The sequence below is a fragment of the Chionomys nivalis genome, chromosome 4 (assembly GCF_950005125.1).
Source record: "Chionomys nivalis chromosome 4, mChiNiv1.1, whole genome shotgun sequence".
NCBI classification, from domain to species: Eukaryota; Metazoa; Chordata; class Mammalia; order Rodentia; family Cricetidae; genus Chionomys; species Chionomys nivalis.
The window spans coordinates 57,529,487-57,651,382 of record NC_080089.1 but is presented as its reverse complement, the minus strand read 5'-3'; the positions used below and the strand labels follow the sequence as shown (position 1 = coordinate 57,651,382).

Here is a 121,896-nt window from a genome sequence, read left to right as displayed (position 1 = left end):
CATTCCTGAGGATTACCTGCATTCCATCAAAACCCACTTCCAGTGGCACAGCCCCTTCAACAGATCCACACCTCCAAATCCTTCCCAAACAATTACACCAACTGGGGACCAAACATTCAAACATATGAGCAATGGGGCCATTCTCATTCAAATCATTGCAGTGCTAGCCCAGGAAACAGAGGTGAGGAGTGGGAGGACGCTTGTGCAGACAGAATGTATGGAGAAAACTCTCTATCCTGGATGCCTCTGCTTCAGGTTGGACACTATAGGAAACATCTCAACTTCAACCTCCCGGAAATACCAAAGCCACATCTTCTGAACTGAGAGACTCTTGGGTGCTAGAATGGTCACCCTAGGTGTCTCTGTCTGTGGCCAACAGAACGGTCGTTGAGACCATCTACACCTTGCTCAAGCTGTTTGCCTTTCCCGGGTGTCAGAGCCCCTTAGTCCATAGTCAATTGGCCATTGAGAACCAGTGTTCATTATTTTCTTCCTTCTTGTACTGTGTTCTGGAGCAAGGCTGAGAAAAGCCTCCCCAGTATAAATTGTTCCTTCATCATCTCTCATGGCTGAATTGGAAAGCTCATGGTCCAGCTAGCCTGGTGCACACAGCAGAAAAACAAAGATATCTTGTCTTAAGCAAGGTGGAAATCAAGGACTGATACCCAAGATTATCCTCTGACTTCCACATGAGAGCTGTGGCATACAGGTTGGAACATGCACATGCATTTTTTTTGAAATACCAAATTTATAGTCAGAAGCATAGAGAAGCTATACCTGACCTTAGCACATAAATTCTGAGACGTAAAATAATTCTCTTCCCTTAATAGGTGGGTGTTCTCAGATAAGTTACTATAAAAGCTCGTTGTGTCTAAGTCTTCTTATCTGTAAAAATGAGGATAACAGCATCCCCTTCACTGAATTTTGAAGATTAAATGAAATAAATCGTGAAGAACTTAAAATAGTAGCAGACACAAGGAGACTCACATGGATTCGTGCATATTCCCTAAGCCCTCTCTGAGAGCTGCTGTTACTTGGTGCTAAGACTGGCAGCGGCACAAGGTTAGTGTCTCTTCATCCCTCAAGTCTCAGTTTTTCCATCTGTAAAATGGAAATATCTACCTGGCGGGGCCCTTGGGAAGATCTATAGAACCCAGCACGGAAAGCTCTCTGCCTAGACTTGAGTCCTTAGAAGGCCCTCTACACTGCTGCTACTTCCTGTCTGTGATCCAAGCACAGGTGTAGTGATGTTGGCAAATTCCGGGCAGGATTATACACACTTCTGCCTTCCTCTTGTAGCAGGCTGGAGCTAGATCTTTTAAGGACTTGGTCCAAGGGGGTGGGAATGGATAGGTGGCAAAGATGGAGCGTGGGGGCTAGCCAGGCTTACTCTTCCCTTTGGAACCTGGTCTGGCCAACAGCTGGCATTGGGCTGGGAGCATGGTTGGGGGTTTGGGGGCAGGGTTGGTCCGGTGTCTGTGGGTGTAAGAAAAAGAGGAAAACCTTCTCAGTGAAAATTGCCCTGCGGTTGGCTCAGGCGCCCACAGCACTGTATTTATAGAGAGCTCCCGGCAATTCTGGAATTCTTCACTGTCGAGTTAACCCTTTTCGAGCCGCGGTGCCAGCCTGGTGCGGAGGGGGAGAAATACAGGACTGAAATGGGACAGCTGGATTGCAACAGGGCTTGGAGCCAGCAGCTTGGAGGATGGGAGTGGTCAATGGTCAGTCACCTGTCCTCTCTCACCGAAAAAGAAACTTTGGCTCTTGGAAGTGTGAAGATCCGCGTGGGGGGTGGGCAGTGAGTAGTCCAACAACCCCTTCTTGGAGCACCAGGTCTTCCCCGGTCGGGGTCGAGCTGGGGTCCGGGTTGGAGGCGGGCCCAGGCCCGGGGCCCTGCCCAGCAGGCGGGCTCAGGCCTCAACGTCGTAGGATCTCCTCCTCGGGGCCAATTCTGCCTCTGGGGCGCACCCGGGTGGCCTTTCCGGGCCCGTAGCTTCCTCCTGCAGTCCAGCCCCTCGCGCTCCCGCCCCCCTCCCTCGGCCCTAGTCTGGCCGGGCCTCACGGCGGCGGCGACACCGATGGTAGCGGCGATTGGGCTGCGCCCCGCCGTGTCCCCGAGTCCCGGGAGTCTGCGCTGCGCGGTGAGTGCTTGCGTGGCGCGGGGCGGCGCGGGCTGGGGTTGCCTTTGTGTGCGGCCGCGCCTGCATCGCGCGCGCTGGGGGCGCCGGGTGCTTGGAGCTGGGAGCCCGCGGCCCTTTCCCATAAGGCACCAGTACCCTGATCCGAGGACACCGCTCTAGGGCCCCGAGGAGCTAAGAGCACCCCTGCCTGGCCGCTCCCTCCTTGGTGCTGAGACCCGCTGGGACTTGTGGGATCTGAAGACTCCCGGAGTCTGGGACTTGTGGGGCCCAGGACTGGGTGGGTGACTGTTCAGGCCCTGGGTGTGGAGTAGGCATGAAGGCAGGTAGGTTACTGGGTTGATGGTTCTGGAAGCTTAAGGAAGCTGCTAGCCAAGACTTAGGAGGGAAGCATTCCCCCGACTTTGAGGAGGAAAACACCATGAATGCCAGCTCTGAGAAGGGAAACTGAGCGGGAGGGGAGCACGAGGTTGGGTGGCCCCCTGTGCTTGGTTCTGAAGGGTTGAAGGTGTCGATGAATGGCGGGCTTCTACATGCTGCAGAAAAGCATCGGAAACAGGTTCAGGGAAGACTCCCCCGGAACTAAAGATTCAAGTGCAAATAGGGATGGGGCAGTTTGGGTTGTCTTAGGTAAACGGAGATGGATGGAAGGGAGATCCGGAGGAAGGTGGAAAGAAGCTGAAGGTCCAGGATGGGACAAAGAGGACAGAGGATCGAATCCAGTTCTCCGAGGCCCTTCCTCACTAGGGCTGAGCCAACCAATTCCAGATTTGGGAACTTAAGGCAGTGAACTGGCAGAAAAGGTTCTTTTTTTTTTTTTTTCCCTCAAGCCAAACCTGCCTTAATGAGAAATGCATGATGGATGAGTCAGACCTGAGAGCTTATCATCGAAGGGAACTATTAAGTAAATACTAAATCAGAAGTTTGTATATGTGCATCTGGGGTTTTGTGTATGTGTTGGGGCGACATTGACTTAATTGTGAAAACGATTTCTTTTCAGACTGCGGATGGTCTTTAAATGAATATTGATTAAGTTAAAATCCAAGTCCTTTTTTTTTTTTTTAAGATTTATTTATTTATTATGTATACAACATTCCTTCCATGTATGCTTGCATGCCAGAAGAGGGCACCAGATCTCATCATAGATGGCTGTGAGCCACCATGTGGTTGCTGGGAATTGAACTCAGGACCTCTGGAAGAGCAGTCAGTGCTCTTAACCTCTGAGCCATCTCTCCAGCCCCAATCCAAGTCCTTTTTAATTTTTTTTTTTTTAGATAGGGTCTCACTGTGTAGACCTGGCTGACCTTGACTCACAGAAGCCCACCTGCCTCCGACTCCCAAGTGCTGGGATAAAGGCGTGCATTACCATGCCAGGCTCAAGTCCTTTTCCTTTAAGTGTGTGTGCAGTAGCTCTTCAGTTTGAGAAACTAGTGGAGCTGTTTGACTTGTATGAGAGTTATTTATTTAGCTGAGCCTCCTTTCTCATCCCCTCTGACTGCCCAGAAGTCCCCAGGGCTGCTGCTGAGCAGCAGCATTCCTTGTAGTTTGGGGACCTGTAGATAGGGAATTTGAATTTGTGTACTTGAATTGAAACCTGGGCTGATTGAATGACAGGCAAGTGTGGAGGGCTGGTGAGCTAAGCGGTATGGGGTGGTGGGCTATATTTCCAGCTTGCTTGGGAATGAGACTATTTTGGATGTGTGCATTTTCCTGGTAGCTGGAGTTCCAAAGCACTAGCTCTTGGCTAGTTGTGGCCCATGGATGTCTTCTCTCCTGGTATTACAAATACATCACACTTAGCTGACACAGTGTGTCCTGATGTCACTGACATTTTCATCATGTGACTGGGGAAGTAGCTCAGTGTATAGAATGCTTGCCTAGCTTGCATGAAGCCTGTGTTAGATCCCCAGCAACCAGCAACGCATAAACTGGTTGTTGTGGCTCATGCCTGAAATCTCAGTGCTTGGGGAAGAAGCAGGAGGTTCAGAAGTTATCCTAGGGTACATTGTTCAAAGCTCTTCTGGGATACGTGAGACTTGTGTCCGAAAGAAAGATTTTCATTACATCATCGCTTTAGGTTAGTCCTGAGAACATCAGTTTTGCCACCAAGTGTCATGAGGCAAAGGGACAGAAAAGAGAGGGCATTTGCCCATGTATGGAGTAGCCCTGGTGATGATTTCATTGGTCCCATGACTGGCCCTGGCATCCATGGTGGCTTCCTCCTGCGTGCAGAGTATTGCGTATGCACTCCAGACTTGTGCTGCCAGAGGGTGGACCCTGTGTCTTGTGAAGGAAGCAGCCTGGTTTTGTGACAGCCTCAGTGTCAGTGGAGAGCTGGAATTCTTGTCCCAGTTTTCTTTTCCGTCCCTGTCCCCCTAAGCTCTGTCCAGGCACCTGATAGGAACAGGACACCTGAATGTCCAAGACGCTCAGCAGCCTGGCAGCAGGGTGCCTGGCAGTTAGGCTGGATGCTTTAATGTTTACCTTCAGAACATTGTAGAAGTGGTGGCCTTTCAGAACAGCCCTCTGGGGGGCCGGCATCCTTACTCTGGAGAGGCCACACCTTACGCTTTCTGCAGGAGTCACCCTCCTCCAAAGCTGACCTCTAGGTGGAAGCCTTGATTCTTTTTGGCGGGATTTGGGTTGGACACCAAGATGAGAAATCCAGTTTGGGGTGCAGTGTTGCAGTTGGCCATTCCACATCCTCAGAGAGACTCCTAGAAAGTGGTTCCCCCCCTCCCTGAGACGGGGTTTTTCTCTGTAGCTTTGGAGCCTGTCCTGGAACTAGCTCTTGTAGACCAGGCTGGCCTCGAACTCACAGAGATCCACCCGTCTGTGCCTCCCAAGTGCTGGGATTAAAGGCGTGCACCTCCACCACCCAGATCCTAGAAAGTATTAAGTGACTGACCCGTAGCCCGATGCTTCTGGGTTGAAACAACCCAAATGGGCAGAAAACAACCCAAATCCTCTGAGATTATGACCACATGGGGACTATTGAGCTGTGAATCTGAGTCATAGGGTTGGAAAAGGAGGAAGAGGGTAGGGAGGATGATGTCACTGCCCAGGAGCTTATCCTCTGAGTGGGTGGGGACTTTTGATTGCTGTCCTCTTCTCCACACCCTGGGGCAGGAGTGCCAGGGAAATCTACCAGCACAAGGAGGAGGGCCATGGTTGGGGAGAGGGACTCGGCATGGCCACACAATGGGAGACATCCTCATACACAGCCCTTGCCACCACCTGTATGTCCACACAACGGGAGACATCCTCATACACAGCCCTTGCCACCACCTGTATGTCCATTCTTGCAGTGGTCAGGGTAGGAACATTGGATTTTCAGCATTTAGGGGTGGGACTATGCAGAATGAATATCATGTGATTATCTTAACATCACTGAAGAGAAGAAGAAACGCAAGCCTAGCAAGTCACGTACCCACAGACGTACAATGGGCAAATGGTGAGGGCAATCTGTTGTCTACCTTCAGAACTGGAGTGGCAGCTTCAAGGTTTTTTTTTTTTTTTTAAGATTAATTTATTAAGCATACAATGTACTGTTGACAAGGAAAGCACCAGGTCTCATTACAGATGGTTGTGAGCCACCATGTGGTTGCTGGGAATTGAACTCAGGACCTTTGGATGGGCAGGCAATGCTCTTAACCACTGAGCCATCTCTCCAGCCCGGCAGCTTCAAGTTTGACTCATTTTAGACCCTGGCAAATGTGCCAGGGGTCCTCTTGGGTGGAGAGAACTCATCTGGTGAGCCAGGGAGAGAACAGGGCTGACCACAGAGACTTGTGGACCCTGATAGAATATTCTTGTGCTTTCAGAGACCTAATCTTTGTCACACTGGTGCTCTCAACTCCTGGAGAAGAGACCTGCCTATGCCCTCCAGTTCTGACTAGTTCTTCCAGCTGGCAGCCCTCATTCTCCCTCTCAGTTTCTCTGTGGTCTTGGGAAAGATGCCCCCACACCCCTTGTAACTTTGGCATTAGCCCTCCCTGGGGAATACTGGAATATTTGCTTATGAAGAGGCTCTGACCTTGGGGTGACAGCAGTTTTTTGTTGTTGTTTTGTTTTTTTGTTTGTATTTATTTATTTATTTATTTGAGACAGGGTTTCTCTGTGTAAAAGCCCTGGCTGTCCTGGAACTCACTTTGGAGACCAGGTTGGCCTTGAACTCACAGAGATCTGCCTGCCTCTGCCTCCCGAGTCTGCACCACCATTACCCAGTTTGGGGCTGGAACTCTTGATGCACGGAGCTACAACTCAGTTTCTGGGAGGAGCACAGGGAAAGGAAAATAGAATGAGCCAGACCGAGAGGTGAAGTTGAACTGTACGTTGGCTCCTCTGGAATCTGGTGCTGGTGGGGTCTCGGTGCAAAGGAGAGCACTCAGAAGGACTAACAGTCTCCAGTGCCTAGATGGATAGCCCTATAGAGAAGATCTTGGCTGGGAAGAGGTGGAGAAGCTCATGCCTGTGGCTGTAATAGCAGTAATGACAATAATTACCTCTGTGAAGCTGGGCAAAAGATGTGTACCTATGATCCCAGCACTTGGGAAGTAGAGGCAGGAATATCAGGAGTTCAAGGCCAGCCTCAGTTATATAACGAATTTGAAGTCAGACCTGGATATAGGAGACCCTGACTGAAAAAGCAATAAGACAGACTGAAGAGACTGCTCTGTGGGAAGTGCTTGCCCCAGAAACCTGAGGACCTACCTGAGTCTGCATTCCCACAAGCCACTAAAGCTGGCTTTGTTTGCAATTCTAGAGTTGCGGTGGTGAGATGGGGGGTGGAGACTGAATAAGCCCCAGAAGCTAGTCTTGTCTCCAACAAGGTCAAAGGCGAGGACGGACACCCAAGGTTGTCCTCTGATCTCCACATGTGTGCCGTGACACCAGTGTGTCTGCATCACGTATGCAAACACAGCACTCTCATACACACAATAAAATGTACCACTGATTTGGTATTAAACACTTTAACTGGTCTTTCCCTGTTGTCTTTATCCCCATAGCAGCTTTGTGGGTTAGGAATTGTCAGTCCTATTTTATAGATGAGTCTCAATAGGTAGTCACTGTCATTGACATTTCGTTGTGATTCTGGCAGGGCTTCTGTGTCAGGATTTAAACCCAGGGCTACTCCTGAGCCTATGCTGTGCCCTGGGCAGTTACAGCGGCCTGGGAATTCCCGCTAATAGGTGAGGAATGGAGACCCGAGGGCATTCATGAGCTAGTTCTAACACTCATCAGTCACCCTGCTGGAGATGGCTGACTGTGGGCCCTCAGGCAGCAGCCTCCCTTCTGGGCTCACATTCTCATGTGAACCTGGCCATGGGCCCCAGGCCATGTCTATTTCCAAAGGTCTTCCACCTCAGGACTGGCAGAGCCTGTTACACTGCTGAGATCTGTCCCTGGTAGAGGCAATGGGGCATGCTCAGAGAGAGGGTGTTTTCTGCTAGCCAGAGCCTCTTTCAGGGCAGAAACAGAAAGGATCTGGAGGCAGAAAAGCATTGAATAGACTACAAGTGGGTGGACCCTTACTGGAGTCTGGCATGACTTCTGGCTGGGCTGGCATTGCCAGACATGTTTAGATGGACACCTGGCAGGGCTTGACAGATGTTGCATGAATTCAGGTGTATGTTTCATGGCCTGCCAGCATCTGGCCTAGGATCTGCCCTCTGATTTGGGCTCCTATGCTCCTATCTCTTCTTTCCTCCCCATTCTGGCTGGTCCCTGAACCCAGCATGACTTTCAATTTTTTTTCCGAGCTCTGAGCCTCTGATGGTGTATATGTGCACATATGTGCCCCCTTGTGAATGCCCAGGTCAGGTTCCCACCTCTACAGATGGCATCATACTGCTTTAAGTGACTGCTGGGTCCTAGAAGATGCTCATCACTCGAGGGCCTCTCCCTGAGCAGAAGAGTGAGAACTGCGGGCCAGCGCTGTGGCTCATGCCTTGCCATGAATACACTGTCTACCAAGGCCTGTGGTTTGCCTTCTCTGGGTTTGGAGCCTTGATGTCTGTGTGGTAGTGATCATGTGGTTGGGGAGGCCAGTCACCCCATCCTGGGTTCTGTCTCCTCTTTCTGTGTGCTTCCTGCGGGTTCAGGGGGAAATGGGTTGAGGATGCTGGAAAGACCTTGGGCCGCTCTGTAGGCGGTTCTGATGGCTGGCCGCAGTTTTGACTCACACGCTCATTTTGAGAGGAAGTCGGGTTGTTCTGTTGGGTGGAATCACAGTGCTGGGCCATTGTATCCAGTGGGTAGCCATGGACACAGAAGGCCTGAACTGACTCATTGTCAGCAAAACAAAGCCATCTTGGAGGCACCTCCCCAGGGAATTCTAGAGACCCTTCTTCCCTTGCCCAGGTCCCTCGCCCACTTACAGAGCCTCTGGTGTTTCTTAGGTCAGCTTACATTGTCTTACTCAGCCACGCCTTGTGAGGACAGAGACTGTTACTCCCATTTTATGAATGAGCAAACTGAGGACCAGCCTCTATCCCTAAAGTCACATGACTTTGGGAATGGCAGAGTATGCATTTGAACCTCCAACTCCAAAGCCACACTAAAGCTCCCTTCCACCAGACCTTCAGTGATGTCTCCAGTCTAGCATGCAATTTTAATCTCAGCAGGGATCAGTGACTCGGACCCTTCTTAGAGAATAAGAATGAGAGCCTAGCAAGTAAGCAGTAGAGCCAGGACTTAAAGCCTTGTACATCTTTGATATTGCTGTTTTCTCTTTTCCATTTGCTTATAACAAAAGAATTACACAGTCATTGTAAAAACAAACAAACAGAATGTGATCAAGTAGAAAACTAAAGTGGATTTGACCCTCATTCCCACATTCAGGGGTGTAGGGGTGGGTTCACCATCAGATCCTTCTAGAAAGGCTTCTAGATCCCTTCTTCATTTGTAAGCATCTGTCTGTCCATCCGTCTGTCCATCTAAGCACACGTGTGTTCGTCCATTCATCCACCATTGAGCAGAGAGCACTGAGCTCCCTATGGGCCAAGCCTTTGCTGGGATTACGGATGTAAAAGTTAAAGGAAGCACACGTGGTTGGCACTCAGGGAGGTTCTGGGGTGCTGATCAGGCACGGTCGAGCAGCAGACTTTGTTCTGGCTTTGCTGTCAAGGGCACCTTCAGGGTAAAGAGGTATTAGCCGTGTCATCTCAGAAGAAGGGACTGCAGCGATAAAAACAATCTCTTATGCGATAGGAAAGAGGGTCGTGTACTGTAGACGCTGGAAGCAGCCCAGGAAGTGAACGTGGGGAGGTGGGCAGAGCTGGGTCAGTTAAGGCTCCCTTGGAGCTGAACCATTATTTCCAATGGATGAGCAAGCCTGGGTTCCCCGTGGAAGGGGGTGATTGGTGCATGTTTTATGAGTCTGTGTCTATGTATATGAGTGTGTTCATGTAAGTGCAAGTGCGTCTATAGGCACACGCGTGTGTGTAAGTGGAAGCCAGGAGTCAACCTTGGGGTCTTCCTCGGTTGTTACCTACCTTGCTTTCTGAGACAGGGCCTCTTACTTCACCTGGAGCTCACCAATTTGGTAAGCCTGACTGGCCAGGGGGCACTTTCCCAGCTCTGGGATTGTAGGTTCCCCACCACATCCTGCTTTCATGGAGGTGCCAAGCTGAGATCCGTATGCTTGTGTGACGATCACTTTATCCACTGAGCCATCTCCACAGCCCCTGAATCAGTTCCTTCAGATTGGTGGTAGATAATAACTTGATTGCTAGCAGCCTAGACCAAATCCTTCCTAGCAACTTCAGTAAGAAAATCTTTACTGAGGGTTCCTGCAGAAAAGCTGAAGAAAGACTCTGATTGGTTATGGCTTGGCTCACTTCCCTTCCCTGAAATAGGGGTGGGGCAAGGGTTTTTCCCTGAGTCAGATCAGGTCACAAGCCCAGGCTTGAGGTTAGGGCCACATCCTTCCAGTATCATACAGGCTGGATTCCCTACAAGGGGGTTGATCCCTGGTATCAGAAGAAGCCATTGAGAATAAAAGAGGAACTCATTAAGGGCTGTGGAGAAAATAAGCATCCACCTTTCAGAGGTGTGTGTGTGTGTGTGTGTGTGTGTGTGTGTGTGTTACTCCATTGCCAAAGAGGAAAAGCACAGATGCCCGGGAGGAACTGAGCAAGTCAGGTGAAAAAGGGGTGGTCTGTTGTTTGAATTGTATCTGGCCCCTGGGATTGGCTGTCCCCATGCTGAACGAACTTAGAATCACTATCTCCAAGAAGCTGTCAGGGATATTTCAAGACAGTCTGGGGTAGAACATGGGGAAAGGGGGCGGAGGTGTGGGCCACAGCATCCCAGCTCCCCACTGCACAGAAGCAACCTGGAATCCTTAAGTGACCCCTGCCTCATCTTCCCACAGCCTCTTCCAGAGCGCCGTCTTCCCAGAATATGCCATGACGTTCACTCCTTCACTCCTCCATCACCTTCCCTGCCACCTCCTCTCCCAGACAGGAATGTCCCCTTCTCTTGAGCAGTCCTTCCTAAGCCTCCCTGAAAGCTGTCAAGGAATTGCTAATCCAGCATGCCAATATCACCTGTATACACCTGTACCAAAGAACTGGTCATATTATCCATATTTTCCTCAAACCTTTGCCCTATATTTTTATGAAAATGTGGTATTTTAGGGGCAGAGGAGATGACTTAATTAAATGCTTGCCTTACAAACATGATGACCTGAGTTTCGATCCCCAGAACCCAAGTAAAAGCCAGGTGCAGGGGTACCCCTATAGCCCCAGCACCGGGGGAGGTGAAGACAGGTTTGCTGGATTCCAGAGGCTTGCTGACCAGCCAGCCTAGTCAGTTGTGGAAGTTGGGAAGAGGGGTGGACTTTGGTGGACCCAGTGAACTAACGGAGCAACACAGAGAACCTGAAAAGTTCCAGTCCTCTCCAGCTTCATCAGAAGCGGGTGGCTGGACATGGGAAGGTGGCCCTGAGTTCAAGGACTTATGGTTTTGAGCCGCACATTTGATAATCTATTGTTTTGGCAAATTTTGTGGCACAGCTGCCCAGTGGTGACCTTGTCAAGGAAGAACAAATACTTGCAGGGCCATGAGAAAGGGCATGTACTTGTTCTGTGTGGTTGTAGGGACTTCTTGAGAACCGACATAGGCTGTCCTGGGAGACAGATTTTTGGCTCAGAGTAAGGAAGCATTTTCCACCAATAAGAGCTGCCTCAAAGCAAGCAGATTGCCTCGGGTTTGGGGTAGCTGGTTCCCGTCTCCAGAGAGAGCATACAAGCTGGCAAGGGTGGCCAGGGAAAGGTCCCCTGTTCTGACACCGTCCACTTCTGCAGTTGCCCAGAGTCTCTTTTCATTCTATTGGTCTCCCTCAGGGATTCCAGCTTTGGTTTCCGTGTTCACCAGTGTGTGAATGACTTCCCCTGCTTCTCACTGTGCTGTGGATGAACCTAGTTTAATTTCAATCTGATTTTATTCTTCCCCTGAAACATACTTCTTTCTCTCCTCTACATCCTAGTCTGTGGGCCCGCATTCACCCACTTGTCCCAAGCGTTCCTCTTCTCTCCTTCTGTACAATCCCTGGGTCACTTCCATCCTTGAAATATCTCTTAACTGGGTTCTGACATCCGTCGGCGATTGTTGAGACTGTAGCTCAAATTTTGAGACAGCGACTTTGGACGGTTTCTTTTGTGGCTCTGAGCACTAGCAATTTTCCTCGGGTGGAGAGAGAAAGAAGAGACAGAGGGCTCCTTAAATTAGTTCATTCAGATGCCGTAAGAAAGACCAAAATAACAGTGACTTATGCTAGAACAGATGCTTATTTCTCACCCATGTGACCATCTGGCTATATCCAGGGCTGAAGCCATAGCCCCAGGGACCCTCTGTCCTGCTGCTTTGAGTGACAGTGTGCGCCTACAAGGCTTGCTACTTCTCTATTCCATGCATTGAAAGGGGGAGGAGAAAAAGAGGGTGCCCTCCATCTTTAAGGACACGACCCAGAAAGTGTACATATTAGCTCCTCTGAGATCTGATTAGCCAGAAAACGGTCATGTGGCCACACCCAGCTGAAAAGGAGTCTGGGATCTGTAGTCTTTAGCTGAGTGGTCCTGTGCCTGACTAAATGCTACAGAAGGGGAGAACAGATTTAAGGAAATAATTGGTGGCTTCTATGGTAACATGACTGCGTGAATTTCAATGTGGGTTGCATGATAGTTAGTACACCATAAGGATTAAAATAGTGAAGAAGGTCCATCAGGTTTGGCAATGTTTCTTTTATAAACATTGAACTCAGAGAGAGGAAGCTGGGCCGACATGATGGCTCAGCATGGTGAGGCGCTTATTTCCAAGCCTGAGGATCTGAGTTCAGTCCCCAGCATCCCCACGGTGAAGGAAGAGAACTGACCCCCACAAGTTGTCCCTCACCTCCATACACATGCTCTGGCATGCACTTCTGCACGCCATAAATGGGTGTAAACAATTACAGAATTTTAAAAAGGATTTAGCCATTTTATGTGTATGAATGTTTTGTCTACATGTATGTGTGTGCACCATATGTGTGCCTTGTACCAGAGGAGGTCACATCTGGAACTAGATGGTTGTGGCCTGCCATGTGGGTGCTGGGAATCAGGGTCCTCTGCAAGAGCAGGCAGTGCTTTCGCCACTGAGCCTTCTCCAGCCCTGTACTTTTTGTTCTTGTTGTTGTTGTTAAAGAAAGGCGAGTGTAGTCATTGTTTTTCTATTGTGATAAAAACGCCATGACCAAAGCAGCCTAAAAAAGGAAGGGCGTAAGAGCCGGGTGTGGTGGTGTGCACTGTGGTCCCAGAACTTGGGAAGTGGAGGCAGAGGCAGACTGAAGGTGTGGTAGCAGGAACAGCTGAGAGCTTACATCTTGAGCTACAAGCAGGCGGCAGAGAGCACATTGGGGATGGTGCCAATCTTTTGAAACCTCAAGCCTGCCCCTAGTGAAACACCTCCCCCAACAGGGCCACACCTCTTTGTGTGTGTGTCTGTCTGTGTGTCTCTCTGTGTGTGTGCATGCATTGGTGTTTTACAAGCATGTATGTCTGTGTGAGGGTGTCGGAGTTCCAGAACAGTTGTGAGCTGCTATTTGGGTGCTGGGAATTGAACCCTGATCCTCTGGAAGAGCAGTCAGTGCTCTTAACTACTGAGTCATCTGAGTCATCTCTCCAGCTCCCATGGGCTACACCTCTTTTTTTTTTTTTTTTTTTTTTTTTTGGTTTTCCGAGACAGGGTTTCTCTGTGGCTTTGGAGCCTGTCCTGGAACATATCTGTAGACCAGGCTGGTCTCGAACTCACAGAGATCCGCCTGCCTCTGCCTCCTGAGTGCTGGGATTAAAGGCGTGCGCCACCATCGCCCGGCTTGGGCTACACCTCTTAATCCTTCCCAAACAACTACCAACTGTTCAAATATGTGATCTGTGGGGGACATCTTCATGTAAACCACTACGTGGGAGACCTTATTAAGACTGCAGGGAAGTGTTAGAGCTACGAACCCCAAACCCTGGGCTCACTTTCTGCCATTGTGTATGTGTGTGTGCAGGCTTGTGTGCCTCTGTGGAAGCCAAAGGACAGCCTTGGCTGTTGTTCCTCAGTTGTCATCCACCTTGGTTTGTGTTTGTTTTTGCTTTGAGACAAGCTCTCACTGGACCACAACTCACCACATAGGCTGGGTTGGTTCACCAGTGAGCCCAGGGGTCTTTCTGTCTTCATCTCCTCAGCCCTGGGATTACAAGCAGCTACCACCATGCCTGCTACTCCCTCTGGGTTCTGAAGATCAAACTCAGTTCCTCCCACTTTCGAGGCCTTGGTCTTTATTTGCTGTCATATCAAGGAGGTCTGCTTGAAAGGCTGCAGACGGGGCTGAGTCTCACCTTTCCCAACCTTACCTGAAGAGCTGCTCCAGGCCCTCAGGACGCACGTGGACACTGTGATGGCTCTCAGGTGCCACTGAGCAGCCCTCATGGTATCTTAAAGTGGGCTCTGCTGAAAGGCATACCCACCTGCTGTACCGGGTCTGCTACTTGAGAGCATACACACAGATGAGTCACCTTTGTCCTTCAGTTGCATAGGATAGAAACTTAGCTGGAACTGGATGAATATTGGTTCATCTAGGTCTGCAGCTTGTTTCAGGCATATCTGGATCTAGGAACTTAGCTGATATTTTTAGAGTTCTGCGACTCTTCCTTCTGTCCTCTCTATGGGAGGTTAGTGGGGTGTGGAATGGACTATAGGGTGGGACTAAAGAGATGGTTCTGTAGTTGAGAGCATGTATTGCTCTTGCAGGTAACCTTGACTTCAGTTCCCAGAACTCACGTGGTGGCGCACAGCTCTCTGTAAGCCCCATTTCAGGGGAGCTGATACCCTCTTCTAGACTTTGTGGGTACCTGCACCCACACATGTGTAAACAAACATGCAGCTACACATACAAACAAATCAGGCTGGAGAGATGGTTCTGTGGTTAAGGGTTGCTGCTCTTGCAGAGGACCTGAGTTCAGTTTCAGGGGATCCAGCACTCTTTTAGTAATAATAATAATAAAAATCTTTTTCAAAGAGACTGGAGTGATGCCAGTGGATATGGTGGGAGAAGAATCCCTATCGAGTACCCGTGGGTCCAAGGCATCTTGGCCCAGAGCTCATTAGCAGTCAGGTTTGCTGTTCTGAATGTACAGGGTAATGGGTCTTGGATGATGTCTTGAGAGTATCCTTGGGCTGGGCGGTGGTGGCGCACGCCTTTAATCCCAGCATTCGGGAGGCAGAGGCAGAGGCAGGCGGATCAGCCTGGTCTACAAGAGCTAGTTCCAGGACAGGCTCCAAAACCACAGAGAAACCCTGTCTCGAAAAACCAAAAAAAAAAAAAAAAAAAAAGAGAGAGTATCGTTGGGTCCTGATTCTGCTGGGTTTGGATAGCTTGCAGCAGCTTCAAGGTGAGGGTGGCTGGCCCTCACAGTGTCTCCAGGAAGCCAGGGCACTCTGTAGTCTTTCTTGCAGGGGCTCCATGGAGTTTCTAGGCTGAAATTACAGTGGTGAACTTCCTGGGTCCAGAATGAAGAAAAGGAACAAAAGGGAGCAAGCTTGGTGTCCACTCTGGAAGCCTCTCATGGACCCTCTGGAGTGAGGGACAGCTGTGCTCTGGGGACACATGATTAGTCTGATCAGGAGGGAACTCCTGGCTCCCCACATATTCAGCAGACATTCACAAGTGATCCTTAGGGTAAACCCCAGTAACAGGAAGTAGCTTGTAGCATGGGAAGACATCCCAAGAAGAGTCTTGAGTATCAGGTAGAGGAATGTAGGACTTTTCTTGTGCGTACTGGGGGGCTTTGGGGGATTTGTCAGCGGGGGAGGGCATGAGCCTGATTCCTGTTTTAGGACTGAGGAGGCACCTGAGAGAATGAGTTAGGTGGGGATGATATGTGGGGCTTACGGGGTCAGTGAAGAGGGCCGAGGTGGCCCTAGACGACGGGCACAAGCAGCAGTGAGAAGGACTGACCGACTCAGGGTTTGTTTTTGTTTTAAGACAGGGTCTCTTATTGTCCAGGCTGGCCTTGCACTCACTATGTAGCTAAGGATAGCCCTGAACTCCTGATCTTCCTGCCCCCACCTCGGAGTGCCAAGATTACAGCCTGTACCATCACACCTGGCTTGTGAGAGGCTGGAGGTTGAAGCCAGAGCTTCAGAAGCCCTCAGCCGACTGAGCCACGTCCCAGCTCCCAGGCTTTGCTTTCATCTAGGGGGTAAAAGAGGACAGAAGATGAAGAAGCTGACAACTCTGTGGGCTTTAGCTTCCTATGGCACATAGCCAGTAGTCCAGGCAGCTGCCTGCTAGGTTTTCCTGCAGGCTGACTGTGGCCCATTTGTCAGGCAGGAAGTGGTGTCCCCAAGGATGCCACTATGAATCGGAGCTGCTGACTCAGCACCCAGGCAGGGAGGCTTTGAGGCCACCAGACTTTGGACCGGAAGCACCTGGAAAGGAAGTAGCTGCCCAGGGCTTCTCCGCAATGGGCTGTCGACAGCCAGGGAAGGAGGTGGCTAGCCAGGATGCTGGGTTTGGCTGAGGGAATCCCTCTGTGCAGCTTCCTGGTATCGGGAGTAGGGGAAGAGGTGCACAATAGGCTAGAACAGGATGGACTGGCTGTCCCCACGTACCCGAGGCTAGACAAGATGCTTGGCTGTAGATAGGATTTACTCCATGAAGGGTCAGAAGGGACTGCTGCAGGATTGGGCTACTTTCAGCTCTGCTCAGTGACAGATGATTTGACATTAAGAAACTCATGTGTTTGGGTTTATGTATGTATTTTTTTGTTTCTCCTGCAAAAATGTGACCAAGGATGCAATCTGCCACTACGGGTGGCCGGGGGTGTGTGCATGAAATGTTCATATTCTTGCTAATCATCGTTAGGTGGGACAGATGGACATGGGTCACATGGCTTGAGCAGGCAACAGTGAGGGACATAAGAAGTGGTGCATGCAGCCTGCTTGAGTCAGGCACCTGAGGGAAGCCGGAGTACATGCTGAACCCAGGGAAGTCTGGGACCCCTCTGACCCAAGCCAGATCTGTTGCAACAGATCCAATTCTGGCTCAGGTCCGACTGACACCAGCTCTGCCCACCCACTTTCATTTCTGCTGGGTCTTGGTTGCTTGGTACATGTATTAAATTGGCAGATTTCCCTCCCAAACTCTACATCCATACATCCAGCTGCTCCTAGAACTCTGTCCTGGGCTTTCTGCACACATGTTCCTATCCTAACACACCCTAGACCAAATGTTCCACACTTCCTGTCCCAGGGATCAGGGCTCAGAACCAACTGTGCTGACTGCTCTCTTCTTCATTTCTCACATTTTTAAATGCTGTCATTTCTATCCACGCCTGCTTTGCCCCTCGGTTGGTTTCTCTTATTTATTCTGCAGATGCTATCAAATTAGCTCTCGCAATGCTGTTTATCTATCCCAGAACCTTCAGTGGCTCCTGGCTACCTTTTGGGTAGAGTGTACTTTTCAGATTAAACCCCAAGTTTCTCTAAAACCTTCTCTTTTACTCTCCCATCAGCCAAAGTGACCTGGGCACAGCCTGGACCCCAAGCTTCATCAACCTTGTCTTGCTGGCTACCTGACATCTTCCCTCTTGGATTTGGATGGTCCTGAGGAATTAGGAAGGTGTTGGGGAGGAACTTTGGAGACAAAGGCCTCTCTTCCTCTTCCACAGGCAGGACCAGCCATCCACCACGGACAGCCCAGCTGTCAGCTGCCTGACAGGAAGATGCTGCGTGGATGGGGCTGTCCCAGCGTGGGTGTGTGTATGCGCACGGCCCTGGGAGTGCTGTACTTCTGCCTCACAGGTGAGGGGAAAGATCATTGTCATGGCAGTGTGTGACGATGCCTACTCCTTCCTGTCGTGGAGACAGGCTGGCTCTGTCGTGAAGAATCACACTGATTTCATCTCTGGGATCCGCAGGCAGGCCTTCTTCACCTTAGTCTGTACTTTTCCATCTGGGAAGTGGGACTTGAGCACTGCGTACTATGATAATTCAGGTTCCTGAACGCTCTGTGTAAATTCTCTTCAGGACCCTTGTGCTTAGGGCTTCCTCTGCCCAGAACTTTCTACCCTCAGACAGAGGCATGATTCTGCTCTGTATTCTGTCGTAAGCCTTTGCTCAGAGGGCAGATCCTCAGCATGCTTCCTTGACTGCTTTGCATAAAAGCATAGCCCTCTCTCCCTCCCTGTCCCTGTGCTTCATCACCTTCTTCCTAGCTTTTATCTCCACTTGACGTATGGTTCCTTTGTTTATTTCCTGTTGTCCTCCTGCTCAGAAGATAGGGTCTGTCCTCAGGGAGGGGATAAATGCTTGCTATATAGTCAGTGCTCAGTCACCATGATGAACAAATCAAGGTACTTCCCCTATAGTACTTTGCTGTGTAAATGCCCTACTTGTATAGTCTGTCAACCCATAGAGAAAACAAAGCCGAGTGTCTGGTGCCATCTAGTGGTCACAGGAGGCAATACCCATCTCTGTCACTAAGGGTTGACTTCTTTTTTGATTTTTGTTTGTTTGAAACAGAGTCTCACTGTGTATCCCTGGCTGCCTATCCCGAAACTCACTATGTAGACAGGCTGATCTCGAACTCACGGAAATACACTTGCCTCTGCCTCCTGAGTGCTGGGATTAAAGGCGTGCACCACCATCACACCCAGCCTGATTCTCACTTCTTGATAGAAAGAAAGGGTTTTGGGCGATTTAATTTCCATGTCCCAGATGTCCTCTGCAAGGGACACCTTGGTGTCTAGTTGGTAAGGATGGGAACTGGCCTAAGACTTCATGGGATTCCTGAAAGATAGCCAGGCCCAGCTTCAACCCCTAGAATCATGTACTAAGAAAGTGTGGAATGCCTAATAAAACACTAACCACAGAACGAATACAATTTTCTAAGCCCTTTGTGGGTGCTACATTCAGTTAGCTTTCTTTGAAGGCTGTGCTTCACATATTTTGAGTGTGCCTGCTTCCTGTGGGCAGAGTTCTCACCTAATCCCTCCGCCCAAGCACGGCACATTCCCCAGATCCTTCCTGATTTCTCAGAGCTGCGGAAGCAGAGATGACGGGCAAACAGAGGTTCCTGGCAGGGAAGCCACCGGGAAGCCCACGGGACAGAGGGCACAGGTGACCACAGAGGCGCCTGCCCCAGGGCCCTTTTCTCTGGGAACTCAGGGTTTCCTGCAGGATGATTTACATTCTGTTACATAGTTACTTTTCTATAGCTGTGACAAAAGCGGCCATGGCCAAGGCAGCTTTAAAAGGAAGCATTTCATCTGGGGGCTTGCTTACAGTGTTGGGGGTGGGGAGTCCATGGTCATCATGGTGGGGAATGTGGCAGCAGGAAGGCAGGCAGGCACTGGGCAGCCGCTGCGAGCTTACATCTAATCCACAAGCACACAGCAGAGTGAGGGATGGCGTGGGCTTTAGTGACACCTCCTCTGACAAGGCCACACCTCCTAGCCCTTCCCAGACTGTTCCACCAGCTGGGAACGGAGCATTTAAACACAGGAGCCTGTGGGAGCCATTCTCATCCAAATCACCACACGTTCCTTCCTTCTCCCGTCATCAATCAGCAAATATTGATAGTTCTGACTGCATCTCAGATCTGGCTGGTTCTATGGCCACTCTTCAGTTTTTTGTTTTTTTTTTTTTAGACAGGGTTTCACTATGGAGCTCTGACTGGCCTAGAACTTGCTATATAGTCCAGGCAGGCTTGAATTTACAGAGATCTCTTGGCTCTGCCTCATGGTGCTGGGAGTAAAGGAGTCATCCTAGTCATCCTTGTAGCTGCCCCACCTCACGTGCCCTTTCTTCTACTGGATCACTACCACAGTTTTATTTTATTTTTTTGTTTTTCGAGATAGAGGTTCTCTGAGTAACAGTTCTGGCTCTCTTGGAACTCACTTTGTAGACCAGGCTGGCCTCAAACGCACAGAGATCCACCTGTCTCTGCCTTCCAAGTGCTGGGATTAAAGGCATGTGCCATCATTGGCCGGTTTTACTATCACTTCTTCTTTTTTTTTTAACATTTTTATTTATTTATTATGTATACAGTGTTCTGTCTGCACATGTGCCTGCAGGACTGAAGAGAGCACCAGATCTCATTACAGATGGTTGTGAGCCACCATGTGGTTGCTGGGAATTGAACTCAGGACCTCTGAAAGAGCAGCTCTTAACCTCTGAGCCATCTCTCCAGCCCTCACTATCACTTCTTTTTTATTTTATTTTTTTGGTTTTTCGAGACAGGGTTTCTCTGTGGTTTTGGAGCCTGTCCTGGAACTAGCTTTGTAGACCAGGCTGGTCTCGAACTCACAGAGATCCGCCTGCCTCTGCCTCCCGAGTGCTGGGATTAAAGGCGTGCGCCACCATCGCCCGGCCTCACTATCACTTCTTATGAGGATCTCTGAGGTGGCCCCTGACCACTCTCCCTCTTACCCTTCTACGATATAGTCTCCCTTTGTAGAGGAGCCAGGGCAAGCTTCGGGCTTTGCTACCCACATAACATTTAATAACTACTGTCCTCCTTAATGCTATTCCCTCGAAGGCAGAAATCCCAGGTTTCTTTCAGTCTCTCAAAAACCTGTCTTGCCTCCTCAGAGGGCTTTCCCGATGGGTTACCTTCCCTTAGGCTCTCTCTGACCCCTACCTCAGGGCCTTTCTGTCTACTGACCCCCCTTCCTGGCTCTGTGTTTCACAGAGTGCGTGCTTTGCACTTTATTTAAAGACAGGGGTGTTCTTTCTTGTATGTCTGTTTAGGAAGTGAAGCAAAGGAAAAGCACCCATGAAGTTCTCTCACTCCCAAAAAATCATTGAGGACATTGGGTGTTCACTTTTTGTAGGCACCCCTGCCTAGTTATCCAAATAGTATGTAATTGTGGGAAATGCAAGTGGAGAGGACCTGGCAAGTGGAGAGGACCTGGCACCAAGCCCCTGGCTTCTTTTGTTCTCTCTTTCTCTTTTATAGTACTTCCTCTTTTTGTTTTTCTTCTCTCTCCCCCCTCTCCCTCCTCTCTTCTCTCCTCTCTCTTCCTCTCTTCTCTCTCTCCTTTTTTGGGACAGAGTGGATCCCAAACTGGGCAAGAGTTCTAACACTGAGGCGCAGCTACAGCCCCACTTCTCCAACCCTCCCCCCACATAGTCTAATCAGAAACTGATAAATAATTATCTGTGTTCATCACAAACTGCCTCTCTCTTCTTTTAGGATGTAAATAGGCTCTAGGCTGTGACCTGGTCTTGGTCCTTGTTACATTCCTAATTCCTGTTGATGGATTAGCTGCACGGCGAAGAGCATAGATGTGGAACTTTTTTTTTAAAATATTTATTTATTAAATATACAATATTCTGTCTGCGTGTATGCCTGCAGGCCAGAAAAGGTCACCAGACTTCATTACAGATGGTTGTGAGCCACCATGTGGTTGCTGGGAATTGAACTCAGGACCTTTGGAAAAGCAGGCAATGTTCTTAACCGCTGAGCCATCTCTCCAGCCCGATGTGGAACTTTCTTTGAGCCACAGAGCTAAAAGGAAGGTTGTGCAAAGCCTAGAGATAGCTGGGGAAGGAGAGAGACCCTGAAAACCCCACCCTAACTGCCCTCTGACTCACCCCCAGGAGCTGTGGAGGTCCAGGTCTCTGAAGACCCTGTGGTGGCCCTGGTGGACACTGATGCCACCCTCCGCTGCTCCTTTTCCCTGGAGCCTGGCTTCAGTCTGGCACAGCTCAACCTCATCTGGCAGCTGACAGACACCAAACAGCTGGTACACAGCTTCACTGAGGGCCAGGACCGAGGCAGTGCCTATGCCAACCGCACAGCACTCTTCCCTGACTTGTTGGTACAGGGCAACGCATCCTTGCGGCTGCAGCGAGTCCGAGTCACTGATGAAGGCAGCTACACGTGCTTCGTGAGCATTCGGGACTTTGACAGCGCTGCTGTTAGCCTGCAGGTGGCAGGTGAGTGTGGCGAGGGGGTCGTCTTCCACGTCCACGCTCCGTTCTTCTGCACGCGGCCTCTCATACACTGTTCCCCACAGATCTCATTCGTGTCCTAACAGCCTCTCTCCCACTGTATCCCCTGCACTGATGACGTTGCTAACGCCTGCCCTCTGCTACCCTCCTGCCTTCTTCTCAAAGTCCAGCATGACTCTGGAGCCCCACAATGACCTGAGGACGAAGTGACAATCCTGTGTGCCTTGAGGCCACAGTGTTCTGACAGGGAGCACCTTGATTGGTCACGTGACCTCCTTTTGGCTGGCCAAGGACCGTGGCTTGTTTGACTTGCACAACATTCTTAGGCTGGTGCAGGGTGCTAATGGCACCTACAGATGCCTGGTACGTAACCTGGTGGTGCAGTAACATGTGCACAGTTCAGTCACCATGACAACCCCTAGAAGCCCCATGGATTTTTATTTTTTTTGTTTTAAGTGGCACGTTAAAGGGAGGTTATAGTTCTGTTGATTGCATTTAAAGTTAAAGGAAGTTAGTTCCGTATCCTCAGTCTCCCAGACAACGGAGATAGTTGATAGGAGAATGATGGGCGGAAACTCCAAGTAGTGTGGAGTCACTGAGCAAAGGCCTTCTTGACCCCTCCCCACCCCCCAGCTCCAAGGCTATAGAAATTTCTGGAAAGGATGGAGATGCATCTGGGTCAGCAGAAAGCCACGGGACAGGAGAGCCACAGAACTTCTACTGGGGAAGGGGTTTGCTCTTGCTGGAGCTCTTGACAATCCCATTGCCCCAAGTCTGGACCCCAGGGATGGCTCTTGTCAGATGAGGCCAGCCTACTGTGAAGGTCAGATATGAAACGATCTGCCTAGAGAATGGGAAGGAACAAGGCCTGGATTTTGATGGTCAAAGAGGCTGCGGAACAGCTGGAGAGGCCCTGTCCTTTCTTACTGCTTTGTCTGTATGATTCTGGAGGTCCAGGTTCTGAAGATCCGTGGTGGCCCTGCTGGACAGTGACACCACCCTAGGCCGTTCCTCCCCCAGCCTGGCTCCAGCCTGGCACAGTTTAACCTCATCGGGTAACTGATGGGCACTAACTAGCTGGTGTGCCGCTTCCCCATGGGCTGGGACCAGGGCTGGGACTATCCCAGGGTGCAGCACTCTCCCCTGAGGATACCGCAGCACACACGTATGTAGCCGATGAGGGCAGCTTTGTGAACATCCGGGACTTTGTCAGTGCTGCTGCTAGCCTGCAGGTGGCAGTTCAGTACCAGGAGGGAGCATTGTCCGTCCCTTACCCAGTCTGCATGCAGCCCACCCACTTGTCCCCTGCTGACCCCACCATCAGATCCCAGGCTGTCCTAGCTAACAGCCCGTGTATCCTTGCTCCACTGTATCTCTTGACCTAACCATTATTTATCTCACTTCTGCCACCCTCCAGCCCCCTACTCGAAGCCCAGCATGACCCTAGAGCCCAACAAGGACCTGCGTCCGGGGAACATGGTGACCATCACGTGCTCCAGCTACCAGGGCTATCCCGAGGCTGAGGTGTTCTGGAAGGATGGACAGGGACTGCCCTTAACTGACAATGTGACCACATCCCAGATGGCCAATGAGCGGGGCTTGTTTGATGTCCACAGCGTGCTGAGGGTGGTGCTGGGTGCTAATGGCACCTATAGCTGTCTGGTACGCAACCCCGTGTTGCAGCAAGATGCTCACGGCTCAGTCACCATCACAGGTAAGGGGAGAAGGTTAGCTAGGGAAGGACTAAGGGAGCAGCTACCTCCTCTCTAGGCCCTAACCTGAATATCAGTATAAAAACTCTCATTAGGGTGTCAATTTCTAACATTCCCAGAGCTTCCCCGGTGAGACGTCTTTAAGGTCCTTGTTTCCTTGAGCTGATGGAAATCATTTCTAACGTTTGCTCTCCTGAACATGCTTCCCACAGCTCTTATGTCTCTTACTACATGGACCGCAAAGTATCTGCCTGGAATCTAGAGGGTGGGTAGAATTTTGGAGCAGCCGCAAGGCTTGCTTAGAGACAAGAGGGTGTGTTTGTCTTGCTTCCAGCGTACTTCTTTGGTTTGTGAAAGAACTGCAACTGTGAAGCCCTGGGAGATTGTGGGGCCTCCCAGGTGGAGCCTACTCACCTGGGTCAAGGGCAACCCTCCTTGTAGACTGAGCCCTTAGATAGCCAGAGTTGTCTCTACTGCCCCCATGTGGTCAATGCCAGATTGAACCTCTAATATTGGAGAAGTCACCCCATCTCTGGTTTCCAGGTCAGCTCTAGCCCAGGTCGGCACCTCCAGTGCTTTAGGCTGTAAAGAGGACTTAGGCTCATCTTCTTGCCAAGGTAGGCAGTTACCGTCTGTATTTGTCCCTGACGTGTCCCAGTTCAGTGCTTTGGTAGGTCTGTGTGCTAGGTCTAGCTCCCTAGGTCCTACCTCAGGGGCGTGCGAGCTTTCCCAGGGACCGCCTACATCTCTGAGATCAGGAGAGCAGGTTATCCATCACTGGTCCTTGTCTTTTCTCATTCCACAATTTCTGCCCGACACCTCCAGCCCACCCAGCTCTTTACTTCCAATGGTTGCCGGTGTCTGGGTAAACCTTAGGCTTCCCTGTAGGGAGCCAGTCTATGCATCATCTAAGGGAGTCACTTCCTGTGTTCCCTCATGTCCTAAGTACCATATTGACCTTGTAGAGAACACCATAGGAAAAAAATTTCACTGGGGCTGGAGAGATGTCTAGGTGATTAAGAACACTGACTGCTCTATTGTGAAGACAAGAATTCACATCCTAGCACCCAGATCAGGTGGCTCTCAAATACCTAGAGCTCTGAGTGGTCACATGCCATTTTCTGGCCTCTGTGGGTACCCTCACATACACGTGTGAACACACACACACACACACACACACACACACACACACTAAATCACTTTGTTCACAAGAGAGACCAAGAACTGTGGCGTGAGACAGGGAGGACAGAGGACTCATGGCATCTTGCACCAGGTAGGCTGGACTCTGTGCACTGACCCTGTGAAGCAAGGACTTGCATGTGGAAAGAGCATTCGCCCCACCTCAGAGAACATTCTTTACACCTCTGTAGTTAGCACGGAAAGAATTTCATCTGGGCTTGTGTTGCCAAGCACAATTCAGACAAGACCCAGTGAAAAGGGACTCCCCCCAAGACCAGAGACTAGCACAGTGGCTCCATACATTTTGGGGGGCCAGACACCACTTTGAAAATTGGACAAGTGATAGAGGCCATGATTTGCCCATAGCTTGGAGGGTCCCCAGCCTCTCCAAACTCTATTCGAGGACCGCTTTGCTTCCTGCTTCCCACATTCTGCAGCAAGAGACGAGCCGGGATCTGCATCCAGCATTGGCCTCTTAGCCCAGTTTCCCTCCTCCCCGCGGCTGGCCTCCTGTTTTCATTAGAACAGATCTGGCTTGCCTTGGAGCCCTTGGCCTGCATTTTGCTTCGGGCAGCTCTGCCTTGTGCAGCATTCTGGGATTTCGATGCTCAGTCCTCTAGCTGCTCTCCCTCTACCTGATGGGGCTGAGAGACATTGAGTGCTGTGCCAGGCCTCTCTGGAGAGGGCTTTCTGGAGCGAGAACTGGAGATATAGGTCTGAGCCCCAGCTGACTGTGCCCTTTGCTAGAGGCACGAAGGAAGTCTGACAGTATTTCAGGCAGTTTAGGGGCGAACACAGGGCGATTTTCCCTTTGAGTAATTAGCTTATACTAATTAGATATTGAATAGATTCCTTGTGATATTTCATGCGTATGTATAATGCATTTTGATGATATTCACCTTTAATGCCATTCACGTCCCGCTTTCTTTCCTGCTGATTCCCTTCTTCCCAGCTAGTCCCCTCCTACTTTCGTTATTTAAAAACCTTATTTACTGTGTGTGTGTACAAAGGTCAGAGGACAACTTTCGGGAATTGGTTCTCCCCTTCCCCAAAGGTTCTGGGCTAGCATGTAGGTCGTCAGGCAGTCCCAAAAGACTCTTTACCAGCTAACCCATCTTGGTGTCCCTCTCCCATTTTACTGTCTCTTCTTTGTGACACAGTGACTTTGGTTAGGATTGCTTACAGGAGCACAAGTGCGGGATCGATTAGAGGAGCTTGGATACTTTATCATGGGGCTCTATCGCTGAAGAAAATGTCTCTCTCTCCCCAAGTAACCACTAGCTGCCTTTGGTTCTTCAGGGAGGCATGGAGTCCCTTGAGCATTTCTGCTGCCCTGCCCTATCCATTGCTGCAGGAACCCTATCTTGAAATTTCTAGAGGTCTCTCACAAGTGCTCTAGGCTGGCCTTCTAGCTGCTGGCCTTAGCTGTGGCCTTCCGCTCCTGTTCCTGCTCTCCTGGGTGATGGCTTCTTCAGATTCCAGAGTCCAGAGCAGCAGCATGCCCTGCCCCCAGCGTATTTGCTGCAAGGACTTACCCCAGTTCCTCTGGGCCTGGGCCTCTGCAGGTTCAGGTGCCTGTGTACTCCAGAGGCTGCTGATGCCCTGGCTGCATGCTGCCCCCAGAGGGCAACAGGAACCAGCTGTCTTTGTTAGAGGTTTTCCCCCTCCAAGGCCAAGGCTTTGCCCAGCAGCCAGTGTGGCTCTAGGTGAGGGTGGAATCTATGCTGGAGTCCTGTGGGCTGTGCTTAGGGCAGCTGCTGGCCTCAGCCCCACCTTGAGCTCCTCGGCCTCACTCATTCTCTTGACCTGAGGTATCTAATGGGGGCAGCCTCAGAGCTGCACGTGAATGTTCCCTTGGTAAGGCTCCCCCAGATCTGTACGAGTCCTTGAGTGGCTTAGCCACTCACTCCAGGCCCTCATCTGTCTTTAGAACTAGTCACACTTTCTGTAAAGAAACAGAGAATGAATAGCTTATGGGCCATATGCCCACTTTGTGGGCCACGTGCCGCTTTTCTGAAAGCTGCTGATTTTGTTTGTTTGTCTGTTTATTTATTATTGTCAGCATCTCATTGTCTTAGTGGACTTTGCATTCAGTATGTAATGAGGATGACCTTAGGTTTCTTATTCTCCCATCTCTACCTCCTTAGTTCTGGGAGCACAGGTGGCATGGGAAACCATGGCTAGTTTATGTCATGCTGGGAACTGAACCCCAGGCTTCATGTATTCTAGCAGGCAGTCTGCCAGCTGAGTCGCCTCTCCAGAGCCCTGGAACTTTTCTTTCTGTTCTTCTGTGTTTCTCCTTTCTTTCCTTTCCTTTCTTTCTCCTTTCTTTTTGTAACTTTTTACAAAGTAAAAGCTAATAGTAGCTCATGGATTGTCAAAAACAGGCCATACCCTGGCTCCAGGGCTGTAGCTGGCTGATGTCGGCCCCTTAGGATGATGTTAGCCAGGTGGGACTGCAACCCTCAGGGAGGCTTCTGGAGAGATGATTCCTAAGATGGGAATTTGGGAGCCCCTGCTAGGAAGGGAAAATGACAGGGGACGGGCAGAGGCCAGAAGGTGTCAGGGTCTCTGCAGAGAATGGCTGAAGTGGGACTTCCTGTGGTGACATCACACAGAAAAGCTGGGAGACTGGACGCTTGGTCAGCTTAGAGATCCTTAAGCCGCTCTTAGAAGACAGAAAGCTTATCCTTGGTCAGTGGAGCCCTATCCGTGGTCACTAGTCACCTTCAGGCTTGTTGGCTCCACCCCCCTCCCTTCTGAGGCATGTTTCCATCACCCATAGCCACAGTGGCAGGGTTTGGTAGGGTGAATGGAGCTATGGCCGCGGGAGCCTGAGTGAGCTTCATTCATCTCAGTGGGGCACAGTGACTAGGAGCCCCTGTTCACACCTCAGAACAAGATGGTCTCATCCTTCTGTCTTCTTCCAGGGCAGCCTATGACATTCCCCCCTGAGGCTCTGTGGGTGACTGTGGGGCTCTCTGTCTGCCTTGTGGTACTGCTGGTGGCCCTGGCCTTTGTGTGCTGGAGAAAGATCAAGCAGAGCTGCGAAGAGGAGAATGAAGGTAAGTGTGTGTGTGTGTGTGTGTGTGTGTATGTGTGTATACATGCAGGTATGTGCATGTGCATACATGTCCACATGTCTTGAGGCATGTCACTGTTTTAGTTTCTTGGGTGCAACTGTAAGAGAATACTTGAGACAGGATCGAATAAAAAAACAGAAATTTACTGGCTTGAGTTTCTCAAGCTGGGAGTATCATATCCAGGTAGCAGGGAGAGCAGAGAAATCACTTGCCATAGAAGAATGAAGGCTGGAGTTTGGAACCCTAACACCCACCTAAATATCTAGTGGTCATGGCAGCTTGTCTGTAATTCCAACATTTAGAAGGAGAAGTAAAGGCCTTCCCCAGATCAAACTGATCAGCTAGACTAGCCATATCAGTAATCTCTGGATTCGATTGAGAGACCCTGCTTTAATGAATAACAAGGAGCATGATTAAGAAAGCCTTCTGTCAGCCTTGGGCCTCCACATGCATGCATTCCCACATGTGCACCCACACACATGTGAACAGGCCTGCACGAATACAACACACTCAGACACAGGCACAAAGTAAGTAAGTCAATACCATATCCAGGCACCAGCATCTGCTGAGGCCTTGCTGATCGTTATATGGTGGAAAATGAGAGCGCAAAAGTCACTGTGGCGGTGCCATCTGCAAGGGTGGAGCTGTCAGAGCCTAATCGCCCCTTAGAAGTGTCACCTCTATAAAATAAAATTAATCTAAAATTTAAATTTAAAGTTTTTGCGTATGTATGTTTTGCCTGCATGTATGCACAGAACTGTGGTTACAGATGATTTTACACTCGCCATGTGGGTGCTGAGAACAGAATCTTGTTCTCTGCAAAAGCAGACAATGCTCTTAACTATTTATTAACTAAATATTAACTATTGAGCCAACTCTCCAGCCCAGAAGTCACGCCCCTTGATACTGTTGGATGACAGCTGATTTCAGTGTGCATTTGGGAGGGAACAGACGTTTAAACACAGCAGTTGCTGTGTCCGTGACAGAATGAACAAGAAGGGGGTACACAGAGGACCTTAGCCTGAGTCCTCGTGGCTAATTGTCCTCTGTGGATCAGTATAACCTCCCTGTCCGTGCGTGAACATGGCAGGTGGGTGTAGACAAGAGTGTGATGTGTCATGAAGATGCAGTGTGACAAGGAATGAGTGTGTCTGTGAGTGAGAAAAGGTTCAGAGCCTTGTGAGCATTTAGCTTGTGTGTCACGAGAGTGTGTCTTCCTCAGATACTACTATCTGCTGCGGGAGGGAATGACGAATTGGTATTAGTGGGTGGACATTGGTGGGTGGCACATGAGTAGACGGGGTGTGAGAGCCGACAGAAGTAGAGGCTGGAAGGAGAGTAGGCTTGCGGAGGAAGTGCGGGGAGTTTGGTCAGGTGTGGGTAAGTGATGCTTGTGACTTGGATGGTTAATTGGGCTGTGCGAAGCTGGTAGAGGATGCGCAGACAGAAGTGGGGTACGGAGAGACTGGGGAGATGACTGTCAGTAAAGGACCTGCTGTGCAAGCATGAGGACTTGAGTTTGGGTCTCCAGCACCCTTAAGTCTGGTGTGGCAGCTTGCTTCTGTAACGCTGGGGTTAGGGGGACAGGAGGCCCGCTGACATTCTCTGGGCAGCCAGTCTAGCTCAGTCAGCACGCTCCATGTTCAGTGAGGAACCCCGTCTCAGATAAGGTGGAGAGTGATTGAGGAAGACACCTGATGCCAACCTCTGGCTTTCGTGCGCATGTACACACATGTGCACATACGCACTCCATACACACACACATACAAAATGTAACAGAAGTGGGGTGCAGATGGGGTGATTCGACTGGGTGGCAAGTGAGCGAGTATGCGAAGCGCTAGGCTTGGTGGGTAGAAAGCTGGATAAATGGTCCCTGGCCAGACGAGTGCTGGGCTTTCTGCTGGGCCCTTCCACTCTGTCCTAGGTTCAGCTCTGCTCTGCTCTGGTCTCAAGCATCCTGACCAGAAGTCACATTTGCTCAGCCAGGTGTGGAAGTGTGGGAATGCAAACACTGAGAAAGTGTTATTCATCCTTCTAGGCGCTGAGGACCAGGACGGAGATGGAGAAGACTGCAAGACAGGTGAGTCTGGCCTTCTTCATTGGGAGCCATCAGGGACAGGAGAGCAGGACTTAATGCTCCAAGGTTTGAATGAAATACCCTCTGATGGAGCCCCCAAACCAGAAAGGGTCCGGAGGTAGAGTACCGGACTACCACAGGAGTCTCCTGCCTACCCTAACCTGTCCATCAGGACTATACGAACTGAGAGCTTCCCAGGGGTGGGAGGAGGGCTTCAGGAGAGAGGCAGTCTCTTATAATAAACAAAGGAGCCTTCGGCAAATAACTGTCTCTTTGGCCTATTTTTCCCATATGTAATAAATAAGTGGGCATGAGAACAGGTCTCTAGGCTTTTCTGGGTTGGGTTAAATGAGATAATCTCTATAGAAAACAGTACCACGGCTGGTGTCTTGTTCAGAGCTTACAGTGATGCCCTGTTGTGATCCAGCAAACAGCTGTCCTGTTCTTAGGCTGTGCAACTTGGGTGAAGTGCTTTGCTCTGGGCTTCCAGGTCTCACCTGTAAAATACCATCTTGGCCCTGTTCTAATGGCACCTGAGAGCTGTTTTGAAGCTCTCTTCAGAGCCCAGAGAGGCAGGTGCTTTGCAGGGGGTCCTGGGCTGAGATCTGGTCTTAGGGTGGGTACTGAGGTCCTGGTGCCCCAGAGCTGCAAGACCAGGAGTGACCAGACTGAGAAAAGCAGGTTTCCCATGAGCCATCTTGGACTGCCCCAGTTGACACTAGCACCCTCCCTACCCAGTAGAAGGAAGGGTGGAGCGATGCCTGGGGGCTGCTGTAAATAACCACCCACCTCTTGGCGCCTGTGTGTGTGTGTGTGTGTGTGTGTGTGTGTGTCAGGCATGGCAGTGAGCCTGGGATCGGGCCCCATGTCTCATGCTTAGAGACAGATGTTGGCAGGGGGAGGGAGGAAGGGAGAGAGAGGAGAGTTAGCCTCTAGGCCACGTGACCCTGGGCCTCTGGAGGCACCTGCAACCATGCCAGCCTCCTTGGTCCTCATTTCACCTCATTCATGATCTGGGCTCTGTGTGCTGCCCCATCTCCAGCTTATCTGAGCACGGGTGCTTGTCTGTAGTAACAGGAAACGGAGGCTCAGAGAGAAAAGACACACAGGACTTATTCAGAGACGGTGGAGGTGGGACTGAGGCTTGGGATGGCTGTCTGGGGCTCTTCCCCTGACACTGTGATGGTGCCCCCAGCCTGCCCATCCCATTCCTTCTGCGTCTTCACCCTTACTTCTTCCTCTGCCTGCCTCCCTGGGGTTCCTCTCTCATCACATGCTCCTTCCCTTTTTTTTCAGCTCTGCGGCCTCTGAAACACTCTGAAAACAAAGAAGGTAAAGATATATTATTACCTGAAATGGAATGTGTGTTGTTTGTGTGTCTGTGTAGGAAGCTGGGGAGTGGGGCACCATCATCACCCTTCTGCTGCTGACCTGTGTCCCCCCCCCAGAACAACAGCACTCACTCACCTCCTGGTGAAACAGTGGAGGGTAGAGGAACCCCGGTCCCAGCTGCTCCAGTAGGACCCAGATGTCTGTCCGACACAGGCTTACCTATACCAGGCAGTTCTGCCTCTCCTGTCTGACAGTCTGAAAGCTGCAGGTAGCCTAGGGCCTGGATTCTGTCCCCTGCAACATGAAGGCTCCATCCCTGGGTCCGAGGGGTTGCTGCCGTGGCTGCCATGCCCCCTCCAGAGGCCAGGGATGAGAAGGAGGGCAGGGAACATCTTTCTAGGGCTTGGCCAAAAATAGCTCCTGTCACTTTAGATACATCCCATTGGGCAGAACCTAGTCACGTGACCTGTTTCTCAGGTGAGCCTAGAAATGTGGCTTTCCTCTGGGCGGCCACGTTTCTGGTGCATAGGAGGTGGCCAGTCGGTATAGCAGTCATCATTACGTCCGCAGGTTTATTAGGAAGCGTAGGAAATGAGAGATCCCCCTGTCGTTGGGAAACAGTGAGCGTGGAAGAGTGAAGCCCTGCCGATGAGAATATCAGCCAAAGAGAGTTGCTGCCCAGAGTAACCCCATAAGTGAAGCAATGGGCTTTCCTGCTCCCCACAGGAACCTTGACTTTGTCTGTGTCCAAGATGGATGACTGCGGAGACAGGATATGACAGTTCCTATCTTGAGGACATAGACAGAACCCAAAGGAAGGGAGAAGAGCAAGGCCACACATACCCAAAGCCTTCTAAACTGCTGGTGCAAGCTGGGATGTAGAGCGGGCCCAGGGGTGTCAGATTTGGATGCTCTTCAATAGGGAGGCAAGGTCAGAGGGAGAAGGTTTCCTGCAACATTACTCTCCAGGTCATTAGGATGGGAAGAGGCGCCCTGCCAGGGGAGGGAATTGGGCCAGGCCTTGAAGGGTGAGTCAGATGGACCACGCAGGCCAGTAGGAGGGAGTGTGTAGAGTGACTGACTCTCTTACCTGGCTCCTGTGTGCCTACTGGCCTCCAGCGTAGCGGTGTAAGAAGACACACGCCTTACTCTATCTGTCCTGTGCACAGGTTAGGGGCACACACCCCCGACCTGGGTAAGTGACTTTGGATGTAGTTCCAGCAATAGAACTTCCAGCTTCTAATGCATTTCCCCTTTTGCTTTCATCCTACTATGAAATGCAGATGATGGACAAGAAATAGCCTGACTGGGAGCTGCTGCCTTTCCCAGGTGGGGAACCTACTCTCTGGCTGTGTTGAGCCTCAGCGTGAGCCCCACCCCTAACGCATGGGTTCTGCTCCACGCCATTCCTCAAAGGATGTGGTACCTAGGCCACCCACAGCCTTATTTCTCTGATGGACTCGATTCCCATCAGCCTGCAGCCTTATTTTTCCAGTGACACGATACGCAACCATCCTGCGGCCTTATTTCTTATGGACGCGACACACAGACCGCTCCACCTCAGTGTTCCTCTAGATTCATCCAGTGGCCTTGTTTCTCCAGTGACACCACATGTGAGCCTTCCTTCGGCCTTATTTCTTATGGACACACACAAACCACCCCACCTCCTTGCTCCTCCAGAGTCACACAGACTGTGTAACTGCTGTTGGTCTCCAAGGCACATAACTAACGATTCAGTTGAAGCCCTGCCATCTTTATCTGAAGCCAGCTGCACAGTCATCTCTTGGTTTTTCCCATGGCCCTGATACATCTCACTTACCGCTCCTCAACCTTTTTTCTGACTAGCGTGGATCCCATCTCTTCAGCATCTCCCAAGTCTTCATCCCGACTCACCTGCCCTGGGCTTGGCTTTGGTTGTCTCCCTCCCTGGCTAAGTGTGATGGGACACACTTCCCACCTACACACACAGGTACAGTGATATTTGCAGCTGGACGTGCTGGACCATGTACAGACTTGTCCTTGGCTGCCCTGGGCTGTGCCCATTCTCCCCACAGGAAGCAGGTACTGGTTGCCCTGGTTCTCAGAGCCCCTCAGAGGGTCAGCCTTCATCCCTGTGCTTTCCCAAGTTTGGAATCTTTGTTACTTTTACTTTCTTAGTTAAATCAACATCTGTAGAGCCACCACAGAGGTCAGGGGGTCAGCGCTGAACTGGGTGCCAAGGTCCTGCAGCAAAATCAGAGTCCCTTCCCTCGAGATCTCAGCTTCCAGCTGGGAAATGGCTCCCTATTGTACCCATCTGTGCTCACAGTTTCTGGATACCTCACTCTCAGTCCACACTATCACTGACCCAGGGCCTGGAGAGAGCACAGCCCTTTGCCATACTTGGAGAACTGGGTGTTTCTAGAATTTTTCTAGATGTGGACTGAAAGGCAGGTGGCCACAGTCATGCAGACCTGGATGGGGGCAGCAGCCTATGTCATACTGGGACCGTCTCAACAGCTGGAACCCCCAAGGACAAGAAAGGACTGCTCCTTACCATGGTGCTATTCTGGAGCTGGGGCTTGTACCTGGCTTGTCTCCGACAGCCCTGGCTTCTTGCAGAGCAGAACTTCTGGTGTCCCTTTGAAGGCATCTCTCCCACCCCAGTACTAGAGAATGTGAGGATAATCTACATGGACTCTGGCCAGGTGTCATGGTGCACTTGGAAGGCAAAGGCAGGAGGATCTCTGAGTTTGAGGCTAGACTGGTCCACAGAGCGTGTTCCAGAATAACTGGGGCAACACAGAGAAACCATCTCAAAAGACAAAACAAAAATAAAATAAGTAAATCTGGGACTCTGTTAACGGGGTGCACTGTGGGAGAAATAAATGCCTTTGTCTTTCAATAGCTTCTTGCCTGTGATGTGTGTGAACAGTGGGGCGGCTTGGTGCTAGAGGGGAGGAATCCGTCCTGGGCATTCAGGCTGGGATAGGGCTACCTCACCATGAAGGCTTTTTCTCTACTGTGGTTCCTCTTCTCAAGCTTCTGTCAAGTTGAGGAGAAAAACAAAAACAAACAAAAAACAACCAAACCAAAGAACCCTAAGAGGCAGAGAGGCAGGAGGAAGCAGATGCTAGAGGAATGAGGGTGCACACCGTTCCTGGCTGACCCCAGTGAAATGTGGAATAGCCCAGGACCTGACTCTGCTTTGTGACACGGAGCAGGACATTGACCTTTGGGCTCACTTCTGGAGACCTTCCACTTAGGAGGTCTGAGAGGATAGTGAACTTGGAGGACAAACTAATTTCCAGGGAACCAGGTTCAGGGACAGGGGAGCCTGTAAAATGTCCTGAATCCTTTTCCCTTGGGAAATAGCTTCAGCACGAGGCCTTGTCAGAGCATCCCGAGCCGTGAACAGGAGGCTGCACTGCTGTGGGGCTCGGGCTACTGAGATTTTTTTACTCCTGCTCCACAACTAACATGACCATATCCCTCAAACCTCAACACTGAGGATTTCTTTACTGAATAGGGTCAAGAGTCCTGCACAAAAAGTGGGTGACACTCTACAAACTCGGTGATTTGGGGTCGGGGATGTGTAGCTCTGTTGGCAGGTGCTTACCTAACATGTATAAAGCTGTGGTCCTGATGCCCAGCACTGTGTAAATGGGACATGGTAGTGCACATGTGCATTCTCAGCACTCAGGAGCTGGACACAGGGAGATCAGAGTTCAAGGTCTTCTGACCTGCATATTGAGTTTGAGACCAGCCTGAGCTACCTGTGATCCTGTCTTAAAACAGTAACAACCCAAACTGGAGGATTTGTTATAAAATTGATGGCTTCGGTAACAAAAAGATCTGCTTTGTTTGATGTCTTACACTGGGTGCTCTTGGGTGGGTTTTGGAATCTCAGAGCTCTGCCTCCCCTGACTCTTGGTGCCTTTGTGAACTTGCTCCCCTCCCTGGACCTCAGTCTCACCTGGGGTTGGACAACAGCTTCGGAGGTTCGTAGGTTTGTTGTGAGGTTCAGGCAAGAGCGATAGAGAAAGTAGCTGGACATCTGTGCGGACTGACTGAGACTTTCCTGACATGCTACTGCTGACTTGGTGGGATGTGCAGCGACCCTGGGCCAGCGATTCGCCCCTGTTTTCCCATCTGCGTGAGGGAGAAAGCTGGTGTCTTTTCTTCCTGTCAGGCTGAGGTGAGGGTCAGATGTGATGATATCCTGTGCTTGAGGAGAGACTTAGCGGGTGTGGGATGGGCCTGGAAGCTGAGGGTGAGGGAAGTGGCCACTGAGGCCCCTGATGACAGGTGCCTTGGAGAGCAGTATTTTTAGCTGCCCTTCCTGGGCACAGCTCCAATTCCTGCATTTTAATGGAGAAATAATTCTCACAGTGCGACAAGCTGTAGCCTGCAGGTGTCACATTCATATTAAAGAGAGGACAGAGCAAGGGTTCGTTTGCCTGGCTGGAGGTGTGACCGGAATTCGCCCCTCGCACCATTTGTAACCTGGATCTGGCCACTCAGTCACTCGTGGGGAGGGAACAGGAAGAGTCGGAATGGTGTGGACAGGGCCCTGAGTCCCCGTCTCTCCTGATAGCTTGTTACAGATGGTTCTGCTTGCATGTAGAGTTGAATGATGGCTCGGGGTGGGCTGTTCCGAGTGGCACTTGGCCTTGTTCAGTTCCAGGATGTGGATACTGAACGGGAACCTGGGAGTCCATGAGAAGAGACTCTGGACGATTCCGAGCGGAGCCATTTCTAGAGCTCCAGATGCAAAGCTCACCCCCCCCCCTTTTACATGTGTGTCTATGCGTGTTCATTCCTGTGCGTGCTCACATGTGGAGGCCCGAGGCTGGCATCTGCTGTTCTCCTCCATCACGCTCCACCTTATATTCTGAGGCACGGTAACAGCTCACCATTTCAGCCATGCTTTCTAGGACGTTTGCCCCAGGAGATTATAGGAGACCCTTTTTCGAGGGTTCTGGGGATCTGAACTCTGGCCTTTACTCTTGTATGACACTCTACCCACTGAGCCACCTCCCCAGCCAGTGAAGCCAAGTCTTAAGCTGCACCACGAAGCCAGTGTTGTCCTGAGAAACTAGAACTCCTCAAAGGGCTCTGCAGAGAAGCAGGGGCCAGGCTAGGGGCCAGGCTAGGTGCCTCGTAGGAGCACTGGGTGCTGATAGGCACAGAGGCAAACTCAGAGGTGGAGAACTGGGCTGTTTTCCCAGTGTCCTCCACTCAGGCAAATGGTTGACTTTTTACTTTTTTTTCTCTTTTTTTTTTGAGACATGGTTTCTCTGTGTAACTTTGGAGCCTGTCTTGGAACTAGCTCTGTAGACCAGGGTGGTCTACGTAGATCTGCCTGTCTCTGCCTCCTGAGCAGTGGGATTAAAGTCATGCGCCACCATTGCCCAGCTACAATTTGCTTTTCTTCCAGACTTTTCTCCAGGTGACATAGTTATTCTGAGACATTTCCTGACTTTCTTTACCATTTCCCAAGTCTCTTCCTTCTTCCTCTTTTCTCTTTCCGCTGATATTTGACGCATCCAGCATCTACATTTTGCTACTCCTCAGTTTGTGGGTTCATGATTTTTTTACACAAGTGTCACTGTTACTTTGATCAAGATCGAGAACAATGTTGGAACCCCACAAAGTTCCCTTATGTCCTTCCGCAGGCAACAGCCCCACCCAGGGGTTCCATCTGGCTGCTTTCTGGGTGAATTAGCCCTACTTCTTGAACTTAGTAGCTGAATAGACAGTGATGCTATTTTGTATCTAGCTTCTAGCAAATATTTTCTTCATTCCTTGTAAGCGGAGAGGTAGTAGCTCCTAGTGCCTAATCTAGAAGTGTCTTGTCAGTTCCTGTACTTTGGACACAACTAATACAGGTTTCCATTATATGAGGTTCTGCATGTGGGATTGCTAGGCACCTTTTATTTTATTTTATTATTTTATTTTGTATCCTCGACTGGTCTCAAGTTCACTATATAGCCAAAAATGACCTCAAACTTCTGATCTTGCTTCTACCCTCCAGGCACTGGCATTACAGTGTACGCCACTGTAACCACCGTATACAGTGCAGGAATAGCAGCCAGGGCTCCACACATGCTGAACAAGCACTGTCGAGGAGCTACATCCCTGGTTCTCTGAGTTCATCTGAAACGCTGGTGGAGCTGCCTGCTGTCGGAGCTGCCTTTCCAGCTGGGCCTGTGCAAGAGGAGAATACAGGGTCACTAGCAAAGTAGATTCTAAATCAGTGGCCAGGACTTGTGGCCACCTCTTTCTGTTATCCCTCTGGACTCTTCAGCATTTTCCTGGGAGCTGTGTCCATTTCTGGGCTCTTGATCTTGGGCAAATATGTCTACCCACCCACTAGATATGTGGATGCAGACCTGTGGTCTGAATATATTAGGCCGGGCTCTGAGTACAGAACTCTTGGCCATAATTGATGGGAAGGCTTATCAGCATCTTGTAATCAGGTGCCTGGGGGAAGTGCAATCGTCTGCCCGCACTGAATCCCAAGGCATTCATAACCTGCCATTTGGCTCCACCAGCTCCAGGGTCTTCTGATGACATTAGTTCATCACTAATGAGGCAGGACGTTTTGGAGCAGGGAGGTCTCATGGGGTAGACGGACCCTAACCCTTAGATGGAAAGGTTGTGACCTTTGCCTCCTACCTTTCCCAAGCATCTGTGCTGCAAAACATCCCCACCCCCAAACTTCCCTTTGCCCTCCTCGAAACACGTTTTATTATTGTCCTTTCCAGACTGAAGCCCTGGCTGAGCTCATATGTATCCACTCCTAAGAGAGCAACCTTCTTGATCCTGCACACGATGCGCCAGCGACAAAGCTCCAGGCCCCATTTAGTCCAGCAGACTCTGGCTGCTCACTAAAATCACTTAGGGAGGTTTTAATAACACTGGTGCTTGGGCTCCGTCCCCAGAAGTTCTGATGCAATTGGTTGAGGTCACTGCTGAACAGCTGATGCATGTTCTTTCAGGGCTCTAACCAGACTTTGCAAGTTAATGCAAAATGGAATTCTGAGAGAGACCCCTGAACTTTGAGAGGAGGCACCAAGGCAAGCCAGCTGTTCCGTCACCACAGTAGCTGACCAAGGGATCCTTGTTTTCCAGTGGCCAGAAGCTCAGAAAACTGGAGTAAGGAAGACCAGAGGCAGTGGTCAAATGCATTGTGGGACCTAGGAGGTTAGCAGAAACCCCACGTTCCTGTCACCAGTCAGATCATGCATGCAGGCCCTGGAGAGAAGAGGGATGTAGTGCCATGCGTAATGGCTAAGTCTCTTCAGCTTTCTGATAGCAGATGGGGGTCTCCTTCCCACTTCTACTTCCTCCCCCTGGGTCTCTCTCTTGTCACCCTCCTGGACCTCCAGATGTGCACAGTCATGTGGCTGATTCTGGCTCCCTCTTCTCTCCAGCACTGTAAGCTCAGTGTGGGGAGGAAGCATCTGTCTCCCTCCTGCAACTGTCAGTCTGTGAGCCTGTGCCCACACTATTAGGGAAATAGCCTAAGACATGGAGCTTGCTCTTTGGGGCTAGACTGCAAGTTCCTGGGACCTACTTGTCTCTGCCTCTCCCAGCGCTGGGGTTATAGGCATGCTTTCCCATGTCCAGCTTCTTATGTGGGTTCTGGGTATCTGAACTTAGGTCCTCCTCTTGCACAGCAGGGACTTTACCCATCGAACCATCTCTCCAGCCCAGTGGATGCACTATTTCTTGTTCCTCTGGCACATATGTCTGTGTACCACTGTTGTGCCTGATGCATACATAGTCCAGAAGAGGGATGGTGCTGGGAATTGAACTCTGAAAGAGCAGCAAAGCCATCTCTCCAGTCCCATGTCACTATGGTTTTTGCAACTGCATCCAGGTCCTTGTCACTGCTAATGATGTTGGCCAGCTTGTAGAGGTGGCTTGGCCTCCCTAGGAGATTAGGTTCAGGGCCTTAGTGACCTGGGAGGCATGGCCAGAGTGCAGATTTCCTTGGTGTCTGTCTTCTGTTCTTCTGCGGGTCCTGTGGGCTGTGTCCAGGAAGATCTGGGTCAGCCTGGCAAGAGAGTGTGTTAGTGGCCTGGGTTGAGCACTCAGACCTTGGAGCAGTATATAGAGAGACCATATTCCATTCCATCTGGGGGGCAATACCGAGGGAATGGAGGGTGGTCATGAAGGACAAGAGGGCAGAGTGGCTGAAGCAGCCTGGCTCGGATTCATGTCTCTTATTCACAGAACTGTGTCTCTCAGCATTCACCCAGGCTCATCCAGCACCTGCCCTCCCTTCTCTGCTTGTTCTGGTTCTATACTCTCCTCCCATCCTTCCCTACCCAGCACTGCACTCAGTGTTTCCCAGCCACACAAAGGGCTGCCTATTGTTTTCCCAGAGACACCCCGCCCCCGCCCCAGCAGCTGGTCTAGACTGTGCACCACCCCCCAGCTCCACCCTTCTCCAGATGTACCCAGACCACATTAATTCAGTTCTCTGAACCTACTGACTGTGGCTGGAGTTTACGTCTGCAATCTCCATGAAGAAAAGGATTTCCCAGCAAATGAATAATGCAAATGAGACTACCGAAGGGCCCTTAACCTACTTAAAGGAATAAGCTACTTGAGAAATCTTTTAGAAGCCCTTTATTTACCCAGAAACAACTGACATGGTAATTGCAAATAATTCTTTTTATTATTATTATTATTGTTTACCAGAGAAGGCGCCAGAAGGCTGATGGCCCACTCTCACTTCCTGTGATGGGATCACCTGCGCTGTTCCCGCCGGAGCTAAGTACTGATTGTTCTGTGTCCTTGTAGGCTGCCGCTGGAAAATGGGGTCAGTAAGCACCCCTCTTCCCCAAGGACTGAAATGGGCAGAGTCTTCCTGGGGCCACATGACCTGCACATTCCAGTGTGAATGGGCAGATCTGCCCTGATAGAGTCAGGCAAAGCCAGGACAGACAGTAGGCATGCAGGAACTTGGTAGAGGTAACACGCACGGTCAGATAGTGGGAGCTGAGGAGAAGCCGATGGAGCAGAAAGCCCACTGCTCAGCCGAAGGTGACAGTCCGAGATCTGAGCACCTGAGAGAAGCAGCCATGGCCCCGGGAGAATCAGCACACGAATCAATGTCATTTCTTGACCTGCAGATCGATTCTACACTCTTGGAGTTTAATTGCCTTGTTGGCTCTGCCTCGGGGAAGAAAGCTTTCTTGAGGAGTGGAGCATCATCAAAAATGGTCTTTGGACTTCCATTCCTGTCTTTCCTCTAAGGAGGAACTGCTGACCTCTCCAGGCCCCAGGAGGATCCTCCCTGCGTGTGTGTGGAATGAGGCAGGCCCTGGGCTGAGGGCCTTCTAGGGATGGTGCTCTGTTAGGTCCTGTAAGGCTTCCCTGCTGCTCCTGGTTCATGCGGTGGTCTTGGATAGGTGCATGCACTGGGTAGGAGTGTGAGAGAGAAGAACCAAGGAGAGCATAAAACATTCTGGGAACATCAGCTAGTCTGAAAGGATGTCCCCATCTCTGCTGTGTGTGGTTCAGCTCAGAGGAAGGATGGGATTATCCTGTCACTGGAGACAAAGCTGAGAAGGATCCCGGGGTACCTGCCCCAGCTCAATACTATGTGTGTCCTTGGAACTCTGCTCTACCCAAAGAACAAAAGCAGGGACGTCTGAGCTGCCAATGCCCTCTCTAAGTAGGGTTTTCCCCCTTGGCAGCCACCAGGGCCAGCTCTTGGTGTCACTTGGTGGCAACAACAGTTGAAATCCCATCAGCTGTCTCTCCTCCCAGCCTCACCAACCTCCTCTCCGCTCCTGTGGTTTTCTTAATAAACACCTCTGAAATATTTATGAAGGCAACTTCAATGAAGTCGCACAACATCGCTTTAAAATGATTTTCCTCTAATAGGTAGTTTGAGCACAGACTCCCTTCCATTACTCAGCTCGAGAAGGTTGCCCCACTTGGTGAAGCCCTGTGTGGTAGGCACTCAGGTCTCTCCATAACCCAACCTGCAGTGGGGATAGGTGTCTAGGCCTGGAGTGTGGACAGTGTGACTCAAGACAGTGTGATTCGGGAGCTAGTGGTTGAGGGGGTGGGGAGACAAGCCAGGCTTCCAGAAGAACTGAAGATTGGACTTTAGAGCCATGGACAGCAAGTCCTGGCTATGATCCTTAGGGGTTGAGATAGGTTGGAACCCACAGCTTTGGGGGTTAGGACTGGAGGAAGACTGTATTCTAGAAGGAAGTCATGGGTGGGGAGGGGTTTGGGTGGTCTTAATCCTGAAGAGTTGGTGGCTGGGCTCAGCTATCTCCAGTAGCCCTGGCTGGAAGGGTCAAAGTAGCAACTCCTGAGTATGGGTCGTGGTGTTGGCTGGGGATCTGCACATGGCCACAGACGCGTCTCGCTGCCCTTTGGAAGCTCTATGCAGTTCCTAGGTGCCCGCTTTCTTGCCTAGCTCTTGGAACTTCCCCTTTCAGATCTGTCTAGAATGGCATCTCATCTGCCCTCCAGGGATAGGTGGAGACATCAAGGTCCACCGCCTCCCCGCAGCCAGAAAGGAAACCTCATCCCTGTGTTGACAGAAGGGAGGCCCTGGTGAAGAATCTGGGAGGAGGGTTCCACCTTCACCTTCCTGATCCTCAGGAAAGTCCCTTTCTAATGAGAGCTGTTTTCGCCTCTGTCGCCTGAAGCCCAGAGTTGCTCTAATTATGTGTCGGCTGGAATCTGACAGGAAGCATTTTAATTTTTAATTTGAAGTGTACTGAGCATTGGGAAGGAGGAGGGTCGGTTCTCCATGCCCAGGCCTGGCTGCTGGGACCTCGTTACTGACACCTCTCACCTCCCATCTCCCCTCCCCAGCGGGAACCCCTTTCCTGCCCCAGCCCCAGCCCCAGATTCTATCACCCCACTCCCTTGACCTTCCTCATCTCTCACTGTGCACCATTCTTTCCTCATTTTACCATGCACACGAGGACGTCGGATGGATGAGGAAGGCTGAGGCTGAAGGAGGGCAGAGGTCCACTTGATGTCATGGTGTACATGAGCAGAAACTTCAGGCTTTCTGATTTGGGATCTTCTTTCAGTGCTTGCCCGTCAGAGGAGGTGGCCTTTGAGAGAAGTGTGGCTCACCTATCGAGTGCCATCTAGTCATCCATGTTATCTAAAGTGACAACGTTTCTTCAGTTTGCTGAATACATCTGACACCTCTGTGAGTGTGCATTTATATGTGTGGCTGTGGATGTCCAGGTGTGTATGTCCCTGTGCGTGCGTGTGTATGTTTGTGTGTGCGTGTGACAGGGAGGCTGCCATTCCTCAAGTGCTGCTCACCTTTTCTGACAGTGTCTCTCAATGGCCTAGGGCTCACCTAGAGGACTAGACTGGATGGCCAGTGAGGCCCAGGAATCCTCCTGCCTCAGCTTCCTCAGCACTGAGAGTCCACGGGTTCAGGGGAATCATAACTTTTTATGCTTGCAAGACAAGCATTTCACCTAGGGAGCCATCTCCCCAGCTCCATCTGGTACACAGGGAGCAGTTTCTTTGTTCTATTTACCTCTAGGCTTGGGCATGTCCTTCTGGTTTCTGGGGGTCACACACTTGTTTCAGTTGACATACATTCAGGCATACAGTGATATAAGGGACTAAGGACATCTTATCAGTTTCTTCTCCTGCCCTCAGTCAAAAGATGTTCATCCTGTGGCTGGGGAGACAGCTCATTTGGTAATGTGCTTGCCTTCCAAGTCTGAGGACCTGAGTTCAATCCCCACCTAATAACATGAGGCTTGTAGTTGTAATCCCAGTGCTGGAGAACCAGGGACAGGTAGATCCCCAGGGCTCTCTGAGTAGCTAGCCTAATCAATCTAAAGTGACCCTGTTTTATTGAAGATAGACAGCATTTCTGAAGATGATATCTGAGGTTTCCTCTGGGCTTTAGAACACATGCTCACATACATGCATGTACATACACACACACGCTCACAGGCAAACACACACACACACACACACAAGCTTTGAAGAAGAAGGCTGACCTTCTGCTGATTGGTTGTTTACTAGACTCGACCTCTGATAATCTTCTGTGTATTGGGTCTGTTGCATGCTGTTTGTACATTTTGGGTGCAAGCTTAGGAACTGAAGAACACATGATTTGGCATGTGTCCAGCCTTGGGGGTACTTAGTGAGGCTGTGATGGCTTTCCTATCCCAGGCTAATTCCCTGCTTCTGCTGCACCAAGAGCTTCATACTCAGCCAAAGATAACTTGTTTCACGCTATTGCCCCTCCTACCTAATTTCTCCATGCAGCCTTTTTTATGTCAGGTTCTATGCTATTGTAGAGGGTAAGCCATGAACCAGTAGGTGAACTACACTTTTATTCTAATCTGATCAAGGTTGGGCCCAAGGGAGGAACAAAGAACTTAAGAAGAGTTGGGTGGTAGTGGTGCACGCCTTTAATCCCAGCATTGGGAGGCAGAGGCAGGCGGAATTCTGTGAGTTCAAGGTTAACTTGATCTACAGAGTGAGTTCCAGGATAGGCTCCAAAGCTACACAGAGAAACTCTGTCTTGAAAAACAAAAATGAAAACAAAATTTCAGAATAGAAGCCACTGAATTTCAAATAAAAAGGATTTAACTATAGGGTATTGGATGCTCTCAAAAGTCTTAGAGGAGATTAAATATGTAGCTTGGTTGGTAAAGTACTTGTCTATGTCCAAAGCTCTGAGTTCAGTTCCTAACATGATGACTCCAGCACTTGACAGGTGAAAGCTGGGGGGGCATAAGTTTATAGTCACGCTTGTCTACATACCGGGCTTGAGGCCAGCCTGGGCTACACGAGACCCTGTTCCCCCAAAAGAAGAGAAGGAGGAGGAACTAGGAAGGAAAAGGAAGATTGTTAGATCTTAAGGAGCTTGAGGCTGGGTCTCCAGCAATGCCTTCCAGAGCACAGAATACCACAGAATGAACCAGTTAGAAGACTGCTACCTTGGTGATGTAGTAGGTTGAGTACCAGTCCCCTAAGGCATCCATGTTGGAAATATTGGAGCCTGTGGAACCACTTCATAGGGCAAAAGAGATTCGAGCTTGTCCAGTGTGAAACACAAACTATTGTGCCCCAAGATAACTATGAATGTGGCCAGCACAAGAATCACAGACTTACTTAAAACATGATGGGATATTTTTTAAATATTTTTTTATAAGTAGATTATGTGATACTTGAATGCAAACTTCATGGAGGACATTATCATCAATATTGTGATGTCAGAAGGTTAGATGTGCCTGTCTGATAGGTAAGAAGTCTTAAGACCCTATCTGGATCATCCAGCGTGCGCCTGATCTCATCATAAGTCTTCCTGGAAGAGGGAGGCAGGACAGCAGGGACTGAAAGGAGAGCTGGGCTGAAGCTGGAGGGAAAGGCCATTAGCCAAGGAGTGTAGGTGGCATCGGGAGCCTGGAGAAGGTGTCAATGTGGATTTTTTAAAAAATTTCCCTGAGAATTAAAGGGAATTAAAGGAATTTTAAAACATTCTAGAAGGAGCAGACCTCTGCTTAGATCTTGACATTAGCAGAAGGGTTCTGAGCTTCAGGTCTGCAGAACTGCAAGGGTTCATGGTGATTTGTTGCAGTAGCCAAGGAATATACATATGTGGGAGAGATCACTGGAACTGCTGAATTTAAGAGCATGCTTCCCAGGTGTGGGTGTAGCTCGGCTGGTAGAGTACCTACTACGCTCTTGGGTCAGTCCCCCAACACCACACCAAACCAGGCAGGTGGCACATGCTATCCCAGCACTTTGAAGGCAGAGGTAAGATGATCAGAATATGCTTCAAACCAGGAGGAATAGCACCAACCTCAATTCCCAGCACTGAAGAGGCTGAAGACAGAGCTTTAGCCTGTCAAACATCAGAGATCTGTTGCCCCTGCTTCCCCACACCCAGGTAACTGAGAAACACTGCTTCATTTCCATGGTCAATTTTGCTGGCTGAAAGCAGCCCAAAGCAGCCATAGGCAACCTCCAGCTCCATCTTCCAAACTTCATCATTATGTATCTAGTTGCTGGAATCCAATTCACACACACAGCCTCAGCTACAAGGGAGCTTGCGTGTTTAGCTTTCCAGCCACACCATCTAACCATCTAGGGCAGTGGTTCTCAACCTGTGGGTCAAGACTCCTTTGGGGATTGAATGACCTTTTCACAGGGATCACATATCAGATACCCTGTATATCAGATATTTACGTTATAATTCATAACAGTATCAAAAGTACAGTTATGAAGTAGCAATAAAAATAATTTTGTGGTTGGGAGTTACCACAACATGAGGTATGTTAAAGGGTCACAGCATTTGGAAGGCTCAGAACCGCTGCCCTAGGGACTCAGTGTGAAGACCTGCGGCAACCCAGCCGCAGCTGTGCAGAGTTCCCTGTGTAGATACAGGTTACACTGTTTATCCAACGTCCCTTAGCAAGAGAGTGGTGGGGACAGAGTTAGGATCCAGTTTGGGTTACCTTTTTAGTTTCAGCTTCTAACTGCCACACATCACAGCAGAGGAGTAAGGGGCAGTCCCACGAGAACAGCTGGTCACTTTGGGAACAGTCAGAAGCCCAGAGGCTGTGTACAAAAGGCTACACGATGGAGGTGACAAGAACAGAGACCAGCAGAGACCAGGTTATGGAAAGTAACGGTGATCTGCAAGGTGCTACAATAAAGGCCACAAGGGACCATTGAACACCCTTTCATGCTTTTCTTCAACAGGATCTTTTGAAGGGAGGAGAGAAACAGCTGTTCTGCATTTCATACGTGGAGAACGGTTTAAAATAGAAATTGGAGAGCTGAGTCCGACAGAATATTGGCCCTCATGACACACCTAACTCTCTGTAGCCATGCAGTGAGCCCTGATTCTGACCACACACTGATCCAGGTCACACACTGCCCCTTGCTCCTGTTCACACCCTGACCCCTAGTTCTCCTCTTACTTTGGCACGTGTGTGACATGGTCACACACTGAGTTCTGAGCCTAGTTACACGCTAAGCTCCAACCCCACCAAACATTAAGCCTGAACTTCCCATACACTGTGCCCTGACTGTCCCACACTGAGTCTGGACTTTACCCTCCACTGACTCCCACCCTCGGCCTGACCCTGATCACACAAGCCTTTCCTGGAACTGAACTCTTGCAACCATCCTGGAAGGCCCCGATGGCTCCCTAATGACGGAGGCCGTCAGGCAAAAGAATGATTCATGTAGTGCTGCCTTTGTTATTGCTGTGTCTGCAGCCCAGAGCGCACATCTTTAAACAGTTTAAACAGTGTCAGCTTCTAGAAGGTGAAGGATGACTAGCCAATGCTTGCTTAGCATTTGATAAATGGAGGCGGAACAGAAGTAGGAGGAGCATGGCTGAGGAAGGAGAGGAAATGAAGGTGAGTTCCTAGAATAGTCAGCTTCTCTTTCCACTGGGATGGGGCATAAGAGCTCCACAATGACCAGGTGCATATTGGGGAGGATGTACTAGCAGCCTGGGTGATATGCACTCTGGCCTTTTACCTGCAGGGCCCCCAGAAGAGTCTTGCTCCAGGACCTCACCCCAGGCCCATGGGGTCTCAATGAGGGCAGGGCTAAGGCACTGGCTCAATAGGGTAAACCAAGCCTGTGCTGGCATCTACTGGCCAGGCCCTAAGAAGCACCGCAAAACAGTAGGATTCTTCCTGTCAGAGGAAGCTGCAGATAGAGCTAGACCTTTTGACTGGAAAATAGCCTGTCTAATGGCAGGTGGATAAGAGGTTCACAAAGCTGAGACAGTGGAAGTGTTTGGAGTTGTAGGCGCTTGAGATGTCCCTGGCTTTCTGGGTCCCATCGTTTCTACTTTCCCTTCTAGCCTGTCTCACTTGGACCATGGCTTCCCACCTCTGGGAAGATGCCTGTCAATCACAAGTCTAGGAGGTTTCTGTTCAGTTACTAAAGCCTTCAGGGATAAGAAAAGGTTCCACCCAATGCTAGGTGTGATCCCCTACAGGGGGATGAACCCTTTCTAACTGACAGTTAGTTACAGTTCCCTGGAGTCCATCTTCAGCAAAGCTCAGCTGTCCTGAGAGACTCTGCTCCCGCCTTATCTTCCTTCAATCTGCTGTGACAACCATTCCCTTCTGAATTTAGCTCACCGCCCTGACAGCAGCCACAGAAAGTTCTTCTGGGGTCTGAGCTCAGGACATTTCCTAGGGCCTATGTGGCAGGGAGGCAGTGAGCCCGTGAGCTGAAAGTCCCTCCAAGGGTCTTCGCATGTAGCTTGTCATTGAGCCTCCACAGTAGAGCTGCTGCCAGATCTTGTGACATTAAGAAATCAAAGCTCCATGCCAGGTGGTGGTGTCGCACGCCTTTAATCCCAGCACTCGGGAGGCGGAGGCAGGTGGATTTCTGTGAGTTTGAGGCCAGCCTAGTCTACAAGAGCTAGTTCCAGGACAGGTTCCAAAGCTACAGGGAGATCTTGTCTTGAAAAACCAAAGGGAAAAGAAAGAAAAGAAAGAAAGAAAGAAAGAAAGAAAGAAAGAAAGAAAGAAAGAAAGAGGGAGGGAGGGAGGGAGGGAGGGAGGAAGGGAGGAAGGAAGGAAGGAAGGAAGGAAGGAAGGAAGGAAGGAAGGAAGGAAGGAAGGAAGGAAGAAATCAAAGCTCCAAGAGGTTAGCAGGAGACTGGTGTAGGAGGAGGGCCCACTTGGAGGCCCACCCAGCTAGCCTGCCCCGAAATAACCACACAGGAATTGTATTCATTAAAATGCTGCCTGGCCCATTAGCTCTAACTTCTAATTGGCTAAAGTGAGATGTCTCTGTCAGTCTGGTCCTAGTTCAGACTTGGGTCTCTCTGAATCCACTATCTGGGACTCTAGCAGTGGGTCACATGTTGGCTGTAGCTGTCTTACCTCCTAGTCCAGGCTACAGGCAGCTTCTGACTCTGGCCATTGGGAATCAGTGATTGTGAGCTTTACGATCTGGGATAGTGATCTGCTGGACCTGAATTAAAACGGCACCTGCTCTCCGCATCTGAAAAATTGGCATGAGTTTTAGCCAAAGTCTAGGGGTGGGGGAGTGGGGAGGAAATTACGGTTCTCTTGGGACCAGTCTGAGATGAGAGTATGGACCTTGTCAGTAGGCCCTTCTGTGATGGTTACTTAGGCTGCCAGTTTGCCACAACATAGACTCTCCTGCAATGTCTCAGTGAGGAATTATCCAAATCAGGTTGGCCTGCATGTCTGTGGGGGGATTGTTTTGATTGTTTACTGGTTTGAGAAGACTCACCCTGGATGTGGGTGGCACCATCTCCTACGTGGGGCCCTGGGTTATCTGAGTATAGAAAGCTAGTTGAGTGCATCACAAGAAAGCAAACAAGCAAAGGTCCGTTTAGTCTCCCTTTGCCTCTGACTGTGGATTTGATGGTTTAAGTCCCTCCTCTATCTGCCCTACAATGATGGGCTGTAACCTGGAATTTTAAGCTAAAATACACTCTTTCTCCCTTCTGTTGTTTCTACCAGAGTATTTTATCACAGCAACAGACTTGACAAGAGAAACAACCCTCTTCCCTCTCTATTTTTTGTTAGAACATCTCCCAACCTCCATGCGTAGGGTGATGATGCTGAAGGCACCTGAACCACAGAAGGATTCGGTATGAGGACACCCTAATCTCACATCCAGGGTATTCTGGTAGTATCCTTAGGGTTGGGACTGGATCTTTGTGGGTGTTAGGATCCCTGAGCTTCCCAGCTCCTGGAGACATCATTATGTGACACCCATAATGTGTCACCCATAATGGGGCACTGTGCTGAGGGCCATTCACATAGGACCCTTAACACTTCCAGTGAAGGAAGTTCTGATAGGGTTGGGGCAGAAGCATAGGGGAAGGGGTATAGATTTGCCATTGAGGTGTCTCAGAGGGCTTTGGGAACAATCTTCCAGGTCATCAGCATTGTGGGAATGAAAAGATGCTATAAGGACATGGACATATTTAACTAGCGGTAAGATGCTATGTGGATATATTTAACTAGCAGAAGGATGCTATGTAGATGTATTTAACTAGCGGTGAGATGCTATGTGACATACTTCACTAGCGGTAAGATGCTATGTGGACATATTTAACTAGCAAAAGGATGCTATGTGGATATATTTAACTAGTGGTAAGATGCTATGTTGACACATTTAACTAGCGGATGGATGCTATGTGAACATATTTAACTAACAGAAGGATGCTATGTGGATGTATTTGGCTAGCAGAAGGAGGCTATGTGGATGTATTTAACTAGCCTTTGCTTGTCTGTAGCTTCAGAACAGACATCTCATGGGGCAAAAGCACTGGATTCAGCTCACATTCACTTCACTGCATTCCATCCATTCCCTGATGACTGGCAATTGCTTGGGGAATGAGTCGTCTACATGGCTGGTATTCTAGTGACTGGCAGAGTTACAAGGGTTTGAAGTGAAGTTTTTGTTATTATTGAAATTATTATTGTTGTTATAAAGTATAAAATCATTTCTAAGCCCTGAGATGATGCTCTAAATTAAAAGAAAAATTTAAGAAGCCAAATAAGGAAAAAGAAAAAAAACAAAACAAAACAACCCAGCCAATCAAAACTTCAAACTGGATGTGGCCCTCTGAAATTCCTACCTCTCAGGGCAGGGATTCAGGCAACATGGCCTTATGTGCTCCACTCCCCTCAAGCCTCAGCATGGCATTTCCTTCCTTTCAGGAAGTCTTCCAGAATCAGAAAGCCCTTATGACCCTGCATGGAGGGCCGGAGTCCAGGCAACCTGGGAGCTTGTTTCATGTGGGCTCCCCGGGAACCTGTCGAGTTCCCAGAAGTGCACTGCTGACTGGTTAGGTATGAAAATGACACGCCAGTGTTGGCACATCTACTAATTCCCGCCCCCACCCCAGGAAATACAAACCTTTGTAAAAATTATCCTTAAAAACAAAAACCACCAGGACGTAAAACAGGTATGCAGACTTCTAGAGTGTGAACTCTGACCGAGGGGCAGAGATGTGCTCAGGGGGCAGGAGAGTTATCACGGTTAGGTTGGCCATGGAGTGTCTGAGTTCTAGGGGCTCTTGGGTCCTCTGGTCATGGGGCAGGAAAAGACCATCATCCTCAGGCTGCTTCCAGGCTCCAGGGAGCACCAGGGGCTCTTAAGTGTGTCAGGAAGCCTGAGGGAAGGGCCTCCTGGCAAAGCTGAGCCCCTAGGGCAGATGCACACTCTGAGTGGGCACTGAGGACTCCATGTTTGGGGATCTACTCTGATGCCAGGCTTATCCCAGGCCTGGAAGTATCGATTGCCAGGGGCTGTTGTCTCAGGCTCTGGGGACAACTCAGCGGGTCCTCTTGTTAGTGTACAGGTTGAGCGCCCCTGGGAACAGTCTTGGAGCCACGTGGGAGTTCCCAAGCTGAGCTTCTGCCTTGCTCCTGACCGTGTTCCTCCAGGTACATCTGGGACTTTAGGTCAATGGCATCCATCAGCTCCTGCAGGCCGCTTTGTGACACTTTGCAGACACACCCCATCCTTGCTGGTGACTTTCCCTCTACAACCCTGAGGCTTGGGGCAAATGAACCTCTTCCTAGCTATGATGCCAGGCATCGTTAGTTTTTAGGGGACAAGGAGCAGAGATTGTACCTAGATTGCTGACTCTGGGAAAGGGGTTCACCAGGGTTTGGGAACTCTTCTCGAGCTCCTGGGTCACCTTCTCATTACAGTTTGGATATGATATGTCCTCTCAAGCGGCTCATGTCTTGTGCTTGCTTCCACAGTGACTGAAGCACGAGGGTTCTGACGTAATCATTGGATCAAGGCGCGGATAGACATATGTTCTGATGACATTACCGGAGGCTGCTGGAAGCTAGGAAGTGGGACCTGATTGGAGGAAGTAGGTTCTGGGCAGTGTGTGTGTATGTGTGTGTTGCTTTTGAAGGGTATACCTTGTATGTGGCCCTTTCCCATTTGTCTCTGCTCCCCAGCTGCCACAAGATGAGCAGCCCTGATCCATGGCACTCTCCTGTCTGTTTGCCTCAGGTGGAAACCATGAACTGGATCCTCTGAAACTGTGAGCCAGGGTAACCCTTCCTCCCTTACGTGTTTGTTTCAGGAGGTGACAGTCAAACCCACAAAGGTACCATCAACCTCCGCAGTGGGCTCAGTCTTTGTTACCACCATTTGCCTGGGAAATTTCCCCATTCTCACAGGAGTATTCCTGACTAGGATGAGTCTAGAAAACCCCACGGAGGTTGGGGCTCCCAGAGGGGCTCATGGAGCCCCAACCTTTCAAAGGATCTAAAAGCAGATAATAGTTGGTGAGGAAGGAAGAAACATTTTTTTTCAGTGATGTAGTCATTGGTAAATTTCCCGTGCTCCTGTAAACAGACCTAATTAAATGGAGTCACGCACGCGTGCACACACACACACACACACACACACACACACACACACGGAAGAAAAAAGGAAGAACGAGAAAAAGAAAGAGAAAGAAAGAAAGGAAGGAAAGAAGGAAGGAAGGAAGGAAGGAAGAAAAGGCATGACAGTAGGAGGAGGATTAGTTGAGATGAGTAACAGGATTAGCAGGAGGAGGGGCCAATAGAGGGTACCAAGGGATTAATACATTATATATATTAATCAAAATACATTATATATGTGTACAATGTCATAATGGAACCCACTATTATGCATAATTAACATGTTAATAATTTTTTTAAAAAAACAATGAAATGAGAAAGAACCAAAAGGCACCAGGGCCCCAGACCTCTGTCCAAACCTCTTCCATGGGTTGTACCTTGTCCTGAGCACCATCTGCCCCGTCTTCTGGGAAGCAGAAGGTGGCGGAGCAGCCCTTGAGATTGGGTTTCTGCGGCATGTCTGAGATGACAGCAGGGAGGACCGATGGTGAGTCCCTATCACAAGGTGAGCACAGAACTCCTGACCCTTGCAGGTCCCAGCAGAGACAGGAGTGACAGCAGAGCTTCAGGCAGGTATGTGAGCTTAAATATTCCTGGCAGGGAGTCAGATCCGATCAGCATGGGGCCCAAGCCTTAAGCAGTGTTGGCCTGAGGTCAACCAAGACCCCACCACCTCCTCACTGGGGACCAGAGAAGGAGGAGAGGTAAATGGAACGGTGGCTGAGGTGCAGGGCAGGCAGGTGGGCAGAGTCAGGCCCCATGAAAATCCCAGCTGGCTCATGTGTATCACAAGAACACAGCTCAGCATTCTGCCTAGCTGGCCTGTGGGGTAGAAAGATAGAATGCAGTGGCTTTCCAGGGCTTTGGTATACCCACAATTCCAAGGCACTAACTGTGCCGTTTTCATTTATGCATTGAATGAATCCCGACTATCATGATAGTCTGCTGGACACTTGTCTTAAAGATGGCCTCTCCATCTCAGACTAGGCAGATGCTCTCCCTCCCTGCCTCAACCCTTGCCAAGAGGATGGAGAGGATTGGTGAGAGCTCAGGGGGTCTGAAGTTCCTAACATTTTTTTCATTTTGTGCCCCTCAGCTTTTAAATTTTGCCCCATTTTTGCTCCAACATTTACTCTCTGTTTCAGTAAGACCTTACTCTGTTACCAAGCATGTGGTCACTCCAGCCATCTTTGTTTTCAAGTCCCAGCAGCCCCAAATGACTGTCATCCCCCTTTTTAGGTGCCCAGGGGTACCCCATTCCAAAAGAAGGGCCATAAACACTGTTCTCATAGGTTTCACAAACTATAGTAACACCAAGTTCTTGCTTTGTAGCTCTGAAAGGTCCTTTGTTCATTCATTTCCCTGCCTGACCTGTAAAATGATGGTTGTAGTTAATCCATTTGCTCAATAAATAAGTATTGAACAGCCTGTTCTGTACAGGGCCCAACTGGATCTGTTATTTAGTGTTGGTTAAAAGACATGGCCTGGTGCCTGGCATGCACCAGCTTGTCAATAAATGCCGGTTTTCTTACACAAGTCTCAGTTCTGTAAGGAGAAACGGTAATAGGTGGAGGTGGGAGAGGTGGGGACAGAGGTGGGGATTCAAGAGGGGATGTGGAGGGCTAGACCTGCTGCTTCTTGGATTCCCACCCCTAGCCCCTTCCCCTGTGTTAACATGGCCTGGCTCTGTCTGTTGTTGTCTTTGAATGGTGTGCCCAGCTTTCTGCCCTTGGTTTCTTCAAACCACCTCTTGTCAGCTCCATAGCTGGCCCCTTGTTCCCACGACAACAGAGAGTTCCTTATCCACAGGCACTCAAGGACACTGTAGTGTGCCTATCCTACCGAGGTGGTGTCTGCTGGAGGAGCCTCCAGCCCCGAGGATGTGGTTCTGAATGGTTTCTTCACCAAACTGGCTCCCCTGGCTTCTGACATTTTCTCCCCCCTAGGCATCCTGGCAAACACCTATGACTTGTCAAGGCTGAAACTTCACATTCTTCATTCCTGTCCAACTTCCAGACACCCCACAGGGGAGACTCTCACAGAGCAGAGAGAGTTAATGTGGGAGTGTATGCAGGTGCATGACTGTACATGCACGCACACACAAGCAACATGAGATCTGGCAACATCTTCAATGTTGGCTGACTGAATGAAAACACAGTGGATGTCCCTGCTGCAAGGGGGAGGCTCATTAATACACTTGACAAATATTTATCAAATCTATGATCCATTCAGTTTCAGGCTGAGACAGGGCCTCTGACATACAGGTTGACAGCAGCCAAGTTCTCCCCAAACAGAAGGTTCACCAGCTTCCTCCTTCCAACACATTTCTTACCCTCCGAGACTCACAGGGTTCTTGGGCCTCCTAATGTCTATCCTTATGCCAGCACATATCTGAGTGCTAAGAAGCTGCGTTTGGGGTTGAATACTGGGTCCCTAACTCAAATTGCATGTCCTTTAGTAGGTGACTTGACTTCTCGGAAAACAGGCACAAGTTAAAATGACATACCTTGGAATTTCTGTGAGCAAGGAATGATAAAAGGCACACGCTTACACAATCCCAGTGCATAGTATGTGCTCATTAAATGGAGTTATTTATCATGCTTAGCCTCCTCTCTGGCTTGGATCCCTCCTGCCTCATCCAGAGCACCCACAGCACAAGAAAGAGCACACAGCAGGTGGTAGGCGAAATCCTACTTCCCAGGAGCAGACCTCTCCCCAGGAGAGAGCCGGACACCAGCCAGGCCTGGAGGCAGGGAAGAGCAGGAGGCACAGCTGACTGGTGGAGGAGGGGCCCTGGATGGCTTTGTGTGCTCAAAGGATGGGAACATAGGCTCGGATGGTCAGAATGCCTTTTCTCCCTGGGCGCGCAGGGTCTGGGTTTCAAGTCTTAAGCCCTTGGCAATCCCATCCCTCTGTCAGTGAGGTCCGGATCTGGTGAGCAGGCCAAAAGCTTTCTGGACCTTTGCCACGGAGAACCTATATCTAAAACCAGGACACACTTACTCTACACGCCCACCTGGGCACAAGAGGTGGAAGTTATCTGTGACCTAACGTAGTCATATGAACCTGGGTTAGAGGAGGGATTTAAGAAGGGGAAAAAGTCCTTCACTCAGAGCTCTCAGAGACCCTGGCCCTGGGCCTGTTTCTCCCCTCTGAAATGAGAACTGTTCTGTAGGTTTCATCTCCACAATGGTTGCAAAGATGAGAAAAACAGTCTCACCACTGCTGAGGGAAAAACCAGTCTTAGAGGGAGAACCGAATGTATGGGAACTGTTCAGTCAGGGAGGCCAGGACCTTGCTGGCCAACTGGCATGAGCTAGCCCCAGCTGGCCACCACTGGACTTCGACGCCGGTGGCTGCACCACACTGACTTGGAAGGGCTCTGACCTCACCTCAGGTGGGACAGGTTTCATCCTGTGATACTGTAGGTCTGCCAGAGTCGACAGCCATGCCCTCGTGTTCCCCCTAGACTAGCCTGTTAGTCCCCACTCTGGGATTACAAAGCCCCTCCCCAAGCAGGGGCAGCAGGTGCTAGCAGATTCTAAGGCCCCTCCTGGTGGGCTGTGGTTTTGCATTAACAGAAATGTGTCCCAGGATGGCCTCAGGACCGAGGCTCTCAGCAGTGAACCAACCTTACCCCTCTGCTCCAGGTGGGGTAAGTCACGATGTGACCATCTTCTGGCCTCAAGTTGTTTGTAGAGGTAAAGCCATGTGATACTTTTAATTCAGGATGGCTCCTGACCCCGTGGAAATGGCTTCCACTCGGCCCCTCTACCCTGGAAGTCACCGGAGATGTGGGCTGGCTCACAGACCACAGTAGGCATGTGGTGCCTCCAAATTATCTCCAGTGTGTACACTCACCAATTGCTGGATCCCTGTGCCAGCTACGGAGGTGGTAAACACTATCAGACCCATTTTACAGCTGAAGTAGAAAGGTTCAAAAAGGCAAATGGATTTGCCCAAGGTGATATGGTTGCTGTATAACAGGGATGGGCATAGCCTGGAAACTCTTTGTTCTTGGGGGCAGGAAAGCAGAGGCTCAGTGATCTTGGGCCAGTTACTTCACTTCTCTGAACCTCAGCCTTCTCATCTGAAAAGTGGGGCAGTAAGATAATGCTATATGGTGTATTGAGCACAGTGGCCTGCAATAAAGGGAACAGTGACTAACATCACCCTCAGGACTTTTGGGTGCTGTTGCTGGGGTAGCAGTTGCCGAGGAAGCTCTGTTGTTATTCAGGACGTATTAAGGTGAGCTAAGGGGCTGGGTGTGAAGAAGTAGGAGTCAGGTGGAGACACTGGGTCCCCCTCCCCACCGCCTGCCTAGTGTGGATGATCAAGTACATGTGTATCTTGGTTCCCAGCTCTGTGATGACTGCCATCACAATCCACAAACCTTGGAACCGCTCAGACAATTCTGAACTCCAGAGCTGAGACTGGGAGCTGAATCAGAGAGGATTGGGTTCTCAGATTTGCTCTGTGGCTGCCAGCCTTCCCCAGGGCCGGGTATCCCTCTCAGTGTTTGGGGCAATCCTAAAATGCAGGGTGGGGAGGGGTGTGAGGTGGGGCTGTCTCTCCACGGAGCTCTGAGCAGGAGGATGGAGTCCTTTTGGGTGTAGTCACAGTGATGCCAACCCGGGGGTTCTAAGTCCTTATATCCCTGCCCTGGGAAACTCTTCCCTTAGCTTGTCTCTAGGACACGGCCCAGGCCAGCAGTCACAGACCTCTTGGTGCTGAGGACTTGCAGTGGGCATGGCAGGGTTCAGCTCCTTTAGGACCCCTGCCATATGAAGGAGAGGGTAAACTCTGGACATCTGGTTGTTTTAGGATGAGCTTTCTTGAAGGCTTTGGGGCCTGTGGGCCCGGATCCTTAGTATTTATGAATTTTATTATGACTGTTTGTTTAAATATATATATATTTATAGCTCTATGCATTCCCCCTCCCCAGCCCCTAGTTCTTGCCCTTGGTTTTCTGTTTGGTGGCCGTATAGGGCAGCACTGTCTGCGTGCTCTTGTCTGATACTGTCTGGGTGCTGCTGTTCCTTGTGACCCTCCGGGTCTGTTCTGGAGCCAACGTGGGGCCCAAGCGTCGGGTAGTCAACGGAGAGCGCCTGGTTTTTTGGGGGGCTGGGGAGGGCTTGAGGGGGCCTGTGTGTGGCTCCACATGGGGCAGCTCTGGGGTCAGGCCTGCCTCCTCCTCTACCTCCTCCTCCCCATCGCCCTCTTCATCATCACAGCACAGAGCGTGGTAGAGCACTTTGTCACTGAACCGCACCCTTTCCCTCGTCCCTGGGGTCCGCTGGGGTCCCTGACCCTTGGCAGGGCCAGCACTGAAGGCCTCTTCGCTGGAGGAATCTGGCGTCTCCACTCGTGGCCCGTTGGGGATGGGCAAACCACCATTCATGAGCTGGTAGTCAGGGCCTGCCCCTGGCCGTGGTGCCTCAGGGCCATCCACGGAGTCGGACGGGGTGGAGACGTCCAGGAAAGAACAGAACTCCCAGCTGTCTGAGAGGATATCGGCTGTCGTGAAGTCCAGGTGGCCCATGTCAAAGGGGCCGCCCACCCCCGCCTTGTCACTGCTGGAGGTGCTGCTCACAGTGGCCGTGGTCCAGTCGTCTGGCTCCAGTTCAAAGTCAAAGTCAGAGGTGAGCTTGTCGATCTGACTCACCACCTGGCCAGGGAAGGGAGAGGAGGTGAGAGGGGCTGGGTGTGTGTGTGCCTCTGCCCTGTCCTGGAGACCTCCTGGCAGGTGACTCTGGAAGATGCTGACTGAACTGAAATCTCAGGTTTGTTTGCACTGTTAAGAGCCCAAATTAGGGCTGAGAAGACAGCTCGGTTGGTAAAGAGCTTGCTTTATAAGCATGAGGACTTGGGTTTGATTCCTAGAACCCATCTTAAAAAAAAAAAAAAAGCTGGATATGGTGGTGCATGCTTATAACCCTAGCCCCAGGGAAGTGGAGACAGGAGGATCCCTGGGGCTTTCTGGCCAGCCAGCCAAGCCTACTTGGCAAGTTCCAGGCCTGTGAGAGACTCAGTCTCAAACACACAAGGCCAGGTTGGACGAGGATGGACAGCTTGTGCTGCCCCCTGGAGGGAGGGGCACTGCCTCCCCCCCAGGCACCCTGTTCATTCACACATTCTTCTCTCTCCAATACAGCTGCCGTCTGGAGGGAGGACAGTGTCGTGAACAGGGCTTACGCGTGTACTGATTGAGAGGGGGTCGGATAGAAGGGGTAGAGGGACTCCAGCAAGCCTGGGGGGCCTCCCGGCTGCTGACTCTATAACGTGGTAGCTGGACCTGAAGCCAGGAGAGAAAGAAGACCCTGCCCAGCCTCACTAAAGCCTTCCAGACTCATCAGTGAGTGACTCACTCAGGGATCTCTTTCCAACCCCGGGGACTGGAACAACAGGTGTGAGGCACTGGCTGAGTCACCCTCCCCGGCTACCCTCAAGCTCTGGAACCCCCGCCCTCCCGCCTTGCCTTCCCTGCCCACTGATGAATGGAGAGCAATCTCAGCTTGTTGGGAAAAGGAAAAAAGCCAGAATTCTTTGGGAAGCAGTAAAAAGACCATCCGCCCTGGCCCAGGGATGATTGTTAAAGCCACTCATGGGGCAGGCAGCTCATCTGTGGAGGTCACTGTACCCTGCTCTGCCTGCCTGCTTCCCAGTGACCCAAAGGGAAGCTCTTGGCCTCTGAGCAGGCGCCTCTGCCTGCAGATATACACTTGCCTGTTTTGCCTGTGCTGTCTGCACATATATCGGGGTAGAACGCTGAGAGAGAGGGAGGCAGACTAGGCGGAGGCCTAGGTGGAGGACAGACATGAGGTTGTAGAGAGTGGAGTCAGGCCAAGACTCAAACATAGAACAATAAAAACCAGAGGGGGGGAACAAGTGTCTGAGCCACAGAGACTCGGGGACAAAGACATCACGAACTGTATCCAGCTCCCTGCATCTGGCTGGCATTATCTGCATGGGCTCAGGGCAGACAGTTAATAAGGTAACTAAGCAAGCCTTAACCTGATACTCATTTCTGGGAACTGCTAGCATGAGCCGTTGTTCCATGCATGGGGAGGGGTAGGTAGCAAGTGCCCTGAGGAAAAAAAGAAAGACACTGCCTGCAGCAGCATCTGGGTCAGTGGGAGCTGGGCTCTAGTTGCAAGTGACCTGTCCCTATCCCTCTTAAGGTCTGTTTCTCTACCTCTAAGAGGGTGAATTGGTTTACTTCTAAGGGAGATTCTAGGAATCTGTGTCTGTAAGAGTCAGCATGAGAAAGTGTTTAGGTGGTGGCTGCCCTAAATCAGGGATCGAAGAAATTCTCTGCTGAGATCTGCAGCAAACTGGAGGAGTCAGGACACATGGGGGACAGACATTGGGCAAGTCACATAAGATTGCTGGAACTCAAAATCATTTGTCACTGAGTGCCTGGCCAAAATCATTAGAGCTTTGCAGGCAGCAGTACGGATGGTAGGAGGACTCAGGAGCCTGGGGGTCAACGTGACATTTCATACCTCGGATGACCTACGACATATCAGGCTTTCTACTCTACACTCATGAGATCATAATGTTCCCACTTGCTGCCTCTTGTTTTCAAAGGCACTAGCCTGGTGGCCTGGGTGCTGGGGCAACCTAAGATGGGGGAGAACTGTCCTCAGCTGCTGCAGCCCCAGGCTAGGGGCTCCAGGAGTTGAGATCTCACAGACTCAGCAGAGGCCAGGCTGAGCAGAGCTTTCTGGCTTCTGGAAGCTCAGTAGGAATGAACATCTTCAGGCCCCAGGCCTAACGGGTAGATAGCAGGGATATCCCAGGTATGCCTAACAGGAGCCTAGAAGCTTGGGAGGCCAGACGTGTTCCTTCCACCGAGGAAGCCTTGGGAAGCCTTGGCTAGCCTGTTCTAGAGGCCTTCTCACTGGGTCCCTTCCCTTCTTCATTAGCATCCTCTTTTGGTTCTTCATAGGATGTGGAGGAAGAGAGGAGCGGGTCTTTAGGTCTCACGTCTGCCCCCTCCTGGCAGTGGAACTGAAGGCAGGTGATAATTCACTTCCCAGCTGTGGTCTCTAACTCTGACACCTCTCTCATTGTTCAGGGAGATGAAGATGGATGAGATATCACCGCATTTTAAACTACAGTGTCAGGATAGCCAAACCTGTCCATACCTGGGCTCTGAAACCAATGCTAGACTCCAACTCTGACTCCACTACTTATGGGCTGTGCAGCCTTAACGAAGTTACTCTGCCTTTAGCCTCTGCTTCTTCATCAGAGAATTCTCTGTGCTTGAGAGCCGCGGTGAGGACTGAACCTAATGCCCTCGGGAAAGCATGCAGAACAATGAGAAGAGCAGCATCTATCTCGCACCAGTGAGCATGAACACACACCCAGGCCCAAGAGCAGATGGGAGACAGGTTTTCACCTAAGGAATGCCACACTGATGGGCAGCTTTCGATACCTGTTCAAAATGATTCCAGGATATGGTAGGTGTGCCTTCTGTGGCCCCATGTGCCAATACTGCCCATTTTGCCTGAAGTGTGGGTGTGTCCATTCAGAACAGAACTAGATGGGGTCATGAGGCCTAAGGCTGTGAGGCTCACAGGCAGATCTGGTTTCCCAGTGACTTGATAAATGACAGAAGTAAGAGTGAGAAGGAGAAGCCATGTACCCACAGTATCCAGCTTCTGTGTAGGGCCGTTATCAGCTCATAAACCCGCTAATCCTTCCCTGGTGTCTAGTTTCACAGGTCAATGTGCAGAGCAAGTATGGTACAGGCCCGTGCTACCTGCCTCTCTGCTCTGGCTGTCTTGAAATCTGTGATTTCTCTCCGAGATTTAATAATCATTTTGCCTACATGTAATTTGGGATTGTCTTGGAGTGCAGAGAAATAATTATATACACAGAAGAAAAGAGGGGGAGAAAGGAGAAAGAACCAGAAAAATCTCTAAGATGGGGGGGTAACTAAAGAGACACTACCTGTGCTATTGCGCTTGCAGACAGGGAAACTGAGGCCCAGCACCTGAAAAGAGTTGAGTTAAAGTCCTGACTCCTGGGACTGGCGTCTTGTAAACAAGACTAATCTGTTTCAGAGGGGCCAGAAGTGAGTGCCTGGGAGGGAGGACGGGGCTGAGACAGAACCTAGCTCCTGTTCCAAGAGTGTCACTGGCCTGTGTCTTGATCTCAGCCTTGCCCACAAACAGGAACTTCCCACCAGTGCCTGCTCCATGCTCTGCAACAGATTTCCTGATCAGCATCAGGACATCACCCCTCTGCCTCCAACCCTTCCCTGTTCCCCAAACTTCTGAGCCTTCCAAACGCCACCCCCTTTCCCCTCCAGCAAGCGGCCTCCCCCTCATCTCTCTGCACATTTTACAGAGCTGGAGTTCCAGCTGCCACTGGGCTCACCTGGTGTGCCCTCCCTCCCACCATCCATCCTCACTTCCTCGAAGAACCCAGCTGAGGGCGATGTTGGCCACAGCTACACTTCTATGCATGTATGTTGTGATGCAGTTGATGTCAGCCTTCCTACTAGACAGTCACTCTAACAGAGGGGGCAAGGCTGGGTCTGTTTCACCTACTATTGTGCCCCTGCCTTGACACAGATTCTGTCCCACTCTATAAACACAGCTACAGATCACCTGAAAGAAGACTGGGAGGCCTCTTTGTTACAGACCTGGACCACCAGCACTGGCTGAACTCCCTTCAGATGAATGCATGCATACATGCTTGTGTCGAGTGCGTGCGTGTATACGTGAGCACATGTGTGCATATGTGCGTGTGTGCATGAATGGGTGCACATCCCCTGAGACCCAACAGCCAGTGCTGAGGGACCCAGAGTCCCAGACCCAGTGTCCCCACTCCTTCCTTCCCTCTTTCCCAACTCCCTGGGCAGCTGGTTACATAACTGGGGATCCTGCATTATTTATGACCACTGATTATTTTTTAATTCTGTGATTACATTGTTTATTATCTTCCTGGGGGGCTGTGGCATTGGGGAGATGGGGAGTGAGCTGACCGTGATTCATGGCTCTCATCCTGCAATTTGGCCTAATTGGCTAGGGAGCCTTTATGAATCTGTCCAGAGGAGGAGAAGACAAAGGGAAAAGGGAGGAAAGGAAAGCATGAAAAAAATAATAAGAAAAAAATCCACCCAAGTTGTACTGAGCTGCGGGTACCGAGCTGACCCACTTTGACACAGCCATGTGGTCCCCAGCTTTTCCTGATCCAGCTGCTTTCTGGTAGGCCACACTTACTTAGCTCTTACTAGCAAGGTCTGTGGCTTTCCCTTCCACCTTTACACATGGAACCTGGCTGAGGGACAGCTGGGAAACAGGCTGTCACAGAGCCTGCTTTCTATTCAACCAGGTTGCAGGACCCTCCACCGCCACCTCAGGCCGAGGACAGGCTGTACCTACCCCTTTCTCCTGAGGTTTTTGGGATATAGAGGTGATAGCATCCTTAAGTTAGATTCTACTCGAGACTCACTGATGATGTGGGGGTAAAGGGGGTCAATAAAGGATCACTTCTGAACCCCTATGGACCAGGAAGAAACAAGTACATGTTCAAGGAGAGCTCAAAATCTGATGGGCCAAGGATGAAGACTCTTCACCGTGCCTGTGGGAACTCTGAGTCTGTGGGCTGCGGTGGGAACAGTAGGAAGGCAGTCTCGCCAGAAACGTAACCAAGATGTATTAAAAGTGTGTGGGCTTCTCACTGACAGCAAACTTGAGTTCCACACTCGGATGCACAAGCTCCATGGGACACCCTCCCTTGCCCCACTCCTAGAACTCTGTCCTTCTTTGCTCCACTTTCTACTTGCTTCCTGATGATCCAGCACACTTCCTCCTCAAGACCCTGGTATCACAGCTCTCACCGCCTGCAATGCTCTCCCCCCTAGATGCGTGCTGACCTCATCCCTCATTTCTATGCATCTCAGTTCTAAAACCACTCCAGAAAAGCCCCTTAGTACTACCTCCATCCCTGCAGTACTCTCTGGGCAGGGGATGGGACTACCTTTCTGCAGGCGACCTATTAGACGTTTTTACCAGGCAGCCAGGACCTGGCCCTGATCCCCCTGCTTTTGGCTAAAAAGCTTATGTGACTCTAGAAAACAAGGCTGTGCAGGGAAGTGCTAGACTCATTCAGTAACAATACCTCGTGGGTGGCAGAGCCCTAGCTCTATGGGAGAACGGTTGCCTCACATGTATTAGGACCTAGGTTTGCAAAGCAAAAACAAAACAAAAAGGATATGGAGCTGGCTTTGTGTGTATAAGGGAACATAGAGCGAGTTGGTATCTTCCTCTTACAGATGAGCCAACAAAAGCACAGAGAAGCAAAGTAACTTTCCTAAGTTCACACAGCTCAGGAGGCAGCTGTACTAAGGACTGAACCAGAAATCTCTGGCTGCCTGGCATGTGCTCCTTTCCCTTGGGATGGTCTATGTCTCTAACTGAGATCCATGGAATCTGTGGAGCTTAGGGAGCCTGCTGTGATTGGCCTGGTATCCTGGGGTATTGGGGAGCCTGGGAGAAACGAGGGCTAATTAATGTCTGACTGTCATGTTGCATCCCTGGGTAGCTCAGCTATCACAGTATGTTTGCATTCCTTACCACACTTTGTCCCCACCCCCGACCCAGGGAGCTGCAGTGTGGGCTGGAAGGATGGGGAGAGGGAACTCCAAATCCTCTGGAAGTGTGAGAGAATATTGGCCCTCCTCCTTCATGCGAAGCCTCCAAAAACATTGCAGCATCACTGGAAGGGACAACTCCTCCTCATCCTCCTCATCCGTAGCCCCATTCAGAGAGGAGCAAAGGGAGACTCAGGGAGCTTTGGTGGTTTTCATCTTCTGGTTAGTTTCAGGCTTTGTGCTCAGGTGTGTGTGTGTTTGTGTGTGTGTGTGTGCACGCACACGTGTGTTTGGGGTGTCTTCCGGGATCAGAGGTGTCAGGCAGGGAGAGGATGGTGAAGGGAGGACAGAGAATGGCAGAGCCTGCTCTTTGCTGCCTAGCTCCTTCAACAAGGTTCCTAAGCAGCATCCCCGCCAACCCCGTGTGTAACTCTAGTCTCCATACTCAAGAATTTGGTCTGAGCTGGCGGGACCGAGCAGGTGCTGCCCAGGGAGTCGGGTATGATGTGGGAATAGGGGCTTGTTCACTTTACCATGGGCCTCCCCATAACCCTGATGGCGAAACACCACAAAGGGCCTGAATGGAGCCAGACAGATCAGCTTTATGTCCTCCTGAAGGACCTAGAGCTACATCACAAGTTTGAAGCGAGGACCTGATATCCACAGAAAATCCTGTCCCCAACAAACCCCAGCCCAGAGAAAGTTGGTTAAGACAGCTCTTCTGCTTGGATCTCCCTTCCTCTCTGTCTATCACCCTATGTACACATCCCCTTTCTGGGGGACTAGGGAGCTCTGAGGCTCAACCCCCCACCCAGCTGGGTACCATTGGCAGCGGGCAGGCAGTGGCATACGGGGTAGACTCTGGTTTCCATAGCAACCTGCCAAAGTCTTGGGTGGAGACACATGGCCTACAGATGTGGGGGAGGGGACTCATCACTTTATCCTGGTTCAGACCTCTGGTGTGTTCAGGCTGTCACCTGGAGCTCTGGGGTGAGAGGCGCAGGAATCAGTGAGTATGAAAGGGAAGGTGGGGACATTTAAAAGCTCCACAAATTAACCCTGGCACTTGGGCGTCACATCACAAGCATCAAGCATCTTTGGAAGCTCCTGTCAAAATGCTGAGGTTACACAATAGCCCACCTGCTGAAGCTTCAAATAGGCACTGGGAATCTTGAGTTCCAGACTCATTTCCGTCATGGGTGGGTTGTGCAGCCTTGGGTAAGCCCCTGTTCCTCTCCGGACCCCAGTTTCTTCCACAGGAAGTGGACAGGGTTTGCCTGGACTACCTGTGAGATCCCTTTAGGTTCTGGATGATTATGCCAAGGGAGAAGAGGCAAAGGCCTGCCCCCCTGGGAGTTGTACCAAGACTGACTTCCAGGATTATGCACAATACCAGCTCTGGTTGGGGTCCCATGATCCTGCCTGAGGCCAAGACTTTGGAAGTTCTCAAGGCCCCTATTAAACCACAGAGGATCCAGAACAAGACAGGGTAGGAGAGGACAACCTAATACTTTGGACTCATGAGGTCAGAGGAAGGGTTGTTCAGGGACCTGTGGCCTTTGGTTTCCAAACTGTATTATGGAGTCCAGACCATACCAGCCCAGCATATGGGCAGGAGCAGCACCACCTCTGCCTGCCTGAAGCGCCCGCCATCCCCACATCTGGAGACAGGACCTCCTGGCAGGTCTCATGAGGCAGACCTTGGACCCTCAAGGTCTACTCTAACAGGCCTGGCATCTCTGTCACCCTCCAAGTCACAGCTCCCTTCAAAGAGGGAACCCCTGTCCATGCCTTGAATTCAGGCCAGGGTGGAAAGCCACACTGCTCACAGCCTGCCCCATCTCCACAGCCTTTTACAGCCCTCTCCCCTGATGCGCAGCTGGTGGGGAAGCTGGGGCTCATAACTCAGAATGATCCATTTTGCTTCTGTCTCTGCAGGGGCCCTGGTTACAAGGAGTTGAAAGTTGCCTAAAGCCCACCTGGCTGTTGAAATGGGACCCAGCGGGCAAATTCAGGCCAGCGGCTCAGAACGCTGGTCATGCATTTTGGACTTGAACACAGCCCAGGGGGCAGGGTGGAAGACATGTGTACCTCATTACTCCAGCAATGTGGGAAGCAGTAATTAAACTGGGCTCCGATTAGAAAGCCAGAGAGGGCTTCTCGGTGACTTTTTGGTCTTTGCAAAAACCATCCAGAAGCATGCCTGTGGAGAGGGGCCACATATACATAAAAGAGCTCTTCTTCACTGGACAGGACCTCCGATTCCCCCTGTGGGGGGCACATATGCATAAAAGAGCTCTTCTTCAGGGGACCTCCGATCCCCCTACATTTTCCAGCCACATCCTCACCCTAGGACAGGGAGGCCACAACTGCTTGTAACCCCTCTCCCCTTTTGGAAATTAAGGTTTGGAGTATCTGTGTGATCCTGGAAGTAATATTTTTTGAGCTGGGCCTCAAGCAGTGGGGATCGGTTAAGGTGAGCCATCCACACGCTCCTAGAGCCCTTGCTCAGAGTCTGGGAGGTAAGTAGTGGGGTCAAAGGACAGCTCAGGTTTTAGAAGAATGTGTCCTACTAAGAGTGGAGAGGGGCAGATTTAGTCCTCATTGGGCACCCTGAGTGCTAACTAGAGAGCTGGGCCCACTGGCACCTGCTCAAACAGTCACCGCCACACGAAGGCCCCACCAGCTCTGGGGACAGTGATTTTTAGCAAAACAGACTTGAAGAAAGAAGAATGAGAAGGGTGGGCCTCTGTGGAATATGCCATGTGCACATAGCATTGCACACTCAAACACACATACATGTTTTGATGCTGAACCCAGCCAGGCAGGGCTAAGGTCTGTGTGCCCCCCCATCCCTCCCCACCCCCCCGCCTCTCACTCACCTCCCTCAGCTCCTTAGCCACTTCTTTGAGTTCCTTCAGGATGCCTTCAAGTTGCCCGATGACCATCTTCATGCGCTGTCGAATCCGCTCTCTCTCTCCACCACTGTTGGGGTTGTCACTGGGCTGCCCGAGGTCTGGGGCACCCCGAATGTTCATCCTTCACCACGTGGCCGCAAGCCTGCCCATACTCGCCCCAGCGGGGCACACGCTTTGCCTGCCTCCACGGAGCCTCCCTCGGCCGGGCAGAGCTCCACATTTTAACGGCCCCCCAGCCTACCCTGGCCTTGGGCGGCCCTCACCCAGCCCCTGCAGCCTGCCACTCGACCTACTCTGCCTCTGGGTGGGGGATGGAGCACCCAGAGGGAGACAGAGTCTGACGGGGGGGGGGGTCAAGGTGAGGACACAAGAGGGCAAGGGGAGGGACCTTAGGGCCCAAGAACAGCTTCCAGGACTTGAAGAACCTGTGGTGTACAAAGCTGATCTTTGCCTGAATCTGGGTGTGGAGGCAGGGGGATGATTCTGCAAGGACTAGGGTAAGAGATGCCCTTGGGATGGGGGAAGGCAGCAATCCCCTCGCAACTCCTAGGCAGTTACAAAGGCAGAGGTCTCTAGATGCAGCCGAACCTGCAGAGGGACGGTGGTCAGGGTCTTCCAGATGTGGAGGGGGCTCCAGATGTGTACAGCGCTGGAGAGGGACCTGGATTGGAGGAGGGCAGCCCCCTGCAGAAAGAGCGAGCCTGGCGTCAGCCCTCCCAGGCTGCTGCACCAGCCTGCTGCTGCTGCCTCCCTCTTCTCCCTTGCCTGCACCCTCCTTCCTCGCTGGAGATTTATTTATTTATTTTTGTTTGTGGGGAGGGATGGTGGAGGCAGATGGTTTTTAGCGCACCTCTCTTCTATAGGAAGAGCGGAGGAGCCCCTGGTTTAGAGGCATAAGTCCTCAGCCTCCTCTGGGGCACTCTATGATCGTTCCTACCCCCCAACCCCGCCAAGCCACCAACCAAGCTTGGCCAGACTGGTTCAGCACAGGGCCTCTCCAGTCCTCCATCCTTCTTTCAATGCCCACAGGGTGCCCTCCTTCCCAGCGGACTCTTCCTCCCCCAGCCCCGCCTTCCCTCGGAAGCTGGACTCCCCGACTTACAGAGGATGGGGGCACCGGTCTTTCCTCCAAGCAGCGTCGGGGGCCGAGCCCCAAGACGAGGTTGGGGGGCCCCCAAGGCTCCCCTAGGGCGGACTTCTCTCTCTGGACCCTTCGGCTCCTGGCCTCAGGAAGGTCCTCCGAGCGGTGACCGGAGACATCTGGGCGGTGGGAGGGGGCGGGGCCTCTGCACTCCGGGGAAGGGGGCAGGAAAAATCTCCCACCACGCCCGCCAGGCTCCGGGTTGCAAGGGTCCGGTGGGCTCGGGGGCCTCGAGGCCACAGGTGACCCGGGCCGAGGCGACGCCGGTCCGGTCCGGGCGACTGAGCCAAAGTCGGAGGGCTGGGGAGGGCGCCGGGATCCCCTCAGCCCACGCCCGGCATTCCCCGGGCTCCGCAGCGTTCTTGATTCTCTCTGTCCAGTCCAGTTCGGCGGGTCTGGGGCCCCTCCGGGGTCTGTCCTGCCCCTGGCTTGCCTTGCCCTTTCCGAGCTGGCACTGACAGTCGTCCGGGGGTGCACTCAGTCGGGACCCAGAATGTCCGTGCTCCGGCCCGGGCGGCGTCCGGAGCGGCCGGAGAATCCGCTCAGCCTAGCCGGCAGTAGGCTCGATCCACGATGAGCAAAGTCCGGATTCCTTCGAATCCCGGGGGAGGGGCGGCGGCGGTGGTCTGGGGTCCGGTGTTCAGCACTGACGAGATGAGCGCACGAGGTCTAGAGATCTCGGCACCGCGGGGCTGAGCAGAAGAAGCAAAGGAAAGCAAGGGGGGGGGGGGCGAGCGAGGCACCAGGGAGGCGCTGGAGGAGGCGCGGCGGGCCCGGCCGGGCACACGGGGCGCGCAGCCTCCGCTAGGCTCCACCGCCTCCTGCGCGCTCGCTCACGGCTCCGCGCCTCGCGGCCCCGAGCGCCCGGTGGCTGCCGATGGGGCAAAGGAGGCACCGGGGCGGCTCGGGCCTCTCTCCCGGGCTGCCTCGCCTTCGCCCTACCCTGCGCTACCCTCCCGGTTCCGCGGGCCTGGCCGGTTTCCCCCGAGCGCCGCCGCGCCCCGCCGGACTGGCCGCCCGGGCGGGCGCTGGCTCCCTCAAAGGCCGCCGGGCTCGCGCGGCTCCGCTCGCTTCGGCGCTGGCAGGGAAGGGGCCGGCCCCACGCGCCGGGAGGGAGCTTTTAAAGCGACACACACGCCTCCCATCGCCCGAAGCCGAGCGCGCGAGCCGGGGGGTCTCGCCACCCCAGGGTGCCGGAAGGACTGGGCGCTTGCGGGGCTTGAGGAGGGCTAGGCGGGCTATCGCCCGCTGCCTGGGGCACACAGAGCCCGGGACTTGACTCCAAGTTCCCTCTCCTCCCTTTCACACAATCCCTTGGCCCTCCTTCGCCCACTGCGGTGCGCCCCGGGCTTCCCCTTCAATCTTTCCCTCCTCTGCCATCATTTCTCACCTCAAACTGCCCCAAATCTTGTGTCAGTTCAGTAAATAGAATCCAGCCAACCTTTACTGAACGCCTATTTGTGTGCCACACTCTGGTTGAGAGGAAGGGGTTGGTGAATACTGTTTTGTTTTTTTTTTTTGGTGGTTTGGTTCCCCTTGTTCTTCATTCAAGTTCTCAACAGTTTTTTGTTTGTTTGTTTTGTTTCGTTGGTTTTGTTGTTGTTTCTTTCAGGGCCTTCAGCGGGCTTTGATCCCTACTAGGTCTGCTGAGGAAGAAAAGTAACCCAAGAGGGCATTCTTGAGCAAACCGAAGGGTGGTGCATGCAGAACACAGGCAAGTTCTAGAAGCTTTGGTAATGTGGCAGGTATGGGGTGCTGAGGAAGAAGCACAGGCCAGCCACTCGTCCCCCACCCCTAAAGGGTTTTCCCAGGAAAGCAATCCTTGAGCTGAATCTTAACAGAGAAGTAGGACTGGGTGACTGTGACCTGGGAGAAGAGGGGATCAGCTACCCGAGGGGGAAGGTGGGTGGAAAAAAGGGCTCAGGAGAGGCTGAGTCGATGGTTGAGTGTATCTGGGTGGTGTGGCATGAAGAGCGGAAGTTTAGGTCATGCAGAGAAGGAAAATAGATCTCTGTCCTTAGAAGGGCCGGGGCTTGACAGTGCTGGGCTTGTGGTTGTGGGTTTGGCTCATCCTCAGAGAAGGTTAGCTGTGCAGAAGAAACCAGGCTGGCGGCTTGGAAGAGCCCAGGAGTGAGAAAGGGAAGTAGCAATCAGGGAGGTAGGGACAGAGCCCAGGGAATGGAGTTGCGGACCCTTCATAGAGAGGCTCTGAGCTCCCCAGCACAGAGAGGCAGGACACGACAGTGTCAAAAATGAGAAGGAAGGAAAGTGTTCTTTGGCCTTCACAGTTAGGAGGCAATTGGTGACTGACAGGGACAATTTGCTCTGTGTGTAGGTGGGTGAGTAGGGAATGACAAGATCCAAATTGTTGGGATTTAAGACTGAATGGCTGGAAGACATTTCAAAAGGTGGGCAGACAGGAAGTCGAGGCTCTGAATCAGAGAGGCAGGGAGGGCTGGGAACTGGATGGAATTTTAAGGTGGTTCAAGGGATCCAGATTTCAGTACAGTTATGGTGGTATAGGTATTAATAGTTTAACTTGGCCTCTGAGTCCTCTCAGATATTATATTATGTTCCCATATAAAAAAGCACCAGGAAAAGGTAAGCTTAAATTTGTGACAAACTGCACTCAGTAGCACAAGGACATTTTATCTAGAGTCCATAAAGTCCACAGTCAATACATTAGGGCCATGGCATGGAAGTCACACAGTCCCAACCCTGCGTCTGCAGAAGCTATGATGTTGGGGGACAGCCAGTACCAAGCATTAACTAAGCCCAAAACAGTGAAGTGAGTCTCATCTTAGGCTTGGAACTATCTGCTGTCGGCCACAGTAGGGGTGATGCACTGGACTTGGGAGTGTCGAGAGCCTGTGAGGTTTCAGATTAATACTAACTGATCTTGGCTCACATTAGGAAATTCAGTGTGTGGGAAAGGGGAGGTGACATTTCTTTTGTCTTTGCTGTGGCTCAAACTATGCCTAGGACCCATCCATAGCGGGGCTCTACAGGAGGCGCCAAGACAGAGTATGCAGGGGCCAGTGTACCAATCCCGTGAAGGTGGTTGGGCTGACTGGAGTCAAATGAGAAGAGCAGACTCAGAGAAGGTGTTTCTGAGTGGAAATCTTGAAAGATCTGCCATAGAACAGACAGATGTGCGAGTGCTCAGACTTGCTTCCCTGAGTTTGGGGTGATTACCACTCTCACTTCCCTGTACACTCAGCCAGATGTTCCATCCTCCAGGCTCAGCTTTGCTCCCCCCACTACCTCCTCCATTTCTAGATAGTCTTCTCTAATCCTTCTGTCTGCAGGAAGCTTTGTTTTGCCCTTAAACAAATACTTCCCAGTATGTTATTTATGTGCTAGCTGTGTGACCCCAAGCAAGTCATTTAACCTCTGTGAGTGGGGATAAGGGACCCATAAACATTTATATATATTTTTGAATTGGCTAGCATAGGGCAGAGGGGTGGGGAGATTGTTTGTTTGTTTTACTGTCTCTTAGACAAAAGTGGGGTACCCACTTTCCAGGATAGTACCAGGCCCCTGTAGATGCTCAGAGATGGTAGATAATATCAGCTCTTATTAATGTCATGTCTGTAACTGTGTTTCTCTTGGAGGCTGCAAACTCCACGTGGGGATGTTTGTGTGTGTCCTTCCTGGCTCTCACATGGACGGTGACAGCTAGTGGCTCCTTCCTCTCTTCCCTGATTTCCATCACCTCACTTCTGACATCCTCTTCCTTTGGGAAATGTCTCTCTATTGTCACATATTCGTGGTAGGTTGTCAGTTAAAATTTTATCCATCAGGTAGACATGTGATTCAGATGACACCAACCATAGACCCCCATCTTCCAGCCACAGTGATTGGTCCAAGGTGTGGCCATAGTACCAGCCAGACTCCTTCCCTGGGACGTATGTGTTAATGATAGGAGGAAGAGTGTTTCTTCCTGTTTAGATGCATGCTAGATGCTATGGGCATCTTTCCTACCCACTGTAGAAAGCCAAGCAGAGCAAGAGAGAGGAGTGTAGAGAGGGTGTTGGCAGCCTCAAGCCCCAGCTATGGTCCTCATGACCTTGGCTCCTGTCCCTCTTCTTTATTCCTGCAAGCTACAACATCTTACCCTCCTATAACACTTCCATTATTCATCCCTCCTAGTGGATCGCCCAAAGTTCCCGAGGTCAAAGGACTAGGAGCAGCTGCCTATGGCCATGGCTGGAAACATGAGGACTTGGGAAGTTACTGTATCAGGGCCACCTTGGGTTTGGGTCCAGGTATTCCATTTGCTAGCTGTGTGACCTGGGTTTTCTTTGTCTATAAAATGGGCAACGTAGGGATGGGGAGATGGCTCAGAGTATTGAAAATGCTTGCAATGCGAGCATGAGGACCTGATAGCCAGGCATGGTGGCTCGTATGTGTAATCCCAATGCTGGGGTGGCAGAGATTTGCCCACTGGGCACCCTGTCTCTAAGTAGGGGGATGGCATTTCAAATGTCCACTTTCTATTAACTGTGTGACCAAATCACAGTTCCCAAGCCCCAGTTTCCCTCCTTGTCAATAGTTTCCTGATAACCTCTCTGAGAACTAAGTAAGACAATCCACAGATAGTACTCAGAACAGCCCTTAGTGAGCAGTCAGTACATATTAGTGGTGTTGGTACTGGGATCTGGAAATTTTCCTGAAAAGAATGTTGGGAATGAAAGGATCCATGCCAAACTTACTGGGAATGTTTAGAGAGAGGCAGACTGACAGGGTCCCATCTAGCCCTCTTTGGCTAGACAACAATGAGGCTCATTTTGGGAAATGCACAGCCCAAAACATTCCCGCCATTTTCTGTCCGTCATAATTTCCCCAACAAGCTTCTCAAGAGTTCCCAGCCCACCACCTTGGCTCTGCACACCCCGCTTGCTCCTGAGCCTTCTGACCCATCTGTAGCATTGCAGAATTGGAGTCAACCTCACCTAGCAGAATCTTGTTCTTGCCAAGACCAGCAGGTACTTTTCTTCTTTTGTCCAAGGTGATGGCATTGTGGTTCCTGAGCCTGGGGTTCTGCTTGCTCCCTGAGCCTTGTCTTTCATGGAAGAGGCATGGCTCTGCCTTCCTGATTCCCATCCTGCCTCTCTACTGTGCATTCATCCTGCTTCTCCAAAGGTCAATGGCTTCTGCATTCTCCCTGAGTCCTCTTCTCATGCCACTCATTTTTTCAGGGCTGAATCATCCAGGCCGCCTAAGTTCTTGTTTGTTTGTTTTTTCTAGACAGGGTTTCTCTATGCAACAGCCCTAGCTATCCTGGGAGTAGCTCTTGTAGATCAAGCTGGCCTTGAACTCACAGAGATCTGCCTGCCTCTGCCTCCTGAGTGCTGGGGTTAAAGGTGTGTGCCACCACCGCCTGGCTGCTACTTAAGCTCTTAACTGCATTTTCTTTTCTTCCTTTTCTTTCTTTCTTTCTTTCTTTCTTTCTTTCTTTCTTTCTTTCTTTCTTTCTTTCTTTCTTTCTTTCTTTCTAGATATCTATCTATTTATTTATTTATTATGTATGCAATATTCTTTCTGCGTTATGCCTGAAGGCCAGAAGAGGGCACCAGACCTCATTACAGATGGTTGTGAACCACCATGTGGTTGCTGGGAATTGAACTCAGGACCTCTGGAAGAGCAGGCAATGCTCTTAACCTCTGAGCCATCTCTCCAGCCCCTCTTTTTTTGTTTCTTGAGACATGGTTCCTCTATGTAGTCCTGGCTGTCCTGGATCTCTCTATATAGACTAGGCTGGCCTTGAACTCACAGAGATCTTCCTGCCTCTGCCTCAAGAGTGCTGGGATTAAGGGCATGCACCACCAAGCCAGGATTTTGACTGCATTTTCAATGAGGCTGTCTCTGCCCACTGGACATTTCCCTAGTGATGACTTGCGGCTGCTTCCAACCCAATGTGCCCATGTCTGAACCCATTATTTCTCTCTTAGATGTGTCCTTCTCTGTCTTACCATCTCAGAGAATGACTGCTGCTCCATGAACACCACAAACTTAAGATGTTTCTATTCTTCAATTTCTCATATCTATGGAGTCACTCAGGCTGTTGCTGATACTCTAGTAACGGTAATTACTACAACTACTTGACATTGGAGCTGCTTTCATCGTCTCTCTGTGCACGGCAGACCAGGTCTTGTGTCTGTTAGCCCCTGCATGAGCCCATGACCTCCTACTGGATCTTCCTACTTCTCAGATTCATCCTGAGGAGGCTCCCTGTTCCTCATTGAGACCCCCAACCCTCATGCTGAAGTCAGCTAGCTTTCTTACATAATAACTTTCCTTTTTCTTCCTCCTTCCCTCCCCTGAGGCTCTCATATATCCCAGGCTATCCTCAAACTTCCCATGTAGCCAGTGATGACCTTAAATGTATGATCCTTCTGTTTTTACCTCCTTAGTCCTGGGATCATAGGTGTGTGCTACCATCTCTGGTGTCTGCAATATAGGTACTTGGACCCAGTACTCATGCACGTTAGGCAAGCATTAGCTGAGTTACATTCTCCTGGTGTCAGCTTTCTGGCCTGCCCTTTTATTATTATATCAGGGCTTTCCTGTCCATCCAAGGTAAGTTCATCTCCTTAGTGTAGCATCGACGTCTTTTCAGGAGTTTGATTTTTTTTTAAGATTTATTTATTTATTTATACAGTATCCTGCCTGTAGGCCACAAGAGGGCACCAGATCTCACTACAGATGGTTATGAGTCACCATGTGGTTGCTGGGAATTGAACTCAGGACCTTTGGAAGAGCAGTCAGTGCTCTTAACCGCTGAGCCATCTCTCCAGCCCCTGATTTTTTTTTTTTTTAAAGACAAGATTTCATGTGTACCCCTGGCCTGGACCTTACTGTGTGCACCGGGCCGACATCAAACTCACAGAGACTTGCCTGTTTGTGCCTCCTGGGTGTTGGGATTAAGGTGTGTGCTACTGTGCCCTGCAGGAGCTTCCCCGTGGCTGGCAGTCCTCTGTCACTCTTTGCTCCATGTTGCTGAGGACTGAGCTACTTGCAGCCTCTCCCTGCTCACTCTCTGCCTGAAATTCAGCCCTCTTCTCCAGGTCGTATGCCAGGCCCTCCTGGAACTACAAGTTCAGTGTTGGTCACATACTGGCACAGCAAATCCACTCTGTCCACAAGACCATAAACTGCTGCGAGCAGGTACTGGATTGTGCTCACCCATTCCCCTAAAGGCCAGCAGTGTTGTCAGATGCCTTGACCAATTTACCCCATGAGCCAAGGCCTTCAGTTCAGTCTTCAATTGAACATTCTGCTGCTGTGAGTCAAATCTTTGTTAGAAAAAAAAAATCAGAATTTTCCTGGAAATGTGGCTTTATCTTCTGATTTATGAAAAGTCACAGAGAGAGGGACCATTGCAGTGCCTAGAAGTTTAGCTTCTAAGTACATGGTGTGATCACTTTTTGTTTGTTTGTTTGCTTGTTTGAGACAGGGTGCTATGTAGCCCTGACTGGTCTAGAACTTGATATATAGATCAGGTTGACTCCAGTCTCACAGAGATTCACCTGCCTCTGCCTCCTAAATGCTGGGATTAAAGGTGTGTACTACCTGCTGTTTCTTGGTCAAGTAGGTCCAGGCTGTTGCCTTCATGTGAGTCTTGTTTTAGCCTTCATGCCCCAGAGATGGAAAGACAAGGTTTGGGTATCATGGTTGCTACCTATCAACCAGTTAGGGAGCATTTGATAAATGTTTTACTCTAGCTTTGCTGCCTGCTTTTATGAATAGTTCAGCCAGGTTCTGCCACTTTCTCCAAACCCCCAGATTAGCCATAGTGATCCCAACCTCTTTTTCAAGTCACCCATTGGTGTTTGTGCCCAAGCCTCAAATGCTCCTGAAGGACTTTTCCTCAGAGTTCACGGTCTTGCGTGGGACTCGGCTGTTTGGCTGAGTTACATGACGTGAGGACCTGGGAAGTCTACGCTTTCATTCTTTTTCACAGTTTCCTGTTAACTGTGACAACATTTTGACTTTTGATTTTAATATGTTTATGTACAAATATCTAGAGACAACTTTTTTTTCCATCCAATATATCTGAGAGACAAATTGCTCAATTGATCTGAGCTGGCTATTGTCAGTTTCAAGGTATGTTTTGTGAATACAGAATGAACCACTAACCCATTTGTTTGTTTTAAATATTTATTAAACAATGTTATTTTTGAGATGAACTAAGATGGAAAAAGCCGTAAGGCAGGAGCATGGTACATAGCTCTGAGGAACCCCCTCTTCCCTATCCTGTAGTTGGGATCCTGTCCTAGAGGAGCTGGGTGCCGAACTCTTCCACATTGCTGTGCCCCAGCTTCATCTGCGGATGGGATGTTCAGATGCTCCAAGGGAAGGTATTCTGTGGATCACAGCCACACACATGGCCCCATCGGTCTGCCGGCAGCCCTGGGAGTTGGGTAATTGTCATCCTTGCTCCTTTCGGGGCCCTCGCCCTGCTTTATTTCCTGTCTCCACTCTTCTGTCACTTAAACCTCCCGCTCTGTCTGTCTGTCTCTTGGCCCTGGCTCTGTTCCATCTGCATTTGAACCTGCTCTCCAGACTCTTCCATCTTAGAGCTGCGGCCTCACTACCTCTCCAGGGGTTCTTGGCTTCCTGTGTAGTCAGACTTGCCGGGGAGTCACTGCATCTCTGCCTCTCCTCCCCCCTGCTATCCTGGCTCCTCTTCCTTCTGCAGTCCTCACTCACCTCCATCATGTGAAAAGTTAAGGTCACCTTGACCTCCAAGGCGCTCCATCCACAGGACACATTGGAGTCCACACTTGACTTTTCTTCCTGCTGCATTTGGACAATCGGCCACACGGCTCTTGTCATCCATCACCTTTTCCTCTGCAGGAGGACATATGGACCTACTGGGTTTTCCTGGCTACAGGCGCACAGCTAATTGGCTCTCTGCCTGCTTATCTTTGAACTCTAGGTTTGTTTAGGGCTCAGCTCTGCATTTTTTCTCTTCGCCTTTCTTTTTCCCCTCCACACCCTCTTCTCTGGTGATAGCAGTGTGGCTCCTTCCAAATCCACATCTCCAGCCTTGGTTCTTATCAGCTTCATGTGTCTTAGCTGTTGTAATGAAGGACACCACCTTCCCTGCTGAACTGACAGATCCTGACTGATAAAGTTCAGGATGGTTAAGCAACTTGCTTGAGGTCACACAGCTCATCTGTAGCAGGCTCATTTCAAGTACCTTTAGTTTTGGTGCCTCTCTTAACACACATGCATGTGTCTTTATTAACAGTATTTACTCCTTATTGTAGCTGCCTATCCAATGATGCATCTTCCCTGCTAAGCCACACTCTGTTAAGGCAAGGACCATACTGTCTTATTCATTCTTTTGGTCCCATTTTGGAATTCAGCACTGAATGGGGAAGGAGGACCATGGGTGTGTGCTAACTGACTTTTAGTTAACAAGACTACCAACTTCTTTTCCAAATCTAATTTCTTACCAAACACCAATAAAATTCCTTAGCTCAGCTATGAATTATGTCTCTTTTAATTTTCATTCCACCTTAAGTCTTAGGAAGAATCATACTAATAAAAAATAAACTTGACTATGATGGCACACACCTTTAATACCAGCACTTGGTAGGCAGAAGCAGGCAGCTCTCTGAGTTCAAGTCCAGCCTGGTCTATAGGTCGAGTTCTAGGACAGCCAAGGCTACACAGAGAAATCCTGTCTTGAAAAGTCAAAATAAATAAACAACAACAACAAAAACCTAAGAGGCTAGAAATAATTGAGGCAAATATGATTGGCTCTGTCACCATGGCTACTGCTCCTACCCAATTCTGCCTTTTGCTCCTTTAGTCACTCTTGTTCTGGCCACTTTCCCACTGTGGGATCCTGGCTGGGGCACCCCCACCCACTCCTTAGAAAGCCTCCTTTATGGAGGTGGAGCTGTCCCTCGGTTGGTAGAGTGCTTCCCTGGTGTGGGGAAGCTGGGATGGGCTGTCCAGCACTGCATAGACCAAGGGAGAGGCGAGCACCAGCAATCCCAGCTCCGGAAAGGTAGAGGCCAGAGGGGCAGACGGTCAAGATCATCCCCTGCTGCACGGCGAGTTTTAGGCCAAGCAGGGCTACGTGAGACTCTGCCTCCACAAAAACAAAGTTCTCACTCAAATCATAGTTGCATATCTAGGAAACAGTCCCAAGGGAGCTGAAGTCTTAGCCTTGATGGGGAAACAAAGGGCAAGTGAGAGTTCAAAGTGATAACTGAGGTCTGGCTTGTTCGGGGGCTGGCAGAGCCTGGCTGTGCTTTTGCACTTCCTCGGAGGTCTTGACCACCGGGCCCTTTATATCTTCAGGTCGAGAAGAGGAAGAGCAGGGGCTTTGGGCTAGCTTGCTGGGGAGCCAGGGTTTCAGTGGATGAATCAAAAGGGGGAAGGTGTGAGACTGAAGATGAACTCTGGGAATAAGGGCAGGAGTTGCCGGATGGAACAGCAGGTTCTTGTCAAACACACAATTTAATTCTGAGGCTGTAGTCCTTGTGCCTGGGAGATTTTCTAGCTTGCAATAGTGTCATTTACAGATGGATTTGCAGCGGTGAATTACAAGTTTGTAAGCAACAGCTTCTCTGACGCCTTGAAGAAAAAAAAGCTTATCCCTCTGCAAATTATAAATTCATAACTAACAGTGTTATCCCACTGAATGCAAAACAAATTCATTACTGACTTTATTATTCAATTGAATATCAAGTGAATGAACCAGACAGGGGTTGTGGAATGGGGGATGTGACAGGAGAGGGGACCCAAACAGTCCCCTCCTGCTTTCCTATTCTTTGTATCCTTTCGGGAACATCTGAAGGTAACCCAGAGTGGAGGACCTGGGTGATGACGTCACATCAATGACCACCACTTTGACCTCACACCTCTTTTTTTACAATAATGATCCAATCACTTCAGTGTTAGCTTATGATTTTCTGGTGGGAACTCACAAGTGGAAGTTCTGAGTGGCAAGACCTCAAAGGGCATCTCTCCTAGAGTCATCCACACCGAGGGGCATGGGGCTGCCATGCCAAGAAGAGAGGTCAGAGCTGGGTCCATGATTCAGTATCAGAGCAGGGATAGTCCCATGTCTTTCCAAAACATTCTTCTCAGGCTTCAGGCTTCAAGGACTAAGATACCTATCTGGGTGCTTCTGGGTGGTGGGAACAAAGCAGGCGCCCACAATATGCAGACTTCGGGGTCTGTGGGGGAGGAAAAGACATACTTTGTGATTCAGATTCTGTATTCTGATGCTGTGACCAAGGTCCAATTAGTAGGCCCTGGATTTTGCTTCTTGTGTTATGATTATTTTAGAAAATAAGAAAATATAAGTAAAACTAATATATATTATAAATATATAAAACTAGTATAAATACAAAATATGTATCTAACCCATAATTTTCTCCATTGGGTTTTAATGGAGCCAGCTTTAGGGTTAAATCTGAAACTCTACCCATGCCTCAGTTCTCATGGGAGAATCATTCATTCAGGAACTTGGGGCTGGGGATTTAGCTTAGTTGGTAGAGTTGCTTACTTAGCATGCTTGAAGTCCAGAGCCTGATGGTACATTCTTATGTATGTATGGAAGTCGGAGGATTGGAAATTCAAGATCATTCTCAGCTACAACAAGAGAAGGCCAGCTATACCCTGTCTCAAAGAAGGGAAAGAAAGAAAAAAACCCTCAGCATTCAATAGACCTAAAACTTGGTGTGGGGCAAGAGATGGGCCATACTCAGCTACACAATTAACTTTTCTTTTTTAAAAACAGGGTCTCACTGTGTAGCCCAGACTGGCTTTGATGGAGCTTGTTATGTAGATCAGGCTGGTATTGAACTCACAGAGATCTGCCTGCCTCTGCGTCCCAAGTGCTGGGATTAAAGGTGTATGCCACCACTGCTGGGCCACAATCAACTTCTGAGAACGAGAAGGTGTCTATGGATTGGAAGCTTCTCTGTACTCCCCAGCCCACCGGGAGTTTCCTAGCATCCACCTTGGTTTCTCTTCTCTCTTCTCCGATGGTGTTGCCTCTCTCTGCCATCTTCCTCGGGAGCAAAGAGAAGTCCCTCTTATCTCTTGTAAGCTTAGAGTTCTGATACTGTCATAGGTCTAAACAGTTGACCCAAGAATTATTTTTCCCCCAAAGAGTTTCCAGATGGAGCAGAAATTTTAATGCCAGCTCTTAAGATAAAATATTTTAACCTTATTTTGTGAGTATATCTATATTTCTCGGAATAGATGTTTTACACAGGAAATGTACCTGTATTCATTAGCACTATCAAGTCAGCTTGCTTCTGTGTCAATAGATAGACCTATGTTTTCTGTTTTAATGGCTGCATATTAATCCACGTGGTTTCTTTAAACTTTTGTTGCTGTACATTTAGGCTGTTTCCAATTATTGCTATTGTAACACCCACATATCATCTTTGCACATTTATCTAATTGTTTCCTTGGTTCTTAGAAGTACAGGTTCTAAGAATGCACTTTCTGGAGGCTTTGCCATATTGTTTTTTTTTTTTTTTCCCTTACAAAGTCCATGGCAACATATACCCTTATGAGCAGCTTCTAACAAATGCACTCTAGCTATGCCTCAGCCCCGTCTCTGAGGTTTTAGGGAAGAACATTATGGCCATTGTGGTAGAACAGTGGCGAGTGTAAGAGGTTTTCTAAGGATGCAGGGTCTCCTGAAGCAGGAAGGGGAGCCACAAGCCCCAGCTTCTCTTCACAGACCAGGTTCTTGCGTGGTGTCCATGAGAGGGTTGGAACTGAGCTGGCCAACTTTAAGAAGAAAGACTGTTCTCCTTCACATGTTGGGGGGCAGGGATGAGTAAGGTGTAGTGATGGTGGTGACATATGATCTTGATGTTGTGACATTTATGGTGGTGATAATGGTGTTAACTGTGGCAGATGGGAGCAGGTAGCCAGGGTGGAGTTCTCAAGCACATTGTCATTGATAGTGATGGTGGTGGTGTTGCTAACCATGATCAAGGCCATGGAGTCTGAATGGTGACATGATAAGAGTGAATGTGGCATGGCTAAAGGAGAGGAGGTGTGGTCTTGGTAAGCTAGCATTTATGATGTAGCCATGTTGGTGAGAGTAAATTATGGAGATGTTGAGGCTGTTAGTGGTGACAGTGGTGGTAGACCAGGTGGAATCAGAGATGGAGATGTTGATACAACCGTGGACCATTAGCCATGGTGTGAGATACAGTGAGAAGCAAGAGGTAAAAATCATGGTTCCTGCCTGGTCACCATGGCAGAGAGAAAGGGGTGGGGAGACAGGCATTGCACAGTGGTGCTCGGGAGACTTCTTGAGGGTAGTGTTGGGATGCTGTGGAAGTATAAAAGTGGCTATGAACCAGGGCTTGCACATGGTCCAGACGCTGGCTTCCTCTCTCTTCTCCTGCTCCTGCCTCTCAGCAGTTCCCCGAGTCTCTTCACTTAATGGCATTGCCTGGTAAGAGCTCTTTCTCTGAATCCCCAGGTACAACAGGAAGCCTGCTGTGTGCTGTGCTTGTGCACAAAGCTCTAGGACTCTCTCCTCGGGCAAGGACGTCTGGAAAACTTTAGGATGTGGAAGGCACATGTCTGAGTGGCCAGCATCCTAGGCACCAAGGGGTTACTCTGTGCCCAGCAATGGAGCTCGGGATCTCCTCTCAGACCCCCCTGCTCCCATGCAGAAGCCACTGGAGCCAAGTGGGGGTTCATTTTGGGGTGGGGAGAGTCTTTTCCCCTCCCATTTAATGATGCTAGTGACCTCAGAAGGTTTCCATGGTGACAAGACCAAAAATCTAGGGGGACTTGGTGAAATAGGTCAAATAACCGCCTTTGGAGTATTATCCTACACACTGGGATTGGGGAGAACTCTGTAATCATGGAGCCTGAGGGAAAAGGATAGGGATAAGAGCATGCTGGGCTGAAGCTCAGAGAAGGGCCTGCAGAAGAGCCCTGTGCCCACCTTTGTTACTGTGTCCATCTGATGCTCTAGAAGGCTCCCTGTGGTGGTGTCATGGAGCTGAGTGCAGCCCCTCCTAGGAACAGCTGACTGCCACAGGACACCTACCGAGGGCAACTCCCAAGAGGAAGAAACACGAGTGGCTGGTTCTTAGATGAGAAGGCAAGGCTAGCAGGAAACAGCAGAGAAGGGGTGTGAAAGCCAAGGAGGGTGGCCTCTGGTCGGGTCGGGACTGGCTATCCCAGGCTGGGTTTTCTAAAGAACAGCTTGGGAACATGAGCAGTGGGATCCCCATGACCAGGTTTGATCCAGATGTGCACACTGCCTGCATCCCGAGGTTGTGGGTTACCTGGGACATGATCAGTAAGGACAGTGATAAGGACATGATAAGGACATTGGCAGTGCTTGATGTAATTTACCCCTCCCTTCTTTCCTTCCCTCCTCTCCACACCACTCAGTGGCCATGACCTCCTGATGGCTTCTGAAGCCCCCTTCTGCTCCTCAGTGTTTTGTAGCTTTCAGGCTGAAATGGCTTAGGTTGCGGGCTCTCTCTGAGGGTAAGTGATAGAAACCAGGATCAGTCAGCTTGTGAGAGCCTTGTGCTCATGTCAGGTCACACTCTGCATGCTGTGTGTGAGTTAAGGTCTGCAAACTTCATTTTCTAAGTCGGGCCCTAAAAACTGGGCAGCTGCTTCTTTGCAGCCCTGATGGCAGGAGAGGCATGCTGCCCAATCAGGGTCCTCCGCCAAGACCTGGAGGCAAAAGACCCGCGTGAGTGTCTGCCATCAGAGAAGCCTGGATGTTGGCTGAATGTGTCTTTACAGAGGAAAAGACCTCTTGGGAAAATCTTCTCCAGTGAATCCAGGGAGCAAGTCCTGGATTCATGGCTGACACCTGAATGTTCTAAGCAGCTTTTCTTTCTTTCTTTTTTTTTTTTCTGGAACCTCAGTTATTGGGGGTCTGAGCCATGCAGGGGATGACAGGTCCCCATTACAGCCTGTAGACCAGAGCCCCCAAGTAGGCATAAATTGTCCCTCAGTGATTCCAGGCTCAATGGACCTTCTGGAACTGCTGCCCATGTCTCAAGGACTGAGATGCTGTTTGTTAGGGCTGCTAGGAACAGGCCCAGGTCCTCCCCTCAGGGTAGCTCCAGGTCAGACCAGGGAAGATGGTCCAAGACACCCTTCTCCTCCTTTCTTTTCGGATTTTAGACAAAGTCATATATAGCTCAGGCTGGCCCCAACTCACAGTGTAACAGAGAATGACCCTGGATTTCTGCTTCTCCTGCCTCTGTTCTCTGAGCAGTGGGATTACAAGTTTGTGTCCCTATGCCCATTGTGTGTCTACATGTTTCTGTGTGCACTTATCTGTGATGTTCCCCAGGTACCATCTACATTTATCTTTTTTGAAACAGGGTCTTTTCATTACGTGGAACTCACTGAGTAGGCTAGGATAGCGAGACCTAGCTATTCTTCACTGCTGAATTAGAAGCACATGGGCCATCACAACATTCTCTCTCTCTCTCTCTCTCTCTCTCTCTCTCTCTCTCTCTCTCTCTCTCTCTCTCATAGTATTGGGTCTAGGGATCAAATTCATGTCCTCATACTTAAAAGGCAAGCACCTCACTGACTAAACTATCTCCTCAGCCAACATGCCAGTTTAACAGGGTGTTGGGATTCAAACTCAGGGCTTCACGATGCTAGGCAGGTACCTTACTTACTGAGCCATGTCCTTATTCTTCCTGTTTTTCTCTTGGTGCTAAGGCTGGACTCTGACACTGAGCCATACCCCAGCTTCCTACCACTGAGCCATACCCCAGCCTCCACCACTGAGCCGTACTCCAGCCTGTACCACTGAGCTGTACCCCAGCCTCCACCACCAAGCTGTACCCCAACCTCTACCACTGAGCCGTACCCCAGCCCCCACCACTGGGCTGTACCCCAGCCTCCACCACCGAGCTGTACCCCAACCTCTACCACTGAGTCGTACCCCAGCCCCCACCACTGAGCAGTACTCTAGCCTGCACCACCGAGCCGTACCCCAGCCTGCACCACCAAGCTGTACCCCAGCCTCCACCACCAAGCTGTACCCCAACCTCTACCACCGAGCCGTACCCCAGCCTGTACCACTGAGCCGTACCCCAGCCCCCACCACTGAGCCGTACTCCAGCCTGCACCACCGAGCCGTACCCTAGCCTGTACCACTGAGCTGTACCCCAGCCTCCACCACTGACCCGTACCCCAGCCTCCACCACCAAGCCATACCCCAGCCTGCACCACCAAGCCGTACCCCCGCCCCGAGGGCTTATTCTTGAGCCTTGAATGCCCCTTTAGTCACATCTCTATTCATTCTGGAACTTCTTTTTTCTCGTTTCTTAACATTTTCCAACTGGGTTTTGCTGGTGTATTATTTTGACACTGGCCATCTTCCTGACCTCTTCTCTACTCTGTTATTAGTTTTTCGGTTGATTCTCTTGAGTTTTCTGAATAAACAATCCTATCATGTACAAATAATGATAGCAATTTCTCTTCCTTTTCAAATGTTACGCTTCTTTTTCTCTTTTAATGCAATAATGTATTGGCTTAAACTTCCAGAACAATGTAACATAATTATAGTAATAGCAGGCTTCCTTGTCCCACTGTGACTTAAATATGAGGCCCCCCAATAGTGTTTTATTACTAAGAATGATGCTGATGTTGGCTGCAGTTGTATTTTTTTTATTGTGTCAAGGAAATTTTTATTTGTATTTACTGAGTTGTAGCCAAGTGGATGGCCAGTTCTATTAAATTCATTTCTAGTGTCTGTTAAGATGATCCCATAATCTTTCCCTTTCTGATAATGGATGTGACTAATTACATGGCTCTGTTTTCTGATATGTCTTTCTCATTGTTTCTGGCACATGTGTCTGTGCAGTGAAGAGGAGCGCCATCAACCCAGGGTCAGGGCAGGGAATTCAGGTGGGATCTGTGCTATGCCTGAGTCCCTGGGGCTGCACTGTCCCCTGGTTTCAGAGTGGAATCTCAGGAAAGCACATTGTAATGCCCATGGTGTTGACCTGGGGCTCGGGGGCAGGATTGGGAGAGTTAGTCCCAGAGTGATCTTTCTAAAGTCTCACCAGGCCAGGCAACTTCCTTCAGAGGCTCTTTGCTGCCTTGAACAGAAGACCCAAGCTCGGTCACTACCTAGGCCCTTTACACACAGCCTTTTTACTCATCTCACCGCAGCATCTACCCCCCAAGTATCACCGGGCAGGTGGCAAATCTGAGCCTCCTCCCAAGGCTCTGACCCTCTTATGGAGAAGCTTTCCTGCTGGAATACCTTCCCTCCCTCCTTCCTGTCATTGCAAGAAGGGGACAACCTATAGGATCCAAGTCCCTGTGCCACAGGCCTCTTCGGTGCTTCCCTGGGTAGGGTGGGCCTTGTATTTCAGGAACCCCAGGGAGCTGAGGATTATCCTAATCTCTCAATTCTGTCGCTGAGCTCAGAACCATCTCCAGGACAAATGCTCAACCAGCCCCAAGTGGAACACACTGTTTCCAATCATGTTCACATCCGGCTCGCCTCCAGTACACAGGGCAGTGACTGGCCACGCTCTCTGTCTTGGCTCCAGCAGCAGAGGATCCTGGGAGGCCTGAAGCCCTGGCAGGCAGCTGTAGCTCCCTAGAGCATCTTTAGAAAACGCAGCCGGCCTTGTTTCCTCCTCATAAACAGCGACTGAGCACAGCATCAAGCCCCAGGGGAGACTGTTCCCCCAAAGCTGCTGCCATTGGAGATGGGGGAGGGGGGAAAGTGGGCCCAGGAGGAACCAGATGATTCTGGATCATGTCGGAGGAGCAGGAGGGGGTATAATGGCTGTGTCTGAATTTTTTGGTTTGCAGTATATTCTAGAGACTGGTGTCTGGTCCACCCTGTTTCCTTTCTTCTTCTCCATCCAGCCTCAGGCTAGCGGCTTGCCACCTCCTTTCCAAGGTCTTTTCACCTCGACTATGACTTTTCTGTCTTTGCCATCACTCAGCAGCTACCTGGAGCATGTTCAGTTCTTGGGACAAGCTGATATCCAGCGGAGGACTGTTGGGTGGCTAAACCTGGAGTGGGTAGGCACAGCACCCTCAGGTTTGATGACATCAAGGGCACCAGCTTTGGTTGTGGACTTACACCTTACTTACAATTCTAGCTCCACCCCTCCTTATGTGACGTTGGGCAGGATTTTTGTCTTTTCTTCCACCTCCCTGAACTTGTCTCTTCATCTATAGAACAGGGTGTCCATCTCTAAGGTTGTGAGGGTTTCATGAAGTGGCCGGGTGACAGTAAAGCACCTACTACAGGGCCTGACACATAGTAGGAGCTCAGTTAACTTTAGCTATTGGTTTGTAATATAGGCCATGGGAGGCAGGCTTTCTCACACATCTTCCTTTCCACGGAAGAAACTGAGGCCTAGGGAGAGGCAGGAGCTGAAGTTGCTGTGTTCTTACCCCATCTGTGAGGTTCTAAGTCAGAGAAAACATCCACTGGGAGTAAGAGCATTGGACTCAAAGCCCAGGCTCCGTAAGACCTTGGGTCTTCGGCTTCTTCTTCTGTACAGGCTAGCCATGGCTAATCTGTTTAACAAACCTTTACCTTGTGCCCCGCAAGTGTTCATCATAATTACGTGCCATTTGCATTATAATTACTTTATATGATCAATAACATTCACTATGTATTAATTTCAACTCTTCTGACAAACGCACAGGGAAGATGAAATCATTATTCCGTTTTAGAGATGAGGAACTGGAGTAGCTCCATAGTTTTCCCAAGGTCACACAGTGAGTGAGTATGAGGGTCCCTGTGGGTAGGTACCTCACTGATGCTGTACCTTTGGATATACCCAGATCAGGCTCTGTGATGGGATCATAGCAAGTGACAAGCACCCAAACCTTCCAGTGGTAACGTGGGTCACTGGAGATATTCTTGGGAGTTCTTGGTATCCTGGGACTGGGAAGAGTGGAACATCAACTTCATCTTTTTTTTAGGGGTCTTGTATGGCCCAGGCTGCCCTTAAACTTGCTGTATAGCTGAAGACGGCCTTGAACTTCTGATCCTCCTGCCTCCACATTCCAGATGCTGCAATGACGGGCATGACTGACAGGACTCACTGTCCTGGTTTACGTGGGTCAAACTCGGGACTTCAGCGTATTAAGAAAACTCTCTTCTGAGCTACAGTTTCATCCCGGCTTCGCCCTACAAATGCCAATCACGGAGGCCACGTCTCAGGCCATCACAAGTGTTTCCCTGGAGAGAGGACTGTGGAAACTCGGAGCAGAAGAGCCCTTTATTATTCAGAATAGCCGCACTATTTAATTTACTATTAATAAGAGCTCTCCGGTCAACCTTCTCTTAAGATGTGAGAAGGGGAGAGATGTCCCTCCCTTCCTGTGCCTCCTCCTTTCTTTTCACGGAATACTGTGGACTCAGTCACGAGAGCATGAGCTGTTTGGGGGGTTGGTGTGGGTGAGATGGAGGCCCAGCTGACACAGCCAGTCCAGCTTCCCTCCTCCTGTAGAACTTGCTCTGTTGCTTTCTCTGGTTTCTTTGGAGGCCACCGCCTTTCTGTGGTCAGATCTGTTAGCTGAGGGGAGCATGTCTGTCTTGTAGGCTGAGCAGGAAGGTCACCGTCTGATCTGGAAGTATTCTACAGCTGAAGATGAGAAAAGGCTGCTGTCAGCCACCCTTGCCCTCCTGAGGCTAAGAGTTGGTATGTGCTCAGAGGCCACAGGCAGTGGAGGATCAAAGTGGCTGGGGTTCTTTTGGGAACTCACACTCTAAATGAGTTCCCAAACTGTCCTGTGGGGGCCTCATGGGGCCTAGTATAAGAAGGAATATGTCCAGAGTGGGACAGGGTCTTTAGAGGGAACTGACCCCAAGACAGGCAAATACTTGGCCCAGCAGTAAGAAGACTCAGGGGCACTGAGACTAATGCCACCAGAGAGTGTGTGTGTGGGGGGGTATGTCCATTTCACCTACAGCACTGCTCACTCAGCTCCACTCAGTGTGCAGGTGCTGGGAACATGCGGAGCTCCTTGCAGGCAAAACACAGTTGCTGCCACCATAGGGCAGTGTTGAGGCAGAGTCACTGTGTCTGGATAGACACGAGGGCCAAGCAGAGATTCTTCCCCAGGGCTGAGCTTGGCCAATTCGTACTCATTAAGGTGGCATACCAGCTCTCATACAATTTGAACTTGACTCGCAGCAGCCTGCCATATTCTAGCTCTAGTGTGATCTTGGCTATGCCAGCTGGCCTGCTAGTTGTCCTGCTGGAAGATAAAGGTCCTTCACTCTCTCTTTTGACTTACCCGGCTATAGAGCTAGAGGACAATAGCTGTCCCCAGGGAAAGGGTTGTTAACATCCTGCCTCTCCTCTCATCCCTGGGATGTAGCCAGGCAGTCTCATCTCTCTTCTGTTTTGGACCCTTCCATGCCCTGGCCATCTGTAGAGTGGGTGAATCCTAGACACCCTTGTGGGGGGTGAGGGCCAGGGAGGGGTTGAAGAGTGTGCTGTCACACCATGCCGTGGGCTGGTTTCAGTCTGCTTGATGTAACACTGGCTTTTTCTTTGCCAAGCCAGAACCAGAATCAGTTTCTTATACCTGCGCTCTCTCTCTCTCTCTCTCTCTCTCTCTCTCTCTCTCTCTCTCTCTCTCTCTCTCTCTCTCTCTCTCTCTCTCTCTCTCTCTCTCTCCCTAACTACCTAACTATACACACTATCAAGCAGAAGGAAGCCTGGCTCATTGTGAGGCCTTACTCTTTATTCAAGGAGCAGTCTCGGGTGTCTGAATGGATGCTTGAAGACTCCGTCTTTGCAATTAACACACTGCTGCAGTATTATTAGCCTCTGATAGGCAGGTCTGCCTTCGCCAGAGACTATAAATATGTGGGGCCAATGACTCAGCAAATCTGTTGCTATTTTTCTTGCAGGTCCGTGTGGATCTGTGTCTGTGTACACCATGGCCCCATCTCCCTGCAGCTCCCATTGCTAGTAACCATGGAAACACAGTCCTCCCCAATACCATACTCTGCTGACAAACACTGGGAGTCCCCCCAGCCCCCTCCCCACCTCAGGGAAGGAGCATGGACCTCACCAGTTCCCAGTGAGCAAGGGATGGGACTGATGAAGAGTGACATTTGCTCCAGGGTTTTGTAGGTTCCAGCCTGGCCTCCAAGTCCTTCATTTGCTGGTCTGTGGTCAAGGCCTGGTCACTTGCCTAAGACGAGTCTTCTGTACCCTAGTGGAACTGAGGGTGGCAGGGCAGCTCATGAATGTTGTGGGCCCTGAGGCAGGGGAGCTGGGGATCAGGTGTAGCAGTGGTAGGTTCATTAGTGTGGGGTAGACACTTGGAGCCTTGTTTCTCTGTTGAGAGAAGCTATGGAAGGGAGTATGGGCTTCTAATCTTTCCTCTTTCCCTCCCCTCCCTCCCTTCTCCCTTCAATCGATTCCTCCACGAATGGTCTCATTCACACTTAACTGTGTTTGTGCCTGGGCCTGTGCTGGGTGCATGCTCCCAGTGACACTGGGTCATTCCTCCTTGGGGATCACTGGCTTGAAGACAAGACAGTTTCTTGAATGATTCTTGGGAGTCCTGGAGATGTGAGTAGAGCAGAGCAGTGGGTATGAGAGGGTGACTTCCGGGGGCCTGAAGCCCATGGCGTATGTCTGGAGGATGGGGTCCACCAGGTTGGGGGGATGCAGTGTTGAATATGGGGGCAGAAGAGTGAGAGATGCCTGAAGTTCTAAGTCTGACTCTAGCAGGGGCCACCCTTGAGGAAGCTGCCTAGTTTTCTGACTTGTGAATGGGGACGATGACACCTACCTGGTTGGTCTCTGCTCCCAAGGACACAAATATTATTGTAGTAAAGAGAGGTCAGGACTGTCTTTATGTCCCCTGCTTTCTTGCCTTCAGGTCAAATGAGGGAGCAGGACTAGATGGTATGTAGAAGTTTTCTCTGCCCGCAGTTTCCCCATGTTCAAAACAGTAAGAAGCAGCTTCTAACAGGAGGGAAAAGTTCAGGGAGCTGGACTTGCACAGTCAATAGCCACCATTTTTGGCTTGTTTTTTCCAGCTTTAGGGAAAGCAGGGGCCGGACCCCAGCTGTCACCTCTGAGGATATCATCCTTTCCCTGGAGCTCCTCCAGATACTGAACAGCCCCAAAGCCAGCAGCCACACTGCTGTCCTTCTCCTTCCTACTCTTCTGCCTCAAGAGGGGAAAAACGTGTAAGCGCAGAGATGTGAGGACTATCTGGTCAACTCCTAGTCTCCAGGCCACTTCAATCCCAGTTCTCAGATTCCCTCGGGGCCTGAGTATCTGACACCACTGAGTATCTCTTTGCTAGCTCAAAGAGACATCCAGCTAATTAAGCCAGTAGTTCTCATGAGCCTTTTACAGGAGTCGCCTAAGACTGTCAGGAAATACAGATATTTATACTGCAGTTTATAACAGTAGCAAAATTACAGTTACAAAGTAACAACAAAAATAATTTTATAGTTGGGGTCACCACAACATGAGGAATTGTCTTAAAGGGTCACAGCGTTAGGAAGGTTGAGAACCACTGCACCAAGCTGATGTGGAATTTCCATTGCTATTTCCAGATGGGAAATCTGAGACTCAGAGGGCTGAGAATCTGGTCCCAGGTCACATAGATACAAGGCCAGGGTCAGGACTTCAGTCCAGGTCATCAGTGACCCTTTATGCCTCTCTGCAGCACCCTGACACCGTGATGAACAGTGATGGCTGCACAAGCATAGGGACCTGAGTTTGGAACCCCAGAATCCCCATAAAAACCAGGCATGACAGCCTACGCCTGTAATCCTGACCGTGGGGAGGCAAAGAGAGAAGATCCTGGGGGTTTCCGTCCAGTAAGCCTACCCTAATCGGTAAACTTCTGATTCAGTGAGAGAACCTGTCTCAAAAAACAAAGTGAAGAGTGATTGAGGAAGGTACTTGGCAATGATCTCTGACCGCTACACATGAATCACACCATGTCATGCACAGAGAATAGTATGTGTGTGATTGTGAACTGAAAGCAGCCTGTAGGGCCATATCTGTAGGAGAACACGCATTCAAAACAACTCTAAGATGATGCCGATATGGTGTGAGTCAGGGTGCAGATTTACCCCAGGTGGGTTTGGGGAACTTGTCAATTACAAAAGAATGTATCTGTGTTTCACTTAAACAGTGAAAGCAACATACACAGGTGATGGATTCCAGGCTCCACGAGTACCAGGTAGGGCTTTGTAGGCACTGACCTTCAGGGGGGGAAGTTCTTCAGACAGATGTTACTGTTATGGGCCAGGTCACTTCAAGTACTTCCTCTATCCTTCAACAATCCACAGAGCAGCTCCCCTACCCGTTTTAAAGATGGGAACTCTTACATCTACAGACAGCCTGGCCCCAGCTAAGACTCCTGGTGACAGCGGATACACAGCCTGAACGGGCGGGCCATCCCTGTGCTCAGATTGATGACTACTCTGGTTGTCATTGGAGAGCCTTCATTCAGTGATTGACTGGCAGATTCAGACAAGACCTAGGGCCAAAATTGGGCTGAGCTTGGGGGGAAAGAGAGAGAGGAGGGATTGTAGGAGCCAGGGTGGGGGGTGGGTGAGTGGGAAGGAGGGGCTGGGTGGTGTCAGGGACATTGGAGGAAACCCCACAGAAACAGCTAGCCTGGCTCATGGGAACTCTCAGAGTCTGAACCAATAGCCAGGGAGTCTGCATGAGATGAACCTAGCCCTTTGCATATATGTGACAGTTGTGTAGCTTGCTCTGTTTGTCAGACTCTTGGTAATGGGAGCAGGACTGTACCCGGTGCTTTGGCTGGCTCTTGGGAACCTGTTCCTCATGCTGGATTGCCTTGTTCAGCCTGAATACAAGGGGAGGTGCTTGGTTTTATGGCACCTTGATGTGTTATGGTTTACTGATGGCCATGGGAGGCCTTCCCCTTTCTGAGCTAATACGGAGGAGGGGTGGGTTGGAGGGGCAGAGGGGAGAGGGTAGGGAGTGAGAGGAGAAGAGGGAGGCTGTGGTCAGGATGTAAAATAAATAATTTTTTAAAAAAGGAAAGAAAAAAAAAAAGACAGCCTGGGTCTGAGGTTAAGCATTCCACGGCTGTGGCTTAGTTGGTTCCTGCGCCTGCCTAATGAGCAAATGCAGAGACCCTTGAGCTTCGTCTTCTGCTGGTCCTGGTTGTGACTTACCACAGTCAGTCCCAGGTTCTCGGAGCTTCGGTTTTCCTCTCTGCAAATTGCATGGGCACAGCTGCCTTGAAGGGTCTTCGTGAGAGTCCAGTGAGATCCAGTTTGCCTGGTGGCCCCTGGGAGTTGGGGGCTCTATTCAAGCACCACAGTTAACTTCTTCTTTCTTCCTCTTCTTTGTCCTAGGCACACCATTCTAGATGCCTGGTTCAGTGAGGCAGAAGCTTCAGCCTGAATCCTGCCTTGGCTGTGTAGAAACAACGTCACATGTGGAACACACAGGAGTCATATTAAATGCCATATATTCAAGGCTCCAATGCCACCCTATTATTTTCCCCACTGTGTAGATGTGAGAAGTGGAGATTAATGTTTCACTGGCCTCACAAGGTGACTTAGAGTTTCCCCCTTTACTAGCAAAAATTTCTTTCTTCCTTTTCTTTTTCTTCTTTCTTTTCTTTTTCTGTAAATTAAAATTGGTCAGATAAAGCCTCTAAGTCTGGAGAATTTCCTAATAGCAGACTTTTTATTAATTCAATCTGAAGCTGGGTGTGGTGGCACACATCTTTAATCCCAGTGCCCTGGAGGCAGAAGCAGGGAATGCTGTAAGTTTGGGACCAGTCTGTTCTGCAGTGTGAGTTCCAGGACAGCCAAGACTACACAGAGAAACCCTTTCTCAAAGCAAAGCAAAACAAAACAAAACCAACACCACCACTAATAATAATAATAATAACGAAAAAAATCCCCATATCAATCTGTTCACATGTTTTGGGGTAATTCCTGTTTTCTATTTCTTCTTTCTGTTTGGTAAGTTCCTTCTCTCATGAAGGCGAGAAGAATTCCTACCCAGTGTGGTCATTGGACAGAGACACTGGGGGCACGATTTGTACTTACTCTCTGTGTTGATAGGTCAGCTGCTCTGTGCCTTGAACACAGCGGGTCTCCACACACTGCTTTTGGGTGCCTAGGGTCACTTCTCTCCCTTGGAGCTGAAGAGGGCCAGGATGCAAGCTGGAGCCTCATTTATTGTAGACTAGAAGTCTGTGTCCCCTGCAAAATTCACATTTTAAAATGCTCATCCTGGGGCTGGAGAGGTAACAGTGATTAAGGGCTGACCTGTTCTTCTAGAGGACCCAAGTTCTATTCCTAAAGCCCTTATCAGGTGGTTCACCACTGCTTATAATTTCACCTCTGGAGGAACACACACTCACATGCATAAACCCATAGGTAGACATACATATACATATGATTAAAAATAAAAATTTAAGAATTTCTAAGCCCTATTGTGATGGTGTCAGAAGGTGGGGCCTTTGGAAGGTGATTGGGTTTGGGGAGCTCTACACATGGGCCTCAATGAATGTGATCAGTGTCTACTTCAAATCCCAGACATGACAAGATGGCTCAGTGGGTAAAGGTACCTATCACAGAGCCTGAGGACCCGATTCCTCCTGGGTCCCTCATGGTGGAAAATGAGAACCATCTCCTGCTGTTTGTCTTCGAATCTCATGTGTTGTATCACGTATGTGTTCAAATGCCAGAACACACACACTGAATGTTAGAAAAAGAAACCCTAGAGCCTTCTCCTGACTCTTTTGTCATGTGACCACAAATAAAGACATCTGTTACATGAACAGGAACGGACTTCTGCCCCTGCCCCCAAACTGGGAGATACCTATGGTCTTTGTTTAGGAAACTTGATCCATGGCACTTTTGCTATATCAACCTGGACTGACTAAAACTCTAATGAATTTAAGGCCTAAACTTTCTAAAGCCCCTAGGAGATCTGAATGAAATCTGCAGGTCGCTATCCATATGCTGTGGCAAGGGGGTGGGGGCATGCTCATATATCCCCTGAGATCCAGGAAAGGTAAGACAAGCCAAATCACATTCCTGGGCTCAGCAACTCTGGCAGAATCAACTTAAGGAAGGAAGAGCTTGTCTTGTTTCATAGTGGCAGGACTGTTGCAAAAGGGGCTCTGTTTGGGTCACAGGCGCACGAGGCAGCAGGCCACAGGGCATCTGTAGGCGGTAGCAGCAAAAGGATGGATATTGGTGTTCTCTATTCAGTCTGGGACCCCCATCCACGGGATGGTGCCACCCACATTCAGGATGGGTCTTCCCAGTCACTTAAACCTCTTTGGAAATGCCTTCACTCACACACTCAGAGACGTGTCTCCTAAGTGATTTCACATCCAGACAAGTTGGCAATGAAGGTTAATCTCTGATCAAGTAGCCCTCTGACCGGGTACAACCAGAGGGGCATCCTCTAGTCTTGCCTCCCTTAGTCTACAGCTCCCATATCTGAGTCTTGGAGGAGATCTCCATGGATTCTATGATTACTTCTGCAGCTGCTAAGCCTTGGCTACTTAGAACCTTCATCACCTCCATTTAGACATGGGCCACTGGCCACGCCAGGTACAGGGAAGAGACACACTGTAAAGATGAGAACCTCCGGGCTCGCATCCTCACCCCTGCTCCATGAAGCTGCCTCATGCTAGACATGTGGCTATAGAACTCAACCCTGAGATCAGCCTTTTGGGGACCATTTCTGAAGACCCTTGAGTCAAGGTAGTCAAGGTAGGCCCGCCACCCTACCTAGAACTGGGAAGTCTAAGAAACCCCTCACACACCCCAGAGAAAGGCGTGGGGACCAATGACAGCATGCTAACCCTCCAGTATATACGGTAGAGGCTCATCTTGTGGCAGAGGTGGACACACAGGTGGCACTGTGTCTTTGGTCATCAGCAATGCTGTAAATGGTCAACAAATGGTGCACAAAAGGAAAGTATCTAACCCATTCTGGCTATGGGGTGAAAGGTAGTAGCAACTTTCTGGGTTGGGTCTTGAAGGGTCCACAGAGTTAGGCCAGAAGTTAGGCACTTCTGAAGAGGAGGAGGGGACCACGTGGTCCCTGAGTTCAGTCTGTGTTAGAAAAGTCCCCTACCGTCCCCTACAGGATAACTCCGACTTCGGGGTGGGCAATCCTGGGCTACCATGCTGCCAAGGCCTCTCTCCATCTGTGATGGAACAGATATTAATGAACTGGAAAGTGAGAGAGACCCTTGGGTAGACACAGCTGTGAGACCTGGCTGTGTCAAGTGCTGCTCCTGACTTGGTGGAAAAGGACCGTAACTAGGGCCACTGGGGGTCAGGCCACTTTGTGAGGCCAGTGTCTGAAGTGGCCTCCTCTAGGGGCTGGAGGGAGGTGTGTAGATGTTTGTGGGCAGCCACTCAGGAAGGCCTTAGGCACATGGGCTGAACTGAACTGTGTGTTAGCCTCACAGTGTCTGAGAACTGGGTCTGTCCCTCTTGTTCCCTCTAAGCCCTCCTCTTTCTCTTCACTGACGTCATTGGACACACCCTTCCTCTTCCAGCTTGCGTCTCAGTGATTATCTTCCCATCCTGTCACTGAGCAAGGCTGTTAAGGTTCTTCTGAACTTGCCTGTAACTCTCCCATCCTTTCTATGTCCAGGGGGAAATGCTCAAGAATGGAACTTTAGAAAGTCAGTGTGACCTTGGGCAAGACAGTCAACCTCTCTGGGCCTTTAGTGACACCTTGTGGTAGTAACTGCTTGAAACCAAAGTGCTCAGGTTACACACACACACACACACACACACACACACACACACACACACACAGCTTCCCTTCCACCATGCCCACACCTATCTCCCTGCAACACAAAAGACTGGTGTGGGACCCCAACAAGCAGACCCTCATGTTACAAAAGACAGCCTTCCTGTCCACTGACTTTACAGTACTAGTTATTGTAGGTGGTAAGAGATCACCCCAAGGCCAGGATTACACATCTGCCTTCCAGTCTTAGGGCTTAATCCTACTTGGTCCTCTTACCAGGACATGGAGGACATATGTGACCATGCGACGTCAGAAAATACGAAGAAAGAGAGAGTGTACACTCAAGCAAGGCCTGGCCTGGTCTGTCTATTTCTGTGACATTGCGGCCACCCAGGAAGGGTTCCCTGTTTGCTTTGGTGTGCGCCATGCTGTGTGCCCATGTGTGTGACTTGTCATAGGGAACCTCTTCTTGGTGTTCCTACAGTGAGAGCTTCAACCCTAGCTCCAGCTGGGAGGAGCATCCTCCACTGACTGGGATGATGGCCGGGCCTGCTTAGTTTGCAGCACTCTGTGCCCTCCGCCTCACAATCCTGCTGTGTAGATCTGCTCCTTCCAGAGATCTGCTGGCTCCCTTGGATCTAAGGAACGCCCTCTTCCAGAAAGTGGTTCTTGACTCGCAGGGGCACCTAGAAGACACACACAGATTAAGAAGGGCCTTCCAGGCCACTCGCCAAATGCTAATGGTGGAATTTCAAGCCAGGTCTCTGAGATTCAGAATATCTCTTCCACACTTTGGATCTGACCACCACCCTCACCCCAGGAGGCAGTGGGGTAGGAAGGACACATCTTCCTGGGCTGTCCACGCCACTACCTAGCCATCTAGACGGATGGCCACAGGGAGCGCTAGGGAAAAGTAATCTGTGACCAGGACTTGGGGACTTGTTTTGGGGCTTGCAGTGGCTGGCTGGACTCCTCCTCATCAAGAAGATTAAGGATAATTGAGTAGGGCTCTCACAGGCGACTTGAAAGTTGGAGGTTGGCCCCAAACATGCCTACTAAAGTGAGCTCATGCCAGGGTTGTGAGAGTTCCCATCAAAAGGCAGGAGAGCATTCAGGCATCCTGCGGTTGGGGGAGACCTGTGGCGACCAGAGCAGGTCTCTTCTGGCACAGCTATGACTCTTGCTGCTCATCAGTCTGTGGAGGACCCTTCACCATCACTATCATCACCTTTGCCATCTCACAGGGGAAGAAAGTGAGGCTCACAGACGTACCCCTGAATCCCTGAGTCAGGGCAGCCTATTGAGGTCAAGTGCCATAGCCAAATGACTCTGGGCAGAGTTCCCCTTGCTTGGCTCTAGGAATCACCTTCCTTATTTGAGTCAAAAAGAGCCAGGAATACGGGCCTTGGGTTTGAAGGATCAGGCCAGGCTGCATATCAGCCCTTTTTTTTTCATTCCATCCTAGTCTACTGTTCTTGCAGGTACCTGCAGAGGCCTGAAGAGGGCGCTGGATCTGGAGCTGGCCTTTCAGGAGGTTGTGAGCCGCCCAGTGTGGGTGCTACTAACAGTGGTCTTCTGTAGCAACAGCGAGCACTCTTAGCCACTGAGCCATCTCTCTAGCCCTACACAACGGGCTCCTAAGCTTTCAGTAGCTTGCACTACGTCCGGGACCCACTGCAGGCCTCCCTGCTGCCCTCCTCCCACTTCACCAGCCTCACCTTCCCTGTTTTCCCACCATACCCTTGCCTCTCCTCTCCTGCGACTTCCTGCCACCCTCTGGTCCTTTACAGTTCCCTTTGCACGAAGCCTTCCTGTGTTCATTTTGTAAGTGGGGCATGTCGCAAAGAGCTGCACCGGCTTCTTAACCCTCATCTTCATCTTCACATCCTTTTGTCGAAATAAAGGGAAGAAGAAAGGGAACCTTCTTTCCAGCTCCCAAAGCAAGCCTGGTCCCAGTCCTGTGTTCTGTTAATTGAAAGAGGAGCTCGTGGCACATACTCTTTCTTTGAGCTTCCCCGTTGCGGGTCCTGACGCCCTGAACCCTAGGGCCAGGACCCCAGGGCCCTATTCTGCACCACCTGCACGCCTTGGAAGGCTGAGAATCTCTCTTCAGCGTAGGGAAGCTGAATGTTAGCTCCCAGATTTGTGTGGCGGGTGAGGGTGGAGCCAAGTAGGCCCCGCCCCCTCTCCAGGCCTGGCGAGAGTGCTCATTATCTCCCCGACACACCAGCCAGGCCTTGGGGTAAAGCCAGCCCGGCTTTTGATGGGAGACAGATTTAATTACCTTCTCAGGCAGAGGGCGAGGATAATGAGGAGCCAATGGAAAGCTTGGCAAGGCAGCTCACCCTGTGGCCCTAAGCACTTGGCCTTCCCACCCCTACATCCTGCCTCTGGGGATTTAGGGTGAACAAGACTCTGGACTCCCAGGCAGCTGTGGCCCTTGTGTGATGCCGCCACGTCTGAGACTGAGTCGGCATAGAGTACTCCCACCCAAGGTAGAAAGATGGTCAGAGTCTTCTGCAGCAGCTTGGAGTCCTGGGACAGATGGGAAGCGAAGAGACAGATGCAAACAGCAGGCCTTCTGGATTATATGAGACCTGAAAATACGGATGGAATGGGAAGTTAAGAACAGAGATTGTGGAGGAGATCCCGGAGGGGTGTGGTGAGGCTTGCCACTCTCACCCGGAGGGCATCTCTGCCTTGGACAAGCGGTTGCAGAGTCCCAGCTTGCTCAACCCAGTGCGTTCTTTTAGGCTCTTATGAAATTGCCCTGGAGCTTGGCTCTGAGTCTGCTCCTAAGTTCTTATATTAATAAGACTAGGAATCCTGAGAGGACCAATTTCCCTGGTAGACCCACCGGGGCCCCCCAAAGTTCCCAGTAACGTTATCACTAGACTTGGGAACTTCACAGAGTGGTTAGGCACTGGGATGTTCTTAGATTCCTATTGGCAAGGATGAAGAGGAAGAGGGGAGCTGGGGGGACAGAAGAAGGTGTCTGCTTGACAGTGGCGAGCCTGGGGGAAAGTTTGGGCAGACAGATGAAGAACATTCTTGTGGGACCCATCCTGGATTCTGCAATCTTCCTTGAGGGTGGCACAGGGTGTCTTTCTGCTCCTTGGCTTTTCTACCTTTCCCTTAGAAATGCCGGCGTACTGGGTTTCACAACTGTACGCCGGGTTCCCAGGGTGATGAATAAGCCTGAGCACCCTGGAGAAGGACGGTGGAGAAGGGCCTGGTGGTTCTTCTACCTGGCCCTCTTCACACTTCCCCAAACTCTCCATTCATTTCACTCTGCCTGCTGCTCCTTCCCAAAGGGGCGGTGCGGGGGGGGGGGGGGGGTATCAGGTGACAGGACACTTAACACTGCAGCCCATACTGCCAGGAGGGAATTGTTTCTTTTTCTTGTTCCTAGACAAGTTAACTCTTATCTTCCAAGTCATAGTTTCTTGATCTGATCTATAGTGTGAGGCTTGAAACAGTGTCTCAGGATTGTGGCATGAATTTAAAAAGGAGAGGCAGACAGAAAGATAATGTATGTAAAATGCCTACCATAATGCCTGGCAAGGGGCAGCACTCCCAACTGCTAGCTATAATGATGGTTATTATTATTAATCCTATTGGGCAGCATTTTTCCACCTTTGAAAATTCCAGGTTCCTTTGCGAGAAGCCCACAAGCCTCAGACTCCTGTCTTCTACCGTACAGGAGTGGAAATTTCAAAGAAACCAAGGGTTGTAGGGGGCGGGGGGGGGGGGCGAGGGGGGGAATCTAAGAACTTACTGGAGAAAGCCTCCCGCCCATAACCATGGCTCACAGTGGTCGGGGTCGAGGAAGGTATTCTAGCTGCATTTCTGAGTGTGGTCCCCTCGGCACGGAGCGGCCACTTGGGTCGGGCTCCCTCTTCTCGGCTGCCCGCAGCGTCTGTTGGATCCCTGCCCAGCCTTCCAGCTAGGGGAAGCGGTGACTTTGAGCCAGAACGGAGGAAGCGCTACCGAATACAAATACCTTTAGACCCTCAGCTCCCAGCCGGCGCGCTATTCTCATGCTAATGAACGGAGTCGACGTTCGGGAGGTTTTGAAGGGGAAATTGCCAACACAGGAACCCAGCCCAGCCTGTCCCGCTTCTCTCTTTGCCAAGGCTGAGACCTCCAGGGTCATTTTCAGCACAACCTCCTCGTGCCCAGCTCCAGTTCTACTCCAGCGCCCCTGTAGTTCTGCGAGTCCCCTGGCTGGGTGACCTGCATTGTTCGGGGTCGATGAACTGGACAGTCCCTTTTGAATCGAAACAACAATTCATTGGACAGTGATAGTTGCTATTCACATAGCCCTCCTCATCCCTGGTGTTTGGAAGTGTGCACTGAGCACATAGCTATTTCCTGCAACCCTCATCGTTCAGTCTGCAGAAACAAGAGCCAGAAAGGACAGCAAATTGTCCAGGCCTTTCCACTGTGATGCCAGGCTCCAAATACAGATGTGTGTACTCAGGGCTACAGCTGTACCACATAGGCCTTTAAACTCTGGGGCACCAGTTTACATCACCCTGTGACCAGGAGTTGGACATTTCTGGGCTTATGAAAATGCCCTACTGAAGACCTATTTTATTAATGCCTGACCTTTCACCTGGACCTGAACAACCCCTGTTTTAGTTCAGTGAACTCCTACCCACTCTCCCAGGCTTATATTGCTTGTATCTCTGCTACATAAAGCTGTCCCCAACCCCGCAAACTCTATTCTCTCTTCTTGTCCAAATCTCTACTCTATCCCTCAGTTGTGGCTCTGCCTCCTTCCCTAGGCTGGAAAGTGCTTGAGGGACAGTCCCTGCCTGATTCACAAGGCCAATGGCCGGCATAGGGCCTAGCACTCAGCCTGCTTCAGGAAATGTTTGAAGGATGAGCCACTGACTGAGGAGGAGGGTCCCAATAGAGAAGGCTGTGATCTCCACTTCAACAAAGTGGGAAGGCACTGAAGTATACGTGTCATTGTGAGCTCTCAGCAGCACAAAGCTCCGTACCTGACTTCATTACCCCATCTATGCTGGCAGTGTCTCCTCAAGCACACCTTAAGACAGGTCACGTCAGGGCCTCAGGGCCTTGTCTAAGGCCAGGGAAGCACTGACTCAAAAGTAATTGCAGCCTGACTGTGCAGGGCACCAGCATTGCGTTTGACTGCCCTGCCCTCCCTTCTAGGGGAGGAGTGGGGAACGTGACTGCAGGCATCATTGCAGCCTCCTGCCTTTTGGGGGGCGGGATGGGACAGAGCAGAGCGTGTGTACTTCCTGTCAGAGAGCTCCAGCCCTGTAGCAAATGGGGCTCTAAGCAGCGGCACATCCAGAAGCCTGCCTATTGTCACTTCACCGTGAGTCACACATTACCCAGGCATCATGCCCCTCCCCAGAGAAAGAGTGACTGTCCTCAGGATGCCTCAGTCACCAACACTCTTCTCCCCTACCTCTGTCACATAACACAGAGGTGTTAACCGAGCCTGCTTCCTTGAGACCTTCCATCCCCCCAGCAATCTTTAAAAGGAGTCCTGCTGCTTGGCTGATGGGACTGAAATTCTTCAGACCCTGTCCCCCACTGCCATCTGCAGCATTAATAAACCTCTAACCTGTAGGACAGTTTGGGTCAGCGCCTCCCTTCTCCTTTTCTTCTCTTCCTGCCTAAAACCTACCGCTCCTCACAGGGCTTCTGAATGTATTTCCCACTCCATCTTGGCCAGTTGCTAGACTGCACACTCTCTCAGCCTTTTCCTGAAATTTCCACCCCATTCCTGGCTTCTAAGGGGTCTCTGGGTTATGAGAGGGGCTTTAGGGGAGGAGACTTTTACAGGGAGTCAAGTTCTGAAACTTATCTTCATAGCCCAGGAGAAGGAGGGCTCACTGCCTGGCTGGTGGTGCTGGGGTAGGATGAGGAGAAGAAAGTCATTGGCGTTTGATGGGAAACTCATTTTGCCTTAATTGTATTGTGCACATTAAACCAGAAACTATGAGAGTGAAGGCAGAGTAGAGAAAGTGCTGGAAGGAGTTTGCAGGGGAGGAGCTGGGGTGTGGAGGTGTCCCAGACTCATTTGGGATGAGGGGTTGGGCTTTAAAGACCTCTGGGCCAGGCAAGGATGTCTCCGCCCAAATCTTTCATATTTAAAATTTCATTTTGCGTGTATATGTGGTGTGCATGTATGTGTGTGTGCATGTTTGCATGTGAGTGAATGTATGTTCAGTTGTAGGTGTGTTGAAGTTAGAGGTTGGTGTTAGGTATCTTGGTTATTCTCTACTTCATGTATTGAAGCAAGGTATCTCTCATTTGTACCTAGAGCTTCTTAGTTAGGATTTGGTTAGTCTAGCTTTCCGTCTTGCTCTGGGGAGCCTCTGTCTGCTTCCCAACACCCAGTAGAGGACTGGGCTTAAATAGGTAGGCTAATGTTCCGGCCCAGCATTTATATGGATACAGGGATTAGAACTCAAGTCAGTGCTTTATCCACCGAACCAGCCTCTCCACCCAGCTCTTGCCAGTTGGGCCTGGGGAAGGTGGTAGGTAGGATGAAGAGCCAGGTCTCTGCAGAGTCTATTAAGTGGTAGGCCTTCAGCTGGACCTCCTCATGTACACTATAGTCTTTGGAAGCCTTGAAGCAAATCGTCGAGGTGGACACTATAGCTACTCCAGTTTCCCATGAGAGACCTGTACAGAAATAGACACGCCTTTCCCAAGGACACGCAGTGATTTAACAGCTGCACATAGTCCAGAGAGTTGAGCCTGACTTCTGCGGTGAATATGGAGAGGACAGCTGAGGCCAGGCCACTAGGGATGATGGAGAAGCCTTCTAGGTAGCCCTGATATACTGATGTAAGCCCCATGCATGCAGTTTTGCCAGCCACCCAGGAGTAAATGTGTAGGCTGGTTCATGGGTCCCACCACTTCCCCGCATCCATTTGCCTGACTGAATAGACAGAATGTAACCTGGTTCATGGAGAAGTTCAGAGTCCTATTTGCCAGACAGGGCTCTCAGAGGACCAGACAAACAAGAGATACTTCCTGGAGAAGTACGTTGGGACCCCCGACTGGGCCTCATGCCGTCTCGAGAACCATGATGTCACCCTCTGCCACCAAGAGCTGGTCCCACCTTGGGATGACAAAGGAAGCCATGGCTGAAGAAAACAAACAACTATAAAGGTGACTGAGTCCGCTGGGAAAGGGGCTGAGTCTGGCGTTCAGTATAATCGTCCTCCCCTCCCCACCTATGTTTTCTACTCCCAGGAAAGAAACTGTGGGGTCAGCACGGCCTTTCTGCCAGTGCAGTGGGGTGTCTAGTAGGTGGGAGGCAGAACGGCAGGTAGACACAGCTTTCCTTGCCTATTCCTGTGCTGTGCCAAAAGCCTCACTAGAAGCCTAAACCTGACTATGCCGTCTTGGTTCCCAGAGCCTGTATTCTCAATACCAGCTTGGAAGCTAGAAGAGGAACCTATGGATTCTGGGCCTCCATCCAGACTCTGAATGGCCCCTGCTCAGCATCTCACAGTAATCTAAACTTTCCAAGTCTTTACTGGAGAAGTCATGGTCTAAGCCTGTCTCAGAAGGCTAATGACAACTATTTGGTCAACAAATGGCGGGATTGAAATGCCTTGGTTTTGAATGTAGACTTCATCAGGACTCAGACTCTGGATGGGAGTCTGTTGGGACTCACTCTGTGACCAATGCCAAGGCTTAGGATGTGGTCAAGATCAGGGCTCGGTGTGTGGCTAGAGTCAGGGCTCAGTGGGTAACCATGTTTGCTTGATGTGTGGTTAGGATCAGGCTCAGTGGGCAACTAGGGCTCAGTAAGAGACCAGGGCTCAGTATCTAACTAGGATCAGGACTCAGTGTGTGACTAGTATCAGGGCTTAGTGTATGATCAGGTTCAGGGCTTGCTGTGTGCCCAGAGTAAGGGGTCAGCCCACAGCTGTCACCAGCAGCTAACATTTTCAGGGAGCTGACTTTCCTTAAAGCCAGATTACAGGGCTTTGAGTGCGGCCTGCTGGAGCATGGTGAAGTAGTCCTCAAGAACAGTGGTTCTCAGCCTATGAGTTGTGACCCCTTTGGGGTCACATATCAGATATCCTGTGTATCAGACACTTACATTGTGCTCATAAGATTAGCAAAATTACAGTTATGAAGTAGCAACAAAATAACTCTGTGGTTGGAAGTCACCACAGCATGAGGAGCTGTATTAAAGGGCCGCAGTGTTGGGAAGGTTGAGACCTCTGCTCTAGAGCACGGGCTGTGGAGCAACCCTGGCTCACACTTGCCAGCCTTCACCATAAGCAGTGTCCTGAGCCTTAGTCCACACCTTGAGTTGCTTCCCTGTAAGTGAAGATGATGTATTTCCTTGATCCACTTTGTGCTGCTCTGAGACTGATTTTGAACAGTTTGGAAGGCTGTGATATCCAAAAGTGAGGGTCTGATATCTCCAAGACTTTTCCAGCTACGTTAATAGCCCATTTCAGTAAGTGAGAGGGAGGGAGAGGACAGAAAGATCCATTTTGCTCTTTTATTTTATGTGTATGGGTGTTTTACTTGCATGCATGTCTACGTACATGCATTCCTGGTACCCCGAGAGGCTGGAAGAAGAGACTGATCCCGTTATTAGAGCTACAGACTATTTTAAGCCACTGTGTGAGTGCTGAGAGTAGAACCTAGGTCCTCGTAATGGCATCCAGTGCTCTTAACCACTTAGCCATCACTCTAACCCCCATTTTATCCTTTTAAAAGGAACCCAATAGGAGCTGGAGAGATGGCTCAGCAGTTAAAGCCCTGGCCATGCAAGTGAGGACTGGGTTCTCCTGAAACACACATAAATGTCATGTGGTATGGGGGTCTGCCTGCTGGTTATGCCAGCTTTGGAAGGCAGAGGTGGAGAAAGCCCAGGACAAGCTGGTAGTAAAATTAGCCATATCAGTGAGCTCTAGGTTAAAAGACTCTGCCTCCGTGAATAAAAAGGGAGAGCTATGGAAGATTTATGGTCAACATTAGCATGTACTTGCACACATGAGTACTCACACATATTAAACATACACACACATACACACACACACACACATAGGAAAATGGAGAAAGAAAAAAAGAATAATAAAAAGAAGCCCTGCTGTGGTGACAGAGCTTAATTTCCACATGAACACGGGATTTTCCACCTCCCCACCACTTCTCATTAGGCCTCATTCCTAGCATTGCTGCTTGGGGATTAAGTTTCTGATGTGGGCTTATGTAGATGCACGGGTAAACCACAGCAGCGCCTGAAGGTTGGAAGGGCATATGAAGGTGAAAAGCTGGGTTGTGTACCTAGCTGGAGTCCAGGAGATGCCGAAGACGCTGGGCCTGACCACTTGCCACCTTCCTCAAGGCTGCCCTTGTTCACTGCAGTAATGACCAGAGGGCCGCTTCCTCTGCATACTGGCAGGTCCTGAGAGACTTTAGCTGGAGGCAGGGGGGCTAGGAGTAGACGAGAATACCCAGATCTAAGTGTCTTCTGCAGCTCTGTGGCCCTGACTCCACAGAGGCAGGTGTCAGGCTTTCCCAGAGGTCCTTCCAATCCCTCGGCTTTGGGATGCTGTAATTGACTTTGGCATCCCCCAGCCAGCTGCTCTTCCTAATTTACATGCTTTTCAAGAGCGTGGAATTCCAAGCACCAACCTGGCCTCCCTGCCCCGTCCAACAAGATGAGCACCTGTTCTCCACCTTTTCGGGGAGAACTGAAAACAAATACCTGACATCGCAATGGTCATGATAAGGAAGGGGAGGGTCCAATCATCAAGGGAGGGCTGTGGGTGTCAGGGAGAGGCTGGGGATGGGGGGCAAGGCTGTTAATATTGAGTGGCATAGAGGTTATCCTGTCAGAGACCAAGGGTGAGCTCGGTGATTGCAGCAGACCCAATTAGCAGAGAAGCGTCTTGGATTCCTAGCCAGATCATGGAAGGCCCATTCCATCTGAATGGCTGCAGGCAAGTTCCTTAACCTGTCTGTGCCTCAGTTTGTTTCTCAGCAAAATGGGCTGCTGTGTGTATGTGTGTGTGTCTACATGACCACATATTTGTTAACTATTCTTATCTCCAGGAGTATGCACCAAGGATTTCTGATTTCTCACTTTCATTAATAAAATAGTGATTTAATACAATTTCAAATGTAAGCACATCAGCATGTTGATATGAATTCGTAAACTGTATGCACGAAACCATGTCTATAAAACCATTATTGTAAAAGGATAAAAAAAGAATAAAACACAAACAGAAGTTCTAGTATTGTTCCCGCCCCGAGGGGTCCCTCCTTCTCCATGGACTAGTAAGCAGCTTTGATAAATTGGAGAAATTCTGCGAGGGTGGATGGGAAAGAAGCTGGGGGCAGTTGCGGGGTGGGTGAAAGGACACGTGGGAGCCAGGGAGTGCTAATGTAGGTGATTAAATCATTTGCAATAATCCATTTGGAACAGCAGCGGCATCTAATACGGGGCGTGATGACGGCTCCACAAATAGAAAGGTGGCCAGGGACACAGCTGCAAGCACATACTCCAAGGGCATGGGGTGGGCACCTGAATTACTTCCTCCTGCCCAGGTAACCCATCAGGCCCTGCAGCCCCCAGCACAATGATCAGAGCTGCTCCTTCCAGGGGCCTCTGTCTCTGAGTCAGTTTCTCTCCTTGCAGGAAGTTCTCGCCGATGGCTCTTTTCTCCTCCATCTCCCCCAGGAACAAGTTCTTGAAAATCTTTTTTAAAAATCTTCTCTTTTTAACCTTTATTAGTGTGTGGGAAGGGAGTATACATGTGTAAAGTGCATGTATGACTTGCATGTGTGACATGCATGTGTGACGTGTATGTAAAGTGCATGTGTGATGTGAATGTGTGAAGTGCATTATGAAATGTATGTGTGACATGCATGTGTGACATGCATGTGTGATGTATATCTGTGAAGTGCATGTGTGAAGTGCATTATGAAATGTATGTGTGACATGCATGTGTGACATGCATGTGTGACGTATATCTGTGAAGTGCATGTGTGAAGTGCCTTATGAAGTGCATGTGTGACTTGCATGTGTGAGGTGTCTGTGTGAAGTGCATGTGTGAAGTGCCTTATGAAGTGCATGTGTGACTTGCATGTGTGAAGTGCATGTGTGACTTGCATGTGTGAGGTGTCTGTGAGAAGTGCATGTGTGAAGTGCCTTATGAAGTGCATGTGTGACTTGCATGTGTGAGGTGTCTGTGTGAAGTGCATGTGTGAAGTGCCTTATGAAGTGCATGTGTGACTTGCATGTGTGAGGTGTCTGTGAGAAGTGCATGTGTGATGCTCAGAGGACAGTTTTCAGAAATCAGTGGTTCCTGGGTATTGAACTCAGGTTTTCAGGTCGAATAGTAAGGGCCTTCACCTGCTGAGTCATCTCACTGTCTCCCACCCCAGTCCAAGCAGTCAATGACTATGCACTAACTTGCCTCCCTTCTGTCCATGCCTCCTAAAGCATGCCTGCCGTGTTTTACTTTCTGGGATCAGCTCAATCTCTCTCTCTCCCCGCCCCCACACCCTGTCCCCTTTGGAAGCTACTTCTGTCTTCATCTCTCCTATCAGCCCAAGAGGTCTGGATGGAGTAGATTTTATCTTACCTTATGACTGCAAGAATGGGCAGGAGTGTGTGCTGAGGGCTGTTGTGGACCCAGGCAAGTAGGCCACAGAAGAAAGAACAGAGATCCTGACAATACCAGTTGAACACTTGATTCAGCTACACTGAGACTCAGTCCTGTTTGTGAGGCTGTTCAGTCCCTCTACCCAGTTGAGATGTTTAGTTGTTTTTCTGTAACCAGATGCACCTGTTTCGGCCCAAACAGCCTCATTCTCCTGTAATTGTAATGTTCTTCCCCTGTGAGTTGCTCCTTCTGAGCTCACCCCTCCATACTGTCTCAGCTAGTCAGTCCTCAGCTTGACATAGGGACCTTGACAATGTGGCTTCTTAGGGTCCCATGACCTGCCCTGCCTCACCAACTTGACCCCAGACTGTTATTCTCCACTTCCCTCATTCCTCCTTCGAGCTACACCAACCTCCTTGCTGCTTCTCAGCTGAGCACACCCACCACCAAGCCTTTGCCCTCGCTGTCCTTTCTGCTCATCTAGCCCCTGAGCCTAAGTAACTCTCAGGCTCTCTCCATCATGGCTCTATCATACCAGTAAGCGAATGTGCCCACTGGCCCAAGGATGGCACTTCTTATACCCACATCATTCCACTCCTGTAGTTTAACACTTGGTTTTAACTCCATGGTTCTCAACCTTCCAAATGCTGCGACCCTTTTAACCCCCAACCATAAAATTATTTTTGTTGATACTTCATAATTGTAATTTTGCTGCTGTTACGAATTGTAATGTAAATATCTGATATGCAGGATATCCGAAATGAGACCCCTGTGAAAGGTCATTTGACCCCAAAGGGGTCGCTACCCACGGATTGAGAACAACTGGTTCCTGTTACCATTCACTGGCCACCTTGCTAGGACACCCCACAGGCTAGGCCTTTGCTGTGTCTACTGTCCCACTCCAGAGCCTAGGACACTCCTCCATCCCCTTCTCCTCCATTCCCTTCTCCATATCCCCTCCTCCTCTTTCTCCTCCCTCCTTTTCTTTCTCTTCCTCATCCTCCCCTTCTTCCTCCTCTTCTTTTCCACCTCCTTTTGTCCTTTTCCTCCTCTCTGTTTTCACCTTCTTTCTCCCTCATCTTCTTCCTCTTCCATCTTACCAGTTTAAAGGCCGGTCCCTGCCACCTGGCCTTAAAATGACTTCTTGGGAGGGACCTTGCCTTTCTGTTCTCAGCCTTGCCTGACCTCAAAGCAAGTCTGCAGAATGAAGGCTCCAAATGAGGCTGGCGAAGAGAGAAGCGGGAGGGCCTGGTAGCTGATCAGGCAGCACCGTCCATGATACCCAAGACCACGTGGAAGGAGCAGACCGTTAATTTGCTCCCTAATTACCAGCTTCACCGTGGACATCCTCCGAAGATGCATCTCTCCTAATTGAAACAGCGGGGTGGATTGCAGGCTCTAGGCAAGCATCCTTTGCCTCTCCTGGCAGGAGCCAGAGGCAGGCAAAGGTGTTTCATTAGAAAAGAGTTGGGGGGTGGGGTGGTCACTGTGCCTACTGACTCTAGATGTATTATTTGGAGACCTGCAATTTAGATGCACAATGAAACTGCTGATGGGCGATGACCTCATCCGGGAAGGAGAAGGTTCCACATCGGGCCACTCCTCCTGTCCACAGAGAGCAAGAGACCCTCCTTTCCTTCCTGGAAGAGAGCATCTTGGTTCATGCACCCAAACTCAGGGTCTTAGGGTTTACTGGGCATGTTGGCAGAATTCACACCACACACTCTGTATCCATGTTTCCCTTTCCCCCTTAGTTTTCCAGATGGCAAAATGGTCAATTAGAAGACTACATTTCCCAGGATCCCTTCCAGCTAGAGGTCACCAAAGACATTGCAGGGTGGATTTTTAAACAGATGTTGTAGGGAGGATGGGGGAGGTCTTTTAAGTGAAATATATGCATATTTCATGACTTTATTCTTGCATCTCGTCCTGATATGACTAGGATGGTCGGAACTTAACATCTTGTGGTCCTGAGGTTGAATATTGTCTACTAGAAATGTCTACCATCATTCTAGATATCTCTCTAGGAGGAGCCTGGATTCCTGATAAGTTGAGCTGTTATATTACTGTAAACTATTTATCCATAGATATATTTTGTTGGTTTTTATTTCGAAAACAAGAGTTTCTCTGTTTAGTTCTAGCTGTCTTGGAACTCACTCTGCAGACCAGGCTAGCCTAGAACTCAGAGATCTGCCTGCCTCTGTCTCCCAAGTGCTGGGATTAAAGGCGTGTGCCACCACTGACTAGCTGGATTTCTGTCTGTCTGTCTGTCTGTCTGTCTGTCTGTCTGTCTCTCTCTCTCTCTCTCTCTCTCTCTATATATATATATATATATATATATATATATATATATGATTAAGTCACTGCAGCTGGGTTTTGTCGCTGGCCAATGAACTCAAATCCTAGAAAATGCTTTGACCTTTTGAGGATGTAAAAGATTGTTTGGGAACCAATGTATGGGGTCTGGAACCCCTATGTATACACTACATATGCACACTATATTTCATATGATTTAGTGTGGAGAAGGCTGGCCATCTCTGAGCAAAAGATTACACCATTGCCTTAGTCTGCAGCCCATGGCCTGGGTCACTGTTGCTTACTGCTTTGGGGCCTCTGGGAGCAAACTCATGACCTGACAGGAGGTGTCTATTTTATTGACAGCCCTTTTGCTTTTATTACAGTTAAATTAAAATTCTGCATTGCATAATAGAAAAGATAGTAGACTGTGTCCTTGCCAAGTCCTGGGGGACACTGGATTCCCACAGACTGGCTTGTCATCAATATGGATGACACCTCTCTGGGCTTTAGGTAGGGCTGGGCAGAGTCCAGATGAGAAGAGGGAAGATGGACAGCAGGATGGAGAGGACTCCCTGGAGGTGGGAGGAGTCATAGTCCAGAGGTGCCCACTTTGTGCAGCTAGCCTTGAGAGAAGGCATGGACCAGAAGGGCACCTGGAGGCTGGGTTGGTGATGAGACTGCTTCCCAGAGGGGGCAGAACAGGAGTCCAGCCTCATATGAAGACAAAGGGATCATAGCACACCAAACCCTAATAGGAGATAGAGTATGAATTCAAAATCTTTTCCCTTGAGAACAGCAGAAGAGCCTCATCTACCCAGCAGGATCTGAGGTCAGAGAGCTCAGGGTCACCAGTGGTCTGCACACATGTCTCTTTATGGGTGTGTATCACACCCAGCAGGATCTGAGGCCCAAGAGCTCAGGGCCACCCTCGGGGCCAGGATGCCAGTGTTCTGCACACATGCCTCTTTATGGGTGTGTGTCACACCCAGCAGGATCTGGGGCTGAGAGCTCAGGGCCACCCTCGGGGCCAGGATGCCAGTGGTCTGCAAACATGCCTCTTTAAGGGTGTGTGTCTGTGAGGCTGTGGAAGTTGGCCATTTGCTGCCCTGCCTCTCTAAGAGCGAGTAGCCTTGAACTCAGCCTTCAGGCCTCACTCTGCCAGGAATATCCCTGGCTGTGTGCCTTCTGCCACCCTCCCTAACCCCCTCCCCAAATCCCCAGGCTCTGTGACTGTTAGAGTTGTCAGGGATTGAGGCTCTGGAAGACTGAGGATTGGTACTGTCTCCTCCTGCCTCAAGGAGAAGTTCTGATGCTGCCAAGGGCCCCTCCTCCCATGGTTAACCGCTCTGAAACTCTTCTTCCTCTTGTCACCTGTCCTCCTTCCCTCCCCTGTCCCCCACAGTGACAGAGGTCAGGGAGACATAAACAACCCACAGTTTCCAATTAATTTTTAATTGCCGCTTGAAATTCTTAATTGCAGCTGAAACCCTATCTCTGATGGAGGCCTGGGGTAGGGGTAGGGTGGGGGTGACCCAGTTAGAGGTGCTGAGCCAGTAGGGGAGGGCCAGAAGGCAGCTTGGTTGATGACCCTAGGAGCCCCTAGAGCCTCACCTCTGCCTCTGTGGAGGGCGGGGCAGAGGCCTGGGTTCCAGCCTGTTCCCTGGGCAGGATGGCAGCAGTAGCACCATCCGTCAGTGTCGCATTACAGTAGTGGAGCTTCCTGGGAACCCTTCTAGGTGATCAGAGCAGTTCCCACATAACCTCAGCCCTACCTAGGAAGCTCAGACTCCTGGCGAAGCCTTGAGGTGATGGTATGTATGGTTGAAAGAAGGATGAGCAACTGCCCAGTCTTCCAGGGACTGAAGCCTTTCTGGGTCATGGGACTTGTGGTCCTAAGTCTAGGAGGGACCCCATAAGCCAACCTGGTTACTCTAGGTCGGATTGCCTGGCCCCCGACACAGCATCTGTGTGGGAGAATGAGGATCTGCCATGCTCTGAGGTTCTGCAGCCAGGCTGGCTATCTGACCATAGGAGAGGCCACTGTTCTTGCCCACACGGTTCCCAGCCCTGGTCTCCCTAACACTTGCTGTACTCTACCTAACTCCATATGCCAGTTACTTGCTGCAGGCGGTAGACATGAGTTCTACTCCCAGTTGCATAGATAACCCCTTATCCCACATGGTATAAGACTTGATCTGGGCCTCAGTTTCCCCTTTCTTTAGCCCAGTGCTAGCCTGGGTAGCATAATGATGTGGCCAGGACTAGGAGCTATTTGAATCAAGAAGGGCCTAGGGATGGATAGTTAGCCTGTTCAGAGGTGGTAAGACCTAGCCCCGTCACTGGCAGGTGTGAGGCACCACACAAACTGCCGAGAGCAAGGCCCGCTGTAGCCCTCTGTTTGTCTGCCTCCTCCAGACAAGCATTTGCAAACTTTCGGTTAAGACAGCTGGTTCACCATAGGCGCTAGTACCTGAGACTTGACAGCTAGCGACAATAGAGACCTGTGCAGAACAGCTTGAAAGTCTGCTGGTGTTGCAGTGCGGGTGGAGTGGGAGCTGGGGCCAGAGTGAGGCAAAGGCTGTGACTGCTGAGCAGTCAGGAGAGGGGCCTGGTTAGGGTCAGGGACCAGAGAAGCAGGAGGACTTGGGGAGGATGGGTTTTCCTGGGGAGCAGGGGAGCACATCATGGCTAAATCTCTGTTGAAGGACTGGGAGAGTGAAGGACTTTGTGAGTGAACAGAGGCCAGAGTGGGGGCACTAAGCAGAATTTTGTAGGCTACCAGGCACAGCCACCATTCTGGGCTTAGAGGGCTCTGAGGACCACACCACAGCTGAACACCCCTCCCTTCCCTAGATGCTGCCATCATTCCAGGGACATGGTAACTGCTCCCCTCCTTGCCTCCTCTCTGGAAGACTCCGTAACTATCACCAGGCAGCTCTGTGGTAACCCCAGAGGTCTGAATTCTAATTCCGTCCAGGAGAGCAGCCTGAAGTGGACTGGGGAGACACTGTTAAGGGGCTCACTTTAGCTACTGCTGGGCGGCTGGAGCCCAAGTCTCTCTAGTTAACTTAGTCCTGTCCCTGAGGCCGAGGCCTGGGTAACTCATTGACTTGGCCCTTGGACATGGGCCACTCCACCTCCCCACTCTGTGATTCTTTTGTCTGAGCAAGTGACTGCACCCCCGCTTGCTTGCTCCCCCTCTTTCCTCTGGAAGGCTTCTTCTTCTTCCCCACTTCCTTGAATCTAAGGATCTCGTGAGTCACTCCACTTTGAGCTGCCAGATGCCAGATGTAGTTGGGCTCAGAGAGGAAGCCAAATTTTTCCCATTATTTAAACAGAGCCCTGGGCTAGTGGAAGCCCCTAAGGCTGCCTTCCCTGCATTTTGCAGGAAGGTGGGCATAGCTTCATAGATAATGGTCTCCATCTTCCAGGTTCTGGCCTAAATGCCCTCTGAGCTTGGGAAGCTTGTCCTCCTGCCAGGATGCACAGTACCAGGTCAGCTCACTGTCGTCCCCGGTACCCTCAGAGAAAACACCTATCCCCGGGCCACTCAAAGCTCTTTTGATCCAAGACCAGGCCAATCCCCAAGACATCATCCAGGGAGAGTTTCCTCTGTGACCAGCTTCATGCTGGTGTTGTGGGGGAGACAGGAAAAAATAAAGAAGGGCCTCGCCTTCAAGGAATCGTCAGTCTGTTTAGAGAGAAAGAAAAAAAAATCATACAAAATAGTGGTTCCTATTTCTCTTCTTGGATCTCCTTCCAGACACGACCTCATTTAATTCCCACAGCTCCTCCACGTGAGCGAAGAAAACAGGTTCTGAGAGATTGACTCATCCAGGGTCACGTCTGCAGCAGTGGGCTGAGCCCTACCCCAAGACTAGCAGTACACAAAGCCTTGCTGTTGTTTTCTTCAATCAGTCTAGGGAGGACACAGAGGAAGCTCCTAGGAGAGGGAGCCCAGCAACCTTTCTCCCTGTCTTTCTCAAGTGAGATGTGGCCTCCAGGCTCTCCTGAAGCTCCTGCCTCAGCCTCCCGTGTGCTGGGATAACAGGTGCACAGTACCATAACAGGCATAGCATATAGTTCCTACAATCCAATTTGGGGCATGTTGATGCCATGGGAGGCCCTGCTTTAGCGACCGGTGGGCAAGCATCCTGGCGGGGTCCCCTGGAGCTCAGTGGGGACAGAAGACACAGCAGAGGGAAGAGAAGACACCCCTACACTCTCATCATTTGGCTCATAGGCAACATCACATGCTCAGACATCTTCCTTCTCTGCTGACTGACTGGCACCTCAAGACCGCCAATCAGGTGCCATCCATCTGTATCCTTGGCTCTCGCGCAGAAGTTGGCACATAGATGCCCAGAGAAACTGCACCAAAACACTTAGAATGTGGTGACCACCTGGCCCAGATCTTGGCAGTCCAAAGTTGGATACAGGGCTCTGGGCTAGTCTCAGACAGCCCTAGATCTCCAGGGTGGATATAAAACATGGAGGAAGCCGGGCGGTGGTGGCGCACACCTTTAATCCCAGCACTCGGGAGGCAGAGGCAGGCGGATCGCTGGGAGTTCGAGGCCAGCCTGGTCTACAAGAGCTAGTTCCAGGACAAGCTCCAAAGCTACAGAGAAACCCTGTCTCGGAAAAACCAAAAAAAGAAAAAAAAAGAAAAAAAAAAAGAAAACATGGAGGAGTGGCATGCCTCCTTTTGGTCTGCTAGCCTGCAATGAGTGAAACCTGGGGTCTCTCACCCTCCTTTCCTTTCCCGCTCGATCACTTCTCTGTAGAATGAAGTGGTTGCAGACTCTCTGTTGGAGGTAAACATCCCGCTCTAGCAGACAAATTCCCTCCATAAACTTGCATTGTGTATTTGATCGTCTCCCATAAAGGAAGAGATCCATCTTTCGGTTTATGTTTACAACTGTGTAACTGGAAAACAAAATCGATTCTCTCTCTTTCCATTTTCTTCAGGCAAACTCTTCTCCTGACCCGTGGAGTCTTTCATCTGGGCCAAAAGGCTGATACCCAGAACTTAGGGCCAGAGACTCCTAGGTAGGTGGGAATGGCCCCAGCTTCAGGCTGCCTATGGGCCTGGCATAGGCTGACACAGGAAGGGCCTTGTGATTTCGCTATGGTTTCCAAGATGTCAGCCAGAAGGCAGGGACTGGCTAAGAGAACATGGCATGTTCCCTCCAGGCTGTGGAGAGGAAGCAGGAGGCAGGGTCAGTCTCATTGCCCTTAGCAGCTACCAGGATTGCTGCCTCCTACACAAAGTCTTCTTAACTGCCATGGTAAAGGTGGTCCCTTCCTCTGTTGGCCTCCCTGTGGGACTCCTGCCTGGATGGATGTTGGTCTCTTGAACTATAAGCAATGGTCGCCTGGTGGATATGGCAGTCACTCTCACCCCCATGAAAATAACTTGGCTTAAAATTTTACTCCTCTCTTCCTCATTGTGTGACCCTGGACAAGTTGATTAACCTTTTGAATCTTGGTGCCCCTGACTGTCACAAGAAGGGCATTTGAATATAAAACTAGACCATTTGATTTAACACCAGCATCCTGTCCCCTCCCCATGCTTTCTTCTTCATAGCCTTTTCCAACAGGCGCTGTGTTACACTGCATCTGGCTTGGTGCACTGCAGGAGGACCTGGAGCCTGTTTCTTCTGTTGCAGTCTGCTGGCACAGATAGGAGGCTCCTCAGAGCCAGCTGGACTGGCAGCATAGAATGGGCATGGTCCGCCAGGCTGATGCATGGTCAGGGCCAGCTCTGTTCTCTCTCATCTGGGATTCCAGGCTAAAGAAATACTGTTAGCCAAACCTAAATCCTGAAGGTTGCCAGCGCCAGACTTTGGAGTCAGAGATCATGTCTTGCCGTCTATCGCCAGAGTCCCCAGTGTCTAGCAAAGGGCATTCATCATGGGCCCTAAATCCTTTGTTTAAAAGTCCAAAGAGCTGATGAGAGCCAGGTTAACCCAAACTGTGATGTCAGGCGCTGGGCTGGGAGCCTCTGTTACAGAGATAAGTTGGCCAAACCAGGCCCAGGTCAGCAGTACACTGGCCCACCCACCTGCTCAGCCCATGGCTCAGTGAATCTCAGTCATCTGGTTCCATTCATTGAGTAGCTCTCCGAATATAAGGGTGGCTGTGCTTCTTAGTCTGTGCATGGGCTTAATTGTTGCCGTGACCTTGGGATAGGGATAGCTGCCTTGAGACTCTCTTTATTTTTATTTTATGTGTATAAGTGTTTACCTGCATGCATATGTGTGCCGTGTGTGTGCCCGGTGCTTTTGTAGGTCAGAAGAGAGATCTGATCCTCTGGAATTGGAGTAATAGATAGTTGTGAGCTGCCATGTGAGTGTTGGGAACCACACCTGGGTCCTCTGCAGGAACAGCAATTGTTCTTAACTGCTGAACTATCTCTTCAGGTCTCGAGACTCCGTTTTGGCACCTGCAGAATGGGTGTGTGTAGAGATTTAGACATGAAGGCTTGGGAGTCTCAATTAGGACACACTTTCTAGCCAGCTCTGCCTTGTTATAAGTCTGATTAATTGCCCTTAACTTATCTCTCCCTTCCCCCTTTAAACTTTTTTGATAGATTCATAAAGAAATTACCAGGAGTTATTGTGCTTTGTTTTGTTTTTGTTTTTTGAAACAGGGTTTCTCTGTACTGTTCAAGCTAGTCTGGTACTCACTATGTAGGCCAGGCTGGCCCCAATAATGAAGTAGTCCTCTTTCCTCTGCTTCTCTCGATGTTGGGGTGACAGGCATGAACCACCGCACCCTGCTATTATGCTTCTGCTAAAACTGAAAAACATGAGGCAAAACAGCAGAGGCAAGCCTGGAGGTGCTCCAGCACCTTGGGAGCAGACACCAGCACTACCTTAGAGGGGCTGAAGGGTGGCAGTGGGGCCCAGGGGGATGTGTAGGCTGCTACCCACCTCCCTCCTGCCCACCAGAGGCCTGCCGATCTCTCTCCCTCCCTCTGCCTTTTAATTGCTTGGAAACAGAGCTGACGGCAGTGGGAACGGCTCAGCCACCGTGGGTCTCATGACTGGAGGCTTTTGTTTGTTCGCAGAATCATATTTTTACACTCCGGCTTCCGCTAATTTATGCCGCAGACCGAGCTCTCCCTCGCTGAAGATGGCGTGCTGAAGAGAGGAGAGTCAATTCCTGGCTTTATTTAGCCATCCTGGAGCCTATCAGAAGCCAAGCAGGGGATAAATGAACAACAACAAAAAGTAATAATAGCTGGGCTGGGTGTTTATTTTCCAGCCGTTCGCCTCCTCCAACGGGCCTGCCGCGTTCCCTCAGCGCATCCGTCCGTGGAAGCTGTGCTGGGAAAATTAAGCGAGTTCCTCATTTAAGATGGAGCAATCAGCCCCGCTAGTCGCTGCTCAGCACCTATAGAGGCTCAGTTTGGCTCAGCTCCAAGAGGAAAGGGAAGGGAGGTGGGTGGGGTGGCCTCAGAATAGCCCCCAACACCACACACATACACACTCTACCTTCCACATCTCTGTATGAAAAGATGACCCACACATGCATAGCCATACCATCACGTAGGTATGTGGTCCTCGTTGGTGGCGATCAGCGAGGGCTGCAGGAGCAGCCATCCCGACTCATACTAGGTCAGAAGCACTGTTAGGAAAGCCGAAGGGAGGGGTGAAGGTTAGCAGTAGGCTGGGACTCCATTCTGGAAGCCTAAACCACAGGGAACTCTCTCCTGTGCAGAGCTCTGGCCCTGCAAGTGGGATTCGGGGCAGAACACTCAGCACCCATAGTAAATAAAGAATGGAGGCTCCCGCACTTGGGTGGGCATGCCCAGATGCTCCTGAAAGGCCAAGACAAGGAGGGTTGTCTTTTAATTAATAACTGAGTCAGGGAGGGCCTGAGTCAGGCCTGTAAGGGTCAAGCTCGTGAGAGCATGAAGAAAGGGGGGGAAAGTGAGTCAGAGCTGGTACCGTGCCTTAAAGCTGCTGTGAATTGGGCACTTAACACAAGCTAGCTCTTCTCTCTTTCCCCCTCAGGACATACATACCCATTTTGTCACCTGCTGTGTCCACCAAAGCTACTCTTCCCAGTGTGCACAGACATGCTGATTATAGTCACCCATCCCTGCCACTCACCAGTCTCCTTTAGACAGATCTACCCCTTCGTTTATCCACCTATCCACCCGATACTTCTGTTCACACCCAAGCACCAAGTCCACCCCTACATAACAGCAAGCTGGGCAGTGGAGGCAGCGAGAGATTCATCCCCGGCAGTCAGAAGGCAGCCTGGAGTCCTTTAAAGACAGCCTCGGCCTAGAGAACGTGCAGAGAGCCTGCCTGCTAGACTTGGAGCCTTGGGAAGCTGCAGTGTGAGCTGGGTGCTAAGCAGATTCATCTTCCTGTGGCAGACGCATGTACCGAGCTCACGGGGACTGATATTTATATACGCGCCCGATGCCAATTTATTAATTTATAATAAGATGCTACTCAAGTGCAGCGGATGTTTGTCTTGGCAGAACAGCATCTCTCCCAGTAGGCAGGCTACATGGGAAGTGAATTACCATCAAAATGCTGGGCTAGTGTTTCGCAAGAACTAGAACTTCTGAGGGCCCTGGATGCTGGCGTACGCCTAGCTCTGGCTTCTCTCCCTAGAGAGAAAGACTTGAAGCAGAGGACTAGGGGTTCGCTATATGACAGCTTATATATCATGTGGACGCCCAGTTCTGCCTCGGATCCCCACTAGCTCAGGGACCAGAAAGCAGAGGCCCCCACTGCCCATTTTTATACAGCTTGTGAATGAAGAATGGTTTTTATATTTTTAAATGATTGAAGGAAAAGTCAAAAGAAGAATAATATTTCATGACATAAGATAATTTTATGGCATTCAAATTTCAGTGCCCCCAAATAAAGTTTTATGGTATATAGGCACATTCACCCATCTCATATCATCTCTGGAAGATTGATGAAGCAATTGCAGAATTGAGTCATTGCAACAGACTCTTTAGCTTGGAACACCTAAAATCCTTACTTCCCTGGCCTTTATACAATTTTGTTGATTCTCGTCCAGATAATGCCTCGTCTTCTGTGGCATTTATGCCTTTAGGGAATGGTGCTACCTTCAAGCTTCGAGGCTGTCACCCAGATCATGGGTGATTCCCAAGTTTAACCAGAGATGGATGTGTGGTGACCTCTAGATTTAAATGCATGCACCTCTTGTGATGTCATCAGCTCAGCCTGCACTGGTACACAAACGGTACCCTTACACACTGACAGTGTAAGACACTTCCATCTTCCCTTTCCATTCATCTCCAGCTTACCATCCTTCCTTTGCCGAGCCACCCACCTTGTCTGCTAAAGGGCCTCCCACCTTCCCACCTCTTGAACACATCCCCAAGCCATCTGTTCTTATCAGGTAGGGAGAGGTGATGTGGACATTTGTGCATGTATGCCTGATGCATGTGTATGCATCTAAACCTTCAGAGGAGGCGAAAGGAGGAGAGAAGAGCACAGTCTTTGTAGAAGGAATTTGAGGGGACCCTGAATAGGGCTGTCCACTCCTAGTAAGAATTTTCCCTACTGGAGAAAAGAAAATAGAAAAACTGCAACCCTATGGCCTTCTGGGGCTTTGGGACTACAGAGCAGTGAGGCACCATCATCTGGCATTCTTAAGAAGCAGCTGTGTGGGAGAGAGAGAAAAAGAGAGAGAAGAGCAAGCGAGGGAGGGAGAGAAAGGGGAGCGGCATCAAGGAGAGGAGCTAGGAATCCAGGGGAGGGAAGGCAGTGGGGAGACAGCATCCAAGCTGAGGTGGCTCAAGGCTATTGATTCATTCCTACAGGGCTGTTTTGTTCTGAGTCTGGATAGTGTAGGTAAGCCTCTCTGGGAGTGTCCGGGGGTGTGTGTGGTGTGGGTACAGCTGGGCACTCAGGCAGCCAGCATCCAGGGCATGGCTTACCTTATGATCCTCCTGCCCAGCTGGAGACCCTTGGCTTGAGTTTCCCTGGAGGGCAAGGGGGAAGCTGATGGGTTCTGCTCAAGTGTCGGTGGCTCTTGGGGTGACAAACCTTCAGATATGGAGAAGCCCCTCTGCATCAGGCCTGGGACCAGCAATTGCTCCTACCCACCTCAACTGGCTCTCATTGGCTAAGGACGTCAGACCTCCAGTTTGGGTATGGTACAGCACACAGAGCTGCCTGTACAGGAGGCCCTGAATCCTAGTGTCTGAGATCTCAGTTTCAGGAGTAGACTCTTACTTCAAACTGCCAGGAAGAAACAGGCATGGCCTGTTGGGTTCATACCTGCCAGACTCAGCCAGGGCCGTAAAATCACAGTGGGAGGTCTGCTGGGGAGTGGGCAGGGGCTCAACTTTCCTGCTGTTTGTAGAGTTGTAACTCCATCTCTGCCTGCCTTCCAGTTTCATGGATGGAGAATAGAGGATTGGGCCAGAACACAATGTAGGGACTCAGGCCTCCTGAGTGTCTAGATTCTAGACTCAGACAGCATAACCGAGCTTCACCTTGGGCTCTGGTGTCAGACAAGAGTCCATTGTCCACCTTACTTCCTGGGCAGTGTGAGTTACAATCTCTATAAGTTCAGAAGGCCTCTCGAGAATGCATCTCATTCTGTAGAATGCCTCCCTGGCATGCACGAGGCCCTGCACTGGGTACCCAGCACTACACAAACTGGGAGTTGTGGCATTGCTTGTAATCCTATCACTCAGGAAGTGAAAGCCGGGGGACAGGAAGTTCAAGGTCAATTTTAACTAAATAAGTTTGAGGACAGCAAGTGATTACAGGAAGCACTGTCTCAGAAACCAAAGGTTTACTTTGGAATTGATCCTGTAAGCCAGCTCAGTGAGTGAAAAGGACTCCTCATAAGTGGTCTGGCACACAGTAGGCGGTGAAAGCACATGAATTAAACAGACAACAACAAGAAAACTTTGGGGCGTAGATCCTGGTGCTGGAGGATTGAGCAAACCTCTGTGTGGGAGACACCTACTTCATATGGAAGGAACAGGACCATTGCTGCATATAAAGTCCAAGTGCCCACGAGTGATAAGACCAAAAGTGGAAGGTGTAGGTCTTCGCCAGGTTGACAAGGGGCAGGAGAACATTCTAGAACATTCCAGGCGGAGGACTTAGCCTAGGCCAAGGCAGAGAGGTGTAGGGTCTTCTCAGATGGGCAGTACAGCAGAGCTCTCCTGTCAATGCAAAGCCCATAGTTTCCCAGCACCCTCCCTCCAGTGGGAACCCCGAGGAAGCTGACTGGCTCAATATTTGCTAAAACCAAACACCATTTTGCCTCAGCAAATTTTCTGATACAAAAAATAATTCTGTAATGAGGCCCCAAGTTAAATAGACTTGGTGTTTGGAATTATCTGGCCTCACTCTTTGCTAGGATAGATAGGAGTTCTCAGGATAGAAGGATGAGGAGGGTTAGCTCAGGAGTGCGTATGCAAGGAGGCTCCTTCACTGTATCCTCTCCATGAATCTTCTCCACTGCGCGCACGCATGCGTGCGCACACACACACTCGCACACGCATACACACGCACATACACTCGCACACGCACGCACACACACACTCGCAACGCACGCACACACACTCGCACATGCACGCACACACACATGCACACGCACGCACAACACTCGCACACGCACGCACACACACACGCACAACACAACAGTTCTGACGTTTTCCCAGACCATTACTCTGCTTCTGCCAACCTTCCAGTTGCCGGAAAAAGTCAAATTTGGGGCCAAGGAGCATGAATGACCCCAGCCTACTCTTTGCCCCCTTTTGCTCCTCCATCCTAGGTTAAGAGGGAAATGTAACAGCCCTTTTATCCGTGTTCCTTTACAGTGCCCAAAGAACTGTAGGTACCACCTCTGATCCTAGGCTTACTCAATGACTGGGAGGGGCACTCTTGTTTCCCTCTGTGGCCAGAAGCCAAGAGAAGTAGCGGCTGGCGTGCTTCAGTCGGAGGGACCTGGGAACTGAATAATTTCTCAGTGGGCTCCATGGAGATGTAATTGGGTCTGACAGACCTTGACTAATCTGTGTTTGTCTTATTCAAACTCCTCTAGCTCTTGCTCCTGCCTGCACAGTCACCTCAGCCTTGGGCACTACCTCAGCTAAGACAGATTTAAGAAGAAAGGATATTAGGCAGGGGCAGGCCTAGGGACTCAGTCCCAGGGCCAGAGGGAGATGATACATTAGACACAAATCTAGAATTAAATTTGGGGAATCTGGACTCTGCCTACGTGTCTGTCATCTTGCCTTTCCTGTCCCTCCCAGTTTCAAACCTCTGCAGATGGTTGAACATGTCTCCTGCTCAGGGTCAGAAGGCAGGGTGTCACTTAGCCAACAGATGCTGACTGGCACTCACGCCCTGTCATCTCATGGGACAGGCTGTGCGTGGCTGCTGCGATGTGCAGATTATTTCTGGGGGGTGAATGTGGGATGTCACAGGTCCAGGGACAAGCATGGAAGAAGGGCTGTGCTTGTTTAGCTTCAGTGACTCCCACCAGTTCCATTCCTCAACGTCAGAGACAGTGTCCTCTTTCCACTGACCTGTCTGTCAGCATGTCCCAGTGTGCCTAGATGCCAGCCACAGTGCTCTGGAGACAGGACTTGACAGTGGAAAATCAGCTCCAGGCCTGTGAACCGAATAGGCAGCTGCATTTCCTCTTACAGGGTGTAGAGTAGTAAGGGCTGCTTTGGGGGGCTGGAGGATAGTCTGTGTAGTGGTGCAATGTATCGGTGGGGGAAAGCCAGAGGAGGAGTATCTGGAGAAGAGGGCGTCATACATTCACAGGTATGAGGCTGCCAATCAAAACTTACAGGCCAAGAGAGCTGCTCACATTTCCTGAGGATTCAATGGGAAGCCAGGCTCTGATCCAGGGCGTGTGTATGGCTGATTTTATTTAAAACAACCAAGGCTCAGGGAAGTCAAACAACCCAAAGTTCAGGGTCACCCGGACCACAGAATAGATGGTGAGGTTAGGATCTGAACCCAGATGAGTTAGCTTCTGAGACCATCCCTAGAAGCGATCTGAATGAAGTCACCTGTCTGCAGCCCAGGGTGGGTGCAGGAGGCTAGAGTGGTAGCAGTGTGGCAAAGGGATGGTAAGGGGACGTAAATGCCAAAGACGCTCTGAGAGTGGATCTGATACA

At 50.4% G+C, this 121,896-nt stretch overlaps 2 protein-coding genes across 4 annotated transcripts; one reads left to right on the top strand and one right to left on the bottom strand.

Moving 5' to 3' along the window:
* Positions 1–1,678: 1,678 nt before the first annotated feature.
* Positions 1,679–33,836, top strand: Cd276 (CD276 molecule). 3 transcript variants are annotated; one of them, XM_057768999.1, is made up of 8 exons: positions 1,679–1,721; positions 17,339–17,471; positions 21,273–21,611; positions 23,044–23,340; positions 27,448–27,582; positions 29,639–29,680; positions 30,974–31,009; positions 32,293–33,836. In XM_057768999.1, exons 1-8 carry the CDS (start codon positions 1,719–1,721, stop codon positions 32,313–32,315), a joined length of 1,008 nt encoding a protein of 335 aa, XP_057624982.1. In that variant the 5' UTR covers positions 1,679–1,718; the 3' UTR covers positions 32,316–33,836. The 3 variants fall into 3 exon arrangements, with proteins under 3 accessions (XP_057624982.1, XP_057624981.1, XP_057624983.1); XM_057768998.1 differs by lacking the exon at positions 1,679–1,721 and adding an exon at positions 1,762–2,141; XM_057769000.1 differs by lacking the exon at positions 1,679–1,721 and adding an exon at positions 1,762–2,141 and having other exon boundaries at positions 17,183–17,471.
* Positions 33,837–51,436: 17,600 nt separating this feature from the next.
* On the bottom strand, positions 51,437–68,134 carry Insyn1 (inhibitory synaptic factor 1). The gene is made up of 3 exons (XM_057767321.1): positions 67,022–68,134; positions 65,884–66,603; positions 51,437–57,061 (listed from the first exon to the last, which is right to left on the bottom strand). The coding sequence occupies exons 2-3, from the start codon at positions 66,037–66,039 to the stop codon at positions 56,342–56,344; spliced, it is 876 nt and encodes a 291-aa protein (XP_057623304.1). The 5' UTR covers positions 66,040–66,603; positions 67,022–68,134; the 3' UTR covers positions 51,437–56,341.
* Between the last annotated feature and the right edge of the window lie 53,762 nt (positions 68,135–121,896).

Bases quoted from the DNA above. Each gene is read 5' to 3' on its own strand.
- Cd276 (XM_057768998.1), top strand. From the start codon at position 2,079: ATGGTAGCGGCGATTGGGCTGCGCCCCGCCGTGTCCCCGAGTCCCGGG. The intron at 17,472-21,272 runs GTGAGGGGAAAG...ACTCACCCCCAG, and splicing joins GCTGTACTTCTGCCTCACAG to GAGCTGTGGAGGTCCAGGTC. The intron at 23,341-27,447 runs GTAAGGGGAGAA...GTCTTCTTCCAG, and splicing joins CGGCTCAGTCACCATCACAG to GGCAGCCTATGACATTCCCC.
- Insyn1 (XM_057767321.1), bottom strand. From the start codon at position 66,039: ATGAACATTCGGGGTGCCCCAGACCTCGGGCAGCCCAGTGACAACCCC. The intron at 57,062-65,883 runs GTGAGTGAGAGG...TTCCCTGGCCAG, and splicing joins TGGCTAAGGAGCTGAGGGAG to GTGGTGAGTCAGATCGACAA.